The 144,179-nt window shown below is 38.8% G+C and overlaps 2 protein-coding genes across 2 annotated transcripts; one reads left to right on the top strand and one right to left on the bottom strand.

Moving 5' to 3' along the window:
- Positions 1 to 58,118: 58,118 nt before the first annotated feature.
- Positions 58,119 to 99,674, top strand: LOC309799843 (interferon-activable protein 203-like). Its single transcript, XM_082613445.1, has 10 exons — positions 58,119 to 58,135; positions 58,224 to 58,361; positions 70,651 to 70,935; positions 71,860 to 71,993; positions 72,626 to 72,787; positions 74,286 to 74,453; positions 78,653 to 78,850; positions 81,322 to 81,741; positions 83,213 to 83,404; positions 98,089 to 99,674. The coding sequence occupies exons 3-10, from the start codon at positions 70,671 to 70,673 to the stop codon at positions 98,116 to 98,118; spliced, it is 1,569 nt and encodes a 522-aa protein (XP_082469571.1). The 5' UTR covers positions 58,119 to 58,135; positions 58,224 to 58,361; positions 70,651 to 70,670; the 3' UTR covers positions 98,119 to 99,674.
- Positions 99,675 to 101,782: 2,108 nt separating this feature from the next.
- Positions 101,783 to 132,349, bottom strand: AIM2 (absent in melanoma 2; the record flags this gene model as incomplete). The annotated part of the gene is given in 4 exon segments (XM_082612204.1): positions 101,783 to 102,008; positions 102,011 to 102,071; positions 131,989 to 132,141; positions 132,143 to 132,349. Coding segments are annotated over 4 exon segments (588 nt in total). The 3' UTR covers positions 101,783 to 101,841.
- Between the last annotated feature and the right edge of the window lie 11,830 nt (positions 132,350 to 144,179).

Here is a 144,179-nt window from a genome sequence, read left to right as displayed (position 1 = left end):
TGACTGATTTATTATTAGGAACTGGCTTATGTGATCGTGGAGGCTGAGGAACTCATACCCAGGAGAACAGATAATATAGTTCCAGTCCAAGTCCAAATTTGGAGGCAGGAGAAGACTGATGTTCTAGCTTGAAGGCAGGCAGAGAGGAAGAATTCTTTCTTAGGCTTTTATTCTATTCAGGTTTTCAACAGATTGGACGGGGCCCACCACATTGGGAGGGGCAATTTGCTTTACTCAAGCTACAGATACCCTCACAGACACACCCAGAAATGATGTTTGACCAAGTATGTGGGCACCCCCGGCCCAGTCAAGTTGACACATAAAATTAACCACCACAAACACCTTGATTACATGAATGGTCTTACTCTATTGGTCTTAAGTCTCTTGGATTATAAAACTAAGGAGTGAAGAAGATTATTCTTAAAAGTCCTTCTCATTTTAACTTTTGTGTTTTAAAGTGTAATTGCAAATCCTTAAGGTGGAAAGAAACATTGTATTAAAGTTCTCCTTAATTAAGTATAACTCGAAATGACTCCTGTGAATCCACAGGTCTTAGAAACTAATGATTATACCCAGAGTCTGGCTAATCTTCACTACCTATCTGCTTTTTTTTAAAAACTATAAAAGTCTTGAGAAAACAACTTTACACAGCACAGCCACAGAAACTTCTCCATCATTAACACACAGTTTCAAAAGTTTCCTAGACCACGATCCTAGTTCTGGGTTGTTCTCTGCCTTTGCTGAGCATGGAGTAAGTGGTATTGTGACATGGCAGCATCATCTCAGGTGAGTCTCTCATTCAGGTTAATGTAGCAAACTTGGAAGCAGACAGTGTATTCCAGGTTGTTACTTTTGCTTGAGATATGTGCATTTTACAGGTGGGTTAAATATATCTTTTTAAGTAGGTCTGCCTGAGATTAATAAAGACAGTACTTCCTGGAAGCAGAGGGTGGGGATGAGATGACATTTTGAAGTGTGGCACATTTGTCTAGTTTGGGGTTAAGGAAAGGAGAGTGTAAGCAGAGCCCTTGGTTTACACATTTCCAGCTGAAGGAGTTAGGTGGAGGAGAGTCTTCTCAGACTGGTACACTTTATCTATTCACTCCGCTTGGAATGCCCTTCCTCCATTTCTTCACTGGATGACTTAAAACATCTTCTGAAATGTCAGACTCCTCTGTGTAGCCTTTCTTGGCTAACCTTTCCACCCCATCTAGATCAGGTGCCTTACCTTTGACTGCATGTCACCTCCTGTGTATACCTCTGTCGTAGCCTTCCCCATGCGATATTTACTTGTTTTTTATTTCTGTCTCCCCAACAGAATGGCTGACACGTAAGAGGCAATTAATTTATACTGAAGTCATTTTATTGTGGACTTTTGATGAATTTGTCATTATCTGGCTTCTGTCGCTATGTCTGGCAACTATTTTATATCAATCACTGTGTTAGGAACTGGAAGAAGAAGAATAAACAAGACATAGGAGGTCCTGACCCTCGTGAAACATGTATTCAGGTAGGATATATTGACAAAAAGGAAAGCAGCAGAAAAAAAAATAAATGAAGTAGCCACCATTTGTAATTAGTTCGTTATGAAGGGAATAAATAAGAGACTGAGACAGAGGCTGATGGGTGGAGGTACTTTGGGTAAGATGAACAAGAAGCCTTTCCCAGTAGGGAAAGGAGGGCCAACTCCAGGCAGAGGAAAGGGCAGAATGAGGCCCTGAGTTAAATATGGATGGAATAGAATGAGCTGGGCATCCTGGACAGATACAGGAGTGAGATCACACAGAGATGTTGCCCCATAGTTAGGAGTTCAGAAGGGAGGACTTGGGAGATGAGTGACAAGATGCTGCCGGAGCATCACCATCACAGTGAAGGAGATGGTACTGTCTTGGAGTCATGCAAGGGCAGTAAAGACAGAAGAATGTAGGTTTGAGATTATATGTTAAAGATAGACATTGATCAGATATTTTGATGATTTAGATGTGAATGATGAAGGAAGGAAAGGAATCAAGGATGTTTCTCACTGAAGTAATGGATTGCTATGTACTGATCTGGGATGATTTGGAAGAAGGAGAAAGAAACAGGCTCAAGGTCCTACTGTATAGCACAGGGAACTGTATTCAATATCCTAAGATTAAACCATAATGGAAAAGAATATAAAAAAAGAGTGTATATGTATGGATAACTGAATCACTTTGCTGTATGGCAGAAATTAACACAGCATTGTAAATCAACTATATACTTCAAAAAAAAAAAAAAAACAGGCTCAGGAGAAAGATAAGAGTTCTATTTACATTTGAGATGTGTGTAAATTTTCCAAGAGAAGGCTCCAAGCAGGTAGTTGGATATGAGTTTTAAACTCAGAAGAGCTCAGAGGCTTCACGTGTAAATTTAAAAGGCCTCCACATAAAGATCATAAGTAGTAGACTTGTGGAAATTGATGAGGTTATTTAGGGAAGAAAATGTAGAGAGAAGAGCAAAGAGGGCTCAGACAAGCTCTTTGGACTCCCACGATTTGAAATTTGGGTAAAGGAGGAGGAACCATTCAAGAAAACCGAGGAGAAACAGCCAGTAAGAGAGAAAGTGGTTTTAGGAAGCAAATAAGAAAAGTTTTAAGGAAGAGGGAGTGCCATTGCTGAGAAGTTCAGTAACATGACTGAGAAGTGTCCATTGAACTTTGCACTACATGGAAGTCAGTTGGTGTTTCAGCATGAACAGTTTCAGTGAGCAGTGAAGTCAGAGGCTAGATTTCAGTAGTATAAAATTCAGAATTTAGGAACGGAGGCAGTGTGTGTAAGTAACCCTTTCAAGAAGTTTGGCTGTAGAAGAGAACTGAGAAATGGACCAGTAGGTATGGAGAGGTGTGGATCAATGAAGGATTATTGTTGTTGTTATATTCTTAAAGAGAGATAGTGGATTATGTTTTTATGCCAATGAAGATAATCCAGGAGAGGGACAGAAATTGCAGGTTCAGGAGAAGAAAGATAATGTAAGGCTTGACGTCCTCTAGGATTTAAGAAAAGATGGAGTCCAGAACCCAAGGGAAAGGTTGAGCTTCGAGAGGGAGGAAGGATGCGATGAGTGCAGGTGAGTAGGTGGGTTTGTAGGTCAGAAGATGTGGGGCTTCACATCCAGTGGCTTCTATTCTCTCACTAAGAATGAGGTGAAACCATGAACTAAGAATGAGTGAATGAGTGATTGGACCTATTCTGTTTCTCATGGCATGAAACTAATTTTGCCAGTTCCTCAGATAGTCAACATCTCTCTTGTCAGTACTCTTTGGCTTTGTAACTCCTTTTTGACAGAGACACATTCCTGTTCATCTGTGCTTTTGTTTTTCTGACATTAGTTTGTTGTGGTAGTTAATAGCTTTTTGATGAGATTCAAAGTTCTGTATCAGTCAATGCCCCCCAATCATGCTGCGGGGGCTAGGGCTGGCCAGGACAGCTAGCTCTGTGAGGTGGGAAGAATTGATTGTCATAGTTTCTAGACGGGCTTCTTCAAGGCTTCGGAGGAGACAGATGTATGAGAAAAAGAAAGCATTTGTGCAGGAAAAAAGGAAGAATAGAAGTGATTAAAGAAAGGGAAAGTTTAACTTTTGCCATGTGCTACACAATATATAACACTCATTTCCATCTTCTACAAAACATTTAATAAAATTTGTGCTATTTGTCAAGGTTGACACTGGTGCTCTTTCTGGGCTCAGTGTAGAGTAAGAGCAGAGGCTACTCTGCAAGGGGCCCCATGCACATTTGGGTTACATTAATTTTTTTTTATTGTGAAATAAATTATTCATAGCCAAGGATGTATATAAAATATCCGAACAGTTTAAAATGTATAATTACGATCCTAAAATAAACACTCAAGTTCCAACCAGCCAGCTTAATAGGAGAACATTGCCAGTTCCTCTGAAGATGCTTGGGTGAGCCTCCTCTATGGTACCCCTCTTCCAGCCTCCGGATGTAACAAATCACCCCCTTAGTTTTCTTTATAGCTAAATAATATGTTACCTAGTTTTGGTTATTTTTAAACTGTATATAAGTGGAAACCTTCTTTTGTGTTGTTTGATTCCCTCATCACTGTGTTTCTTGAGATTTATCCATGTCCTTAGACGTACAACAGTTTATTTATGTCCACAGATGTGTAGTGCACTATGATATGGATATACCACAATTTATTAATACACCTTGCCTTTGACAGACATGTGATTTGTTTCCAGGTTTTTCTGTTATAACCAGCGCTGCTAGAATATTCTTGTATCTCATGGTGCAAGAGTTTTCAGACCATATACTTGGGAATAAGATTGCTAAATCATAGGTTATATTCCTAGTCAGCCTCATCAGGGTATACTTTATTGCTTTCCAAAGTGATACATTTTTTTTACCAATTTTAGGCTGTCTTTTCATTACTGATAATATCAGAGACTGCAAACCTGGAGGCAGGGATATTACCTGGTTCTCCCTTTAGAGATAACCACAGTTCAGGAAATGGGTGGGCACTCTCAGGCCAGTGAAATTTTGGTGGCACATTTCCCTTTGTTTCACTTCTTCCTTCCCTAACCCTCATTCTCAGACAGGAATATCTCTTATCACATGGATGTGGTTAGGAGTCTCCCAGGAGGCTGAGAGTGTCAGAAAACAGGAGATTCAAAGTTAGAAGCAGAAAAAGAAGGGGACATTGCCCTGCACACATATTTGAGGGTCTGGAATGTCCAGAAAGCAATGAAGGAAGGGCTTGATTTGCAAACGTTCTGTTCAGAAAACTTGGCCCCAGAGTTGAAATGCTTTTTGCAGCTAGGAATTCCCATGGTCACTATAGTATGGATTGTGAGAACTGCAAGTTTTCTAATCTTTCATCCCCAAAGGATATGGAAATGTGGATATAACCCTGCCTGAAATTCTGCTATCCTGACACTCAGGCCACCTTGGCCCCATGTTTCCTGGAGTAAGAGTACCTAGTACCTACAGCTTCCTCTCTCTGTCCTCTTTCCCTCTAGGAAATCATCCATGAACCAATTACATTAGAAAAACAACCTCGAATCCTCACAAGATCCCTGAAAAGTAGATACTGTTCCAACTTTATTTTTTTTTTTTTTTTTTTTTTTTTTTTTTTTTTTTGCTGTACGCGGGCCTCTCACTGCTGTGGCCTCTCCCGTTGCGGAGCACAGGCTCCGGACACACAGGCTCCGCGGCCATGGCTCGCGGGCCCAGCCGCTCCGCGGCATGTGGGATCTTCCGGGATCGGGGCACGAACCCGTGTCCCCTGCATCGGCAGGCGGACTCTCAACCACTGCGCCACCAGGGAAGCCCTGTTCCAACTTTAGAGATGAGAAAACTGAGGTTCAGAGAGGTGAGTAACTCACCCAGAATTAGATCGCTTCTAAGTGGTGTTGCAGTGGTTGAGAATCCACCTGCCAATGCAGGGGACACAGGTTCGATCCCTGGTCTGGGAAGATCCCACATGCCACGGAGCAAATAAGCCCATGTGCCACAACTACTGAGCCTGCACTCTAGGGCCCGTGAGCCACAACTACTGAGCCCACGTGCCACAACTACTGAAGCCCATGTGCCTAGAGCCCGTGCTCCACAACAAGAGAAGCCACTGCAATGAGAAGCCTGTGCACTGCAACGAAGAGTAGCCCCCGCTCGCCACAACTAGAGAAAGCCCGTGCGCACCAATGAAGACCCAACACAGCCAAAAATAAATAAATTAAAATAAGTAAATTAAAAAAAAAAAGACTTGAGAGTTGAAGTCACATCTGTTTAATTTCATCTGTGCTCTTCTTCCCTGTGCTTTCCCTGTTCTTCTATTTTCTGTCTTGTTTTTTATAACCATGTGGTCTTGAATGAGTGTCTTCTGTCTGAGCTCTAGATCAAAATTAGCAGTTCATATAGGTTTAATAAACATTTATTAAAAAATGAAAATCACCCTATGGACATCTTACATTCTAGTAAGAGTAACGTTCTGGGCCAGCAAAAGGTCTTTCTCCTTCTACCTTATTATTGGTATTGTTGTTATTGTTTTTATATGTGTCTCCTAAATCTACTCTCACAGCCTGGAGCTAAACATGTGAGTTTAGCTTGTTCTGCAGCTGGTGTGTGCCTACAGTTAGGTAGGTTTTTGTTATAAAGCTTGCTCCGGTGTGTTGCTGGTTGTCTGTTATTTTGCTTTCATCCTATTTTGCCTGCAGAGAGTGTTTTCCCTCATAACGGTTAGGGTTTTTAGTGGAGGCTTTCCTGAGATCTGCTGTTACAAACACACACACCTTAGCTCTGGCATTTGTCTCAGAGAAGCAGTCAGGCTTGTCAGCACAACCAGCACAACCACCACACCCATCAATACCCCGGGGACACTGCTATCACAACCTCCCAGGCTCTTGACTTCTCTAGTGACACCTCAGCCTGCTAACAGGGCATCAGAAGCAGAGCCAGGAGTTGTAATTCATATGCGGGAAAGTTTCAGATCAGTCTCTATCTTGGTGTGGCTGGGGGAGACCCAGTCACCACCACCTAGGATGCACCGGGAGGCTAAATGATTCAGACCTTTCTCCTCCTGAACAACCTCCCTGCTGCCTTGCATGCTGGTCCACCTCACCTGCTTCTCTCTTACTCTCCTGGTTGGAGAGAAGGATGCTGGTTCTCCAGTGTAGCCCTGATACAGTGGGAATGTGAAGGCCATCATCTGAGGAGTTGTTCTCTATGACCCAAAATACTCTACCCCTAAAACAATAAATTGAGATAAAAAGAAGTTCTAAACCCTTCTAATAATGGTCATGCCACATGAAGAAAAATATTAGGGGCCTTGGGTTCTGGTTCCTTTTTGCAGTTTGTTGCCTTGTTATCCTGTGTCCTCTACTTGAAAACTGGGCAGAGATTCTCAAAGAATCATCAAGATTATCGAGGATAGCAATGGATTAGAGACCAGAAGTTTTTTATAGTCTGGAATAGGGGCTGGCAAACTTTTTCTGTAGAAGGGCAGACAGCCTAATTTTAGGCTTTGTGGGCATTTCTGTCTGTTTGGATTTACAATCCTTTAAACATGTAAAATCTATTCTTAGTTTAGAAGCCTTACAAAAATGGACCACAGGCTGGATTTGGCCTGTAGTTTGCCAACTGCAGTCCTATAAGCTCATCTTCAATTTTTTGTTTGTTTGTTTGTTTTGTTTTGTTTTGCGGTACACAGGCCTCTCACTGTCGTGGCCTCTCCCGTTGCAGAGCACAGGCCCCGGACGCGCAAGCTCAGCGGCCATGGCTCATGGGCCCAGCCACTCCGCGGCATGTGGGATCTTCCTGGACCAGGGCACAAACCCATGTCCCCTGCATCGGCAGGCGGACTCTCAACCACTGCGCCACCAGGGAAGCCCTCATCTTCAATTTTAGAGCAGCTGGATGATAGATAAAAAACTTCTGGGGATTTAATATTATATATTTTGGGAGGAAGCAATGAGCAGAAATATTAAGATCAAGTATGACTAGTTAAGAGATAATCTGGAAAACAAAATGAACAAAAAGTAAAGGGAAGGAAGAACAGAGATTGTGAGGCAATTATTTAAAGGAATGAGAAATGTGGAAAAAAGGCAAGGATATGGGATGAAAATTGAACGGAGAGTATCTTGAATCAAGTAGAGTCTGGGAAAATGGAGTAGACAAGGCAGATTTTCTCCTAAGCATAGTTACTGGCAAATACACACAAGCCCTGCTGTGTAACAGACTGGATTTGCAGGGGGATTTAAGGAGGAATTTACTCCCATCTTGTGGCTTATCACTACAGTATTCTTTTAACCATATGTGTCGGGTCATAGGTCTTTACTTGCTTTCCTGCCACAATCCAACACTGTTAGTTTAGTGCTTGTTCAATCAGCTTTCATGATTAAAAAGAAAAAAAAAAAGGAGGAAAAGAGTGCATTACTGCCATGGAGAGTAGATTGGCAAGGGTGATTGGGAAGGATGGCAGTCGTGGAAAGTTTTCTGTGGATTGGGAAATAACCGCAGGAATATGTCATGGCACTTTAATCAAAATACGAACCTTTTTTTCCCCCAGATAATTGACCATAAGAAAATATTGAAGGTGGAGAAAGAGGACAATTAGAACATGAATGTAGAGGTAATACATGTTGAAGAGAAAATAAGGAGAAGGATCTCAAATGTAAGACCAGGTTGGAAGACAGGTAAACAGGCTAATTTTTGCTGGAAGATCATTTGAAAGGCAGAGACTTCTAAATATCCAAGAAATACTGAACATCACAAGAAAGGGCCCATTTCCTCAGAATTATGAAAGAGCACTGAAGTAGGAATCAAAACATCTTGGCTTTAGTTTTTAGTCTGCTCTGTACTGATTATGTGACTTAAGGAAAGTCATTTAGCTTATCTGAGTCTTAGTTTCTTCATCAGTAAAATGGAGATCATATGTTTTTCTTATTTCATACTGCTGTTTTGATTTGTACATGCATATTAAAGGCCTTTGTAAAATATTAGGAACTATGATAATGACAGACATTTTATGAGTTTTAGTATTTAATTATTATTTATTACTATTTTATTAGTGTGTTGACTTCACTCATAGAGCAGGCTGTGTACTATGATTGAGGGGCTTCCAAAGGACTAGCTGTCTGTCAAATTTCTCCTAAATTGGACTGTGAGAGGGAGAGGACTGGGGCTGGCGGCGAGAACTCAGCCTGAAGGGGGCTAATGTGCCACAGCTAGCCGGCAGGGAGTCCGGGAAAACTCTGGAGCTGCCGAAGAGGCAAGAGACTTTTTCTTCCCTCTTGGTTTCCTGATGCGCGAGGAGAGGGGATTAAGAGCACTGCTTAAAGGGGCTCCACAGACGGGCGCAAGTCACGACTGAAAGCGCGGAGCCCAGTGACGGGCGCGGGACGCTGGGGCTGCTGCTACTGCCGCCAAGAAGCCTGTGTGCGAGCGCAGGTCACTGTCCACACCGCCCTTCCGGGAGCCTGTGCAGCCCGCCACTGCCGGGGTCCCGGGATCCAGGGGCGGCTTCCCTGGGAGAACGCACGGCGCGCCTCGGGCTGGTGCAACGTCACGCCGACCTCTGCCGCTGCAGGCTCGCCCCGCACTCCGTGCCCCTCCCTCCCGCCCGGCCTGAGTGAGCCAGAGTCCCCGAAGAGGCTGCTCCTTTAACCCTGTCCTGTCTGAGCGAAGAACAGACGCCCTCCGGCGACCTACACGCAGAGGCGGGGCCAAATCCAAAGCTGAGACCCAGGAGCTGTGAGAACAAAGAAGAGAAAGGGAAACCTCTCCCAGCAGCCTCAGAAGCAGCGGATTAAAGCTCCACAATCAACTTGATGTACCCTGCATCTGTGGAATACATGAATAGACAACAAATCATCCCAAATTGAGGAGCCAGAAGTCAGTGCTGTGCCTCTGAGGTGGGAGAGCCAACTTCAGGACACTGGTCCACAAGAGACCTCCCAGCTCCACATAATATCAAACGGCAAAAATCTTCCAGAGATCTCCATCTCAACACCAGCACCCAGCTTCACTCAACGACCAGCAAGCTACAGTGCTGGACACCCTATGCCAAACAACTAGCAAGACAGGAACACAACGCCACCCATTAGCAGAGAGGTGGCCTAAAATCATAAAAAGTCCGCAGACACCCCAAAACACACCACCAGACGTGGACCTGCCCACCAGAAAGACAAGATCCAGCCTCATCCACCAGAACACAGGCACTAGTACCCTCCACCAGGAAGCCTACACAACCCACTAAACCAACCTTAGCCACTGGGGACAGACACCAAAAACGGGGACTACGAACCTGCAGCCTGCAAAAAGGAGACCCCAAACACAGTAACATAAGCAAAATGAGAAGACAGAAAAACACACAGCAGGAGAAGGAGCAAGATAAAAACCCACCAGACCTAACAAATGAAGAGATAATAGGCAGTCTACCTGAAAAAGAATTCAGAATAATGATGGTAAAGATGATCCAAGATTCTATTTCCCAGATCCAAAATCTTGGAAATAGAATAGACAAAATGCAAGAAACAGTTAACAAGGACCTAGAAGAACTAAAGATGAATCAAGCATCGATTAAAAACACAATAAATGAAATGAAAAATACTCTAGATGGGATCAATAGCAGAATAACTGAGGCAGAAGAACGGATAAGTGAGGTGGAAGATAAAATAGTAGAAATAACTGCTGCAGAGCAAAATAAAGAAAAAAGAATGAAAAGAACAGAGGACAGTCTCAGAGACCTCTGGGACAACATTAAACGCACCAACATTCGAATTATAGGGGTTCCAGAAGAAGAAGAGAAAAAGAAAGGGACTGAGAAAATATTTGAAGAGATTATAGTTGAAAACTTCCCTAATATGGGAAAGGAAATAGTTAATCAAGTCCAGGAGGCACAGAGAGTCCCATACAGAATAAATCCAAGGAGAAATACGCCAAGACACATATTAATCAAACTGTCAAAAATTAAACACAAAGAAATCATATTAAAAGCAGCAAGGCAAAAACAACAAATAACACACAAGGGAATCCCCATCAGGATAACAGCTGATCTCTCAGCAGAAACTCTACAAGCCAGAAGGGAGTGGCAGGACATAATTAAAGTGATGAAGGAGAAAAACCTGCAACCAAGATTACTCTACCCAGCAAGGATCTCATTCAGATTTGATGGAGAAATTAAAACGTTTACAGACAAGCAAAAGCTGAGAGAGTTCAGCACCACCAAACCAGCTTTACAACAAATGCTAAAGGAGCTTCTCTAGGCAAGAAACACAACAGAAGGAAAAGACCTACAATAACGAACCCAAAACAATTAAGAAAATGGGAATAGGAACATACATATCGATAATTACCTTAAATGTAAATGGACTAAATGCTCCCACCAAAAGACACAGATTGGCTGAATGGATACAAAAACAAGACCCAGATATATGCTGTCTACAAGAGACCCACTTCAGACCTAGAGACACATACAGACTGAAAGTAAGGGGATGGAAAAAGATATTCCATGCAAATGGAAACCAAAAGAAAGCTGGAGTAGCAATTCTCATATCAGACAAAATAGACTTTAAAATAAAGACTACTAGAAGAGACAAAGAAGGACACTACATAATGATCAAGGGATCGATCCAAGAAGAAGATATAACAATTGTAAATATTTATGCACCAAACATAGGAGCACCTCAATACATAAGGCAAATACTAACAGCCATAAAAGGAGAAATCGACAGTAACACAATCATAGTAGGGGACTTTAACACCCCACTTTCACCAATGGACAGATCTTCCAAAATGAAAATAAATAAGGAAACACAAGCTTTAAATGATACATTAAACAAGATGGACTTAATTGATATTTATAGGACATTCCATCCAAAAACAACAGAATACACATTTTTCTCAAGTGCTCATGGAACATTCTCCAGGATAGATCACATCTTGGGTCACAAATCAAGCCTTGGTAAATTTAAGAAAATTGAAATTGTATCAAGTATCTTTTCCGACCACAATGCTATGAGACTAGATATCAATTACAGGAAAAGAGCTGTAAAAAATACAAACACATGGAGGCTAAACAATACACTACTTAATAACGAAGTGATCACTGAAGAAATCAAAGAGGAAATTAAAAAATACCTAGAAACAAATGACAATGGAGACACGACGACCCAAAACCTATGGGATGCAGCAAAAGCAGTTCTAAGAGGGAAGTTTATAGCAATACAATCCCACCTTAAGAAACAGGAAACATCTCGAATAAACAACCTAACCTTGCACCTAAAGCAATTAGAGAAAGAAGAACAAAAACATCCCAAAGTTAGCAGAAGGAAAGAAATCATAAAAATCAGATCAGAAATAAATGAAAAAGAAATGAAGGAAACGATAGCAAAGATCAATAAAACTAAAAGCTGGTTCTTTGAGAAGATAAACAAAATTGATAAACCATTAGCCAGACTCATCAAGAAAAGAAGGGAGAAGACTCAAATCAATAGAATTAGAAATGAAAAAGGAGAAGTAACAACTGACACTGCAGAAATACAAAAGATCATGAGAGATTACTATAAGCAACTCTATGCCCATAAAATGGACAACCTGGAAGAGATGGACAAATTCTTAGAAATGCACAACCTGCCAAGACTGACTCAGGAAGAAATAGAAAATATGAATAGACCAATCACAAGCACTGAAATTGAAACTGTGATTAAAAATCTTCCATCAAACAAAAGCCCAGGACCAGATGGCTTCACAGGCGAATTCTATCAAACATTTAGAGAACAGCTAACACCCATCCTTCTCAAACTCTTCCAAACAATATCAGAGGAAGGAACACTCCCAAACTCATTCTACGAGGCCACCATCACCTTGATACCAAAACCAGGCAAGGATGTCACAAAGAAAGAAAACTACAGGCCAATATCACTGATGAACATAGATGCAAAAATCCTCAACAAAATACTAGCAAACAGAATCCAACAGCACATTAAAAGGATCATACACCATGATCAAGTGGGGTTTATTCCAGGAATGCAAGGATTCTTCAATATACGCAAATCAATCAATGTGATACACCATATTAACAAGTTGAAGGAGAAAAACCATATGATCATCTCAATAGATGCAGAGAAAGCTTTCGACAAAATTCAACACCCATTTATGATAAAAGCCCTGCAGAAAGTAGGCATAGAGGGAACTATCCTCAACATAATAAAGGCCATATATGACAAACCCACAGCCAGCATTGTCCTCAATGGTGAAAAACTGAAACCATTTCCACTAAGATCAGGAACAAGACAAGGCTGCCCACTCTCACCACTCTTATTCAACATAGTTTTGGAAGTTTTAGCCACAGCAATCAGAGAAGAAAAGGAAATAAAAGGAATCCAAATTGGAAAAGAAGAAGTAAAGCTGTCACTGTTTGCAGATGACATGATACTATACATAGAGAATCCTAAAGATGCTACCAAAAAACTACTAGAGCTAATCAATGAATTTGGTAAAGTAGCAGGATACAAAATTAATGTACAGAAATCTCTGGCATTCCTGTACACTAATGATGAAAAATCTGAAAATGAAATCAAGAAAACACTCCCATTTACCATTGCAACAAAAAGAATAAAATATCTAGGAATAAACCTACCTAAGGAGACAAAAGACCTGTTTGCAGAAAATTATAAGACACTGATGAAAGAAATTAAAGATGATACAAATAGATGGAGAGATATACCATGCTCCTGGATTGGAAGAATCAATATTGTCAAAATGACTCTACTACCCAAAGCAATCTACAGATTCAATGCAATCCCTATCAAACTACCACTGGCATTTTTCACAGAACTAGAACAAAAAATTTCAAAATTTGTTTGGAAAAACAAAAGACCCCGAATAGCCAAAGCAATCTTGAGAACGAAAAACGGAGCTGGAGGAATCAGGCTCCCTGACTTCAGACTATACTACAAAGCTACAGTAATCAAGACAGTGTGGTACTGGCATAAAAACAGAAAGATAGATCAGTGGATCAGGATAGAAAGCCCAGAGATAAACCCACGCACATATGGCCAACTTATCTTTGATAAAGGAGGCCGGAATGTACAGTGGAGAAAGGACAGCCTCTTCAATAAGTGGTGCTGGGAAAACTGGACAGGGACATGTAAAAGTTTGAGATTAGATCATTCCCTAACACCATACACAAAAATAAGCAAAAAATGGATTAAAGACTTAAATGTAAGGCCAGAAACTATCAAAATCTTAGAGGAAAACATAGGTAGAACACTCTATGACATAAATCACAGCAAGATCCTTTTGGACCCACCTCCTAGAGAAATGGAAATAAAAACAAAGATAAACACATGGGACCTAATGAAACTTCAAAGCTTTTGCACAGCAAAGGAAACCATAAACAAGACCAAAAGACAACCCTCAGAATGGGAGAAAATATTTGCAAATGAAGCAACTGACAAAGGATTAATCTCCAAAATTTATAAACAGCTCATGCAGCTCAATAGCAAAAAAACAAACAAGCCAATCCAAAAATGGGCAGAAGACTTAAATAGGCATTTCTCCAAAGAAGATATACAGACTGCCAACAAACACATGAAAGAATGCTCAACATCATTAATCATTAGAGAAATGCAAATCAAAACTACAATGAGATATCATCTCACACCAGTCAGAATGGCCATCATCAAGAAATCTAGAAACAATAAATGCTGGAGAGGGTGTGGAGAAAAGGGAACACTCTTGCACTGCTGGTGGGAATGTGAATTGGTACAGCCACTATGGAGAACAGTATGGAGGTTCCTTAAAAAACTACAAATAGAACTACCATATGACCCAGCAATCCCACTACTAGGCATATACCCTGAGAAAACCATAATTCCAAAAGAGACATGTACCAAAATGTTCATTGCAGCTCTATTCACAATAGCCCGGAGCTGGAAACAACCTAAGTGTCCATCATCGGATGAATGGATAAAGAAGATGTGGCACATATATACAATGGAATATTACTCAGCCATAAAAAGAAACGAAACTGAGCTATTTGTAATGAGGTGGATAGACCTAGAGTCTGTCATACAGAGTGAAGTAAGTCAGAAAGAAAAAGACAAATACCGTATGCTAACACATATATACGGAATTAAAAAAAAAAAATGTCATGAAGGACCTAGGGGTAAAACGGGAATAAAGACACAGACCTACTTGAGAATGGACTTGAGGATATGGGGAGGGGGAAGGGTAAGCTGTGACAAAGCGAAAGAGAGGCATGGACATATATACACTACCAAACGTAAGGTAGATAGATAGTGGGAAGCAGCCGCAGAGCAAAGGGAGATCAGCTCGGTGCTTTGTGACCGCCTGGAGGGGTGGGATGGGGAGGGTGGGAGGGAGGGAGATGCATGAGGGAAGGGATGTGGGAACAGATGTATATGTATGACTGATTCACTTTGTTATAAAGCAGAAACTAATAAAAAAAAAAGAAAAAAAAAATTGGACTGTGATAACATGAGTTAGTCATTTTCGTGGGGTCCAAGGTTTCTACAGTCCTTAGGTTATGAAAATAAAGAATAGTAAAAATGCAAATATATGAAAGACAGGATCAATTCAGTTGTGTACATCTTAGCTCTTGATTAGCTGGTCTTCTAGCAATGTCTTGAGAGAATGGGGCAGAATTACCATTAAATAGAAGGGTCCAAAGAGCTAGGGGTCACCATGAGAGCACTGAATGAATGCCTGTCTGAACACCAGAGGAGAGCAAGGCATTAAGGAAGAGAGGAATTGTCTTCTGCACCTGACTTCACAGTTTTGACTGACTTAGGCTAGTTTGTTCTGCCCATGTCTAGGGTTTTTGAGAGATGGCAGCTTGTGATCCTTTTTCCTTTGAATTCCTTCCCAGTGCCATTTCTTTTTCCTAAACAAGTGTTCTCAGGACAGGATCCTGACTAACCCTCCTAGAGTTATGGCATAGACAGCTAACATCCCACCAAGAATTCATGCTCCCCTTCCAGGGGCCACCTTTCTAGACTGCCTTGTATCTAGAAGGGACTGGGTGCCAATGGCATGTGTATGGATGTAATGTGAATGTCTTATAGGACGAAGTGGTTGGGAAGCAAATGCTCTTTCTCCACTCTCCTTTTTCTTGTCTGCTTACTGGATATTCATAACAGCGGTGATACTGGAAACCAAGTCTTGAGGATGGAACTGCCACAAAAATGGAAGGAAACTGGGCATCTGAGTCACTGCTTGGAGGAAAGCTGCCCCACCAGGAACACTTACATCAGACTGGAATGTGAGCAAATAGTCCACTGGGACTTCTGGGTTTTCTGGTATCACTTGGATGAATACAGCTGCTGATATTAGCAAACCTTCTCAGACTATTCTGTTCTCTACAAATTGTGATCAGCTAGCTTCTTCTCTTGATCTGTAGCCCCTTCCCTTTTCTCCCTAGGTCCTTTCTACCCTTCCTGCCATTATGTCTTCAGATGAATAATAACATCAACAAAGAGCAAGGAGAATAGAAGAACAATGTTTATTTCGTTCATGCATGCATTCATTCCTTTGTTTTTTCTCTGCTCGACTCAACTGCATGGTAGTAGCCCAGGTGTTGGATGGGAGCCAAAAATGGATGTATGTAGGCTCTTGGCTTAAACTCTTGTCCTGGATATAAAAAATGTATAAACAGTAAAGACCATAAGTTTCAATGACATGATTTTAAATTCGGACTCCAAAGGAAGAGTGCTTTCTCACCACTTAACATCCATGGAATTTGCTTCATTATTATTTCTTACTTCCCATGTGGCAGAGTGCCCTTGAAATATAAGATTTGTCAGTGGAGTAAGTACCCTATGGTCATTATCTGGTTTATAAAACCAGCACAGGGAGATGAAAGAGTTGTTTAAAACCTAAAACCATGTTGTGAGCCTGGAGCCCAGGTTTAAATATACTTGAATAGAAGAAAAACTGAGAGCCCATGTGTTGAAGGAGGATAACATTACACATGCAAAGCAAGTAAACAAAAACCTAGAAAACAAAACCAAACAAAAATAGGAGCTTACAGAATCACACCAAACTAGTGTCTGAGATCTCATAATTTTCCCACGTATACAGATTGTGCTCACAGGTCCCCCCACAATACAATCAAGCAGAGTCTGTACTTAAAATGGTTGTCATAGCCTGTTATTTGAGTCATGGTGTTGGGTAAGATTGTGGTTTCTAAACAAGAAAATTATTCCACAGTCACTTAGGGATTAAGGGGCTTCACTGGAATGAAAACATGGTTGGAGGGCTCTCTTTACAGTTTCTATCACCAGTTTATGCAGGCAGTAGGGAATCTCACTGGTCTTGAATAATCCCTTGACTTTCTAAGAGCCAGTTACCTGGCTCTTGGAGGAAGAGCTTCTTATGATGTGCTGGAGTTTGGACCAGGCTCTGTTGTTTGAATCCTGACTCTGCCACTCAATATCTGTATGACTCTGAGTGAATTACAAAACCTCTCTCTGCCTCACTTCCCTCATCAGTAAAATGGGGATAATCATACACCCTACCATCTAGTTGTCAGAGGGATTAAATGAACCAATAGGGGTAAGTCATTAGAACAGTACCTGCTAAAAAAGAATCAGTTGCCTGCAGATATTAAGGTTCTGACTCAGGTTTCTTCAGCCTTATTTGGAGGATCCTCATAGCACTAGTGTGCATGACCAGTCTTTCCCTTCCAAGTCAGAGCTAGTTCCCTCCTTCTCTCTTGAGCTGTCACTCTCTCCTTTCATCTTCTCCTCATTGATTCTCTCTGTCTTCCCTGCAATCATGTCCTCCTCCCTGGCAGTTCTACACAAGCCAGCCCAGTCTTCCACATCTGGCCCAAGAGTTATAACAAAGAAGGATTTTCTTTGAAATTGGTGTAGGGATACTAAATACCTAACATTTTTCACAGCCAGCTCCCTGGCAGGGGAGGACAATTTAGGAACAAAAGACAGGCCAATAGCTGTGATAATGACACAGGTGATCAGAAAGACGGGAAGAGGTGGCAGAGCAAGCTGCACCAGGATCCTTGCACAAGACAAGTTGCACATATCTTGTCTGCTCAACTAAAAACTGTAACCAGTTAACCAAATTGCATATTTAATAGATAACATATAACTATACAGTAAAAGGAAATATTTCAAATGTCTTTTGCACACAGGACTCTGACTCACAGAGTCCATCTTTTGGTGGCAGGTTTTATAAGGACAAAAAGAACTCAAGGGAATCCTAAACTTCATTCAGTTGTTTTATTGTTGATGTTATAACTTTGAAATTATTGTATGCATGTTGTAGAATAAAGCAAATAAGCAGGGAATTCCCTGGCAGTCCAGTGGTTAGGACTCTGTGCTTTCACTGCCGAGGGCCTGGGTTCGATTCCTGGTCAGGGAAGTAAGATCCCACAAGACACATGGCATGGCCAGAAAACAAACAAAAAAAAAGCAAATAAGCAAAACTTTCATGGTGTTAGGATTCAAGTTTTTCAGTGTCTGAGAAAAGAAAAAAAAAAAAAAGAAAAGAAACAAGGTAATGGGGAGAACCCTATAATATAAAATCTGAGTTGGAAATATCAATAAGAGCACAAGGTTATATATAATATCATCTACACATAGTCTATATAAAATACAGCATGTGTACAATATAATCTGTGTAATTTATATTTATCTGCATATAATCTGTAAGTCTATTATATATCTCTCTATCTATCTATCTATACACATATACATATATGTGTGTGTTGAGAGGGACAGGGAGAGAAAGAAAATGTGAGAATATGCTCTGTTCAATGAAAGAGCTTAGAAATCAATATATTCCAGTAGCAATGAGCACACCTGACATTCAGGTATTGTTTTCTGAAATACCATTCTCATTAGAAAGAACCAAGGCTCCTTAGAGAAATGGCAAGTTCTAGGTGTGAAGCAGGGAAAATTTAAAGTGAGCTTAAGATTTCTTACTCTGTCAGAGTAGAAGGAAATTCTGAAGATTAATCATCTTGTTAAAAGGGCAGAACTCTCACTGGCCAAGTTTGGGACAATATGAGCCTCGAAAGAATAATGCTATGATTGATCAATCAAAATGAGTCCATAATGATATTCAAAACAAAGATAAGAAAAGAAAAGGAAAAACAAAAATAGAGAAAGGGGGAAATAAAAAGTTTATTTGCTACGGTGGGGATTCTTAGTACACCAACTCCTTATTCTGAAAATTAGTAATTAAAAAGAAATAATTAAACTTTACTTTGTGTTAGTCTGGATAGGTAGGTTTTGCCACAACCTCAAAATCTTAGTGGCTTGAAACAAGAGAGTTTATTTTTCACTTTCACTACATGTCTATCTTGGGTTAGCAGGTGTTCTGATCTATGTCATCCTCACTTAGGGATGCAAAGTGACAGAGACTCAATAATTTAGAATGCTGCTGTGGCAGTGGAAAAGAAGGTGCTGGAAAAAACACCACATGTCTGTTTATATTTCCATGGCCCAAGCAAGTTACATGGTCATGTCCCAATTTAGAAGGGTAGAAAAGTTCAATCCCACGATGGCAGATTGTATAAATTTTTTAGGAAATAACTTTCTTCTCCCCTTTTCCCCAGGAACAGAGTAAACTTCCTTCCTCTACTGATTTTGTGACTTGCTTTGGTTGATGCCATGTGGGTGGAAGTGACAGAACACTGGCCTGGAGCAGATGCTTTACAAGGCATCTCAGGCTTTTACTCTCTCTTTAGAGCTCATGCCATCCAGCAAGAGAAGAGCAGGCCCCCAGGAGCCATTGCTTCTTTTTCAGACTCCTGGTTTGAGAGACACATTACACTGATCTGGAGACTGGAGCAAAGCCCAGAAGAGCTACAGCTGAGCCACAAATCACAGACTTGTGAACAAGAAATGTTTGTTGTTATAAGCCAGTAAGATTTTGGATTGTTTGTTACTGAAGCAAAAGCTGACTAATCCACCCATCGTGGATTAGTCCTTCCTTCTAAGGGTTTCTTCCTTCTACTCAAAAGGAAGAAAAAAATGGAATATTGGTGGGTAGCCCAAATGACCACTGCATTGCCTTTTAAAGGAGGAAGTGATGTGAGTATTGCAGATCACCTGCTAATAAATATAGAGGGAATGATGCCACTAGAAATCACCATTTTGCCATCCTGAAATAATTAATTCCAGCAGTTATTATCAGTGAATTTGGAACCATTAAGTGAAAGTTTTTTTAGGAAATAGAATGTTTGGATGATGCTAAGTATCATCCTATAGATTACTTCCTGTTTGCAAAGGGTTAAATGTACCTTTAAAATATAGAGGGCTGTTGGCATCAATCTACCTCATTGATAGTGGACCACTTGACATTGTGTGCCTCTTGGTGTGATGCAATGTGAAGCAACAGCATTGCCTTTGAAATACCCTTGCCTAAAATGTTTCATCTGTATTTAATCAAGACTTTAGTCCAGAGTTCCAATATACAGGGAATACAGGAGACACAGGAGCATGTTACACAATGCTGCAAGAGAGAATGCATCAGGAATATGGTAATTTTATAAGGTGATTGTTAGAATTTCTTCAAAATCCCCACGTCACGGGTATTAAAAAAATATATGTGTGTGTGGGTGGCTGTTCTGGTTCAAAAATAACAAAAGATATAAAACAAATGTAGTGCATAAGCCTTGATTGGATTCTAGTGTGAAAAAACTCACTATAAAAGCAATTGTTCGTCTGTTTGGGAGATTTGACCGTATGGCCCAGTAGTTGCTTGATAACAGGGTATTTTTGATAATATTCCTAGGTGGTGATAAAGGCATTGAGGCTCTATAGAAGACTTTTTTCCTGTAGGAGTTGTATGCTGAAGTATTTAGTGGCTAAATATCATGATATCTAACCCAGTTTCAAATGGTTCAGCAGTAAATTTATACAGATAAACACCAAAATAATGTTTACAATTCAGACAAATTGTTAACATTTCTTGAATCTAAGTGATGGCTATACAAGTGTTCATGATCTTATTCTTTCAAATTTATATTTGAAATATTTTGTATAAAATTTTTCATATCAAAGACCTGAGGGTGGAATTCAAATCTGTGCTCAAAATGTCATCCTGATCCAGAAGTCTAGCAAGATAAATGTGACCTCAATTTGTTTTATTTTACTTGCTTCTGAGCCATTTTATTTTAGGGGCTCTGAGCCTGAACCATTGCTGTTGACCTTCTGCATCCTCCATTTTTTCCCCTTGTACAAAGAACCATCCATTGATTTAGGGAAGGAGATCAATAACCGCACTTTACCTGACTTACGACCCACCTGGAGAAACCATATTTTACTGGATAACCCAGTGCTTCTCAGTTTGAAATAAGCATTTATATAAAAAATGCACGAACTTGATGTGTTATTATTTTTCCCATATTCCCAGATCTTCTGCCTTATAGGATGAAGCATTTCTCTTCTTCTTTATAGTTAATGTCACCTTTGCTCCAGGGCACATCCTTTCCTGATGCCTTTGGGACCCTGATCTGATCTTCTGTTACTCTCACTCTTTCATGAAATTTCTTTTGACACTTGGCCTTCAGCCTAACACACACACACACACACACATACCTGTCACCTCCATATAAAGCATAGTTTATTTTTCTGCTATTTACTAAGCCTCCCAAGATGTATTGACCTATTTCTGTTCTTCCCTTGGCTGCAAAATTTCTGTTAACTACTCTCTATAAAAGCTATTGCCATCCCTAGTTACGTATTCATTATTCTCATTCATTTCTGAAACAACTGTTGCTGAAGTAACACAAAAAAGCAACTTGGTAGTGGAAACCAATTTTTCAATTTTCTGTACTCATCTGTATTTCTTTCTCTACAATTTCTTTAAATAAAAATTCTCAGTACCTCTTCCATCTTAAGTTTTTTTCTCTGCAGCATCCAGATTTCTTACTACAGTTTGAGAAACTGCCAAGTGACTATGGAAGGCCTGAAGTGCACAGACCTTTTCCAAGCTGGACTGGTCACTTCATTGGACGCTTTCCTATCAAACCCAAGGCCACAGGGGTTCTATGAACTCAGGCCACTGTCTTCTTCCAGGCTCAGTTTTCCTCTCTCCACCTTAAACCCTTTGTGCTCATGTGTGTTTTTCCTCTATTGTGATTCTGTTGCCTTATGCCTGGGCTCCTTTTCAGTGTAGTCCTTCATACTGACTATCTGTGATGTTTCCTTAGCTTTGATTTCAGTTTGTCCTGTTATACTGTCTCTTGGGTCTCTCTGTCTCAGATTCATTCATAACATCCTGAAGTCCACAGTTTCACCCTTGCATTGCGTTCAGGTTCCCAGAATATCACATGGGGCCGAGTATAATGGACACCCACCTTTCTGATAAAAGGTAATCATGCACAACAGCAGTTTTGCCTAATAAACATAGTACTTTGGGCTTCTGTGTCTGGTTGGTGGCCTTGTAGCCAATGCAAAGGTCAGGGATAGAGTTGCTTACCTTGTGCCTACAGACCCAACTTCTACAATCCTAGGAAAAAGATATGATTCCTAATTCAGCTTTAAATATCAGTGGAGATACAGGCACTCACACTTTGAGGAGAGGCTTAAAGATGGCATTTCTGTTATCCTGCCTAAAAAAGGAGACTGAAAAGTGTGTTATACCACTGCACAAGAAGCTGGATTAAAAGGGCAAACTATGCAGGATCCCTGGCTGCCTCATGTGGTCTTTACGAAGCCACTTTCCCAGTCAGACATGGTCCACATGGGCCACAACCATTCTAAGGATCCACTGGAAGAGAATGATCAGGCATCTTGTATGATAGTGATTTATGTCTGCTCTTCTAAGATTTGGCATGAGATTGTATGCTCCCTTAGGGAAATTTGAATAAACAGTCTCAGGAGTCATGCAGGTCAGTTGGGCTAATATTGTGAGCTGGTGAAAACCATCTTTGTCCCACTAACCTGGATTTATAATAATGGTCAAGGCCACACCTTCCAGACAGCTTCACCTGGGCTCCTAGCAGGGATGGCTCCAGAGGAAGGGAATAGAGAATCAGTGAAAGTTGTGGAGGAGTGGAGAAGGAATTTCCCTTTGATGCTCCTCAAATAGTAGCCTCAGTCCTAGAGTCTGTGCCCCTGGAAAGCCTGGTGTCTCCATAAAACACATCCCAGGTAAGAAATGCTCTGTTCTTGAGAAGTAATGAGATAAATGGTCAGATTCAGGTCTACTCATCCCTCTTTTCAACTTAAGGCCACGGCCTTGGATACTGGTTCATAACTATAGATTCCATGTAAAGTTGAGTTTCAAGCCATTGGAAATACTTTCTATATCTGGCCTGTTCAATGGCCCCAGCCACCTACTGAGCCAATGCACACACTACAGGAACCATCCCTATGACGTCACACCTGTAACACTCTGTGTGGATGACCTTTCATCTATCATATGGCTTCCTTCTGCACTTGGACATCCTGGCTGGAATCCTATGCTGCGGTAATCCCCAGCACACCTATACTCTCACCAGTATTGCCTACTGTCACAGGCAGCCTCCCTAATTGTTTTACCTGTATCTGGGTGTTAACAAATCATATAGTCGATCAAGGGAAAGGTCTTTTCACAATGGGATGCAGACTTACCTTCACATTAGAATGTGGCTGTGCCTTTCATTATATGCAGTATTTACTCTTGGAACCAGAAGAACAGCTCTTCTGGTATTATGTAGATAAGAATGTTTAATCCTAAAACAGGTTCCTGTGCCTCAGTTAATCCTGTTGGGTTCTCTGCCCTCCTCTTGAAGAAGGATGGAAATTCAAACTCTGACAGTATGGCTAGAGCCTTATGTCAGTATGTGCCCACTATCCATTCTCACTCATTGAAATCTTTACAGCTGTGAGGCTGGAGTATTCATGAAGCTCAGTCTTGGGGCTGGGGGAAATAACCACTCAAAAGGGGGAAAGTGGTATAGGAAAAGCCTTCCAGGCACTCTTAGGGACACAGAAATATTAAGTAATGCATTTCTTTTCAGGATACAACTTTAGTATCTCAGCAGTTAATAAATGTGATTCTTCATAATCCAGTGAGTGAGAGTGACTGCTATCCAGAAAATCTATCAAAAACACCCCACACTGTTCCTCACTCACAACAGTCCTTGGTGTGTTTGGAGCTGGGCCAACTAGTGCAGCACGCACACAATACGTGCGTGATAGCTTAGAGGCCTCATTTGTGGATGATGATGATATGTTCTCCAAACAAGTTTACCTCCATAATATAAGACAAGACATCCTCTGTATTTAATGGTAAGCCCCCAAGACTAAAAGGAATATAGCCCATTTGGGGGTTTGAAGGCACTACTAGAAGATCGTATCCCATTAACCACCTTATTGTCCATTTTCCAGTTTCCTTAAGAAAGATCACCTTTCCCTGAAACTTGGCTACAGCACCAGCATTTTTTTTTTCTTTTTCAGGAAATCTTCTCTTGCCCAAAACTTAACCTAACCCAGTACATCATGTCCTCTCTAATGCTTTTTTTTTTTTAAATAAATTATTTATTTATTTATTTTTGGCTGTGTTGGGTCTTCGTTGCTGCATGCGGGCTTTCTCTAGCTGTGGCGAGCGGAGGCTCTTCTTCATTGCAGTGCATGGGCTTCTCATTGCGGTGGCTTCTCTTGTTGTGGAGCATGGGCTCTAGGCCCACGGGCTTCAGTAGTTGTGGCACACGGGCTTAGTTGCTTCGCAGCATGTGGGATCTTCCCAGACCAGGGATCAAACCCGTGTCCCCTGCGTTGGCAGGTGGATTCTTAACCACTGCGCCACCAGGGAAGTTCCCCTAATTCTTAAAGACATATATCACACTATAAGATGGGCACCATCCTATTTCAAAAAAATGCCATCTGGGAAAGCTCTACCCTCAAACCTACTTGTTCATTTGGTTTTGCCAGGGTCATCTACCTAGGATGGGAAAAATAACTGCTTACTTTTAAGTTTTCATAGAGACTCTACTTTGAGGGGCCTGCATTCCTAACCCTGAGGCATGATCATGGTAGTGGTCAAGAAAAGTTCAGTTCCTGCCAGATGTGATGAGTTATTTTCTTATAGGGATTTGAATTCCAGATGACGTGCATACCAGGTGGCCCAAATATCCAGATCCACAGTGGTATGACAATCCAAGTATTAGTCCTCAATGTCCAGGGGCATAACCCGGCTTTCAACCCTACTGTATTCATTAGAGTTGATAGAACTCACCTAAAGCAAGGTTAAAAATGCCTAGTTCAGCACTCTTTAAAAGAACCATAAGTACCTCCAAGAAATTTCTGAAGAATGGAGAGGTCACTATAGCAGTTCAGCTACTTAAATTTTTTTTTTAAATGGCTGTATGACAAAAAATGGCTATATGTAAATGCTATAGCAGTTTAGCTACTTAAAAAATGTGTCTGACCACATAAGTGCTCAACAAATATCTGTTGAATGAATGCGTAGATGAATGAAAGAATAAGAGCTGATATTTAGGTCTTATGCTTCTGTCAGGTGTCAGTCTGGTGAGCCCCTAATGCTAATTTTCTGTCCCTCATATGGTCTGTCACATCTTCTTGTACCTTATATCTGAGCTGATACCATGTTGGACATCATTGCACAAAGGCTCAACAATTGTTGTTGGGAGTGGTCCTAGGAGAACCGAGATATTACTTTATTTGCTCCCAGCCCTGGAGCTGGGAGATTATCTGGATTCCATAGTAGACCTGCCCATGCCTGCTCTAAGAGCCTCAGTGTGGTACTAATGTGATCATTATTCTAACCAATATCTCTTTCAGCCACTTCCACTGCCCTGATTTTCTGGCAGGATTTGTTTGCTCACTCAACTCTCTGCTTGGCAATCTGGTTAAAATTGCAACCTGAACCTCACCCAAGGCTATAAGAATTTATTGGCTCAGCTGGCAGACATTTAGACAGGGATGTTCTGAGTAGTGGTTTTCAAAATTCACTGTCATCAGAATCACCCTGAAGAGCTTGTTCAGACACAGCCTGCTGGTGCCACCCCCAGAGTTTCAGATTTATTTTGTCTGGTGTGATGCCCAAGAATTTGCATTTCTAACAAGTTTCCAGGTGTTGCAGATGTTGCTGGTCCAGGGGCCACACTTTGAGACCCACTACTCCAGATGTGAATTCCCTTGAAATTTGGGAAACAAAATAAAGGAAGGCCTCCTTGCTTTCATTTCCCTCTACCTGAAATATCTTTGGGTGAGTTCTCAAATGAATAGAAAAACTGTTCAGACTTGACTGGGAAAGGAAACAGGAAACTAAGAATTTGGTGGGAGGAGTCTTAAAATCCTGTAATAATCTTTTCCAGGGTTTAGCACCCAGGTAACAGCAAGGACTACTCCAGTTTCCAAGTGAAACTAGCCAGGACAATTTTTCCTTGTTACCTTTCAAATCCTCTTCTTATCATGTCCCACTGTTAACTAATGAAGAGCTTTACCTGATATATCTTTCTACCCTAAGAAGACTAATAGTCATCCCTGCAGCATTGACTCAAGGACTAGTTTGCTGTGGAACAAGATTCCAGTGAGGTAAGGCCTGTGGGAATTTTTCTGGAGAAAGCTCTGAGGAACCATTTGCTCATTGGAAAATTAGAAAGGAACAATAGCTGTGGATTTCTGTGGTGGGAAAAGGGGTGGCACTGACTATATTCCACAAAAGGAAAAGCTGTGGGTAGTCTGATTCTAAATCTTCAGTTGACTGAGGGAATAGAAGTTAGCTTTTATTTCACCACAACTGAGACCTTAACAAAAGGAAATGCATTTGGCTCTGGCAGGAATTAGAATATATTGTGCAGGAGGTTGATCCAGACTGAGTTTAAAAGGAATTCTGATTTTCTAGATGTGTTGGTCTGCAGGTGTCTTATTGATGTGAGTTTATTTATAGAGGCTTTTGACTTCTGGCTGAATGAGGGAAAAACTTTAGGGCTGGGGATCAGTTTCTAAGAAAAAGACAAGAACAATGGCATGACAAAATGCCTATGATGTAATAATAGGCTAAAAACAGCAGAGTACAAAACTGTATTACACATTATTCTTGCAATTAAAAAAATACCTAGCAGATAAAACTCTTCACAGATTCAGAAGGGCAAGAAGTATAGCTTTTAAACTTTTTTTATTACACATTTTAATTTCTATTTCTTATAGTATTACATGGCAGAAAATTTATTTCTGTTCATTTAAGGTTGAACCCCATTTTTCCCACAGTTATGGCTAAATTTCTAGAGTTTGAGGAACCAGTTAGATTCATGTGACAACTATTCTTTGAAATTGGTTGAGACATCTTTTAAAATACATAAAAGATGTATTTTATTACATCTATTAAATACATAATAAATATTTCTAAATGTTCCATCAGATGAAGTTGTTAATTGTGTTATTCAACTCTTCTATATTTTTGCTGAATTGTTTTGGCTGCTTGAATCATAATTGATTGAAAAAAGCCATGCTATAACCTCCCACCATCATGGTGATTTGTCAATTTATTTTTGCAGGTCTTCCAATTTTTGTTTAAATCTACTGAGTCTATTTAATAATGTGTGTACATGTTTAGAATTGTTACATTTCTTTAGTGACTTTAATCTTTATTCATTGCATAGGAACTCTGTCCTTAATGATGCTATTTGTCTTAAAGTCTTCTTTGGCTGATATTAATATATCTATACTGGCTGTCTTTTGGTTAGTATTTGGCTGATGTATCTCTTCTCATTCTTTTCAACTTTTCATTATTTTCATGCTGTAGGTGTGTCTTTTGTAAGTAGCACAGAAGTTGGATTGTGTTGTAATCCAATCTGTCTTTCTCTTTTAACTGACAAGTTTAATTTACATGTATTGGGGTAATTGATATATTTGGATTTGGTGTGATTAGCTTTATTTTCATATTATACTTCTTCTATGTTTGCTTTCTTCTTTTTAAACATCTTTTTTTTAGGATCAATATTTATATATTTCCCTTGCTTCTTGTTTCATAAGTCCTATGTCATTAATTCTGTGGGGACAAGTCATTTTCTTAGAGTCCAAGTAAATTGCTACCAGATGTTTTCTCACTCCTTTTTTAAAATGGAGGTGAAATTCACATAACATAGAATTAACCATCTTTAAGTGAACAATTCAGTGGCTTTTACAATGTTCACAGTGTTGTGCAAGCACTACTCTATCTAGTTCCAAAATATAACAAGATCTCTTTTGCTTTGCTCTATAAGGTGTTTTATTAGGCCTCATGCCAGGTTGTTTTAATTTTCTTGATAAAGAAGAGTTCTATACATCCCCACATCTCTCAAAGGAGATATGGGCTGCCCTAGGCCTCATTCCCTGTCTACTCTGCTATTAGAATAATCATCAGTCTAATCTGGGGTCAAAATGCAGATGAATGTACCCAGTTCTACCTGATCTCGCTGTGGTTGTTGTTACGAGTTAGTATTGTGTGGCTTCTTCTAACTGATATGAGTCTTGTCCTACTGTTTATTTTATTCATTTATGTTTTGCTTTTTTAAAAAATTCAGATATAATTGACATATTATATTAGTTTCAGGTGTACTGACTGTTTATTATAGATGCTGAACACTGGATTATAAGAAAACCACAATCCCCAGTAAGAGTTGTTACTAGAGCTCTACCTGACTCTACCCCACCTACAACATGTTATAGTGAGGATGTATAATTCCCTAGACCACTAATGGAATGTGTTGCCAGGATCCAGCGCCTCCACCCTCACTCCAAATTTTCCCTGATGTTTTCTAGATATTGTAATTCATGAATGTATGTAGAAAGAAGGAGGATTAGAACAGGTGACACTTTGGCCACTAAAATATCAATATTCATGCAAAGAAGGGTTTGATCTCAGTTCTACTTGGCACAGACTCAATTTCTTTAATCTGGAGGGGCAGCAATTGGGGGAGGGACAAAATGTCTCCACACTTTTTGATTTTGGTTTTGGGTAGTAAAGTATATTAAGGCTACTAGTTGCACTTATCAGGTCATTACCATCAGCTTCTCACCTGGCAATAGGTTGACTGATGGTGTAAGATTTTTCTTTGCAAATCTTCACATCTATCTTTGTCTTCACAGATAATTTGCTGGAAAGTTGGGAATAGCTGCATCGGCAAATCATCATAGTTTTTTTCTAAATGACATTTTGAGGTCCATAGGCCCTTGTATACCAAGGGCAGAGCAAGAGGGTCTGAAGGAACATAGAATTTGGGTATTTTGTGCATAAATGGTGCCCCCCCAATTTGGTGACACTTCAGATTCTGGTTCTCAGAGCTTCCATTGAATAAGATGTTGTAAGATGACTCCTGAAGCAAGTTTTATGTGGAAGTAGGGCCATGGTCTTGGTCTCAGCCACACTCATAGATCAGGGAAGAAGGTGAAGAGAAACCCCACTCACTGCCTTGGCCTCTGTCCTGTGAGCTGGTCACTCCCATGGCTTCACAAAGTCACCTGCCCTCCTGGGAGGAAAAGCACCTTGGGGTCCTGAAATTCTCTCTTCTTCATAGCTTCTCTAATATGGTTTCCTTTCTTGTTCTCCATGGGGGAATTGAGAGCACCAGATCTGAATGAATTTCCTGGGTCTGCTTTGAGGTAAGTTGGTAAAGCATTGAGAAGAGCCTAACTCACATGACCTGAGTTTAATTTCTGGCTCCATCATATAGAAGCTCAATGATTTTCTTTGCTTCATTTATTTTTTGTTGATGTGATCACTACTTGACACATGTTTTTATTTGTTTCTTCCACTAGAATATAAGCCTCATTTGGGCGTGGGGTTTGTTTGTCTTTTTGAATTGTATTTCCATTGCTTAGCACACAGCCTGGCACATTGTCATTAATATTTATTGCATTAGGATTGTTTCTTTTTTCTTCTTTTGCTATCCTAAGTAACTCTGAACTGAGCATCTTCAAATTTTCATTATGTGTAACTGATGTGGAATCTTCTTTCGAGTTATTTCACAAGATACATCATAAGTGCAATTGTTAAGTCAAAGTTGTAACTATTTTTTGACTCGATATATATCAATAAGTTGCTTTCTAGGATGTCCCGCAAGTTATCAGAGTCCCCATAAATATATTTGTAGTTTTTAACTTTACTAATTTAATAGGCATAAAATGGTAGTAATTAATTAATTTCAATTTCTTTGATAAAGTTTCTATACTTCCTGTAATGTACCCTTAATCCATCATAGAGGAGGAGGTAAAGTATTACTTCCTATTAAAGAAAAACTGTGGGTTAAGGGTGAAGTCGAATCCGTCCTCTGTATGCTGACACCAAATTAAATCTCAGAGACAGAGTTTTGGGTGAAGTAGAAAAGAATAGCTTTATTGTTTTGCCAGGCAAAGGGGGCCATAGCAGGCTAATGTCCTCAAAACTGTGTGACCCACCCTGGAGGAGGTAGTGAGGAGTTTTATAGTAATTGTTCAAAGAGGGAATGATCAGTTCGTGAACATTCTTCTGATTGGTTGGTGGTGAGGTAAGTGGGAGTCAGCATCATCAACCTTCAGGTTCCAGCCGGTCTGGGGTCTACTTGCTTGCAGGCAGCATTCCTTCATATATTACCCGTTAATTTCTCCCACGCGGTGGGGCTTTCAGTCTGTGCAAAACAGCTCAAAGATACTGCTGTGTGTATCCCTTGATGAGGAGTCAGGACCTTGCCCCAAGGCTGCACTATGGTTTTTCTTGACTGTTTGTTTCCCCCTGGTCTGGCATCCCCTCCCTTCTCTAATTAGCAACTTCTTGAATCTGCCCGTTGGAACTCAGGGAAGGTCATGGAGGCTGAATGAAGCCTATTTCCTGTAATCAGAGAATTGGGGGACACAGAAAGGCTTTTGTGCCCAGGAGCCCCCCAGGGCGCTGCTCAGTCTCAAGGGGAAAAATAAAACAAGTGGGTACTTATTTATGCCATTTTCTCATTTTTCTTTCACGTATCTCGTCTTTTTCTTGAAGCCTGCGTATGAAGAAATTTTGATGATTTTTCTTTTCACCCCTAAATCATGCCTCTCTTCAGGTCCCTAGCCAGTTCTAGAGACTTTAACATTTTCCAAAAAAGAAAAGGGCTAGAGAGGTTTCTAGAGAAGATAGAAGAACCTGACTGAGGACCAGAGGTTTGGAAGTAAAGCATCTGAGCGTGTTGGTGCGTCTGCAGGGGTGCCCTGCTGGTGGGAAGCTAGGCTGAAGGGAACCTGTGGCAGTTCTGCTGGGACACAGGAGCGTAACCAAACACAGTGTTATAGTCCGTTCTTTGTACCAACCTTTTCCCCATCTCTTCCACCTCCTGTATTCATTTCTCCAATCTCACATCCACCTTCACGTGGGAGTAAGGGGTGGAGGTGAGGAAATAATCTTGTCCAAAGGTACATGTGTGTTTGCAACCTCCCTTATCCATGAAAATATTTTATGCTATTGAGAAAATCTCTTGAAATGGCTTTTTTAAAAGGAAGATAATTTATGTAGCTCGTCTATTCATTTTTAAGTCCAGAGGTGTGATTAACATCTTTATCAGTATACAGTTTTTGTAAAAATTTAATACTGCCTGTTAGAAATGGTCAGGACACAATTGGAGAGTTTAGACAACTTTGCTATTGGTTGGCACAGACCATATTAAAGCAACGATGATCCCATGACAGAGAAGTTTTTTTTGATTTGTATTCAATTGAAAGAAACAGAGACTTGAATGAACAAACAAACAAACAAACAAACAAAACCATTGATTTAACAGACATTTAAGCCAAAGCCTTATTTTTATGTCTGGTAGTCAACCACTTAGGGCTGGTGTAGCAGCTTTGCAAAGCCATCTGGTACTCAGGATACTTCTTTTTTTCCACTTAGTCACACATAGGGTGTGCTTGTCACCTTATGGCCACAAAATGGCTCTTCCAATTCCATGTTAGTGTCCTATTCAAAGCAGTAGAAGTGGATGGGCAAAGGGCTTGTCTGTGCCTCCCCTTCCACTCCTTCACAAGCTTTGCTGTGAGATCTTCCCCACAACTTTTGCTGAGTTAGCACTCTGTCATGTGGCTCTCCTTATGCATCAGGGAGGCTGAGGAAGGTGGGAGCTGTTTTGTAGTGTTTTTCTCTCTCTTTGCTTGCTTGTAAACTGGACACATTGAGACCACATGGGATAATTTTAGAAAGGAAGAGTGAAGATTTAACACTGAGTAACATTCAGTAACATTGAGCTGCCTCAGAAACTGAACACTCTGCCTTCAGAAATGTGAATTTGTCAGCCATGTGGTGTTCATCACTGTGGAGGTTTGAGTGAGAGGGAATCACTGGGTTTAGAATAAACATTAAAAAGCAGCAAGAGTTCAGGTGATGAAAATGTTTTGATTATAAACAGCGGGGATGCTTACACATCATTGCGAATGTATTTAATGCTACTAAATTGTAGACTTACAAATGGTTAAAATGATAGATATTATGTCATATATATTTTATCACCGTAAAAATATGCAACAAGAGTGATAACCGTTAGACTGGGGGAGAGTTGTAAACTTCTCTGGGTAAGAAGGAAGTAGAGGACCTAAAATGTAATAAGATGTGGTTCTTTGTCTGGGGTGGATTAACCGTGGTAGTAGGGGTGAAATACTCTGAGGGAGAGTAAACAAAGATTCCCTCTGACCATCCATGGTCCCCTTCTGTCCCTCTTTTAAAGGACTGACTAGTACCATTGCCTTCTTTGATGTCTGCTGTGGCCTACAGGCTCACCCCTCCTGCTCTAAGGAGTCATCTTGCCAAATGTGTCAAGCAGATTCTTCCCACTCACATCTGCAGGAAACCTGGCATACAGTCAGTATTGATAGGAAAAGTAGAGGCTTTTGGGGTTGGAATTGCTTGAAGTGTTAAGTTTTTGATGACTTTCTTTCATCTAAATTACAAATTATCTCCCAGTTTCAACCTCGGGCACACTGCTTTCTTCCCCCGCCCCCTCCTTTTATTATTTATTTATTTGTTTGTTTATTTATTTATGTTTAACATCTTTATTGGAGTATAATTGCTTTACAAATGTGTGTTAGTTTCTGCTTTATAACAAAGTGAATCAGCTACACCTATACATTTATCCCCATATCTCCTCCCTCTTGCGTCTCCCTCTCACCCTCCCTATCCCACTCCTCTATGTGGTCACAAAGCACCAAGCTGATCCCCCTGTGCTGTGCGGCTGCTTCCCACTAGCTATCTATTTTACATTTGGTAGTGTATATATTGTGACTTCCCATTTGCTTCAAAGTAAAAACCAGAGGCCAGACAGTGGCTTATCAGTAGGGCCACCAAATATCCGGGTTTGCCTACTTTAAGATTATTGCCCCAGTGTAATTATTAGTAACACCTCTTTTATCCTTACATGAATTCCAACCTGGACAATAAATTATATGGCCCTTCTACCTGTAAGGCCCTACATGATCTGTCTACCCCTCTCTCAACATACTTCTCTGACCTCACCTTGTATTATCTCCCTGCTTCTTGCTCTGCTGTGATCACTATGGGCTCCTCAGAGATTCTTGAATTCATGCGTGTGCTACTGCTCTAGAACCTTCACATGAGTTTTCTCTTTATGGAATGCTCTTCCCCAGATATCTGCATAATCAACTCCTTCAGGTCTTTGCTTAAATTTTACCTTCTCAAGGAGACATAGACTGCCCACCCAATTGAAAATTGCCATCACTCACTTCCCCTGCATCCCTGACCCCCTTTATTCTGCCCTGGCATTTCTTATACTTATAAGTATACTATCTCACTTACATATATTTGATATTTATACTATCTCACTTACATATCTATTATGTTTATTGCTCCTCTCTCCAGCTAGACTATGAACTTCTCCAGGTCAGGGACCTTGTCTTTTTTGTTCTACCATGTAGTAGAAGAGCCCAGAATGCCTCACACATAATAGACACTCCATATATGTTTGTTGAATGAGAGAAACAATAAGTGAAAAGTTACGTGATCTGTGGCCCATTTCCTCAAAATATTGCAGGGTGACTGGCTAGCTATAAAGAGCCATGGTGTTAATAGCTCATGGTTTTACGACTCATTCGTTTATTCCTAAACTAGATATTTTTCGTTTTTATTTCCCAAAGTAGTATTGGAACTTTGTGTGGCATAGGATTTGACCATCTTATTACAAATCAGTTTAGGGGCAATTTGGAAGACAGGTAGGTCTTCAGGATCCTTAGAAATAATCCCACAGAAGCAACTATCTGTTTTATCTAAGAGAAAGGCTAATCCTGCAGTAATGGTTCTAAAAGTTAAAAGGAATTGACATTGGCACAATACTCTGTACTTTATAGAGCTCTCTCAATCTTACTATTTTATTTAATTCCAGACCAGTCTTGGGCTTCTCCATTCATTGACTTTGTTTGACCCTCTTCTTATTCCCCCTTGAAGGTTTAATTAAGTTCAACCATATTCTGTCAACTGTTCTAGTTTCAGTGCAACCTTTTGTTATTATAACAAGAAATTATTCTCTCAAATTTAAAAAAAAACAACAAAAAAACCCCAAACCCCAACCACTCTCCTTTTTTTGACAGAGGGGAAACGCTCCTGTCACTGCTGTAGTTTCTTTCCATCTTCTCCTCATGAGCCTTTCAGATCTTCTGACATTCAGCCCATAATCTTCATCTTCGTATTCAACATTGACATTCAAATGCCCTGAATGATGCAGATCCTATATCCTACTTGGGGAAAGGTGAGAAACTTCATGAAACAAAAAGAACATGTAGGTTTTCTCTGTTAGCTCTGCTTAATATATAAGAAAATTCAGGATGAGATAGGGCTATCTGTTACCAACTGTGGGAGGAAATACTAGCCAGAATAGATTTCATGTCAAACCCCCATTGTTTAATTGGGTTCCAGAATAGCTCCTTCGCATCCTCTTGGTGTTGGTGTGGGCGAATTTGGGAGAGGGAGATGATTGGTAAGGAATTGAAAGCTACACCTAGAATTTCCTTTCATGTTTTAGATCTGATCTTCAGGGAAGGTGTTCTTGCCTCTTTGCAGCCAAGAGAAGAAAAATATCTGTACAGCAACCGAAAGAGGATGGTTTAAGAGCGAGTTCATCTTCTCTCGCATTTCAATCAGTGGTAGACACTAACTCAGGACTCTAGAAAATGATTGGTCCAGCCACCTTACTCATCTATGCCCGTCCCAGAACCACGAAGTTATGAATTGAGGACTAAGCAAACATACCTCCATCTTATCTTCTCCAATTCTAAACTTGATGAGGTAGATAGATGACTCTCTCTCCAGATTGACCCGGGCAAGCTTTGCTGCAGTGACTGACAGTCTCTCTGAGATGAACACTAAGCTGATGATTATCATAAGCCCAGCACAGTAGACAGAGAAAATAAAACATGGTAAAACTGTGAGCATATGTGATATTACCCAGCTAACATATGATGAAAGTGAGTATACTCCCTGTGCTACATGTGGATGAGACAGCCTACAACAGCTGGAGTACACTTTGGCCTGGGGGGAGGGTAGGTCTGGAAACCAAGTGGAGCTAGATCCAATGACAGTGATCTCATCCATGGGCAGTGCCCTTTAGATTTTATGAAGATTTTCAGTTCAGTTATCTCACTTGAGCATAGGTCATAGAGCAGATGTTAATAGCCTGGTGTTACAGATAGGACTCAGATCCAGACGGGTTAGGGAGCTCATGCAAGGCCACAGAGCCAAGAACCAGGTCATTGACTTTGGCCCCCTCTTCGCTAAGCATGCTGCCTCCTCTATGGCTAGAAGGTATGAAGAAGAATGCATGTATCCTGATTCACTGTTGTAGAGGAATATTCTGGACTGATCTAGAGTTTAGGCATAAACACAAGCTTAGCTTCAGGAAGGGTCTTATAGTCACATTTCTACTTATCCCTGCTTTCCCCTTTTGTAATAGGAACATGCAGGATTTTATCAAGTTATCTGTAGCCTGAGTGTCACTCTCCTTCCTAATTCACATATTCCTTCTTTCCTTCCTCCCTATTTCCCTTTTCTTCTTCCCTCCCTCAAACATTCATTAAGTATATTCTATGTATTAGGCACTACCTAATACATAAAAATCAGGAAAACAATGATTAAAATATTATTCTTTGTTTCAAGAAATATGTGGTTTATAACGGGAAACAGATTAAAAAACAAATGCAGTAGAGACAAAGAGTGGTGGCCCAGAGGTGAGAATGTTTTATGGGGGGAAGATGTGGGAAGGTTTGGAAAGGCTTCATGAACATGGAGAGTCAAATGAGTGGGGTCTGGATGGGTGAGCTGGAGTATCTCAGACATTTTAAGGTAGAGAAAGGACAGTCCATGTTTCTGTAAAGAGTTTACCTATAGTGATGAATTCTGACTTTTACTAGGTTTTATCTACGAATTCACTTTTTATGTATTGTGGACATGTCCTAAGGGTTCATAATTTGATGGCAGAGTGTAGGTCCCTGGTTGAAGCATAGACGATTTCCAAGGTAGAAGCCAAAATAAATGGCTAAGACTAGAAGTAAGAATTACACTCTGCTCTTGTTTTATATCCCCAAAGAAGGAAATTATTAAGGCCAATGTGTAAATGTAAACACTGGTGGGAGTATCACTTGAAGCCAGTGTACTCCTTGACATTTCTTAAATCAGTCTCCCTTAGTTCAACCTAACCTTGTTACTAAGGTTGTGCTTACCTGTTGCCAGGTTAGAATTCTACTTTAGACACACAAGGGTAAGATTAAGTGATCCTTTGGCTTTTCTAAGGAACATGGGAGTATCCCAGAGCTGTAGGAAGTCCTTTACTAAGGAAAGTCAGTGTAGGACATGCCAGTGAGGACCTAGTGCACCAGGAAGGTGTAGTTGTGTCCCTGCTCTTGATTCAAGCATGTGATATGAAGAAAGAAAAGTTGTTAATATAATCAGACACAGAGTGATATGGTAGGTCTATGGGAGAAAAAAAACAAAACAAAACAGGTCTATGAAAACCTTGTGGAACATGGTTGTTAGCTGTACATTATAGAGGTGAGTCAGAGTTTCAGATCCTAGGTATTTCACTTACATCAGCTTTCACCTTTATTTCATTGTATCCATCTAGTCCTATCGCCACTCCTATAGGAACTTTTTTTCTCTGAATAATAAAATTTGCACATTGTCTTCTGACCACACCTTCATGTCTCTCTGTCCTTCCAGTTCTATCACCCAGTTGTCCCTGCCCTTTGTCTCCTTCTGCTTTATCTGGATCTCCAGTTTTGGACCTATTTTCTCAGTGCCTATTTGCCCCACCTGTCTTCACTGATTTTTCTATGAAACTTGAATTGCATGGCCTAGAACTTCTATAACTCCTCCCCTTATCCTTAATTCTATTGCTCAACCATCCTCTGCTGCAAAATCCTAGCTGTCTGCCTTTTTTGAACCTACTTTGGGGTTACTGAGCACTGGTGAAAAAAAAAATCACATAACATGAAGCTTGTGTCATTATATATAGTTTTTAAATTAATTTTTATTGGAGTATAATTGCTTAACAATGTTGTGTTAGTTTCTACTGTACAGCAAAATGAATCTGCCATACATATACATATATCCCCTCCCTTTTGGACTTCCTTTCCATTCAGGTCACCACAGAGCATTGAATAGAGTTCCCTGTGCTATACAGTATGTTCTCATTAGTTATCTTTTTTTTTTTTTTTTTGCGGTACGCAGGTCTCTCACTGTTGTGGTCTCTCCCGTTGCAGAGCACAGGCTCCGGATGCCCAGGCTCAGTGGCCATGGCTCATGGGCCCAGCCGCTCCACGGCATGTGGGATACTCCCGGACCGGGGCACGAACCCGTGTCCCCTGCATCGGCAGGTGGACTCTCAACCACTGCGCCACCAGGGAAGCCCTAGTTATCTATTTTATACGTAGTATCAATAGTATATATTTAAGATTCCCGAACTCAGCTGGGTTTTCACTTCTCAGCAAACTGAAGTAGCCTCTCCTCATTATGCCATTGTTTTCCTCCATAGTGTGTGTCACAAACAGAAATTATTTGGGGAGTGTATTTGTTTATTGATTGTCTTCCTCCACTGAGGCTCTGTGAAAATGAGCCTTTGTTTATATTATATGCTCCTCTACTCCCAGTGCCTGGTGCATGATAGATGCTTGTTAAACAAATGAACAAGCCTCAGCTTGGATGTCACTATCTCTAGGAATTATTCCAGAATCCCTGTCTCCTATCAAGTCTGAGTTAGGGATTTTTCCCTTAGCATCCTGTTTCTCTGTCATAGCATTTTCTGTGCCATATTCCCATTGCCTGTTTACTTACCTTTATCTTTCTCTGCATCAGCACCCTCCAGTAGGACTTTTCACAAGGCTGGGAATATTCTATATCTGTGCTGTCCAATGCAGTAGCTACTAGGCATACATGATTATTGAACATTTAAAAAGTAGCTAGGGACTTCCCTGGCAGTCCAGAGGTTATGACTCTGTGCTTTCGCTGCTGAGGGCCTGAGTTCAATCCCTGGTCAGGGAACTAAGATCCCACAAACCGTGCAGCATGGCAAAAAAAAAAAAAAAAAAAAAAAAAAAAGGCTAGTGTGACTGAGAAAATACACTTTTATTTGATTTTAATTAATTTTAAATTTAAATAGCCACACATTGTTCATGGTAACCATGTTGGAGAGCACATGCAACTCTAAATTTTAAGCTCTGTGAGGTGAGGGACTGTATCTGTCTGGTTTTCTGTTGTATTTTTCAGGGCCAACACAGTGCCTGGCATATGACAGGCATCCAATAAAAAAGGCATATAATCCGTAGATTTTGTGTCGCTTAGAGGTTGATGCCTTCTATGGTGAGAGGGAGGTGGAATGTGAGAAAATTCTGTCTCAAAAAAGGTTGGTTATTTGTGCTGATGATTTTAAGAGATTAAGTTCTTATTATTGTGTATGTGAAAGGTCTTCAAATGTAAGCTAGCAATAGTGGCTAGGCTTCAGGTAGCTGAATTTGTGATAGAAATGCTTCTTCTGTCTCAGCTCTCAACTATGTCATAGAAATTTTTTAAAATGTGTTTTCATAAATTGTCTGAAGGTCTACAAAATCAGAAAAATGAAGGGGACCCCTCCTGGGAATGAAAGAATACCTCAGGATGAAGTGATTATTTCTTTTATTTCTCTTTTATGGATGAGTGGTTGTAGCGCCTGCGATTATTGAGATAAGAGAATTGATTTGCCAGTTTAGTGATGTGAGCTAACACTTAGTTTGTGCCACATAACAAGCACTAATCTAAGTGTTTTCTATGCGTTGATTTATGTGATTCTCAAGTACTACTATTATCTCCACTTTAGAGATAAGAAAATTAAAGCATAAGATTAGTGACTTGCCCAGTGTTACTCAGTTCAGTGGGGAAAGGAGGATTTGAACCCAGGCACTCTGGTTCAAAATCCACTTTCACTTGTATTGTCTCTTGTATAATCACTTGTGTCTCTCTATACTTCTCATAACTCTAAACAGGTTTGCTATGGCTGTGAAATTTGTGTGTGCATGTGTGGTGAGTGTTTCCTGAAGAAGGTAGTTCTGTGTTGCAGGCTGGGACGTGAGGGGACTGGAATGTACAAGGCCTGGGGTGATGTAACCATTGGCTAGTAGAAAAGAATTCACCTCGGGATTAGAAGCCACTGTGTTCTCACTTATGGAGTTTTGGGAAATGTTACTCACCTCATTTGGTTATTAAAATTACATATACTATGTATTTGAAAGGGCTTTATAAAGTGTAAAAGGCTCCATCAGGGTGGATACCTAAGAATATAAAACATTGGCACAGTGACTTTTAAGGAATGCCAGATCTCAGAGATAACACAGCTACAGGACTTAGTGCTTTGCCTAAGATTTGGGGAGAATTCTCACTTTTCTATATCCTGCAGTTCAAGGGTTCATCCTCTTGGAGGGTGAAAGAGAGGCCTGAGGGCTTTCTTGCAATTTCGGATTTTCTGTGTCTTAGAGTTGCTTCAATCCCAGAACAACCTAATGTCTTGGAAATCACCCAGATCATAAGCAGGAAAGGGATTAAAGGATGAAGGGAAGTGGCGGTGGTGGTGGTGGTGGTGGTGTGTGTGTGTATATGGCTAAAGGCCAATGCAGTCCCCTTGTAGCCCCTCCAGGAGACAAAATCTTCAAGCAGCCCATTTATATATACCTCTGCTCTCATGGCTGGTAACACCTACAAAGAGTTACATGCATTCTTGGCTGGTTCCAGCTCCGACTCTTTAGTGAGTAGCACTCTGTCGCCATGGTCTGTCTGCCTGAGAGTACCACTTGCGGTTCTGGCTGTGATCATTCTTCAAGGAGGCACTAGTAGGTCATAGAAGTCAGAAAAAGTTTAGAGAAGTTGCCTTAGGAAGCCATAGTTTAAAAATGTCTCTTAAAGCTGGAAAAGGAGACTGTGGATAAGTAGCATCAAAAGCCATTAAAATTTTTTGAAATAAAAATAAATGGCAATTTAGTTATTAGATCCTAGATTATTATTTCCCTGATATACATGGCACAACTGAACACTGATTAAGCTCATACCATTCATTAGCCATTGCAATAGGTCATACTGACATATTATCCTATTTCTCTTCACAACATCCCTGCAAGGGGGACATTATATCTTTATTTGGCAGGTAGGACTCAGAGAGGCTAAGTAACATGCCGAAGGTCATTGGCTAGTGAATGAGAGAAGCCAAGAAATGAAGATGTGAAAAAATTTTAAAGTTCCTGCCCTTTCCACTACACCAAGTTGCCTCTCTTAAATCTCAAATGAGAAGGTGTGGGTGGGGACTAAAATTAAAAACTAGTTAAAGGAGGGCCTTTTCAGTGAGTAGTAACACTGTGGATGGATATCATCACAGCTGTACATTAGTTTCAAAAGAAAGCTTATCAGGAACCAGCCCTCTTTCCTTTGGTAGAAGAGCCTTCTTAGAGTCCAGACCTACTCTACCAAGACACATTACAATCTGTTTTATTTTAACAGGGGAGACTTTATAAAAGTGGGCTGGTGTGATATGATGGCTCAATTTTATTGAGATTTAATAAATTAGATGCTAGTCCAATTCCATATGCTCTGCAAATTCTTCTCAATTTAGTCCCCTCCTATCATCATAATAACTTTGACTTGAAAATGAACACCTATGGTCATCAGTATAAAGTACAAATTGAAGTGGTAATGTTTCCCTTTTCAGTGTTCCTACCTCCTTCATAGGGAATTCTTGGTAGTATACAATGTACTATATGCCAATTAAGTTATTTAAATTTTAAATGCTTCTAGCCATTATAGATTTCCAGGCATCCATTACGATATTTTAAGTGTAGCTCTTTCCACTTCAAAGCAAGCGTGGTACCTTAAAGATCTCAAGTTACATACACTTTCAATATTAGACAGAGTAAACTAGGTACCTTTCAACATAGGCTGTAAAGGAGGAAGACAAAGAAAGGTGCAGAAGAGGAAGACAAAGAAAGGTGCAGAATATAGTAGAGAGTATTCTAGAGAACTTAGCTGGGAAAATTGAGATCACCAAGGAAGCTGTCATGTAAACAAAGAAGCCCTGTAGGCTGTGATGGCAGACTCTGGGCATGGGTGCTTCTTCCCTCTCTCTTCCCAAGCTCTTGGCACAGACAGAGTTCACTGCTCAGCTGCATTCTCAGAAAGTGTCTCAAAACAGAGCTCATGCAGCCACCACCAACTGATCGGAGTTGACATTCATAATGAGCACTATTCTCCATCCAACCTCTTTGTTTTTTCCTGCCTTGAGGGAAGGATTGAATTATTTTATAAATCCCTTAGGATACAGAGGAAAAGAGAGAGGGCAGATTCAGAGTTTTCTGCTCTCTGACATAGATTGACTAAATGATGGTTGATTATAAAACATGTATAACAAAGTACTACTCTTTCCATTTTTTTATTATCTCATAGCCAGCAAGGAAATTGATCTGAAAGGATTTTCCCAGAAGTGTCAGGAGTGCTTGCCTCTATGGGGTTATGAGTATTTTTTTTTTTTGTCTACTTTTTTGGGCTACATTTTCTGATTTTCAGTAATGATTTAAATTGTTCTGTCACAGCAACAAAAGAAAAATAAACCGAGCTTAGTGAAAGAAATAGTAAAATATATATTTTTTGATAGTCAGGTTGTTTTATCTTTTTTGCTAGCACAAGCAGCCTAGAATGAGAATAACACTGAAAATACATTAGACACACAAAATGAAAAGGAAGAACAAAATCCTCAATTTTGGAAAAATTATTTTAAAAATGTAAACCATCTTAAATAATTGTAAAAGAGCTTCATGGTATGCCAAGTTACCCATACTAAAAAAAGAAAAAAAAAACCTCACTGAGAATATTTGATGTCTTAAAATTGTTAACTACTGCATAGATACACAAAATAATATTTATAAGCACATGTTTAAGATGCAGATGTATAAAAGCACACCAAATACCTGTGTACCCACCACCCAATTAATTTATGAAATAGAATATGATCATTAGCTCCAAAGCCCCATGTGCCTCTCCAGTCCCATTCACTTCCCACTCCCCTGAAGTAACTACTTTTCTGAATTTGGAGGTTTTATCCCTTTGCTTTTCTTTTAAGTTTTGTATCAGTAAACAATATATTGTTTAATTTGTACATTTTATACCTTAAATACATGAAATCATATGTATATTCTGCAACTTGCTAAGATTCATTCACATTATTGTTTTAACTGTAGTTCACTTTTGCAGTTGTGTAATTTTCCACTACATGAATATACCACAATTTATTTGTCCATTTTATTGTTGGTCACTTTATTATTTTATTAAATAAATTTATTTATTTATTTTTGGCTGTGTTGGGTCTTCGTTGCTGCACGCGGGCTTTCTCTAGTTGCAGCGAGCAGGGGTTACTCTTCATTGTGGTACACGGACTTCTCATTGCAGTGGCTTCTCTTGTTGCAGAACACGGGCTGTAGGCGCGTGGGCTTCAGTAGTTGTGGCACATGGGCCCAGTAGTTGTGGCTCGCGGGCTCTAGAGCACAGGCTCAGTAGCTGTGGTGCATGGGCTTAGTTGCTCCATGGCATGTGGGATCTTCCTGGACCAGGGCTCGAACCTGTGTTCCCTGAATTGGCGGGCGGATTCTTAACCACTGAGCCACCAGGGAAGCCCCTGGTTGGTCACTTTTTATTTCTTTATTTTTTTTTTTTGTTTGTTTGTTTTTTTTTGTTTTTTTTTTTTTGCTTTAACAGGGCTGCTAAGAAGTTTTTCTAGCATGGGGAGTGCTGTATCATAGGATATGTGTATCTTCAAAATTAATTGATAATGCCACATTATGATCCAAACAATTTATACTTCTTTATACTTCTGCAGTGGATAAGACTACTTTCTGGGGGACTTTCCTGGCAGCCCAGTGGTTAAGACTCGTGCTTCCAATGCAGGGGACATGGGTTTGATCCCTAGTCGGGGACTAAGAGTCCACATGCTGTGCGGCATGGCAAAAAAATTTTTAAAAAAATTAAAAAAGACTAATTTCCATTTATCCATGTCCTCACCAATATTTGGATTTGTCAAATTTTAATACTTGCTTTTCTGGTGGTGGTTAAGTGGCATCTCACTGTGGTTTAAATTTTCATTTCCCTGGTTACCATTGATGAGTTTAAGTGCCTTTTCACATATTAGTTTGCCAGTTGTGTTTCTTCACATGTAAAGTGCTGCTCTAATCTTCTGCTCATGTATCTATTGGGTTGTTTGTCTTTTTCTTATAGATTTATGGGACTTCTCTGTATATTCTGGATACTAAACCTCTGTCGGTTGTATGGGCCTTCACATATCTTCTCCCAATTTTTAGATTGTTTTTCCACTTTCTCTGATGTTTTAGTCAACAGAAGGTCCCAATTTTAATATAATTTATCTTATCAACTTTTCCTTCATGATTTTCATTCTGTACCCTTTACAACTCCTCTGTCATGAATTTATTGTTATATGTGTTCTTCTAAAAGTCTTATAGTATTTTCTTTCTCAGTTAAGTTTTCAATCCACTTGAAGGTGATTTATGTGTAATGTTTTTTCATTTCATATGGAACTATGAGAATGACTATTAATATAGTTCTTTCCTGTCAATTATACATTTGATGTTTTCATTCTATATTCCAAAACTTAAATTTATGAAAATTGATTTTGCAAATTTACTGTGCATATTTTTCTGGTCCTTTTAGGTTATTTGAGATATCTATTGTGTTAACCAATAGATATAAGCTTTCCCTTGAATCTTTGTGTTTTCAACAAATCTGGTGTTTGCTTCTGAGTGAATGATGACAAAGCTCCATCAGAACAGAATCCTGTGGCATGCCTCTCCAGATTGTTCTTCCAAGCTGAATTCTATTCACAAATCAAAACTCTAGAGATGTACCTTTTAAAGCAGCTACAAATCCACTAATCAATATCATCAACTTATTTTTTCTAGGTAATCTGTAGCAAGTATTAAATACATTCCCCAACTCCCCCCCGCCACCCCGCCACTGCAGAATATAATGTGTCCGGCTACATCCACTGACCCTCAGGAAATTCAGATGCCTTTTAATATTGTATAGCCAGGGAGATAAATTGAAATAATATGCTAGACCTTGTAGAATTATACATGCCATCACTAATACTCCCTTCCATTTGTAAATGTCATGGAGCTATGTGTGTGCATGTGTGTGTGTGAGTGTGTGTTAATGTCTTTCCAGTAATTTACTTATGCAGAAGCAGATTGGTATTTGGTTAAAATATTAGGCTCTAGAGAATAATTACCTGGAATCAAATTCTTACCCTCTACTTATACCTTTGTAACATCAGGCAAAGAACCCGTCCTCTTCACACCCTAGTGTCTCACTCTGAGCATAGACACTGTGATTGTTCCTATCCTTAGGTTGTGGTTGGGCCTGGAGAATACAGGGACATGAGGATACACTCTCCCCCTCTCAGCTGCCTGCATGGGGCAATGTTCCCACCCCTCCTCCGGCTTCACCATGTTTTACCCCTCCCCCAGAAGATTAGAGCTTCTGACTGCTTCAGTCTGATAATGTAAGGTGGGCAGAGAATGGGAGCCAGTCTCTAATCTGTATAATTGTGGGGCATGTTTGGTGGGGTTTAACTTATGCTCTGCCTAATTAGGGCTAAAACTGTTATATACTATCACAAACTCCAGATGAACATATATTCATGAAATTTGGGACTTATTGTATATATTATGTGGTAACTTACTGTTTTCAGATAACTAACGCAACAAGGTGAACCATTTCCTGCATCATATTCTTCAATACCATTCTTAGTTTTGTTCAGAAAATATTTTCATATTTTACTGTTAAAATTGCATTAGGATGAATAGCCATTTCTTTAAATCTGAGTTCACATCTTTGTTTCTTAAGGTAAATACCAGGAGGTGGATTGCTAGATGATAATTATTTGCTCTCTTTTGTGAAGAATCTTTAATTCACTATAAGGTCCAGACTGACCTAAGGATTTCACTTTTTAATCATTTCCTTCCTTAATTTGAATGAAAGAAATAGAACTATCTTTAGGGTATGTGTCTATGGACAAATCACCCTCATTGCTTCCTGTTACATTGCATAACTCAGGGATGCCATTCATTTTTTATTTTATGTGTCCTTGAAGCCGCTCCATGACAGAACACTTCTAGAGGTGACACCAGTTTAAATGGTCACTTCTTAAAGAGGACCTTTTCAACGGAGAGGGACAAAGCCAGTTTTGCTTTGGCAATTACTGGCATTTGATGAACATACACACAAACACACATACACACTGATATACACACACTTGCATATCATTTATTGTTACCTCTCTTATACTTCAGCCTCCTAAGTTATTTTCCAAATAAAAGGGCATCCGGAGAGGAAAACCTTGAGCTGGCTGCTTTGGTTCATGCCATCCAGATTGCTCCCAAAACAGAGATAATGAGGATACATGTAATGATTGTGTTTTTTTTTTCCATCTAAGATTGTGTCTTTATTGTTGTTCTTTTTTTTTAACATCTTTATTGGAGTATAATTGCTTTACAATGGTGTGTTAGTTTCTGCTGTATAATAAAGTGAATCAGCTATATGTATACATATATCCCCATATCTCCTCCTTCTTGCATCTCCCTCCCACCCGCCCTATCCCACCCCTCTAGGTGGTCACAAAGCACCGAGCTGATCTCCCTGTGCTATGCTGCTGCTTCCCACTAGCTATCTATTTTACATTTGGTAGTGTATATATGTCAATGCTCCTCTCTCAGTTCGTCCCAACTTATCTTCCCCCTCCCCATGTCCCCTCAAGTCCATTCTCTACGTCTGTGTCTTTATTCCTGTCCTGCCCCTAGGTTCTTCATAACCCCCCCTTTTTTTTTAGATTCCTATATATGTGCTAGCATACGGTATTTATTTTTCTCTTTCTGACTTACTTCAGTCTGTATGATAGACTCTAGGTCCATCCACCTCACTACAAATAACTCAATTTCATTTCTTTTTATGGCTGAGTAATATTCCATTGTATATACATTCCACATCTTCTTTATCCATTCATCTGTCGATGGACACTTAGGTTGCTTCCATGACCTGGCTATAGTAAACAGAGCTGCAATGAACACTGTGGTACATGACTGGTTTTTTGGGGGGTTTTTTTGTTTGTTTGTTTTTTGCAGTATGCAGGCCTCTCACTGTTGTGGCCTCTCCCATTGTGTAGCACAGGCTCCAGACGTGCAGGCTCAGTATCCATGGCTCACAGGCCCAGCTGCTCTGCGGCATGTGGGATCTTCCCGGACCGGGGCATGAACCCGTGCCCCCTGCATCGGCATGCGGACTCTCAACCACTGCACCACCAGGGAAGCCCTACATGACTGTTTTTGAATTATTGTTTTCTCAGGGTATATGCCCAGTAGTGGGATTGCTGGATCGTATGGTAGTTCTATTTTTAGTTTTTTAAGGAACCTCCATACTGTTCTCCATAGTGTCTGTATCAATTTACATTCCCACCAACAGTGCAAGAGGGTTCCCTTTTCTCCACAGCCTCTCCAGCATTTATTGTTTATAGATTTTTTGATGATGGCCATTCTGACTGGTGGGAGGTGATACCTCACTGTAGTTTTGATTTGCATTTCTCTAATGATTAGTGATGTAACGATTGTGTTTTGTAAGTATATAATTTTATTCATGGTGTCCACCCTCAGGCATATAGGATGGTCTTGTAACTTGTGAATCTTTAAGGCTCACAGGAGTTCCTCCTCTTCTTCCTAGATGGGAATAATGAAAAGGGACCCAGCCTATAATATAAAAAAAGGGAAGACAGAACCTGCCAAAGCATACCATGACAGAAGTGTCACTATGGACTGATTCTACCCTGGTTTTTTCAGGGGTCATAACAACACGTGGTAATAATTTGATTGAAGAAAAACTTTTCTGTCCTCTACACCTGTGGGATCAAGAATGCCTGAATATAGAAACTTTAACCTCTATCCCATCATTCTTTTCTCTAGCTGTGCTATTTAAGTTACTTTATCTTGTATTATTTTGTACTGTCTTCCTAAGTTCAACATTTCCTTAGTACCGTGCAAACTAAGTTTTATAAGTTTAACATTGGGATTGAGTTTTCTCATTTAACAGTCATTCATCTTTCCTGATGACTGTACCTTTATTCCCATGTCTCCATTCAAAGAAGAAACTAAAAGGGGAAGAAGGTCAATAGAAAGTTACTGAATAAGAGGGATTCCAGGAGGGATTTGAGCTTGAGTCTTTGAGAATGAGACACTTCATGCTAATGTGGATAATTAGAGTGAGCTTCTTCCTAGTGAAAAATTTTAGCAACAACTTAAAAGGGAACTTTACCCCAAAGGGGAATCAACAATTACTGTCCCAAGGTTTCCTAGAGTTGAACCATGCCTTACATATGTTTGATGCTGATACTGATGGAAAAGACCTGTATCCCTAATCACCATATCAAAACAGTAGATGAACAGCTCAAGGTCAAAATGAAAACAAACAAATAACCTTCAAACACAACCTTGTAGGAAAGATTGTAAGAGTTTTCACTATGAAGTTTTTTTTTTTTTTTTTTTTTTTGCGGTATGCGGGCCTCTCACTGTTGTGGCCTCTCCCATTGCGGAGCACAGCTCCGGACACGCAGGCTCAGAGGCCATGGCTCACGGGCCCAGCCGCTCTGCGGCATGTGGGATCTTCCTGGACCAGAGCACGAACCCGTGTCCCCTGCATCGGCAGGCGGACTCTCAACCACTGCCCCACCAGGGAAGCCCTACTATGAAGTTTTAAGGTAAAGTTTTGGACTTGGTCTGAAGTGACCATAGAAAACATTTAATTACATCCTTTTATGTAGAGATTAAAAAACTGAAGGACAAGTAATTTAAGTGGCATGATGGCGATTACAAAGTTATGAAATGTGAAGTGGTCACATACTCTAGCAGCATATGAGGACTGATTGATTGATCCCCAATTCATATATGACTTTTACCTTCTGGTATGTTTCTGAACTTTATATCCATGTGCTTTTCTGATATATATCTTTACCCTGCACTCCTGCACCTTATTTAAGGTGACAGTATTTGTGAATATGATTCAAGTTAAGAGTTGAGCATTATCTTAGGTTGGTTGCCTGAGAAACAGACTCCAAGATTTGCCTGTGGGAGGCTTATTAGAGGATGCTCTTGGAAACACTTGAAAGGAGAGAGGGAAGCAGCTAGGGCAGAGGAAGAAGTTGAGCCGCGGTGCAATTGTAATGGGGATGCAGCCAATCCCTCTGTTACTTTAGAGTTGGGATGGCTTCCAGTGGTCTCTCACTGAGGCAGGAGGGCTGGAACTTTGAACCTGTCCATACGAGAATGTAACCTTGGGCAAGGCAGCTTCTTCAGCATTGAGCAATCCTAGGAGACAAACTCAGCTGTCAGCAGCCAATACTCCTGGAGGAATAAATGCTTTCCTTGTGGGGTTTGGGGATCTGGGTGGTGTTTTCCAGCCTCCAGTTCTGTTATTGTGATATTGTGATTCTGGCACCCAGGAAAATGTCCCTGAGTAGTCTTTTTTGGTCCAGGCTGGCACATAATTTAAAGAACTAAGCAGAGTGCCTTGTGTTTTGTTTTGCATTCAGCTACGCTGAGAGTAAAAGAATAGAACTAGGAAAAGAACTTCTTAAGGAAGAGCCAGATAGCGAGACTCAGTAAAGATGCCTGCATGTAGTGGAGCTGTACAAACAACCCCAAATTGCTACATCTTTAAGCAAGACATATGCTATATATTTACCTCCTGTTGATCCACGTGGTTTTTATCCTGCTGGTCACTGAGCTGTACCTCTTCATGTTGCCACCAGAGGGCAGTGCTTTATAATCTTTAAGAGCTTTGGCTCCAGCTTCACAAGGCTAAATTCAAACCCTATTACTGCTACTCATTAGTTATATGATTTGGGGCCAGTCACAAAACACCTCTAAGCCTCTATTTTCTCATCTATAAAGTGGGGGTAATAATCATGCTTACTTTGCACAGTTAGGATTATTAATTTAAACAATACTTGTATGTACCCAGGGCAGTGAGTGGCTCAGAGATAGCCCATCACCCAGGCCAGGAGTTTCTATGAAAACTTTGTCCTTCTCATATGTGTGACAATCCTTAGCCAGGATACTGTGTTATGTTTCAAGAAAAGACAAAGAAAGGAAGATGTAGTGAGTTGGATGATGGACTAAGATCAAGTGTGAGAATGGAGATAAGCTTAAAAATAGCTACTTTTAACCAACAATTTGTAGGGAAAAAAGCTGCAGCTGATATTTGGACACTATAGTTTCATTGAGGTTGGGGCTTGGTGGAGGGACATCATTACCTTTTTGGAAGCATATGCTTGGGGATATAATTAGGAAAACGAGTGTGAAGCTTTAGGTCATTTCCTTGACATTATGAAACAATAAACATCAGTCCCAACTGACTCATGAGGCTCCTAGTACCTGGTGCATCTTCATCCCATGATTCTAAGTCATGTACAATGGCCACATGGCCAGGAAGATGTAGGATCCAGGTGTCAGAGACACAACTTTTATGTCCCACATATACACATATCATTCCATTTGCCAGAGCCAATTCAATCACCCCAGAACCTCAGCTATGCCTGATAATGTCAAAATAACCCTATGCTTTTTCTATTCCTCCTCCCCATCTTTCTGCCTACTTGATGTCCCAATTAGGGTCACTCTCCTGGCTTATCACCAGTTGCATTAACTTTTTCTATCATTTTGTAATTTTCCATCATCCACTGTGGTAAATGAGAAGTAGGAAAGGAACAAGAGTAAATTGGAACATCTCCGATTATGCAGAAAACCTCAGGGGTCAAAGGACCACTTAGCACTGAAGAAATGTACCCAACTGTGCTACATGTCACTATTAAATTCAAAAACAGACTCTTGAGAATGAAGGGAAAGCCTGCAGTTGCTTTTCATAACACACAAATGGTTTGACAGGTTATTACCATTAAAAATTCATTAATAAATGATTAATATAAATGTTGGAATATAAATACCAAAATCACCATCCTGATCCCCTTGTTTTTGTCTTCAGGTGCCCTTCTGCAGTTCAGCACGAGGACAGTTCCCTCAGGCTGGCTTCCCATGGATATTGAAAGATTAACTTACTATCAGGTATGGTGATCATTTTTATTTTTTTATCACAACCTCACCTGACTACCATTATCCTTACCATCACCCCTGAATCAGCCTTGTTCCTAATATTGTCAGTATTTATGAAATTAACTAGATGTAGGGGTCAAGGAAGAGAGAAGAATTGGAGATGACTATGAGGTTTGGAGCCTAGGTCACTGGTAGGATTGTGGTTCCATTAACAGTAAAAGCAGAATCAGAAAGAGATGGTACTTAGGGGCCCAAGATAATCACTGATTTAGGATATGCTGAGTGTGAGTTTTTCATTATACATTTGGATAGAAATGACTTTTAGGGTAGCAGGTTTGTGGGGGATCTGGGCCCTTTGGGTTTGGAATTATTTTTTACACAAGTACATGAGAATCCCATATTTAATGAATGTGCATTGAAGTCTTACTAGATTCCAGTCCCAGTGTTGATTTTTTTCTTTTGTTTTTAAACAAGACAGATTCAGTTTCTACCCCTACAGAGTTTATATATCAGGGAAGAAGGCAGATATTAGGCCTTAAACAATATGATGAGAGTGATAATACGGATGATATTAATAATAACGCACAGTGTTTGCCAAGTGCTTTCTGTCTTTCAATTACTTTGCTTAGTGCCTTAAGTACTTGAACTTTTTAAATTTTCACAGCACCTGCATGGATTAGGCACTGTCGGTCTCCAGTGGGGTAAGAGACTTTCCCAAGCTTACACAGGAGGTGGAGTGGGAATTCTAACTTTGTGCAGAGCCAGAGCCCAGGCATTTCTTCACACAATGTCGATATATGGAAGTCCTGGGTTTTATGGGGATGGACAGTTGGAGTACTTAACCCAAATTTAGGCTGGGAGGACTTGAAAATAATTTTGGAGAAAATGAAATATAAAGAGAGATCTGGAGGTGAATAGGAATTAACCAAATGAAGGACGAGGGTGAAATGGAGGGCAGGTTTGGTCAGGGTAGCCTGAGCTTAGTCTATCGGGGCAGAGGGATGTGGGGAAAGGCCTGGCCACAGAGCATAATGGATAAGATGACCAGGAAGAGAACAGAAAGATGACCACACAACACGAACAAAGGGCCCGTGTTCACAAAGTAGGAAGAGGAGGAGGCACTGAGAATGTAGGGGAGAATATGATTTAGAATCTGGAAGAGCCTTAGGATCAACTCTCAGGCTTTTATTATTGCCTCGCTTGTGCTACATTTTTACCTACTGTCTGTTTCAGGTCATTGTGACTCAACGTAAACAGGGGAAACCAAACTAAAATTATGGAATGAGGGGTAAATGGAGGAAATGAATAATTACCTACTGACTGTTTCTAGAAGGGTTTGCTGGGTCTGAACCCCACCCTTCTTGAAACACTCTCTGTCTTGCCTTCCAGAACCGCGCCAGCTATTGTGTCTTTTCTATCCTGCTCTGGCCTTTCTTTGTAAGTCTCCCTTGCTGACTCTTCCTCTTCTGCCCAACCACTTCCTGTCTGAGCTCTCTGTGGCTCCAAGGCCCACACTGTCTTCGCTCAGCATATCCTGACGATCTCATCCTGTTCTACAGCATCAATTGCTGTCTGTATTCTGATACTGTCCATTTTATTATCTGCAGTTCTGACCTTTCATCTAAGCTCCAGGGTCATATATGCAATTAAATCTCCATTTACATCTCACAGGAACCTCAAACTCAACACTTCTAGCACTCAAACCACGTCTCTTCACCTGTCCTGATGTACTTCTCCTCCAGTGCTCATATTCTCTGTAATCACCCCATCACTCACCTATGTTCTTGAGCCAGAAATCCGTGAGTGATGAATGACTCCTATGTCTTTTGAATGGGTTTACAGCAGACATGTCATATTCGTCGTTGCCCAACATCTTTTAAATAATTCACATGTAACAATTCTCACCTACCAACTCAGAAGTCAGACTCTCAAGTTCTCTTGCAGCCCAGTTGGATACATGTGGCATAGGTTTGCCCTGTCACCTGCTTCCAAATGAGGCTTGATTTGGAAGTCCTCAGCAGGAGAACCAGGATGCACATGGGGCTTCCCTCTTGCTGATACAGCTGTTTTCAAAGATGTGTGGGTTTTAGGCGAATGCAGCAATCTAAAGGTCAACTTACTGATATGGAAGAGGCATTAGTACTGCAGATTTCGTGAATAAGGTGAAGTCAGGTCTTGACATCTTGTGTGCAGTGGCAGAAGCACTGAGCTTGCTCATTCAGAACAGTTTTGCTGCCTGGCTTGGAGTGTGTGAATATGGGCGGGGTAAGGAGGTGTGAGAAGCATGCGGCATTTTTTGTTTGTGTGAGTTTAGGCTTGATTTTGCTCTTTCAGCCTTCCCAATGATCTGAGAGGTTAATATCCTTTAAAAAAGCCCCTTCAGGGCTTCCCTGGTGGCGCAGTGGTTGAGAGTCCGCCTGCCGATGCAGGGGACGCGGGTTCGTGCCCCGGTCTGGGAAGATCCCACATGCCGCGGAGCGGCTGGGTCCGTGCGCCATGGCCGCTGAGCCTGCGCATCCGGAGCCTGTGCTCCGCAACGGGAGAGGCCACAGCAGTGAGAAGCCCGCGTACCGCAAAAAAAAAAAAAAAAAAAAAAAAGCCCCTTCAATTCATTAAATCATCACATTGTACAACAAATTGAAAAAAAAGAACAACTAGCCATAGTCGATTGTGTTATTTGCAGTAAGAATCTTGAACAGCCTGAGGTTGTTGCTTCCTCTCTGGTAGAACATTTATCTATGTGTTGAGCTGTGTGAGAGCTAAGGGGAAGGATGTGGTGAGAAAGGTTGTGGGTGAGTGCAGAGCCTGCCCCTCTAGGGTTTCTTTATTTGATCTGTCTGTACTCCTAAAAAATGGCTTTCTGTATATTGGTGTGTCGTCTATAAATTATGTGCAGATATTCCAGAAAGCAGGGCATAGTGATAGAAAATAAAAGGGCATTTAACAGAAAATAACTGAGTTTAAATTCTGTCTCCACCACTGACTAGCTGGGTACCCTTGAACAGGAGCCTTAATGCCTTTCAGTTTCAGTTCCCTCATCGATGTGGTGTGGTTAATGTATTTACACATAGTGTGTTGTGAGGTTACATGAGATAACCTATGGAAGACCCTACCACTTAAAGGCTAGTGATAAAGGTTAGCTCTCTGTGCCAGAGGCAATCAGGGACCCCAGGGAATAGATGACTTGTTGACTCTACATGGACAGTCCTTGAAATGGACTATTCCATTCTGCTGACCTGGGATTCTATTTTTTGTATTCCCACTTATTGAAATCTGATTCTTTCTGATAGGAACAGCCCAAATGCCCTTTTTCCCTAATGGAAACTTCCCAAATTCTCTTAGCTGGAAGTAGTTAATTCTACTTATAAAATACTATTATATCTTAATGTAGGTTGTGTTTGAAATTTTGTGTAAAATTAATAGATCCTTAGGATAAGCAGGTGGGAAGATTCTGATACTTTAATCAGCATCTAGCAGAGCCCCTTATGTTTTAATTTAATCTTTTAACAATTTATTATTATTTATTAATTGAAGTATAGTTGATTTACAATGTTGTGCTAGTTTCAGGTATACAGCACAGTGATTCAGAATATATATATATATATATATATGTATGTATTTATACACACACACACACATATACATATATATATATTCTTTTTCAGATCCTTTTCCCTTATAGCTTATCACAAGCTATTGAGCAGAATTCCCTGTGCTGTACAGTAGATCCTTTCTGGTTATCTATTTTATACATAGCAGTGTGTGTATGTTAATCCCAAACTCCTAAATTATCCCTCCCCACCTTTCCCCCTTGGTAACCACAAGTTTGTTTTATATGAACCCCCTTTTTTTTGGTACATTGTGAGAGCCCCACATCTCACAAATACATGTGATTCCTTCCTTCCATTTCCCCAATACAGTCATTTCAAAATTTTTGGTCAAATCAATGTTTAGTATTTTATATTACTATGACTATGTAAATAAAACTCACAGGTAAGCTATATACTGTATTGTGTTCCTTCCTTATGCATCTTTAATTTTTTTCTGAAGTCAATGACATTTCTTTAATAGTTTGTTCAACTTTTTATGCCCTGATCCCTAGGTCTTTCTAAACTGCCATAATTGTAAAATTCCCCTCAAAGCAAACTCACTTATTTTATAAGAGCCACTCACCACCTGCAGCACAGGCTGACCCCTCCTTCCCGCCCCCCCGCCACTCTTTCTTTGGTCAGGAGTCCTCCTTGAGTTCCGTGTCCTCCCCTTCCATCTGGACAAGCTGCTCTGCTCTCCAGCTCTGCACGGGTCAAGGTTCAGGGACTTCTCTTCATCGTCGTCCTGGGGATTCCCTGAACAATTTTGCTCCTTCCTTACACTTATGTGTAATTAATTATCAGCTGGGTATAGAATACCAGGCTAAAAATTGTTTGCCTTCAAGTGGTAAAGCGATTGCTCCCCCCTCCCACCCGCCGTGTCTTCTAGCTCCCGGTGCTGCTGTCAAGAAGGCCATGCCATTATATACAATGGATATTACTCAGCCATAAAAAGAAATGAAATTGAGTTATTTTTAGTGGGGTGGATGGACCTAGAGTCTGTCATACAGAGTGAAGAAGTCAGAAAGAGAAAAACAAATACCATATGCTAACACATATATATGGAATCTAAAAAAAAAATGGTCATGAAGAACATAGGGGCAAGACGGGAAGAAAGACCCAGACCTACTAGAGAATGGACTTGAGGATACAAGTAGGGAGAAGGGTAAGCTGGGACAAAGTAAGAGAGTGGCATGGACATATATACACTAACAAATGTAGAATAGATAGCTAGTGGGAAGCAGCCGCATAGCACAGGGAGATCAGCTCAGTGCTTTGTGACCACCTAGAGGGGTGGGATAGTGAGAGGGAGACACAAAAGGGAGGAGATATGGAGATATATGTATATGTATAGCTGATTCACTTTGTTATAAAGCGGAAGCTAACACACCATTGTAAAGCAATTATACTCCAAAAAAGATGTTTTAAAAAAAGGCCATGCCATTCTTATTCCTAATCCTTGGATGTGATCTTTATTTTATTTTATTTTTTTTTCTGGAAGATTTAAGATTTGCTCTCTCCTTGGTATTTTGTGATTTTAAAATAATGTGCTTTTATATATGTTGCCCCCCCCCCATTCAGCAAGCTAGATGTTAGTTCTTTGATAACTTCCTTTTCTTTATTTTCTTGGTTCATACTTGCTTGGGCATCTATTATATATAACCACCTTGAGATGGTTAATATTTACCCAAGCATAAACCTCTACATTTCTTCTTTTCTCTCCCTTTTCTCTGTCTCATTGTCTTCCAGGTATACACTGAAAAGGAACTCCTCAAAGTTATCCTCTACCACTCTATTAAATTTAAATTTTTTCTGCTATCACATTTAAAAGACACATCTCTAAAATCTCTCCTGTTGATTTCTTTATTTTTTCACATTTGTTAGCATGATCTTTTTGTTTCATTGATACAATGCCTTCTATCTCTGATGACACTCTCTCTCTCTCTCTCTCTCTCTCTCTCTCTCTCTCTCTATATATATATATATATATATATATATATATATATATGTAGTTTTCTTCTTCCTCATCCTTTGTCTCTGTTTCTTTTAAGTTCCTTTCTCTGCATGTTTTGTTCTTTTTCACATTAGGGGTTTTTCTGAACGTGATTCATGTCTGTTTACTCATATTTAAGAGTAAAAAGAGCACACATACACAAACTTTAAAAGTTACCTTTTTTTGTAAAAATGCTTAAGATTTACTCTCAGCAAATTTCAAGTATACAATACAGTATTATTAGCTATAGTCACCATGCTGTACATTAGATCCTTAAATCTTACTTATTATTAAATATTTGTTGAATTTAAAAAAATAGATAGAAGAATTTTCTTCCAAGCATGCAGAAACAAGAGAATGATTGGCTCTCTGTGCATGTGTGTGTACATACATGTGTGAGAGTGCATACATGTATGTGTGTGTGTGTGTGTGTGTGTGTGTTTGGGTAATAAAAGCCAAACCTAAAGGTTGAAAAGAATATTATTCAGATGAATTGCCAAAGCCAGAGATTGATGTTAATCTGCACACTCGAGTCCCTTGGTTATTGTAATTTCCTCAAATGCTGAATCCCATTGAATTTCCAAGCCAGTCGTGACCACGGCATGAAGTAACTAGCTCACTCCTCAGAGGAGTCTAGAATTTGTCTTGCTGCCATAGAACCAGTAACACACATACTAACTGTGCTGACATTTCCTACTCCCTTCCTATCTCTCCTCTCTAGCTGAACTGTCTTGGTTTGCACAACTGAGTCTGCCTCTGTTTCCATGCCATACATTTCATCCTCCTGAGAGTGAAATTCTGTAAACCTTAACTAGGTTGGCAAAGTTAAGGTTTTTTAACATTCCTTTGCTTCATCTATTACAATATCAACTGCACAATATGAATTATGGAGCATTGCTCTGAACTGTGTTTATTGATAACAGTAATCTGTGTGTTGTATACTGGAGTCTCAACCGAGAACATTACTCCACATGAATTGATTATAAGAAAAGGGGCAGGAAAATGTTCTGAATTATGGCCATTCCTCCCATGTGTCCACTGCCCGCTGATCTCTGGAATGGGCTCTCCTGACCTCCCTAAATTTCCTCTTTACGCATTACCTTAACACCAGCTCCATGCATCCACATAACAGCAACCTAAAACCTGTGACAGAAAACAGTGAACACCCACGGGTGTTTCTGGACCTCACTCCAGATCCTCTTTGCTTTTTTCTGACTTACTCCTACTTTGGTGAAGTTATACAGATGGTTTCATATCCAGACTTCAACTATCCCTTCCATCACTCTAGTTTGTGTGAAAGTAATTGGCTTTCTTCTCTTTAGAAGACCTCGGATTATATATGAACATTAGCTGTTTTAGGACCTATTTGCAGTCATGTTCTCACTCTACTTGCAGATCAGCTGGTGAGTAACCACTATAAGCTCTGCTGGCTGTTGCCATTTATTTGACATCTCAGGGCATATGGTACCCCGAAAGGCATCCACTGTCCTTCACACAAGTAACATCATAGACCAAAATGTTTATCAGGCCCCTCTTATTCCAGAGGTTCAGTGTTCTTCCAGAATTTGCAAGGTTTCGAAGCTGTCATGATATAAGCCCACTAGCCACTTGTGTTTACCCATGACTAATGCAGAAAGCATGATGAGTAGGCATGAAGTTAATCAGTGAGGTTAAGTAGCTAGTCATAGTCAGGAGGGCCACTAACGCCACATTTTTTTCTATATATCTGAGGAAGGATTCACATATTTGTAATGACCTTCTACTTCCGTCAAGCTCCAGGTGTGTCAGTCATTAACTGGGTGAATGTTTTAGGTACTATTTAAACCAACAGCTATTTTATAGAAAACTCACCCTCTTTCAGGAGTTTCAGTCAAAAACAGTAGAGAGGGCCTCCCTGGTGGCGCAGTGGTTGAGAGTCCGCCTGCCGATGCAGGGGATACGGGTTCGTGCCCCGGTCTGGGAGGATCCCATATGCCGCGGAGCGGCTGGGCCCGTGAGCCATGGCCGCTGAGCCTGTGCGTCCGGAGCCTGTGCTCCGCAACGGGAGAGGCCACAACAGTGAGAGGCCCGCATACCGCAAAAAGAAAAGAAAAAAAAAAAAAAAACAGTAGAGATAGACGGTTCTTCCAAGATCTCCTCTTGCCACTGCTACTCTGAGAACAGGAAGTAAGGGATAAGTGGCCAGATGGCTAACCTTACTTCTTGTATATTTGAGAGTCATTCAAGGGAATATAGTTTTCTAATGACCCTCATGTAAGTCTGCTGGATAACAAAGTTCTAATGTTGGAACTCTTTTCATCTACTGAAATTTATAATAAAAAATTTTTGAGTGTAACTTTGCCGTAATTTTTCATTTTGATTAAGATATTTACAGGAAATAAACCGTTTATTTTCTCTGACTAATGAAACTGAAAGCTAAGAACATTGGTGGGAGGAGTCTCAATGCTGTTTCCTAACTTCTCTCTCTCCAGGAAAGCACCGTATGAGGTAGCCAGCGCTAAATCAAGTTTTTGTCTAGCCAGCGCCCTTTTTCCTTGTTGTCTTTCAAAATACTTCTTTTTCCTCTGCCCTTCAGGAGATTATAAAATTCTGCAGTTCAATCTCTGAGAGCTTTACCGATTTATCGTCCTACTTAAGCAAAATAAGCAGTGATTCTTGCATTTCTAAAGAAAACCTCAAGATCTAGACTACTGTGGAGGACATTTTCACTGAGGTAAGACTGGTAGGGATTTCTGTAGAGAGTTGTGGGTACCTGGTTGGTAGACTCAAGATGAGAAGGGAAGCTTTAGTCATGAAGAATTTTGGGGGAAAGGTTTTATATCAACTATATTCAGAAAAGTGAAAACAGCAGTAGCTTGATTCTAGTCCTTTACTGCCTAGGCAAATAATAGACATTTTATTCCACTACAACTGAAGCCTGAACAAAGGGAAATGAATTTTGACTATAGAAGATATTAAAATGTATTCCCCAGGCAACTATCGGCATGAGCTATATTTAGAGAAAAGGTTTGGTTTCCTTCCCTGGAAGATGCACAGGAAACTTTGTGGCTGTGGTGGGGGCCTGGGTGAAAGTCAAGATAGGGGCATGATAAAAGCATCATAGAATAATATTGAGTAAAAAAATACATCTGGATATAAAAATGTATTGTATGGCATTGTCCTAATTTTAGAAAACACACACACACAGAGGAGAGCAGACAAGTTCCAATTCCACAAGTACAGTTATACAAAACATGGCTTCTTTACCTCTCTTAAGACAGTTTACTTTTTCTTTTAGACTCCATTTTACACCAGCTGCCAGTGTTTTTATTTCAGTTTCTTTTAGGATTACTTTCTGCCTTCCTGAAAATTAATACTTTTTTATTCTCGTGGCAAGGCATAGGAGAGAGGCAGAGAGAGGCAATTACAAATAGATTTCTATTGTCTACTTTTAGAATTGTTTAAAGACTTTCTGTATGGCCTGATACTGTAATATTTTGTATGTGCTTGACTAGAATATAAGATTTTTAATATTCACTTCAGAATCTTATGTATGTTAGATAAATGCTGTTAATCACACTTATTATATTTACTTTTAATAGGCAAATACACGATTAAAACTGTTGTATTTCCCTAGGAGGTGGACGTTTTATCATTGTGTTGTGCTCTGATGATACTTTTTATGTTCAGATCTATATAAAACCACAGTAATATAGATAAACTGGTTTTCTTTTACTTACTCTTTGCATGATAAATATTTTTCTTTTATTTTTCCACCTTTAAGTGATCTTTTGTTAACAATACATTGGCAGATTTCTTAAATCCAAGTTGACCAATTTGTCACTTAAGCTTAACCGGTTAGACCCTTTATGCTGATAATTAACATATATTGTCTTGTATCTGCTTTCTTCATTTCAATTTATGATACTTCTATATTCTCCTTTTTTGATTTGTTTTTGTTTTTTACTTATACCCCTATCTGACTTACCATTTAAGACAACTACATTAGTCAACTGTCATATTCTTTGTCCTCCCTCTCTCCCTCTACCATGTTGATATACTTCCTGCTTCTCTTCTCTTCAGCCAGAGCTTTATTTATTTTTAAGGCATAGACACACCTAATCAAGTTAAATTTTCACTCTTACTTACCTTTCAGCTTACAGTTTTTCTTGACTTTATATATTAATTTTTACCGACTATTTCTTCCAATAGATGTTTCCATGTGGGTCTTTGTCTGCCAAAACTACCAATGCCTCGAATACAATAGTGTTTGAGGCCCTCATATTTAAGTATCATTTGGACTAGATTAAAAATTCTACTCTAAAAATTATTTTTCCCTCAAGATAGATGGGGAGTACCTCTTCTCTTACCCCTGGGACTAGATATGTTGTGAAATTCACAATCTGGAAACTTCAGAAAGGCTACTTAATGAATCTAATTTATTATCCGGGGAGAGGGAGCTAAGGTCTGCATTTTATGTTTTTTTATTCCAGTTTTATTGAGACATAATTGACATATGGCACTGTATGAATTTAAGGTGTGCAGCATAGTGATTTGATTTATATCCATCATGGAGCCATAAGCATAATAAGTTTAATGAACTTCCATCATCTTATATAGATACAAAATTAAAGAAGTACAAAAAATTTTCTTTTTCTTGTGAAGAGAACTCTTAGGATATGCTTTCATAATAACTTTCATATATAACATACAGCAGTGGTAATTATATTTATCATGTTATACATTACATCCCTAGTACCTATTTATCTTATAACTGAACGTTTTCACCTTTTTCCTGACTTCATCCAATTCCCTTTCTCCTCACAGGTTACCACAAATCTAATTTCTTTTCTATGAGTTTGTTTGTTTGTTTGTTTGTTTTTGCAGTATAACTGACCTACAACATTGTGGTAGTTCCTGTTATGCAACATAGTGATTCATTACTTCTTTCTTTTTTTTTTTTTTTTTACATCTTTATTGGAGTATAATTGCTTTACAATGGTGTGTTAGTTGCTGCTTTATAACAAAGTGAATCAGCTATACATATACATATATTCCCATATCTCCTCCCTCTTGTGTCTCCCTCCCACCCTCCCTATCCCACCCCTCTAGGTGGCCACAGAGCATTGAGCTGATCTCGCTGTGCTATGTGGCTGCTTCCCACTAGCTATCTGTTTTACATTTGGTAGTGTATATATGTCCATGCCACTCTCTCAGTTCTTCCCCCTTACCCTTCCCCCTCCCCGTGTCCTCAAGTCCATTCCCTACATCTGCGTCTTTATTCTTGTCCTGCCCCTAGGTTCATCAGAACCATTTTTTTTTGATTCCATATATATATGTTAGCATACAGTATTTATTTTTCTCTTTCTGACTTACTTCACTCTGTATGACAGTCTCTAGGTCCATCCACATCATAACAAATAACTCAATTTTGTTTCTTTTTATGACTGAGTAATATTCCATTGTATATATGTACCACATCTTTATTCATTCATTTCTCGATGGACACTTAGGTTGCTTCCATGTCCTGGCTATTGTAAATAGAACTGCAATGAACATTGTGGTACATGACTCTTTTTGAATTATGGTTTGTTCAGGGTATATGCCTAGTAGTGGGATTGCTGGGTCATATGGTAGTTCTATTTTTAGTTTTTTAAGGAACCTCCACACTGGGCTCCATAGTGGCTGTATCAACTTACATTCCCACCGACAGTGCAAGAGGGTTCCCTTTTCTCCACACCCTCTCCAGCATTTATTATTTGTAGATTTTTTTAACATCTTTATAGGAGTATAATTGCTTTACAATTGTGTGTTAGTTTCTGCTTTATAACAAAGTGAATCAGTTATACATATACATATGTCCCCATATCTCTTCCCTCTTGTGTCTCCCTGCCTCTCACCCTCCCTATCCCACCCCTCTAGGTGGTCACAAACCACCGAGCTGATCTTCCTGTGCTCTGCAGCTTCTTCCCACTAGCTATCTATTTTATGTTTGGTAGTGTATATATGTCCATGTCACTCTCTCACTTTGTCACAGCTTACCCTTCCCCCTCCTCATATCCTCAAGTCCATTCTCTAGTAGGTCTGTGTCTTTATTCCCATCTTACCCCTAGGTTCTTCATGACTTTTTTTTTTTTTGTAGATTTTTGATGATGGCCATTCATTTCCCTAATGATTAATTATGTTGAGCATTCTTTCATGTGTCTTTTGCAATCTGTATATCTTCTTTGGAGAAAAGTCTATTTAGGCCTTCTGCCCAGTTTTGGATTAGGTTGTTTGTTTTTTGATATTGAGCTGCATGTGCTGCTTGTAACTTTTTGAGATTAATCCTTTGTCAGATCCTTCATTTGCAAATATTTTCTCCCATTCTGAGGGTTGTCTTTTGGTCTTGTTTATGATTTCCTTTGTTGTGCAAAAGCTTTTAAGTTTCATTAGGTCCCACTTGTTTATTTTTGTTTTTATATCCATTTCTCTAGGAGATGGGTCCAAAAGATCTTGTTGTGATCTATGTCATAGAGTGTTCTGCCTATGTTTTCCTCTAAGAGTTTGACAGTGTCTGACCTTACATTTAGGTCTTTAATCCATTTTGAGTTGATTTTTGTGTATGGTGTTAAGTAGTGTTCTAATTTCATTCTTTTACATGTAGCTGTCCAGTTTCCCACCACTACTTATTGAGGAAGCTCTCTTTTCTCCATTGTATATTCTTGCACCTTTTTCAAAAATAAGGTGACCATATGTGCATGGTTTTATCTCTGGACTTTCTATCCAGTTCCATTTACCTATATTTCTGTTTTTGTGCTAGTACCATATTGTCTTGATTACTGTAGCTTTGTAGTATAGTCTGAAGTCAGGGAGCCTGATTCCTCCAGCTCTGTTTTTCTTTCTCAATATTGCTTTGGCTATTCAAGGTCTTTTGTGTTTCCATAGAAATTGTGAAATTTCTTGTTCTAGTTCTGTGAAAAATGCCATTGTTAGTTTGATAGGGATTGCATTGAATCTGTAGATTGCTTTGGGTAGCATAGTCATTTTCACAATGTTGATTCTTCCAATCCAAGAGTGTGGTATATCTCTCCATCTGTTTGTATCATCTTTAATTTCTTTCATCAGTTTCTTATAGTTTTCTGCATACAGGTCTTTTGTCTCCCTAGGTAGGTTTATTCCTAGGTATTTTATTATTTTTGTTGCAGTGGTAAATGGGACTGTTTCCTTAATTTCTCTTTCAGATTTTTCATCATTAGTGTATAGGAATGAAAGAGATTTCTGTGCATGAATTTTGTATCCTGCTACTTTACCAAATTCATTGATTAGCTCTAGTAGTTTTCTGGTAGCATCTTTTTTTTTTTTTTTTTTTTTTTTTTTTTGTGGTACGCGGGCCTCTCACTGTTGTGGCCTCTCCCGCTGCAGAGCACAGGCTCCGGATGCACAGGCTCAGCGGCCATGGATCACGGGCCCAACCGCTCCGCGGCATGTGGGATCCTCCCGAACCGGGGCACGAACCCGTGTCCCCTGCACCGGCATGCAGACTCTCAACCACTGCGCCACCAGGGAAGCCCTGGTAGCATCTTTAGGATTCTCTATGTATAGTGTCATGTCATCTGCAATCAGTGACAGCTTTACTTCTTCTTTTCCGATTTGGATTCCTTTTCTTTCTTTTTCTTCTCTGATTGCTGTGGCTAATACTTTGAGAACTATGTTGAATAATACTGGTGAAAGTGGGCAATCTTGTCTTGTTCCTGATCTTAGTGGAAATGTTTTCAGTTTTTCACCATTGAGAATGATGTTGGCTGTGAGTTTGTCATATATGGCCTTTATTATGTTGAGGTAAGTTCCCTCTGTGCCTACTTTCTGGAGGGTTTTTATCATAAATGGGTGTTGAATTTTGTTGAAAGCTTTTTCTGCATCTACTGAGATGATCATATGGTTTGTATTCTTCAGTTTGTTAATATGGTGTATCACGTTGATTGATTTGCATATATTGAAGAATCCTTGCATTCATTGAAGAATCCTTGCATTCCTGAGATAAACCCCACTTGATCATGGTGTATGATCCTTTTAATGTGCTGTTGGATTTTGTTTGCTAGTATTTTGTTGAGGATTTTTGCATCTATGTTCATCAGTGTTATTGGCCTGTAGTTTTCTTTCTTTGTGACATCTTTGTCTGGTTCTGGTATCTGGGTGATGGTGGTCTCATAGAATGAGTTTCGGAGTGTTCCTCCCTTTGTTATATTTTGGAAGAGTTTGTGAAAGATAGGTGTTAGTTTTTCTGTAAGTGTTTGATAGAATTTGCCTGTGAAACCATATGGTCCTGGGCATTTGTTTGTCAGAATATTCTGTTCTGTTGATCTATATATCTGTTTTTGTTCCATTACTATACTGTTTTAATTACTGTAGCTTTGTAGTATAGTTTGAAATCAGGGAGCATGGTACTTCCAGCTTTGTTCTTCTTTCTCAAAATTGTTCTGGCTGTTTGAGGTCTTGTTTCCATACAAATTTTAGATTTTTTTGTTCTAGGTCTGTGAAAAATGCCATTAGTAATTTGAGAGGGCTTGCATTGTATCTGTAGAGTGCTTTGGGTAGTTTAGTCATTTTAATAATATTAATTCATTCAATCCATGAACATTATATCTTTCCATTTTTTTGTGTTGTCTTCAATTTCTTTCATCTGTGTCTTATAGTTTTCTAAATACAGGTCTTCGACCTCCTTAGTCAGATTTATTCCTAAGCATTTTGTTCTTTTTGATGTGATTTTAAATGGGATTGTTTTCTTAATTTCTGTTTTTGATAGTTCATTGTTAGTGTATAGAAATGCAACAGATTTCTATATATTAACTTCATATCCTGCAACTTAAGTGAATTCATTGATGAGTTTTAGTAGGTTTTTTGTGGTGTCTTTAGGATTTTCTATGTATAGTATCATTTAATCTGCAAACAGTAACAGTTTTTTTTTCCTTTATAATTTGGACTCCTTTTATTTTTCTTTGTTTCTAGTTTGATTGCTGTTACTAGGACTTCTAATACTATGTTAAATAAAAGTGGTGAGAGTGGGCATCCTTGTCTTTTTCATATATATATGATTGACCTTGCTGACCTCTTAAGTTTAAACACATTTTAACAACACTGCATTTCCTCCCCCCTTTCCATGTGTATAATTTTGACATCATATTCACATCTTTTTGTTTTGTGTATCCCTTAACACCTTATTGTAGATATAGATGATTTTACAACTTTTGTCTTTTAACCTTCCTACTAGCTTTATACATGTCTAATATATTACCTTTACTGTATATTTGCCTTTACCAATGAGATTTTTTCCTTTTATGTTTCATGCTTCTTTTCTTTTTACTTGGAAAAGTCCCTTTAACATTTATTTTAAAGTCAGTTTGCTGGTGCTGAACTCTTTTAGTTTTTGCTTGTCTGTAAAACTTTTAATCTCTCCATAAAATCTGAACAAAAGACTTGCTGGCAAGAGTATTCTTGGTTGTAGATTATTCTTTTTCATCACCTTAAACATAGCATGCCACTCCCTTCTGGTCTGCAGAGTTTCTGCCGAAAAGTCAGCTGATAGCCTTATGGGAGTTCCCTTGTATGAAACTTGTTGCTTTTCCCTTACTGATTTTAATATTTTCTCCTTATCTTTAATTTTTGCCATCTTAATTACAGTGTGTCTTGGTGAGGTCCTCTTTGGGTTGATCCTGTTTGGGACTCTCTGTGTTTCCTGGCTGTTTCCTTACCCAGGTTAAGGAAGTTTTCAGCTATTATGTCTTCAAATATGTTCTCTGCCCCTTTTTCTCTCTCTTCTCCTTCTGGGACCCTCCTATGATATGATGAATGATAACATGTTTGATGTTGTCCCAGAGTTCTCTTAAACTGTCCTCATTTCTTTCTTTCTTTCTTTTTTTTTTTGTTCAGCTTCAGTGATTTCCATTATTCTGTCTTCCAGCTAGCTGATCTGTTCTATTGTATCATTAGCTCTACTGTTGATTCCTTCTGGTATATTTTTCATTTCAGTTATTTTATTCTTTATCTCTGTTTGATTCTTCTTTATATTTTCTAATTTTTTTGTTAAAAACTTCTAACTTTTTACTCTGTTCATCCAATCTTCTCCCGAGTTCTTTGAGCATCTTTATGGTCACCTCTGTGAACTATTTATTGAGTAGGTTGCCTATGTCCACTTCACTTAGTTGTTCTTCTGAGGTTTTATCTTGTTCCTTCATTTGGAACATATTCCTCTATAGCTTCATTTTGCCTAATTTCTTGTTTTATTTCTGTGTATTTGGTACATTGGTTATGTTTCCTGACCTTGGAGAAGTAGTCTTTTGTAGAAGATGTCCTATTTGTCCCAGCAGTGCACTCCCTTCTGGTCACCAGAGCTATATGCTCTAGGGCTGCAGTCCCCAACTTTTTGGCACCAGAGACCAGTTTCATGGAAGACAATTTTTCCACAGACCGGGGTGGGGGGAATGGTTTTGGGATGATTCAAGCACATTGCATTTATTATGCTCTTTATTTCTATTATTATTGCAATGTGATATATAATGAAATAATTATACAACTCACCATAATGCAGAATCAGTGGGAGCCCTGAGCAGTTTTCCTGCAACTAGATGGTCCCATCTGGGAATGATGGGAGACAGTGACAGCTGAAGTGTGTTGCTCATGTCCAGTCTACTCTGTAATCTCGTTTTGGTTGCTGACACTGCAGAAAACCCTGCTTCACAAAGATAGGATGTTGAAAATGGAAGCAGGCTTTTCAGTGCTTTTGTGGCAATTTAAGGATATTCCACCTTGACTTTAATCCAGAATGCATGGAGATTTGAAGTTGTCTCAAACATACTGTTAAGGCCACTGTCATTTGCAGTCTCAAGCAGTTGATCCTCTTCTAGCATGGACAAAGTCAATTCACCTGGCTTATTCACAAATGAGTTGTAGATCCATTCCTTCCCTTCCCTTTTGTGGTTAGGAAGTAATGCTCAAACTCTCTTGAAAGCTGAGATAGGTGATCATGCACCAACTGGGATAAAGAAGGCCCTGGCTCAGTCTCTCAAAATCTCTGCTAATGTTTGAAACATATCAAAAATCCCAATATTCACTCGTCAACCCCCTAATTCCAGTTTGGCTTTAAATGAAGTCACTTTATCTGCTGACTTGAACACAGTTGTAGTTTTCCCCTGAAGTGACAGATCGAGTTTGTCAAGCAGGTTGAATACATCACACAAGTAAGCAAGTTTTGAGACCCATTTTGTGTCACTGAAATGTGCTGCCAACGGTGACTGTTTTTCTAAAAGAAGTCTCTGAGGCAGCTCTCATAACTCAAAAACTCTCGCCAGTGATCTACCTTTAGAAAGCCATCTCACTTCTGTGTTTAAGAGGAGATGTGTGTGCTCTGTGTCCATCTCCTCACAGAGCTACATGAACAAATGTGAGTTAAGGGCATGTACTTTAATGTGGCTGATAATTTTAATCACATACTGCAAAACGTTGTTAAGTTCAGGTGACATTTTTCGGCTAGCCAGCATTTCTCTATGGATGACACAGTGTGTAGACTCACATTCAGAAGCGACCTATTTGACCTGAGTAGTGAAACCAGAAAGCCGTCCAGTAGTGGCAGCCTCTCTGTGCATATACCAACACAAAATGACCAGTTCAGTTTTCCTGATATGTAATCATTCAAAGACTTAAATAGTTCTGCAGCTGTGGTGTTGGTTGGCAACAAAAGTGCACATAACATATCTTCATGCACATCCTCCTGAAAAATATATCACACAAAAACAAGCATTGTTGCCTTGTTGTCAACATTGGTAGACTCATCAAACTGGATTGTGTACCACGGTGGCTCATTAATCCTCTCTAACAATTATGACTCAATATCCTCTGCTATTTCATCAATTCGTCTAGTTATGGTGCTAGCCGAAAGAGGAACACGTGCCATATTTGAACTGCAGCTTCTCCTAAAATTTCATAACAAATGTCCTTAGCAGCAGGAAGGATCAACTGTTCACCAATAGTAAAGGGCTTCTTAGCTTTAGCAATGCAATTGGCCACTAAGAATGATGCTGTCAGTGCAGACACATGTGATGAAGTGGTGGCCTTCGATAATTGCTTCTGTTCTTCGTGTTCACATTTATTTGTTTTGAAAAAATCCAAAGGCTTTTCTTTTCATGCAGGGTGCTTGGTCTCCATGTGGTGAAACAGTTTTGAAGGTTTCATGGATTCGTTGGATAGCTGGTCACCGCATATCATGCAAAGTGGGCTTGGAGAATGTGAATCACCTGTTGCAATGAACCCATAATTTAAGTAGGACTCTTGGTATTTTCTTTTAAATGCAGCTTTCTTTTTGTTGGCAGTCTTAAGAGTCTTCTGCTATCTCATCATTGGGTCTTTCCCCATTTTCAAAGAAGCTCTCCAGTGACTTTTGTTTTTTACTCATTTTGGCTAGGGTTAGCTTGCGGGCTTGCCAAAACTGTGACTGAGACAAGTGTGCAGTTCGGGAAAGAGGCATGGACAGAAGTAGTAAATAAAATAACGGACCAGCCATGTGCAGACTAAAATAAGTGTCGGATTCTGACTTAAGCTCTGCCACCAGATACAGCTGTACAACTGAAGTACATCAACTCACTTGCCACCATAAAGCCTACCACCAGATGCAGCTTAATTGTCACTTGCCACTCACTGATAGGGTTTTGATATGAGTCTGCAAGCAATTGATTTATTATGGTCTCTGTGCAGTCAAACCTCTCTGCTAATGATAATCTATATTTGCAGCTACTCCCCAGTGCTAGCAACACTGCCTCAGCTCTACCTCAGGTCATCAGGCATTAGATTCTCATAAGGAGTGCACAACCTAGATCCTTCGCATGTGCAGTCACAGTAGGGTTTGCGCTCCTATGAGACTCTAATGCCATCGCTAATCTGACAGGAGGTGGAGCTCAGGCAGTAATGTGAGCAATGGGAAGCAGTTGTAAATACAGATGAAGCTTTGCTTGCTTGCCTGCTGCTTATCTCCTGCTGTTCAGCCCTGTTCCTAATAGGCCATGGACTGGTACCAGTCTGTAGCCCAGGGTTTGGGGGCCCCTGCTCTAGGGGTTCCCCCTATGAGAGCTATGCAAGTCCTTCTTTTGTGGTCGGCTGACTATCGTGGATAGTCTGGTAGGTGTGACTTGCCCCAGTTGGTTGCCAGCCCCTGCCTTGTGCCAAGGACAATGGTTGGTGAGGCTGGGTCACAAGGTTACTGGCTGTGCAACCTTGGGGGTCCCAGGGACAGTGCTGGCCCATTGGTAGGCAGGCCAGCAGGCTACAGGTTCTGGCGTGTCCCAAAACTGGTGCTGATCACTGGTGAGTGGGGTTTGGTCATGGGGCAGCTAGCTGAGGGGTCCAGTGTGTCTCGGAACTGGTGTTGGCCTGTTGGTGGTTGGTTCAGGGGCCCAGTGGCCCCAGGGCTGGAGTCAGCCTGCTAAAGGACAGGACCAGGGACCAGGGCTTACTGGGACTAGTGCTGGCTCACTGGTAGGTGAAGCCAGGTCCCAGGGCCTCTGGCTACAGGACCCTGGAAGTCCTGAAGCTGGTATAAACCTGTTGGTCGTTGGAGCCAAAGCCTAGGGCCACTGGCTAAGGGGTCCAAGTTGTCCCAGAATTGGTTTTGACCTACTGGCAGGCAAGGCAATGGCCCAGGAGATTCTGGGGTTGTTTCAGGCCTGCTGGTGGATTGGCTTGTTTCTGATAAGGCAGGCTGTAGCACTGTGGTGGTCCTGGGCTGGTGTGGGCTCATCACTCTATAGGCCTGATCTAACTGAGGATGCTCATGATCTCTCAAGAAGGAATAATTCACAACCCTGGGAATTTGAAAATTCCAATTATAAAAAAGGTACACAAACACATGTTACCTAACTAAAAGAATTCATGACTTGAAACAGAAAACTGGAATGCATACCATACATTGAGTGCCATCAAGGAGGTGCACAGGGTGCTAAAGAGGCCCAGAAGAGTGACACTCACTCCCAAATCAGGCCCCTGGTAACTTTCAGAAGACAAAGCCTCAGTTGAGTCTTGAATTCTCTAAGGAGGTATTCAGAGGAATAGAGATGGGAATGGCCTTCTAGACCATGGGAAGGGAATTAACAAAGTCATGAAATATGAAAAGGTAAGGTGTGGTGTATATTTCTAGAGCAAGAAACATAAAAATTACAGAGGTAAAAAAAGAGGCAGATTATTCAAGGCATTTTAAGCCAGGCTATGGAACAAGAACTTTTTCAAAGAGAAAATGGGGAACTGTTGAAGGATGTCAAATGGGATAGAACCGTGGCTTTATAGAGAAATATCTGGTTCTATGAAAAGAACTGATTAGAGAAATTAAGCCTGGAAGGAGAAAAATCAAGCAGCCATTGAAATAATTCCAGCTGTGATCCTGTCTAAGAGAGAAAGGAGAAGTCCAACAAAGGGACACTGATATGGGCACATAGGACACAGAGAACATGGTCCACACCCCAGGGAGAGATGATGTTAATGAGAACTGACTAGGGAAGTGCCAAGTGGATGGACTAGGGTTGGTAACCAGCGTGGAACTGTAGTGCTATGGCAGAAGGATATTTGTATAAGGTGAGAGGTTGCAGCCCATTTTGTTCATAGGCCACTTCAGACATGGTGGAAAGAGTCATGAACCAGCAAGGCAGACATTCAAGAAGTAGGCTGCAGCTCCAATAAAGGATGGGAGGAGGAATCAGGGACTTTGACACTGCATAGTCCATACTTGACACACTGCAACCATTGCTTATTTCTGGACCTCCTTCCACCGTACCCACCCTTAAACCAACTCAAGGTCATCATTAAAATGGGAGAATTTCTTAGAAGTTTCTCATGCAGCAGTTTTCAACCCATTTTCCACAGTAACACGTCTGGTAATAGTCTCTTTTTGTCACACACACCCATGGATGATACTTTGACATATGCCATTGACTCACATAGACATAACCAGTCTTTTAAATTGTCTGTATAAAGGTGTAACACTGTATGTTATTTTTCTCTTGCAGGCACATCCCTAACTTGAGAGATGGGGAATGAATTCAAGAGAATTGTTCTGCTGAAAGGATTTCAGCACATCAGTGATTATCAGTTTCGTGTGATTAAGTGTCTACTGGCCAAGGATTTAAGACTGACTAGTAAAATGCAAGATGAATATGACAGAGTTAAGATTGCTGACTTGATGGAAATAAAGTTCCGTGGGCCTGCCTGTGTTGACAAATTAATAGAATTGGTCAAAGATATAGAAGAAATTAAAGACCTTGCTAAAACTCTTAAAAATGAGAAGTTAAAAGGTACTTGGAAGAACCTCTTTCACACTCTCTCTGTACTAACCTCAACCTTAAATAGAACCCTGATTTGGTCAAAGTTTAGACCTCTCTTTCCCAAATTAGGACTCAGTAGCCATGACAATGGTAGTACTTTAGATGCCAAAAAATTGACAACTTAGAGGATGCCTTTCCTACAAAGAGATCTGGTATGTTTTAGAGGGTGTATTTTGGGGGTGTGGGCAAAGAAAATATTAGAAGGAGCTGATGAGAAAGGCTGAGGCTTCCATACATTAGAAAGGTTAGACAATGATGAAACAAAACTAGAACATGTAGGTTCTTGAAATATTTAAATCAGTTAATATGCATGCTCTATTATCATATTTACTCCATCATTTTTATACTTTCTAGAAACAACTCTGAGGCAGTACTTAAATAAAAACCTACCTCTGAGAGATGTGAAGAACTTGCCTCTTATAAAACCACTGGATTAGGAAAACATATTTTAAAAAGTCAAAGTCCAGTATCACCACTTTGTCCCATCACAAATTAGATTATATTCATTTTCTGTGTTTTCAGTAATTTAAATAGATCTTCTGTAGAAATTGACCCACCACTAGCATCATGAAAACTTTAGATTCTTAAAAGGAAAATATAGAATCAGTGGATTGTAAAAGGGTTCGACTGAGCTAGATAGGAGTCCAGAGGACAGAAAGAATATGCTTGTGGTACAGGGGACAAGAAAGGAAACCACAGAGGAAGTCTGAGCCAGTACCTATACCTATGCTGCTACTGCTGGCCACCTATGGCCAAGCTAGGCTAACGCAGTAGAGGCAGATACAAGCTTACTCAGATCCACAAGCAGGAAGTGACAGGAAATAGTATTGAAGGTGCTTCAGGTATCTTAGACCAGCTCCTCTGGATTTATCATGTTCTCTTTTACCACATCAGTTATTAGGAGAAACAGAGCAAAAGAAGCAACTCCAGTGAAAAAAAGCAAGCTGAATAAACCCAGTCCTGACCAGTCTACATCCACCACTAATAAAGCTTTGGGACCTGAATCAATCAAGGATACACCTGTGAAGGTAGGATGGCTAGGCTCACAAAAGGAGATTTTACTGTGGCTTTTCTACTTGTTACCTTCTTATGAACACTTAGCTCTTTATTCATTTCTCAACATGCAAATAAATGAATCAGAGAAAAGGGGATCCAGGGCCAGAGTGAAAATTAATTTTAGAGCCAGTGAATTAATAGGTACTGATCACCCATTATGTTTCTGAACTACTGTACATTTTAAATTGTGTAATATAATTCCCTATGGTGGAAATATGAAATCATTACCCCTCTTTTAGATGTATATTAAAATAGCAATCAGATTAGGAAAACAGCTTGCCACAGCCTACTCAAAGAGATTAAATTCAAACTTAGATTTTCTAAATCCAAGTCCAGTGCTCCTCTTATCAACACAGAAGTGAATACAGGAATGACATGTATAAAATTTTCCTTGCTATTCGTATGAAGCCAACATACATGTGCACTGCTTACCTTCTGGCCATCTCTGCAGACAATGGACTATATGTAGTTCCCTGGAGTTCCCAAGGACATAAATTTTAGTATAATTAGAATCTAGTAATAAAAATTTGATTTGCTCAGTGGTAAAAATGTGTTTCTTTTATTATTGAAAAGTATTAACCAGAGGAAAAAACCCTACTTTCAGGAAAAGAAAACCACAAAAACTAATGAATCTAAGAGGATGAATCTAAATAAGGAGCAGAGTAAGCTTCCAGGATTGATAGTAACCAGCACACAGGCAACTGAGAGCCTTCTCCAGACTCCTCAAATGCTTCCACCAAACCCATCCAGCAGTTCCTCAACCAAGGTACCATTTTCCTGTTCCTAATATGTTCACCACCCTACATCATATTATAAGGATCCTCATGACCTTGAAAGAGTTTCTCAGTAATCCCTTATGATATAAAATTTCCTTAAATAATAAAAGCACCCATTAATTTATCAAATGCAGATATTGAGACCTCAATGTATTCTAAGTCTTGTGGCTTTTGGCAAGGTATGAATTTATGAAATAATTCCTGACCTCAAGAATGTAACTGTCTTATGTTTGGTCCTGAAATAGGGAATGGGAGTGGCCAGACAATTAGACATGACTATAAGTGTATGTTTCTCCCCTACATTTCAGTCTCCTTTCACCCCTTTCCTCTTAACCATGGGTCTAAACTAGTTCTCAGCATTATATGCTCTTTCCCATGTCAGGTGTTTGCACATAGGCTTTTTCCTTGATTGGGAATCCATTATCCCTTCTTGGAAGTCTCTTCTCTGGCTCAAATGCATTCAACCTTCAGGTAGCAACCCGAATTCCTTCCCCAGGGAAGTCTTCACTGAAACAACCCCTTTCAAGAAAGGATCAGATACTCTTATTGTTTGCCTTCACAGGATGCTTTACTATTCTTTTATAGTACATATCACAGTTGTGATAACTCTACATTTTTCTTTTCTTCTAGACAAGGGGCTCAGATTATTGGTAACCTGTCCCAGAGGAAGACAAGACAGGGGTGGGAAAGTGATTTCACACCTGTAGACATTGACTCCTATTCCAATCTGCTTTTTGTTTTGCCCTGTGGTTATATGCAACCCAGGACTATGGAGCCTGTATTTGAGATGAATGGGCACTAAAAGATGGTCCCAAGACAACATGAAGGGTAGGCAAGAGCAGGATTTAAACCACTATTCTCTAACATAGATTCTCACCTAAGACCCAAGCTGCCCTCTGACTCAGGCTGCATCCCCCCCCCACCCCCACCACCCCCACACATGACTCTTGAAGACAGACCTCCCATATAAAGGGACTCTCTATTTTGGGTGCTGTTTCCTTGTTGTCATTTTTCTTTTTAGTTCCAAGAGTCCATATTTCATCCAGTAATCTTTCCCAAAATATCAGTAGGTTTCTAGGAGCCTGAAGAGCAGATATCAGAAACCCACTTGTGTATTTTCTTGATCAGAAAGTCATAGTTAATAAACATCCTTAAATGCAGCCAATTTTGGACTGAGATTTGCTTCCCTTATAACCAGGGAAGTTTACCTTCCTGCTTTGGCCAGTTTGCATCAGATGTAGGACCTGGATTCCATTCCAAACCAATGAAATTTCACTTGAGCTTTTAATATTTGGAGAGTGAAATTTGTAATCCTAGTTGAGATAGGAGAAGGATAGGTAATACAGGTATCTGTATATGTGCTATTATTTCAGAAAAAAATTGAAAACTTAAGACTCTACATTAAAAAAAGAAAAGAAATGATGTTGTGTTCTATGTGATTTTGAAAATCATTATCAAGAACTAAGGAAAAAATCTTTTTTTCTCGAGAAAAAAAATGACATAGCCACCAAAATTAATGACTTAAAAAGGAAGATCGTATCTCAGAAACAGAGTCAGTTTCCAGGAACTTCAGCAAGCAGCACATGCCCAACTGGGAGCAGTTGTCCAGTGAAGTCCATACCTCCACCAACACCATCCAGCAGTTTCTCAATCAAGGTACCTGCTTCCTGTTTCCATTCCTTGTACCTCCTACAACATAAGTACAAGAATTATCATAATCTCATTTCCCACAATTTACCATTTACTTATTTAATATAATCACTCATTCATTTTTTCATGTATGTTTTGTGATCCCACTCTATTCTAACTCCTTGGCTATTTACAAAGCATGTATTTATGAAATAATCTCTAATTTTGAGAGGGTTACACTCTTGTGTTGAATAGAAAGAGGAGGGGAAGGTGACCAGACAAGTCAAGATTAATGTGTGTTCACCCTTACATTCCACTTTCCTTGGCCCTACTCCCCTTTGTTCACTGACCACATGATAGGGTTTATTTTCAAAGTTCTGTGCTCCTTCCCATGTCAGATGTTTTGACACGGACTGCTTTCTTTGTTTGGAATCACTTGTCCTGATTCACCACTGGTTCAGGTGTCTTCACCTTTCAGGTGCAAACCTGAATCTCTTCCTCATATAAGTCCTCACTGATACCCCCCCTCCCAGAATACATTAGGTATTCCTCTTTTTTAAAAAAATAAGTTTATTTATTTATCTACATTTTATTTTTGGCTGCATTGGGTCTTTGTTGCGGTTAGTGGGGGCTACTCTTCATTGTGGTGTGTGGGCTTCTTATTGCAGTGGCTTCTCTTGTTGCAGAGCACGGGCTCTAGGTGTGCAGACTTCAGTAGTTGTGACTCACGGGCTCAGTAGTTGCAGCTCACAGGCTCTAGAGCGCAGGCTCAGTAGTTGTGGTGCATGGACTTAGTTGCTCTGTGGCATGTGGGATCTTCCTGGACCAAGGCTTGAACCCATGTCCCCTGCATTGACAGGCAGATTCTTAATGGCTGTGCCACCAGGGAAGTCCTAGGTATTCCTTTTGTTTGCTTTCAAAGATCCGTTTCCTTTTCCTGTTTAGCACTTATAGCAACTGTAATAAATGTACATTTTTCTTTGTTACTATACTATAACATCAGTTATAAGGTGCCTGTCAACTGAAGAAAAATGCACAACCTAAAAGTTGAGAATTATGTTTTATTCAGCAGACAACATGAGGACTTAAGCAGGGGACACAGAATCTCAGATAGGCCTGACAGACTGCTCTGAAGAAGCAAGGGGGTAGCCAGGATGTATAGGAGGTTTTTCAACAAAGACCAGGTAGTTGGAACATCAAAAGATTACTGTTAATAAAGACAGCCAGATATCTCAAGTTAAGGAATTTGGCACTTTTCTATGTATAGGAAGATGCAAGAGTCTGAACTCACTGAAATCATTCCTTTGCTATGAACCTCAGCTATCTGGGGCCAGTCTCCTGTGCTTTCTCATGCTGAGTTTCCTCAAGGTGCACCATCAAGGTTGGCTGCAGCAGTTGACTGCTAGATGGCATCCTGTTTCTATCCTGAGTCCCCTCAGGGCTTACCATCGGGGCAGCTGTAATGTGATGGCTTGATGGCTGCAGCATCCTTCGTTTACTGATGTGGCAGGCCATAGTTTTCATTCACAGTGCCCTCTCCCAGCAAATACCAGATGAGAATGGAAAAGTGAGTACACACGTGTGTATCAGCTCCTATCCTAGCCTGCCTTTGTTCTGCCCTGATATGACCCCTGTGCTTATCATCACACTGGGATACAATGCCTATTTCTGCAGCAAATAAGCAAGTGACTGAGGAATAGGCAAAATTAGTATTTAAATCACTATTCTCTAAAATAGTTTGTCACCCAAGTTCCAAGCTGCTGAGGCTGAAGCCCTCTATGCAAATCCATGCATACCAGTTGAAGACAGATTTCTTCTGACAAGATTTTTCAAATTTTGTTATTGTTTTTATTACTGTTACCTCCAATAATTAATAATTCCTCACATAGTCTCTCTTTGTTTTATTTATGGGATGGAGCTAGTAATCTGTGCCTGTTTGCCTCTAGGTCCAGCTGGCCTTGGTCTAGTCATTGAAACCTCAGGCTCACAGTCTCTCTGCTACGACAATGACTTATGTGGACATCCCTAGACAACCTTATTTTTCTTTTTTTTTAACGTCTTTATTGGAGTATAATTGCTTTACAATGTGTGTTAGTTTCTGCTGTGTAACAAAGTGAATCAGCTATACGTATACATATATCCCCATATCCCCTCCCTTTTGCAAGACAACCCTATTTTTCTATGCATACAGGCTTAGAATTGACACTTTCTAAGGTCCCACCTGCCTAAACTTGTGACATAGTCATTTCTACTTTCATAAGAATCATTCTGCTGCTCCTAAAACTCCTTGGAGCACAGGAATCCCAGGGAGGCTCATCTGTCCTTTTGGCCTCATACACCTAAACACACCATTCAGTCATTTCTTCTTTGGGGTCCAGCCACCTCTGTAGGAGACCTGGCACAAAGAGGATCTGACCCATTCTGTCTTTGATTCATCAGGGGAAAGAGCAGGAAAGCCTTGCTCTTCTTCATCATGGAGTCTCCCAACTATTTTCTTTGTAATATAGGCTCTGTTTGGGATTCAAAGACAAAAGCAGACCAATATTTTCTTTGATTCCTGCTGCTATGTCTCCCAAGTAGCAAACAGCACACATTGGCATGATTCAAGAACAAGGTAGAGTGGTGAAGGAAATAAGCCAAGGGAAAAAATTCAATTACTATTTTTAAATATTATCCAGCCATATAGTATGTTTTAGGGACCTAAATCCTACTGTTATGATGGAAGTTTTTGGTTTAACCGATTGTAAAAAATGAACAAGATGCTCTTGTCAATGAAATTAAATTACTAAATGTAGCAGAATAGAGAAGCTTCTTTAATAAAGTGCTTCCCATACCTCCTCTATATTGGGTTTCCATCAAGAAGGCCAACATTAAGCATGAAACATCTGTGGATCAGAGCAAAAATAGAAAGCCCTGTGTCTACTGTAAAATAATAATGTAGTGATATTTCTAGGTAATGAGCATTTAATGGTGCTAGACTCTAAAACCTGTGTTCTTTGTGTACATTATCTCATTTGTTCTTCATAACGTCACACGAGGATGCTATTGTTAATCCCATTTTACATATGAGAAAACTGAAGTTCTTAGAGGTTAGAACTCTTCTCCAAGGTCATGCAGAAAGTGAATGTTAGAGCCAGGATTCAAATGTAGCCTAATTGAATTCTAAAACTTGAGCATTTAATTTCATATATTGTAGTATAGATGCTATAATATCTGACATTTATTTGTAAAAATTTATGTCAGATAGTGTTATATCTCAGATTTGTTTCCATTGCCCAGGCTCTTAAGCCTTCTAATGAGGAATGAAGCGACAAGGAAGGTCAGAGGGTATTCTAATCAAGTAGCTGCATGCCAGAGACAGGCATTTTAAGCAGCTCCCTCATCTACAATTTTATCAACAACTGATACTTTATGGATTGGTTAAATGAATGCTAGAAGTGGTAAGAACTGTGGCAATTCTATACTGCAGAATGTTAGAAATGGTCTTTCATCAGTGAAACCAAAGATAGTCAAAATAAATGATTTTACAGACACTTCCTGCCCTGGCTTAAACAATTATAAAAATCCATGTAACTGAGAATGCCCTGGGTGAAATTGTGAATGCGTCTGTTTATTGCTGAGAACTACGAAAGATTTGGTTGCTTGATAGAGACTAGGTAGATAGCAGAATCCTGCCTCTGGAATTATGAATTTGAGACAATGTCTCTGGTATGCTGATAAACAAAGCATTCAAATGGATGCAGACCTGGGTTTCCTGGATTTGAAGAGTAGATGATAGAAACCAATTTGTTTATTTGGTAAATATATAAGGTAATGAAGACTTAGTTAATAAAATGTCCATAAGTACAGCCAACATTATTCAGAGATGTGCTTCCATTATAACCTGGTAGAGTTTTCTACTAATAAATTACTCCAAGTGTTGTCTTGGTGAAGTTGATACAGGCCAGTTTGCAGCAGAGGTAGAGCCAGAATTCCAAAACAGACCGATGAAATTTTGATCACCTGAGTTTTTAACATTTGCAGAGAGAAGTTTGCAATCCTGGTTGGACTCCAAGCTGGGGAGGTGTTGAGGGTATCTGAAGATATACTATTATTCCAGAGCAAATTGGCAGAGTGAAGATCCTGTGTTGTGTGTGTGTGCGAGAGACAGACAGACAGAGACAGAGAGAGATAGAGGGTAAGAGAGAAATGTTATGGTTCATCTGATATTGAAAACCATTAACCAGGAAGAAGAAAATACATATTTTTGGATTCAAAAAATAGAAGACACAACCAATAAAACACTTGACTCTGAGGAAAGGAAATTATGCCTGGAGCAGAGTCAGCTTCCACAATGTGCAAACCCCAGCATAATCCCAAATGAGGACTACCTTCAGACTCTTCAGATGCTGTCACCAACCTCATCCAGCAGTTCCTCAACCAAGGTACCAGGCTCCTCTTTTCAGTATTTTCCCTCCCTACAACATAATAACAGCGTTCTCTAGAACCATAAAGGAACTTCACACTAATCCCCTATGACATACAATTCTTTATTAATTAGATCACACGTATTGTTATTGAGTGTGTATTTTGAGATCCTACCTACATTCAAATTCGGACTCTTATTATGCTGCCTTTTGCATTAGGATATTCTATGACCTAGTGTGCACATAAATCATTCCTCTTCAGTCATGGGTATAACTAGTAATTTGTTTGTTTAATTTTATTTCTGTGTTTCTCTCAATATACCATGAGTGAGAGAGCTTAGGGTGCAATAAGGTGGAGAAATACAGAAACAAACAAAGCACTATCACCAATTCTTTCTTTTTTTTAAAATTATGGAAGTAATATCATCTGAGAAATTTAGGAAAGGCAGATACATAGACAAAAATAGTTAATTTTAACTATCTGAAATCTCCCTTCTATCAAATGCCATATTTTGGTAAACAGTCTTTCTGATTTTACCTTTTGTTATATATATACAAAGAATATCAATTTGTCCCAGGTTGATCACATTACACATATTTTTCTATAATTCAATTTTTTTCTTTTACCTGCTATATCCTGAAGTGCTACTTAATTCAATAAGTATAGATTTAAATTATTACTTTAACATAAGAGAATAACTGTATTTTTAAAATTTTATAAATTTAAAAATAATCCTTTACTATTTGGCTTTTGGCTATTTCTAGTATTCTCTATACACACAATGAACATAATAAGAACATGTGTCCATCAGGTCTTCTTTCATGACCCTGAGTATAGATACATAATTTCTTCCTTAAGTCCTGTGCACTTCTTGTCAAGGTGCTGCTGTTGTTACCAGTATGAGATTTGTTGTTACTGATTAACTTGGCCTGGGAATGAACATTCAGATATAGGAAGAATTGGCCACAGTGATGAGAAATCAGAGTTAAGCCCCATGACCTCCAGGCTGTGGCCTGTATAATGGTACAAGTCAGATGACATGGAGCACTGCTGGTCTGTGGAGGCAGCTGACCTGTGTCCATGAACTGGTCCCTAGAACTCCCATGGCCCCCCCTTGCCTTCACACTTCTTACAGATCAGTAGCCTCCCCTCCAATTCAAACTGCTCTCCTGAAACTCAGAAATGGTGCAGGCACTGGGTAGACAGGGCCATAGAAAAGTCCCCTGACATCTGACTTCTCCTTTGGCATTCTTCTCCTAAGGGTCCTGCCATTATTCTAACAGGGATGTGTAGAGGAGGAAAAGCAATTTCCCCTCTACCCTTCTGAGTTCTTGGCTGAGACCCCTGTATTAAAGCAAAGACTGTCAAGAAAAAAACTAGCAGAAGTTTATTAACAGGTATACCTCGTCTATACATAGAAGAGACCCAGGAAGAATGAGTAACTCCCTGAGGTGGCCTAAGCCACCAGCTTAAATACCATCTTTAGTGAAGACAGAAGAAAGGAAAGTGTGGGGAGGCCAGTTATGTGGAGGTTACCAGGAAAAGCAGGAAAAACAAGGGTGATGTTTGTTATGCAAACTTAAGTCAGTTTCTCCTCTGGTGATAGTATTCTCTTGAGATTTAGAGTCTTCCTTCTCTTCCTAGTACACAGGGGCAGACACCCTTAGAAATGGAGATTTAATTTATAAATACACATTTCCCTTACAAAAGGGCAACTTTCTTTCTGGTTTCAGAGCTTCCTCTATGTATGTTGTTTTTCAAAATAATCAGTTTAAGATAATCCTGTGCCAAAGAAACATATTTTGGGGTGGCTGATTCTGCTATTCTTCAAAACATCCTTTATCCAGGACATTTCCAAATTCAGGAAGTTCATGGGATTTTTTCCAGTGACTGTCTACTAACCCTTTTTCAACATAACACTGCTTTCCTGAAAAGGGACTTTCTAATTTGGGTCTTTAAATTGCCACATCTACTGGGATGAGGTCAATGGATTCTGACTGGAGCCATTCCCTACTCTCAGTGCTATCAAGGGCAATTTATTTTCATCCAAAGTTGTATCTTATCTTGGGCACTGAAATGAGTTGATGGGATAATTTAAGATGATTTTTTCATCCTCATCTCTATTAGAAATCACTACACAACAGCATTGCTATTTCCCACTGCCTCTGTACTCTACATAGCTCTTCCTGGGAGAAATAGTTCTTTCCTTGAGTTAATACCTTTTAAAGATAAGTATTCTTCCTACCACACTCATAAAACAATGAAAAAGAGAAAAATCACTGTTTAAATTGTCTCCATACATTCCATTAGATTATATATACCATGTCAGTGATCTTTGTCTAGGTTCTTTTTGTTTTTTTGTTTTTTTTTTCCCAACTCCACCTAATTATGTTCTTTGTTGAGGTCAACATTTAGCCGTAGATGATTCTCATTAGAGAGTGAATCCTTTTCTTAATTGTGCCTGTTTTTGGTGTATACTTCTATGTAGAAACCAAGATTGAAGGCTGTACCTAAAGAAGCTTCCAGAGAGGAGGGCTTCCAGAGGGGGCCCAAAGAAGTGATGGTGCTGAAAGCAACGGAACCATTTACATATGATTTCAGAGAAGGAGAGAGGAAGATGTTTCATGCCACAGTGGCTACTGAGAGCCAGTTTTTCCAAGTGAAGGTTTATCATGCTGACCTGAAGGAGAAGTTCATCCCAAAGAAAATCATTGCCATATCAGATTATTTTGGCCGCAATGGGTTCCTGGAGGTGTTCAATGCCTCATCCGTGTCTGATGTTAACCCTGAACGAAAGATGGAGATCTCTAAAAGACTGATTCAAAATGCAAATGCAACTCCTAAAATCAGTCATCTTTACTCACAAGCTCTAGGAACATTTGTGAATGGGGTGTTTCTGGTGCATAAGGTAAGCCCACACCATTGTTTTGCAATATTTCTTCTGCAACCTCGGAACATAAAAGTCTTAGCTGCTGAATGAATTTGGTTAACTTCATAAACACAGAAACTCAAAGCCCCCCTGACCAGGGATAGCTGGGTGCTGTCTTCCCACTTCAGAATATAACATAGACAATCTCTTAACATTCTTCTTCCCAAGGTAACAGCATGCAAGTCCTTCAGAAATCATGGCATTTTAACAGCTGTGCTAATCCATTCATAGCCACCTGAGCCAGTAAAGGGCAGAGTTTATATCTCTCTCTATATATAGATACGTACAAATCTATATCCATCTATATATGCTTATATATATAGATATATATAGAGAGGTGGGGGGTGGGGAGAGAGAACTCTCCTTCTGGTTTTGTTTCTTTGAGTTCTGCCTCACCTGTTTCAGTGACAGCTTAACTTAATTGTGAATAAAGAATTGCCCTTCCAAGCTTGGATTTCAACTGTGACAACCAGAGTCAGAAATCAATAGACTACTTTGCCCTAGAATCAGCTCTTATCCACGGTTAGCTAAGATTCTGATCATTTGACCTCTAAAGTGTTCTCACTTCTTCACATTCATTCATCAAAAATTGTTGAGCAAAAAACCTTGGCATTAACTAATAAGAGAAATATGGATGTTGAAAACACTAGAAAAATCAAGTCGTTTCATTCCACAATATATTAATATGGCAATAAAATGCAGAATTTTGCTGAATTCTTAGAATTAGGGTAGGTATTTCAGTCCCAACACATCATAGAAATACTAAGGTTAGCTGACCTAACCGTTATGTGAAGTATTGTTTCATATTCCATTATATATGTCTTCTAGGGTGGTTCTTTACCTATCCCCCTGTTGTTTTCCATACACTGTTTAAGTGACTGTGCACACATGTGCATTTGTAGAATTAATGAGTAAAGTAAGTGATATAGAAATTAGAACAATGGAAGTAGATGATCTAGATTCAAGATTGGGCAGATTAGGGAAGAATGAATAAATAGAGAAGACAGAGGAAAGAATTACATATTGAAATAATAATCTGCTTAAGGGGGATTTGCAACCATCTTTTTGAGACTCATAATAAGACATGAATGGCCTTTGTTCTCAGGGAGATCCAAAGAAACCTGTGAAGCTTATCAGTCCACACTATATCCAAGTTTCTTAAGAAATCTCAGCTATTCTGAGATGGGAGCAGGAAAAATTAGGAAAGTAATCCAGTTTTCTAGAAGAACCCAGCACACAAAGACTTAAAGGAAGGAAAGATAGAAAGAGAATTTAAATGGGAGGATAAACTGAACAAGATATCTTACACTATTTGGTACCTGTAATTCTGGACCTCCAGCTCGTAGTAACTGGTCTGAGACAACAGTTTCCACTAACACCCTATATTTTTCAAAGTTGTGGAAATTCCTGATCCAGTTCTCAGAAGATGGATGCTAATTTTCTTTTGCAGAAATTGGTATGTAATGAATGCATATATTATGAAATACAAGATAATACAGGTGTGATGGAAGTCCTGGTTTATGGACAACGACTGACCAGAATCAGCTGTGAGAAAGGCGATAGACTTGGACTCATCTGCTTTGAATTGGCATTAAGTGGGGATAAGAGGCAGCTGAGATCCATAATTCACAGTTTCATCAAGGTGAGATCTTCTGGGGGGTCATTATTGTTCCAAAGTAGAAGTCTTTATGAAAATTAGACTGCTGTTACTACGGAGAGTCCAGCAGGTGGAACAAGAACTAATTTTTGCCATTTAGTGGGTGTAAAGTTTCTTTTCATTATTCTTTTTTTTAATGATATTTTTAAATTTATTTTTTTGTATTGAAGTATAGTTAATTTACAATGTTTTGTTAGTTTCAAGTGTACAACAAAGGGGATCAGTTATACACACACACACACACACACACATATATATATATATATTCATTTTCAGATTCTTTTCCATTATAGGTTATTACAAAATATTGAGTATAGTTCTCTGTGCTATACAGTAGGTCCTCGTTTACCTATTTTATAGATAATTATGTGCATATGTTAATCCCAAACTCCTAATTTACTTCTGCTTCTCCCACTGCTATCTTCTTTGGTAACCATAAGTTTGTTTGCTATGTCTGTTAGTCTACTTCTGTTTTGTAAATAAGTTCATTTGTATCATTATTTTAGATTCCACATATAAATAATAACATATGATAGTTGCCTTTCTCTGACTACTTCACTTAGTATGATAATCTCTAGGTCCGTCCATGTTGCTGCAAATGGCATTATTTCATTCTTTTTATGGCTGAGTAGTATTCCGTTGTATATATGTACCACATCTTCTTTATCCATTCATTTGTCGATGGACGTTTATGTTGGTTCCGTGTACTGGCTATTGTAAGTAGTGCTGCAATGAACATTGTGGTACATGTCTCTTTTTGAATTATGGTTTTCTCAGGGCATATGCCCAGTAGTGGGATTGCTGGGTCATATGGTAACTCTCTTTTTAGCTTTTTAAGGAACCTCCATACTGTTCTCCATAGTGGCTGCACCAATCTACATTCCCAACAACAGTGTAAGGAAGGTTTCTTTTTCTCCACACCCTCTCCAGCATTTGTTACTTTAACTTTTTTTTTCTTTACATTATCTCATTTAATCCACATAGTATCTTTTTAAAATATATTTTTATTGGAGTATAATTGCTTTACAATACTGTGTTCATTTCTATTGTATACCTAAGTGAATCAGTCATATGCATATATGTCTTTCCCTCTTGAGCCTCCCTCTCATCCACCCTATCCCACTCCTCTAGGTCATCATCCTCTTTTCCATAGTGGTTGTATCAATTTACATTCTCACCAACAGTGCAGCAAGGTTTCCTTTTCCCCACACCCTTTCCAGCATTTATTGTTTCTAGATTTTTTGATAATGGCCATTCTGACCAGTGTGAGGTGATACCTCATTGTAGTTTTGATTTGCATTTCTCTAATAATTAGTGATGTTGAGCATCTTTTCATGTGCCTCTTGGCCATCTGTATGTCTTACTTGGTGAAATGTCAATTTAGGTATTCTGCTCAATTTTTAATTAGATTTTTTTTTGATATTGAGCTCCATGAGCTGTTTGCATATTTTGGAGATTAATCCTTTGTCTGTTGTTTCATTTGCAAATATTTTCTCCCATTCTGAGGGTTGTCTTTTTGTCTTGTTTATGGTTTCCTTTGCTGTGCAGAAGCTTTTAAGTTTAATTAAGTCCCATTTGTCTTTTTTTTTTTTTCTATTTTGCTAGGAGGTGGGACAAAAAAGATCTTGCTGTGGTTTATGTCAAAGGGTGTTTTTCCTATGTTTTCCTCTAAGAGTTTTATAGTGTCTGGTCTTACATTTATGTCTTTAATCCATTTGGAGTTTATTTTTGTGTATGGTGTTAGGTAGTGCTCTAATTTAATTCTTTTACATGTAGCTGTCCAGTTTTCCCAGCACCACTTATTGAAGAGGCTGTCTTTTCTCCATTGTATGTTCTTGTTTCCTTTGTTGTAAATTAGGTGACCATACGTGCATGAGTTTATCTCTGGGCATTCTATCCTTACCATTGATCTATATATCTGTTTTTGTGTCAGTACCATACTATCTTGATTACTGCAGCTTTGTGGTATAGTTTGAAGTCGGGGAGCCTTATTCCTCCAACCCCATTTTTCTTTCTCAAGATTACTTTGGCAACTCAGGATCTTTTGTGTTGCTTACAACTTGTAAAACTTTTTGTTCTAATTCGGTGAAGAATGCCATTGGTAGTTTGATAGGGATTGCATTGAATCTGTAGATTGCTTTTGATTCTTCCAGTCCAAGGACATGGTATATTTCTCCATCTGTTTATGTCATCTTTGATTTCTTTCTTCAGTGTTTTATAGTTTTCTGAGTACAAATCTTTCACCTCCTTAGGCAGGTTTATTCCTAGGTACTTTATTCTTTCTGTTGCAATTGTAAATGGGAGTGTTTCCTTAATTTCTCTTTCTGATTTTTCATTGTTGGTGTATAGGAATGCCAGAGATTTCTGTGCATTAATTTTGTATCCTGCAACCTTAGCAAATTCATTGATTAGTTCTATTAGTTTTCTGGTGGCATCTTTAGGGTTTTTTATGTATAGTATCATGTCATCTGCAAACAGTGACAGTATTACTTCTTCTTTTCCAATTTGTATTCTTTTTCTTTCTTTTTCTTCTCTGATTGCCATGGCTAGGACTTCCAAAAATATGTTGAATAAGAGTGGCAAGAGTGGACATCCTTGTCTTGTTCCTGATCTTAGTGGAAATGCTTTCAGTTTTTCACCATTGAGTATGATGTTTGCTGTGGGTTTGTCATATATGGCCTTTATTATTTTGGGTAGGTTCCCTCTAAACCCGTTTTCTGGAGAGTTTTTATCATAAATAGGTGTTGAGTTTTGTCAGAAGCTTTTCGGCATCTATTGAGATGTTCATATAGTTTTTATTCCTTAATTTGTTAATGTGGTGTATCACATTGATTGATTTGCATATATTAAAGAATCCTTGCATCCCTGGGATGAATCCCACTTGACTGTGGTGTATAATCCTTTTAATGGGTTGTTGTATTCTGTTTGCTAGTATTTTGTTCAGGATTTTTGCATCTATGTTCATCAGTGATATTGGTCTATAATTTTATTTTTTGGGGATATCTTTTTCTGGTTTTGGTATCAGGGTGATGGTGGCTTTTTAGAATGAATTTGGGAGTGTTTCTCCCTCTGCAATTTTTAGAAGCATTTGAGAAGGATCAGTGTTAGCTCTTCTCTAAATGTGTGATAGAATTCACCTGTGAAACCATCTGGTCCTGGACTTTCATCTTTTGGAAGATTTTTAATTATGGTTTCAATTTCATTACTTGTGATAAGTCTGTTTATATTTTCTAATTCTTCCTGGTTCAGTCTTGGAAAATTGTACCTTTCCAAGAATTTGTCCATTTCTTCCTGGCTGTCCATTTTATTGGCATAAAGTTGTTGGTAGTAGTCTCTTATATTACTTTGTATTTCTGCAGTGTCAGTTGTGATTTCTCCCTTTTCATTTCTAATTTTATTGATTTGCATACTCTCCCTTTTTTTTTCTTGATGAGTCTGGCTAAGGGTTTATCAATTTTGTCTATCCTCTCAAAGAACCAAGTTTTAGTTTTACTGATCCTTGCTATTGTTTTCTTCATTTCTATTTCATTTATTTCTACTCTGATCTTTATGATTTCTTTCCTTCTACTGAGTTTGTGTTTTCTTTGTTCTTTCTCTAGTTGTTTTAAGTGTACAGTTAGATTGTGTATTTGAGATTTTTCTTGTTTCTTGAGGTGATATTGAATTGCTATAAACTTCCGTCTTTGAACTGCTTTTGCTGCATCCCATAGGTTTTGGGTCGATGTGTTTTCATTGTCATTTATTTCTATGTACTTTTTTATTTCTTCTTTGATTTCTTCAGTGGTCTCTTGGTTATTTAGTAGTGCACTGTTTAGCCTCCATGTGTTTGTGTTTTTTCAGTTTTTTTTTCCTGTAATTGATTTCCAATCTCATAGTGTTTCATCAGAAAAGATGCTTGATATAATTTCAATTTTCTTAAATTTTACAAGGCTTGATTTGTGTCCAAAGATGTGATGTATCCTGGAGAATGTTTCATGTGCACTTGAGAAGAAAGTGTATTATGCCACTTTTGGGTGGAATGGTCTATAAATACCAATTAAATCTATCTGGTCTATTGTGTCATTTAAAGCTTGTGTTTCCTTATTTATTTTCTGTTTAGATGATATGTCCATTGGTGTAAGTGTGGTGTTAAAGTCCCCTACTATTATTGTGTTACTGTCAATTTCTCCTTTCATGGCTGTTAACATTTGCCTTATATATTGAGGTGCTCCTATGTTGGGTGCATAAACATTTATAATTGTTATGTCTTCTTCTTGGATTGATCCTTTGATCATTATGTAGTGTCCTTCCTTATCTCATGTAACAGTCTTTATTTTAAAGTCTATTTTATCTGATATGAGTATTGCTACTCCAGCTTTCTTTTGATTTCCATTTTCATGGGATATCTTTTTCCATCCCTTCACTTTCAGTCTGTATGTGTCCCTAGGTCTTAAGTGGGTCTCTTGTAGACAGCATATATATGGGTCTTATTTTTGTATTCATTCAGCCAGTCTGTGTCTTTTGATTGGGGCATTTAATACATTTACATTGAAAGTTATTATTGATATGTATGCTTTTATTACCATTTTAAAAATTGTTTTGGCTTTGTTTTTTGGGTCTTTTTCTTCTCTTGTTTTTCCCACTTAGAGAAGTTTCTTTGGCATTTGTTGTAAAGCTGGTTTGGTGGTGCTGAATTCTCTTAGCTTTTGCTTGTCTGAAAGCTTTTGATTTCTTGTTAAATCTGAATGTGATCCTTGCTGGGTAGAGTAATATTGGTTGTAGGTTTTTCTCTTTCATCACTTTAAGTATATCCTGCCACTCCCTTCAGGCCAGCAGAGTTTCTGCTGAAAAATCTGCATATGGGGATTCCTTTGTATATTATCTTTGCTTTTCCCTTGTTGCATTTAATATTTTTTCTTTGAATTTAATTTTTGTTAGTTTGATTAATATGTGTCTTGGTGTGTTTTTCCTAGGGTTTATCCTGTATGGGACTCTCTCTGCTTCCTGGACTTGGGTGACTATTTCCTTTCCCATGTTAGGGAAGTTTTCGACTATAATCTCTTCAATATTTTCTCAGACTGTTTCTTTTTCTCTTCTTCTTCTGGGACCCTTATAATGTGAATGTTGGTCCATTTAGTGTTGTCCCAGAGGTCTCTGAGATAGTCTTCAATTCTTTTCTTTTCTTTTTCTTTTCTTTCTATTATGCTCCTCAGCAGTTATTTCCACCATTTTGTCTTCCAGCTCACTTATTTGTTCTTCTGCCTCAGTTATTCTGTGATTGATTCCTTCTAGTGTATTTTTCATTTCAGTAATTGTGTTGTTCATCTCTCTTTGTTTGTTCTTTATTTCTCCTAGATCTTTGTTAAATGTTTCTTGTATTTTCTCAATCTGTGCCTCCATTCTATTTCCAAGATTCTGGATCATCTTTGCTATCATTACTCTGAATTCTTTTTCAGGTAAATTGTGTATTTCCTTTTCATTTATTTGGTGTTGTAGGTTTTTTACCTTCCTTCTTCATCTGTGACATATTTTTTTGCCATCTCATTTTTTTTTAATTAGTGGGATGGTGTTCCTGTCTTACTTGCTGTTTGGCCTGAGGCTTCCAAAATTGAAGTTTGTAGGCTGTTGGGTAGAGCTGGTTCTCCGTGCTGAGATGAGGACCTCTGTGAGACCTCAGTTTGATGAATATTCCCTGGGATCTGAGATTCTCTGTTAGTCCAGTGGTTTGGACTTGGAGGTCCCACCGCAGGAGCTTCTACCTGACCCCTGGCTCATAAACCAAGATCCTGCAAACCATGTAGGGTGGCAAAAAAAAAAAAAAAAAAGAGAGAGAGAGAGAGAGAGAACAATAACAATGTAAAAAATAAAATTGGACCAGAAACTAACAGATATGTTAGAAAGAACATAAAAATAAAAATATAAATGAATTATCAACTGGAAGGTACAACAGTACCACAATAGTAAAAAAGAGGAGGAGGGAAAAGAAAAAAAATTTAAAAAGGAAAAAAAAGAAAAAAAAGAAAAAAAAATAGGTGGAAAAGGCCTTGACTGTGGAGGGTAGGGCCTAAGCAAGGGCAAGGTTTGGGCAGTGGCCAGGGCCTATGCTTAGGACCCACAGTGCTGGAAAAGGCTCTGGGAACAGTGGGGGGTGGGGCCTTGGCTCAACCGAACAGAGGTCTCAGAGGGCAGGGGACCTCACCTTGGAGCCCAGTGGGCTTCCTGAGCTTGAGTGGGTGGGGCAAACACCCTCCTCTCCTCTCCTGCTCCTCCCTCCCAGAGGGCACCTCCTGCCTGCCTCTCCTGATCTCCCTGACCTCCCTCCTATGCCCTCAAGGACCCACGTGGCCTGGAGGGGCCTTTGGAGGGCAGGGCATTGGCCTGGGAGCTCAGCAGTCTCCCCGGGCCCAAGTGGGTGAGGCAATCGCCCTCCACCCCTCTCCAGCTCCTCCTCCCAGAGGGCCCCTCCCACCTGCCTCTCCTGATCTCCCTGTCCTCAGGGGCACCAATCCTGTCTGGCCTCCCCCTTCAGTCCCCCCACATCCTACCCATTCACTTCGGGGTTCCTCCATCTCCTTGGGTGTCAGGGTCCTCCACCAGCAGCAGGCAGCCTCCCTAGTTGTGGGGAGATGGTAACTCGGTGTCTTCCCATACCGCCATCTTGACTCCGCCCCCTTGTAGTCTTTTTAATGATTGCCATTCTGACTGGTGTGAGGTTACACTTCGTTATAGTTTTGATTTGCATTTCTCTAATAATTAGCAATATAGAGCATCTTTTTATGAGTTTGTTGGCCATTATATGTCTTCTTTAGAGAAATGTCTATTTAGGTCCTCTGCCCTTTTTTTTTTTATTAGTTTCTGCTTTATAACAAAGTGAATCAGTCATACATATACATCTGTTCCCATATCCCTTGCATCTTGTGTCTCCCTCCCTCCCACCCTCCCTATCCCACCCCTCCAGGCGGTCACAAAGCACCGAGCTGATCTCCCTGTGCTATGTGGCTGCTTCCCACTAGCTATCTACCTTACGTTTGGTACTGTATATAAGTCCTTGCCTCTCTCTCGCTTTGCCACAGCTTACCCTTCCCCTCCCTATATCCTCAAGTCCATCCTCAAGTAGGTCTGTGTCTTTATTCCTGTTTTACCCCTAGGTTCTTCATGACATTTTTTTCCTTAAATTCCATATATATGTGTTAGCATACGGTATTTGTCTTTCTCTTTCTGACTTACTTCACTCTGTATGACAGACTCTAGGTCTATCCGCCTCATTACAAATAGCTCAATTTCGTTTCTTTTTATGGCTGAGTAATATTCCATTGTATATATGTGCCACATCTTCTTTACCCATTCATCCGATGATGGACACTTAGGTTGTTTCCATCTCCAGGCTATTGTGAATAGAGCTGCAATGAACATTTTGGTACATGTCTCTTTTTGAATTAGGGTTTTCTCAGGGTATATGGCTAGTAGTGGGATTGCTGGGTCATATGGTAGTTCTATTTTTAGTTTTTTAAGGAACCTCCATACTGTTCTCCATAGTGGCTGTACCAATTCACATTCCCACCAGCAGTGCAAGAGTGTTCCCTTTTCTCCACACCCTCTCCAGCATTTATTGTTTCTAGATTTTTTGATGATGGCCATTCTGACTGGTGTGAGATGATATCTCATTGTAGTTTTGATTTGCATTTCTCTAATGATTAATGATGTTGAGCATTCTTTCATATGTTTTTTGGCAGTATGTATATCTTCTTTGAAGAAATGTCTATTTAGGTCTTCTGCCCATTTTTGGATTGGGTTGTTTGTTTTTTTGCTATTGAGCTGCATGAGCTGCTTATAAATTTTGGAGATTAATCCTTTGTCAGTTGCTTCATTTGCAAATATTTTCTCCCATTCTGCGGGCTGTATTTTGGTCTTGTTTATGGTTTCCTTTGTTGTGCAAAAGCTTTGAAGTTTCATTAGGTCCCATTTTTTTATTTTTGTTTTTATTTCCATTTCTCTTGGAGGTGGGTCCAAAAGGATCTTGCTGTGATTTATGTCATGGAGTGTCCTGCCTATGTTTTCCTCTAAGAGTTTGATAGTTTCTGGCCTTACATTTAGGTCTTTAATCCATTTTGAGCTTATTTTTGTGTATAGTGTTAGGGAGTGATCTAATCTCATACTTTTACATGTACCTGTCCAGTTTTCCCAGCACCACTTATTGAAGAGGCTGTCCTTCTCCACTGTACATTCCTGCCTCCTTTATCAAAGATAAGTTGACCATATGTGCGTGGGTTTACCTCTGGGCTTTCTATCCTGTTCCATTGATCTATCTTTCTATTTTTGTGCCAGTACCACACTGTCTTGATTACTGTAGCTTTGTAGTATAGTCTGAAGTCAGGGAGCCTGATTCCTCCAGCTCCATTTTTCATTCTCAAGATTGCTTTGGCTATTCGGGGTCTTTTGTTTTTCCAAACAAATTTTGAAATTTTTTGTTCTAGTTCTGTGAAAAATGCCAGTGGTAGTTTGATAGGGATTGCATTGAATCTGTAGATTGCTTTGGGTAGTAGAGTCATTTTCACAATATTGATTCTTCCAATCCAGGAACATGGTATATCTCTCCATCTATTTGTATCATCTTTAATTTCTTTCATCAGTGTCTTATAATTTTCTGCATACAGGTCTTTTGTCTCCTTAGGTAGGTTTATTCCTAGATATTTTATTCTTTTTGTTGCAATGGTAAATGGGAGTGTTTCCTCTGCACATTTTTTGATTGGGTTTGTTATTTTGATATTAAGCTGTATGAGCTGTTTTTATATTTTGGAAATTAATCCCTTGTTGGTAGCATCATTTGCAAATATTTTCTCTCAGGCCATAGGTTGTCTTTTTGTTTTGTTTATGGTTTCCTTTGCTATGCAAAAGCTTTAAATTTAATTAGGTCCCATTTGGTTATTTTTGTTTTCATTTCCATTACTCTAGGAGACTGATCCAAAAAAATATTGCTGCAATTTATTTCAAAGAGTGTTCTGCCTATGTTTGTGATAGGTTTTTTATAGTATCCAGTCTTACATTTAGGTACTTAATCCATTCTGAGTTTATTTTTGTATATGGTGTTAGAGAATGTTCTAATTTGATTCTTTTAGATGTAGCTGTCCAGTTTTCCCAGCACCACTTATTGAACAGACTGTCTTTTCTCCATTATATATTCTTGCCTCCTTTGTCATGATTAATTGACCATAAGTGTGTGGGTTTATTTCTAGGCTTTCTATCCTGTTCCATTGATCTATATGTCTGTTTTTATGGCAGTACCATACTGTTTTGATTACTGTAGCTTTGTAGTAGTCTGAAGTCAGGGAGCGTGATTCCTCCAGCTCTGTTCTTCTTTCTCAAGATTGTTTTGGCTATTTGGAGTCTTTTGTGTTTCTATACAAATTAAAAAAAATTTTTTCTAGTTCTTTGAAAAATGCTATTGGTAATTTGATAGGGATTGCATTGAATCTGTTGATTGTCTTAGGTAGAATGGTCATTTTAACAATATTGATTATTCCAATCCAAGAACATGATATACCTTTCCATCTGTTTGTGTCATCTTCAATTTCTTTCATCAGCATCTTATAGTTTGCATTTAAGGGTATTTTTAATCATATTGAAGAGAGAAACTTCAGAGAGTTTATCAAAGGGTATGATATCTAAGCTAAATATTGTAGAATTCTTTGAATTTTCAGACCAGGTAGATTATTTAGTAAATTTGGACTTCCTTAAGGCAAATTTGTTTCAAATACTGGCTCTGTCATTTGCTAGGTGACTAATAACTTAAATACTAGGAACCTCTGATTCATCATCTATAGAATAGAAGAAATACCTTTTATCCCAGAGGATAGTTAACAGAGCTCATTTCAATCTAAATGATCAAGGATTCCCCTGAGCATTTGAGAACACAAAGTTACCTGCCTTTAGTGAGATACACATACTGGTCTACAACAGAGATGTTTGGTCCTACAGGGCAAATTCCATGGTCTTTGTCAAACTCACATATACACATTCATGTGGGATGGATTCCTGGAACACTAACAAAAGTTAACACAGCCATACCTAGTTTTATTGCACTTCACTTTCTTGTGCTTTCCAGATATTGCATTTTTTTTTTTTTACAAATTGAGAAATTGAGGGTTTGTAACAATCCTGTGTAGAGCAAGTCTCCTGGTGCCATTTTTCCAAAACATTTGTCACTTTGAGTCTCTGTGTCATGTTTGGCAAGTCTCATAATATTTCAGCCTTTTTCATTATTCTTATATTTGTCATGGTGATCTGTGATCAGTGATGTTACTATTGAAATCATTTGGAGTGCCATGAACCACACACCCATATAAAATGGTGAATTTCTTTGATAAATGTTATGTGTGTTCTCACTGCTCCACTGATGGGCCATTCCCCCATCTCTCTCTCTCTAGTTGGGCCTCCCTATTCCCTGAGATGAAACAATATTGACATTAGGCTAATTAATAACCCCACAGAGGCCTCTATGTGTTCAAGTGAAAGGAAGAATCACATATCTCTCAGGTTAAATCAAAAACTAGACATATTTAAGCTTAGTGAGAAAGGCAAAAAAGAGGTCAAAAGCTAGACATCTTGCATTAAATAGACAAGTTGTGAGTGTACAGAAAAACTTTTTAAAGGAATTTTAAAATGTTATGCCAGTGAACCTATGAATAACAAAGCAAAACAGCCTTATTTTTGATATGAAAAAGTTTTAGTGGTCTGGATAGAAAGTCAAACCAGCTACAATAGTCCCAGAGTAAGGCCCTAACACTTTTCAATTCTATGAAGTCTGAGAGACGTGAGAAATCTGCAGAAGAAAAGTTTGAAGTTAGCAGAAGTTGGTTCATGAGGTTTAAGGAGCCATCTCTATAACATAAAAGTACAAGGTGAAGCAGCGAGTGCTGCTGATGTGGAAGCTGCAGCTAAGTTATACAGAAGATCTAGCAGAGATGACTGATAAAGGTTGCTACACTCAACAACAGATTTTCAGTGAAGATGAAACAGCCTTATATTGGAAGAAGATGCCATCTAGGACTTCCATAGCTAGAGAGGAGAAGTCAGTGCATGGCTTTAAAGCTTTGAAGGATGGACTGACTCTCCTGTTATGGGCTAATGCAGCTGGTGACTAAGTTGAAATCAGTGCTCACTGACCACTCTGAAATTCTGAGGGCCCTTAAGCTTGCTAAATCTACTCTGCCTCTGCTCTTGTAAATGACACAATAAAGCCTGGATGACAGTGCATCTGTTTACAACATGGTTTACTGAATATTTTAAGCCCACTGTTGAGACCTACTACTCAGAAAAAAAAAAGATTCCTTTTAAAATATTACTGCTCATTGACAATGCACCTGATCACCTAAGAGCACTGATGGAGACGTACAACGAGATTAATATTGTTCTCATGCTAATACAACATCCATTCTGCAGCCCAGGGATTATTATTTAAGAAATACATTCACAAGGCTATAGCTGCAGTAGATATGATTCTTCTGATGGATAAGGGCAAAGTCAAATAAAAGCCTTCTGGAAAGGATTCACCATTCTAGCTGTCATTAAGCACATCCCTATTTCATGGGAAGAGGTCAACATACCAACATGAATGAGAGTTTGAAGGAAATTTGAAGGAAGTTTGATTCCAAGCCTCATGGATGATTTTGAAAGGTTCATGACTTCAGTGGAGGAAGTAACTGTAGATGTGGTAGATATAGCAAATGAACTAGAATTAGAAATGGAGCCTGAAGATGTTACTGAATTGCTGCAATCTCATGATGAAACTTCAATGTATAATGTGCTGCTTCTTATGGGTGAGCAAAAAAAATGGCTTCTTAAGATGGAATCTACTCCTGATGATGATGCTGTGAATACTGTTGAAATGACAACAAAGGATTTAGAATATTACACAAACTTAGTTGATATAGCTGTGGCAGGGTTTGAGAAGTTTGGTTCCAATTTTGAAAGAAGTTCTACTGTGTGTAAAATGCTATTGTGGGTGAGGAAAAAAATTTCTTCTACCCTCCTGGATTCTTCGGCTGGTCTAAGAATTAAATTGACATAAGACAGATTAATAGAAGTAAAGCAAACAAAAGTTTAATAGCATGTATACATGGGAGAGACCCAGAAAAAGTGAGTAACTCACCAAGATGGCTGAAACACTCACCTTAAATACCATCTTCAGTTAATGACAAAAGAGGATGTTGGAGGTAGTTGTTTGGGACTTCCACTGGGAAGAAAGACAAGTCACATGAAGATGGAAAAACAAATGTTTTGGTAAACAAATGTTTTCTGGGCATGCAGAGAGGATGGGACACAGAGTGGACTCTGATCTCTGGGCCCTGCCAAGTTTTCCTCCACTACACCTATCCTATATTCTTTGCAGATACCTCTGATGAGGCCTTTATTCTGGGAACAGCCCCTTTATCTAAATTCTTTACACAGCTAAAGGGGAGATGAAAAGAAAAACTTACAGACTCTTCTGTTTCTTAAAAATAATCAACATAAATTAATCCTCATGCCAGAAAGACATATTTTGGGGTGGCAAACTTTGTTCCCCTACACTATCAAACAACATTGCATGCTATAGAGAGATTTTCCATGAAAAGGAAGAGTCAATGAATCCAGCAGACTTCATCATTATCTTATTTAAGAAATTGCCACCACCACCCCAACCTTCAGCAACCATCACCTTCATCAGTCGGCAGCCATCCACATCCAGGCAAGATCCTCCTCCATAAAAAAAAAAAAGATTATGACTCACTGAAGATTCAGATGATGGTTAATGTCTTTTTAGCAATAAAGTATTTTTGATTCAGGTATATACATTAATACATTAATTAATGCTACTGCATTAATATGCTACAGTATAGTGTAAACATAAATTTTCTATGCGCTGAGAAAGAAAATAAATTGTGTATCATTTTATTGCAATATTTGCTTTATCACAGTGGTCTGGAACTGAACCCATAATATCTTCAAAGTATGCCTGCACTGGAATGCAAACAGATCAAATACAAAGGCTGACATATCAGGCACTCAGAAATGCACATGCTCTTTTTTTTTTTCTTATTACAAACTCTAATTAAAGCCTATTCTCTAATCTGACATTTAAGTGAAATAGTAGATATAAAAAAGGTCTTTACGATTGAGTGTTCTCCCCAAAATCTCTTTTGTGACTGAGGTTGTAAAAAACTCTCAAACTATAATTTTGCTCCCTGCCATTCATCATGATGGTGCTTTTAGTGCTAGGAATAAAGGACATCAAACTTGGAGTACTTAATTGCAATTAATCCCATAGGACCCAATCATTGCACAAAACATGTGGAATCAGCTAATGTCGAATTTGCTTATTACTGAAGATAGTCAATGTGGAACAGAGCTTGCTTGAGTGGATGATATTGATAATTTTGGACATGTGCTAAATATCTTACATAGATTTTCTCATTTAATTTTCAGAATAACCCTATGAAGTAGCTACTCTGATGATCCCCCTTTTTTTTAAACATCTTTATTGGAGTATAAGTGCTTTACAATGGTGTGTTAGTTTCTGCTTTATAACAAAGTGAATCAGCTATACATATACATATAACCCCATATTTCCTCCCTCTTGTGTCTCCCTCCCACCATCCCTATCCCACCCCTCTAGGTGGTCACAAAGCAGCGGGCTGATCTCCCTGTGCTATGCGGCTGCTTCCCACTAGCTATCAGTTTTACATTTGGTAGTATATATAAGTCCATGCCATTCTCTCACTTCTTCCCAGCTTACCCTTCCCCCTCCCCGTGTCCTCAAGTCCATTCTCTATGCCTGCGTCTTTATTCCTGTCCTGCCCCTAGGTTCTTCAGAACCTTTTTTTTTTTTTAAGATTCCATATATATGTGTTAGCATATGGTATTTGTCTTTCTCTTTCTGACTTACTTCACTCTGTATGACAGTCTCTAGGTCCATCCACCTCACTACAAATGACTTAGTTTCATTTCTTTTTATGTCTGAGTAATATTCCATTGTATATATGTGCCACATCTTCTTTATCCATTCATCTGTCGATGGACACAGGTTGCTTCCATGACCTGGCTATTGTAAACAGAGCTGCAATGAACATTGTGGTACATGATTCTTTTTGAATTATGGTTTTCTCAGGGTATCTGTCTAGTAGTGGGGTTGCTGAGTCGTATGGTAGTTCTAGTTTTAGTTTTTTAAGGAACCTCCATACTGTTCTCCATAGTGTATCAATTTACATTCCCACCAACATGTACATACTCGTTGATCTTGCCATTACTCAGACTCTCAATGAGATATCCCAATCCTTCCTTCACAGCATGGTGCCAGGAATAACGTTTGCCCCTTCCTTCCACCTTTTCTCCCAGTAAGAACTTTCCCTTCAACTCGTGGCATTGAATACACCTGCTCCTTCCTCTCTCTTGTTCTCTAACAACTCCTGCCTGTCCACATGCACTCACGCTGGGTGTGAGTGCATATCTCATTTCAGTGTCCCAGCCAAGAATTTGGGGTGGTGGCTCAAAAGACAGGAATTCACTAAAGAAGATAGGTGAGAATGGGAGAAGAGCCCCTCAGACGGGAAGAGAAAAAGGGATGCAGCCCATAGCAAGGTGACACAGTGTGAGTGAAGGGGGAAATATATAATCAGGGTCATCTCATTGTTTATCTTATCTCTTTCTTCTTCAAGGTCACCAAGGCCAGGAAAAGCAAGGAATAACCATTCAATCCTGAATCTTATATGGAAACCTGATTAGAGCTGTTCTTCTAAAAACCTGGATGTCATTAATATTGATGTTTATGGAACTAAGATCTAAGTACAGAAAAAATAGTATATATGTATACATATAGTTGAAATACCGCATTATATATACTAGCCATTAATTCTTAGGAATGGGGTGCTTTTCACTTTTTTAATACATTTCTGTACCATCTCAATGCCTAATTTTGCATCTATAACTTTTATAATTTGGAAAAAATAATAAACATGATTTTTCCTAAAGCCATTCCTCCCTAGGAATCTAATTCATTGCTTAAAAGCAAATAGCCTGTGGGCTGCAAATCAGATAGGGACATTTAAGACCCAAGCAATATTTGGATTTATACTTTGGTTGTGATCTTTACAGAATATAACTCTGGTCAAGAATGAACAGGTTGAACAAGCTGTGCCCTGCTCAAAGAAACCCAAGAGGAAGGCAGAGCAGCTGAAATCCAGTCTGTGCTTCAATTGCCAACCCCTATCCTAGGGAGGAGTTTCTTTAGTCCAAAACAATGATATCTTTTCAGAATTGATCTCCTGGAGGGGCCATAATTGGGTAATTTGTGTACCAAATAAGGCAGCTTCTGATGATTTGCATGAAGTCACTAGTATACGTTGGAAGTAATTCTAGCCCTGTCTGATGTGAAATAACTAGTTCCACTTACTTATTCAGGTACTAACAGGTAAATAGCTCTGCAGCTATACTTCCTGTTTCTCACATGTGTGGATCCTATGAGGAAGTTGCTCCAGGCAAAGACTTGCATTAGGCAAACACTGACGAATAATTAATTTAGTTTAGAGTACAATGGCAGAAAGTAGATAGCTAACACTGAAATTTACAATGTAGTTTTTACATGTATTTTATTGAAGTAGAGTTGATATATAGTGTGTGTTAATTTCTGCTCTACAGCAAACTGATTCAGCTATACATATGAATGTATTCTTTTTTGTATTCTTTTCCATTATGGTTTATTACAGGATATTGAATATAGTTTCCTTACAGTGTATTTCTTGATCACATATTTGGTACCTGGTGTTTTGCAATTATTTTGTGTCACTTATATTAGCTCTAGAGGGTTGATAGTGTTCTTCTTTTCACTCTCCTAGTAAGAAAAATAAGGGACAGAAGGTAAGATCATGTTCCTAATGATTAGAACAGTTCCATCATAACAAGAATTTCCCTCATGCCACTTTATTGTCAACGCTTCCTCCAATCCAAGCTCCTGGCAACCACTGATATAGTTTCTTAACTTAAACTTTTCCCTTTTCCAGAGTTTCCTAAAATGGAAGTTAAAATGTATATAGCATTTTGAGTCTGACTTCTTTCACTTAATATAGTACATTTAGGATTCATCCATGTAGTTGTGTGTATCAGTTTATTCCTGTTTATTGCTGTGTAGAATTCAATGTGTGGACCCACCAAAGTTTGTTTATCCATTCCCCAAGTGAGGAACAATTAGATTGTTGACACTTTGACATATTTACAAATAAAACTGCTGCATATATTCCCATGCAGATTTTTGTGTGAACCTGTGTTATCATTTCAATGAATAAAAATCTCGGGGTGAGACTGTTGGTTCATATGGTAAATGTATTTCAAATATATAAGAAATTGCCAAACTGTTTTCTAAGGTGGCTGTAGCATTTTTCATTCCCCTGAGCAATGTGTGAGAATATCAGTTGCTCTGCATCCACCTCAGAGTTTAGCACTGTAGGTGCATGTTAATTTTAAAAAATCAAACAAAGAAACTATCCAACTTTTTTGCCAAGTAGTGTACAACTTAACATTCCTGCCACCATTGTATGATAGTTCTAATTCCTCCTCATCTTCATCAGCCCCTGGTATGGTCAATCTTTTTAAATTTTAGTCATTCTAATTGGTGCATAGTGGTATCTCGCTGTAGTTTTAATTTGCATTTCCCTAAAGATAAATTAGGTTGAGCATCTTTTTACGTCCTTATTTGCCACCTATGTATTTTTTTTTTTGCCCACCTTAAAACTTCAGCTGTTTGTTTTCATAATACTGAGTTTTGAGAATCCTTTATAAATTCTGGGTACAGGGTCTTTAGTGACTATGTCACTAGCAAGTACTATGTCTCAATCTATGGCTTGCCTTTTCGTGATTTAAAGCTAACTTTTGAAAAGACATGTTCATTTTGGTGAAGTTTAACTTATCAAAAAATTTTCTTATGTAGATTTTTTTAATGCTTGGGGAAAAATCAAAAGAAGAATGTGACACATGAAAATCATAGCAAATTCAAATTTCAATGTCCACCATACAGTTTTATTGGAACACAAACATGCTCATTCATCTATGGATTGTCTATGGCTCCTTTTGTAGCCAGTGCAAGGTTAAGCATCTGTAACAGAAACTCTAGGGCCCACATAGTTTAAAATATATACTATTTGATGCTTTACAGAAAAATTTTGCCAAGCCCTCTTTTGGAACATCAGTGGTCTTCTAGTACACTTAAACATAAAAAAAGTAAATTTTATATTAACTTAATTTTTCAGATTATCAGTGAGGTTGACAATCTTTTCATGCTATAAATCTTTGATTTCCTGTGAATTTGGTTATTTTTCCTCATCTATATTAACTTGTATAACTACGTATAGTGCCTATTTTCCATTAATCATTATATTCATTCAACAGATATTGAACAACATAATATCCCTGAATATTTACATAGAGCAGAGCCCTGTCCTGGCTGTGGGCTGCAATGAATGAGAAATACATTTCTATTGTGATAAGATGTTGAGATTTTGGAATTGTTTAACCAGGAATTATCCCATTCTGGCTAACCTGGGTTTGGGAAGGAACCTGTGTACTGCTGCTCTCCGGTAACTCACAATCTGATTGAAGAGGCTGTCTGTATTAGGTATTCTTCAATTAAATCTGTTTAGACCAGTTGATCTGAATTGATCCATTTCATTTCAATTTTTGACCTTAATAACCTGGATGGAGAAAAAATATATATAGTCTGAGATGAAGTTGATCAATTACCCCTTCAATGCTCCCACTGTCCTCCTAAAGTGCATCTTTCTTTTCTTCTCATAAAATTATCTTCTTCCCTTTCTCCCAGTACATTGTTCACTCTTGAATCACTCTCCTGAAGTTAAATCTGGCTTGAGATATACACTCCTACTTAACACGGGCACATATGCCAGTGTCTCAAGTCTCCACCCCACTCTTAAAAAGGGAGACAGCAGCCAGTGCAAACAAAGCTAAGAAATGGTGAAGAGGACCAAGTAGTGGCAGCAAGATGTACTGGTATGAGGGAGAGATGAAAACTCAGCAGTAGGGGTTTATCCTGACTCAATTTCCCTGGACTATGGTAGGTGCAAGGAATTGACTTTGAGAAATGTGTCCTCAAGGTATACCTGGTCTGTGTCTACTTTTATATACCTCTTTCAGAATAATTTGTCCAACTTTGGGCAAACCGCCTGCATTAGACTTAGTGTTGAACAGTAAGTGTTCAATAGTCTGTAGGGTTGTGTGGGTACCACAGCATGTGTCTCTGCCTTATGAAGTCCATGTCCTCTTAACTGTGTGTCTAGGATGTGTACTTCCTAAAAGGAAGCTCCTAAGTTCTGTGAGCTGTAAGTGAACTAAATATCAGGGTCTTCCACACCATAACCTCTTCAATAGCACCTGTCCAGTTTGCTGAAAGCAAACACAAAACATTATCCTTTTGGAGAGTTGACTTTCCTCCGTGAAGTTCTCACCTTAATGACACTATGAACTCCAGATTTCAGCTGTAGTTTTTCTCCAGCTTTTGACAACTTGAAGAAAGTAAGTTGAAGTTTATCCCCTTCTTTACACTGGATTTTGTCTCTTTTCCAAACACCAATACTTCCATCCTTCCTGTGTTGTCATTTAGGTCATATAATATATGATTCCTCTGTTCTGCTTTCTGCAAAAATAAAATCAACACCCAGCTTTTTGTAATCTGATTAAGGAATGCTACATCAATCAGACATCAGAAGTGCTGGCAACAGCCTCCAGAAAGAGATATAAGGGAAAAATTACAGGTTGAATCTGGCACATATACAGCTAGTAGATGTTAGCAACTTCAAGTAGAGAAGATAGTTATGTATTTCTTAGATCCTATTGCCTCTTACGTCCATCTTTCCAGTCCCAAGCTCCCTTCCCTTAGGAGGCTAGGATGGCCATTTGAGTCAATAATTGGTAGGGCCAGTAGTCAGAATAGGCAGAGGAAAGAAATCCCAGAGTTGGAGGACAATTGCTTAAAGCAACAAATCCAAGAGACACATGAGCAAATGATGCAAAACCTACTGAAGAGTCTAAATAAGAGTTAGGAATGAGGAGGAGCACAATGTCACCCCCAAATGTAGCACTTTGATGTGTGGAATTTGAGCTAAAGGCAATTAAGAAAGAGCAGACTCAGGAAAACCTTTTTACATCTCCCTAAACCTACCTAAAAGAATTTAGATAGGGGGCCTCTACCAGAAAGAGAGCTATTACCAAAGGTAAGTTTTTACATTAGAAAGACTTATCTGCATGGTAGGGCAAACATCTATTTACCAAACATCTGTTCTTCTTATCTTCCTGTGAATTTTCTTCCTCCCTTTTGAAGCCCCAGAACCCTACCCCCTTCTGCTTAGCTCAGGATGGTATATAAGCCTCAGTTGCCTAGCCTTCTTTGAGTCTCATATTTTTTTATGGGGCTCCCATAAGGTTTAAATCAGGGGTCCCCAAGCCCTGGGCTAGGGACCGGTGGTAGTTCCTGGCCTGTTAGGAACCCAGCTGCATAACAGGAAGTGAGTGGCAGGTGAGCAAGTGAAGCTTCATCTGTATTTACAGCCACTCCTCATCGCTCTCATTACTGCCTGAGTTCCGCCTCCTGTCAGATCAGCTGCAGAATAATAAATATAATGTGCTTGAATCATCCTGAAACTATCTCCCACCCAAGCCCATGGAAAAATTGTCTTCCATAAAACCGGTCCCTGGTGCCAAAAATGTTGGGAACCGCTGGTTTAAATTATAGACATTTCCTGCCACATTGGATTGTTCCAGTTACTGATATATCCTGAGCCAATTTCTATTTTTCCTTGTCTCTTTGGATGCAGTTCCATGGAATGCTGATGCCTCCAGCAGAATAAGCCCTCCTACTGAGTCAGCACCCCAGCTTCACCTCCACTCTTCTCACCTTGCTCTCCCCTCTACTTCAGTCTGCATTGCTCAAAATTTTAAGCCACTTTATTTCAGCCAAATTGTTATCAAGCTAAATCAGAACAAATGACATGATGAGGAAAACAGGAAAATTCATAACCAGGGATATAGGATAGGTAATCAAAATGAGGAGCACATTACATGGGAAAGGACATAATGAGTTGGGCCATGAACCAGGTGGGTACTCAGATATCTCAGCCCTAAGATTCTAAAGTCCTAAAGACGTATCAAAACTTCTTCCATGCATACTTTTCTGTCTATAGTAAATGAATTCCTCCTTTCTTATTTTTGTTTACCATCCAATTTTCCAAACTAGAAACTTGGGATAATTGCCTTTTTCTCTCTCTCTTTTACCTTTAATTGTTGGTGAGTGCCTGTGGATCAACCTCCCTAAGCTCCAATCCCTCCTCTTCTACACTGTTGTTTCTGTTTTGCACTTCCTTAAGGCCCTAGTATATATCCTGGAAACTCAGGATCTAAACATAAAAATATAAGCCATGTTGAGAGCAATTTAGATCCATCATGGGGAATACAATTCTTTAGCCAGAAGGGAACTTAAGAGGGCACAAAATCCACACATCTACATCTGTGTTGGACCGGACACCAACCATGAACCATTTTCTCCTTAAAGGCAGCATGGCACAGTAGAAAGAGCATGACTTTTGTAATCAAATAGATGGAGATTAATCCAGGCTCTGCCACTGACTGGCTGTGTATTTTTGGACAAATTATACAGTCTCTCTGATTTGCAATTTCCCTTTTTATAAGATGGAGACAATAAAATTATCTATATCAGGGCACTCTTCTGTAGATTAAATTAGTAAATTAATTTATACAAAAATAATCACTGAGCCCAGGCTCTGTGCCAGTCACCCTTCCATATGCTGGAAATAAAACAGGAAACAAAATAGAAAAATATCTTTACCATTATGGAGTGTACATTCTAGTGGGTAGAGACATGAATAAAATGAGTAAAATGAATAAAACGTATAGAATAGAGAGTGATAAGTACAAACCAAATACACTTAGAAAAAGATCTTTTAGGCAGACAAAAACCCAACAGTTACAAATGTCTTTGAAATATGAGTGTTCCTGGAAGCTTGAGGAACTCTGAGGAGGCCAGTGTGCCTGGAGTGGAATGAGGGAGAAATTTGTGGAAGATAAGGTCAGTGAAGTGATGATTGTCTTGTATGACTATACTGGCCATTTACAGTGGACACTTGTTCTAGTTGGTCAATCCTTGCATCATGCAGTTTGTTAAATATTTCTTAATATCGCCTATGCTTATAGGTCGGTTAGGAGATAAAGTGTGGAAACTGTCTAGCCAGGGTCCAGAACATGGTGAAGTGAATGAACTGCCAGGAGAGAGCAAGTGGATATTTCTGGAAAATAAATTTTAATTGAAAATCAGGAGTAGAACATTATGGTGGTTAGGAAATAAGATAGATTAAGAATTCAGAAAACAAAAACCAAAATGCAGTGACAAGCAGTTATGTGCAAAATTTAGGGTGAAAGGTATATCTGACGAGGGCTAGGGTTAGAAAGGTTAGGCATGAGAGGGAAGTTGGAACACTTGCACCAAGTGGGAATTTAGTTAAATTATAAGGTGGAATTCTTTTCTTTCCAACTCGAATGTTTCTCTCATATAGTCTTTCTCCTCTCCCATTCTGCAATCTGCATCTCAAATTTATTTTCTTTATTTTTTTCTTTTTCCCAAACTAATACCATAAACCTTGGATAATTCTGGTGGTAGAAAAGATATCAGTGGCTCTGTAATGATCTCCCCATTTTAAGTAGAATAAAGATGAGACTCAGTGCTGGAGCAGGAAAGGAGACTGAACCTCTATGAAAACATCAGGGGTGATGTAGCTCAGTTTTGTCCTACTGTACACACCTAGAACTGGCGCCATTAATCTCATCTGCATTGCACGGCACAGGGAAAGTATATGAATGGATGCAGTTCCTGGTTCATCATAGCTATTGTTCTCTGACCCTTACAATAGTGGACAAGGCATACTTTCCCACCTCTCTGCCTTTTCTGCTATTTTCATCCCCGATTTGATCATTTTGTCTGAGACAGACCATCCTCCAGGAGGGCTTCTCTGATGATCCTTGCTAGAACAAGAATTCCTTTATTCTGCTTTATTTCAGGATTTCCTCTTTTTACTCTCAAGATTTTCTCAGATATTACTTCACACTAAAATTGGTGATGAGATACTTTACTGTTGAAAACACTAACTCTCCACCCTAATGTCTAATTTTGAGACTGTCCCATTACTAAAATATATAATTTACTAAGATTTACTCAGCAAAGAGGGCAAAATGAATTAGAACTTAAATTTCATAGTATTTTTTTTTACTTGATATATATTGACTTATTGAGACGAGGGAAATAATTTAAAAGTACTGGAGTAGTGGTGTTTGGATTCAGAATTTTCTTTCCTTTTAGTTTCATATTGGGGCTTAAGAATTTTGGCCCAAGGAAAGAAGCTCTTATGCACCCAAATAAATGTTCCTGTATTCTTAAATTGGTTAAGCCATCACCTCATGTGTGTCAGAAGAAAAAAAAAAAGGAATTATTGACATGCAAGTGGTAGCAAGTTATGGGAGGAAATGCTTACCGACTTGGCCAGTCTTGTTCCCTGGCCATGACAAATGACAGACTGCTTCTCAGGCTTATAAAGCCAAACACTGATGTAAGCACTTCATTCTGGGACTCTAGTCTTGGGATCAGCAATTAACAAAGTAAAGAACAGGATGACTTTGGGAACAGGGATATAACTCCTCCAGGGGTTTGAAATATGGTAAGTTATTGCTTCTTAATGTTATGACAGTAATTTAGGGCTTGTGTAATTTTGTAGTTTCAAAATGTATTGATATATCCAGAATAAAAATATGACCATGGTGTCAATTATTACTGTATTCGCCAGTGAAAATATGGTTTAAAGTAACTAATAGCAGAAATGCATTCAGATAAACTCCATGATTGATTTGGTATCAGCTTACAAGTTTACACAAACTGAATTACTTTAAAGTTCCCTGTACTATACCATGTTTTACTTCTTTCTTAGAATCTAGGTTAGCTGGTATAATGGTACAATAGAAAGTTGGATTACTTTATTTGGGATAGAAGTTGCCAAGCTACTTACCTTGAATATATTTTGATGTAAAACTTAGATTTTAACAAGCCTTCTCAACCATTCTTCCTTTTGAAATCATTCTACAAGGATACATGTGAGTTGACAACTGTGATTTATTCTGGCTTTCATCTATACTATCGGCTTAGAAAGCCTAGGTAGAGAATATACACTGAGGAGATAAATGTAAATGATGTAAATGACGAATGTAAATGATGATATAAGCACATGATGCTACACTGATATAAATTGTTATCTAGTTTCTAAGGCACTTTACAGAAGGGACTGACTGTGTCTTGCATTGTATTTTCCTCTGCTCAGCAAAGTTAGAAGATGTAGGTTTTAGAGATGGCCTCAAGGTGGCAGTAACTACATGTAATTGCCCCAAGTAACCCAAAGCTTTGTGATTTTCTGAGGATGAGCCGGGAATCTAGAGGGTTGGTGAGCATAGGCTGAAGATATTTAGGAATGTCTTTTGTTCTTTCTCTAAACTGAAGAATTCATTCCTCTCTGTCCAGGATAGCACCAAATTTCCCCTACTGCAGTCTTTCCTCCTTTTGCTGTTGTAATGATCCTAGAATTTTATTATCCTGACTAGGTAAAAATGATCCAGTATGGGACAATATTTCAGTAAGAGAATCTGGTTGGAAAGTTATGAATGACTGGTAGCTCTGTACTCCATATAAGAAGTCAGTTAGGTTCCTATTTTGTTTAAAAATTCCATCCTGGAGTATTCTTAGGTCTACTTTGTATGTAGCAAATTTATTTGTGCTCCATGCCACCCTTAACTATTTTGGTAGGAAACCAGTTTTTGTTTTGTTTCCTGTAGGGTTCATCTTTCATCCTTTGTTGAAGGTTCTTTCTGCATAACCAGGCATGTCTGCACACAGAATGCTGTATCAGATTCTTCTCACAACCTCTCCTCATGTGCCATAGAGCAGAGCAGAGCAGAACAGAGGGAACTGTACTCAATATCTTGTAATAACCTATAATGGAAAAATAATCTGAAAAAAACTGAATCACTTTGCTGTATGCTTGAAACTAACACAACATTGTAAATTATACTTAAATACAAAAAAAAAAACCCAGAGAATGCTGTTCCCTCTACCACAACCCCCCCACCCCCCACCAAATAATGGAAAAGGACATCTTGAGATATGGTATTTTTAAAATCAAGGATAGAAGTTAGCTTTTCATGAAGAAATATAACTTGGCCATAGACCTAGGGCACCCAAGGCAGATGATACAGCTGCACTGTGGTGTCACTGGTGAGGGGCCAGCATGTCATCCACCCATCCATCCACTTACCCATTCAGTAAACATCCCTTGAGTTATCTAATAGGTGACAGGAACTCTTTTAGGTTCTGGTGATAAAGCAGGGAGTTTAAAACACATCCAAGGTTTACAGAGCTTACATTCTAATGAGAGAGGTAGATCTTTTTCTTGACCACAAATTAATGAATTAATAAGCTGAGATAAGAGTTCCAACTGAAAGCATGATGGTTGTTGCAGAGCATGTGTCAAAGAAACCTAACAACAACTGGGAGTTAGAGTGGGAGTTGGTCAGCTGAGGCTTCTCTTGAGAAGTGACTTTTGTGCTAAACTCTGAAAATGAACAGGAACGAAAAGTAGCTTCAGTCAGAGGAAACACAGTGTGAAAAAGGCCTGTGGCAGGAGTTTGACTTTCTTGAGGGCTTGAAAGAAAACCAGTGTGGCTGAAGTACAGAGAATCTCTGAAGGGTGGTATGATGCCCTTTGAGAGAAGACAATGTAAGCCCTGTGGAACATGATTAGAATTCTTTGTTTTTATCAGATGTGATTGATCAAAAGGTTTGGGGCCATAGCGTGTTACTAGATTTCATTTTATAGTGAAACTTCTGGATACTATTTGGGAAAAAATGAGTAGCCAGTTTGACTTTGGGGAGAACAACTCTTACCATAGGTCTGGAAGAGATAATAGTAACTTTGATTTGCTTATAAAATGGAAATGGAGGAAAATATACTGAATTTAGAGAGATTTGAGAAGTATTAAGATTTGGTGATAGGTTGGAAATGAAAGGTTAGTGAATAGGCATTGTCAGGGAGGATACTTTAGTTTTATTCAAATAATTTAAGTTACCAGGTGAAATATACATTTATATATAAATATATAAATATATATATATATATATATATACCTTATACATGTAAATATATATATGCATAGATATAGATATACATTTTGGTATATATGTGTATATATGTACTACTTTTTACTGTATTATATCACAAATATAGAAGGTACACAGATATTAAGAATAAAGCTCAATAAATTATCAAAAAGTAAATGCAAGATGATATACCATCTTGGTCAGCACCCCTGAAGTCCCTTTTTTGCTCCCTCTAAGACTCACACTTAAAGATAGCCATTATCTTGAATTCTAACACCAGAGACTAGTTTTGCCTGTTTTTGAATATAAAAGGAATTTTACAGTGTAAATTATTTTGTCTTTCTTTTTTCAAATGACGTTAGTATAATTTCATCCATGAAATTTGTACTGCTACTGTTTGTAGCAGTAGTTTGTTCATTTTAATTTCTGTATAACATTTCATGTTTTAGTTTTATACATATAAATATAATATATATATATATATATATATATATATATATATATATAGTTTTATACATATATATGAGAGAGAGAGTCTACTGTTGATTGTTATTTGGGGCCATTATGAACAGTGCTGCTATGATCACTTAGGTTCATTATAAATATTATGAACATTAAGTATGTCTTTTCATTTATATATACACATATGTATGCAATTATATAAGTATATATATAACATTGTGTATGTGTGTGAATCTTTCTCTCGGCTGTACACCTGTGAATGCAATTACTGGATAGTAAGGCTAGTATATATTGAATTTTAGCAAAGAGTTCCCAACTATTTTCTGAAGTCGTGTAGCAATTTGATAATTCTACTTAGTTCACATTTTTTTTAAAAAAAATCTTATTTACTTAAAAAAATTTGCCATTTTTTAAAGAGTATTTTAATATGCATTTCTCTGATAACTTTTGAGGTTGAGCACTGTTTATGTTTATATGGTTATTGACCATTTGTATATCTTTAGCAAGGCGACAATACTTTTTTTTTGCCTACTTATCTGGTGGTGTGTCTACCTTTGAAACGTGTGGATGAAAGTTATTTATATTCTGGATACCAGTACTTTGTTTTATATATACACATAAAGTATCAAAAAGTGAACCCCCTGGGTACACTACTATCTCAGTCAATAAATGGAAATGTATCTGTTCTCTCACTTTGTGGCTTGGTTTTCACACTTTTAATGGTACCTTTTGGGGAATTGGATGAATTGACGCTGTGGTAAGCTGTAAACACGCTATCACACCTTGCATTGTGATCATGCAGATACTCATCAGGAGGTGAAGACTCCATATCTTAACCTCTGATTCTGAGTGTAGGCATGTGACCTGCTTTAGCCAATGGGGCATTAGGAAACATGAAGAACAGATGTGAAAACCATGTGTACATTGGAGCTTGCCTTCTCTTGTTTCTGGGAACCCTTCTGCCCTACTGTGAACAAACCTTGTTTAGCATTTAGGTGATGAGACACCACAAGGGGTGAAGCCCCAGTTATCACAGTCTTCCCAGCATCTCAGATGAAGTCCCAGACGTATGTGTATGAGAAGTCATCTGCCAGTCAAGATTGGAAGAACTGCTCAGACAATCTACAGAATTATAAGAGACAGTAATGTTTGTTTTTTTAAGCCTCTCAGCTTTGGGGTGGTTTATTATGCAGTAAAAGTTAACTTATGTGCCCCCCATCTTTTGTACTAGTATTATGATTATTATTATTATATATTTTACCTTTACATGTTATAATCACATACAGTGTAATCATTATCATCATCATCACTGTCACTGTCCTCATCATTGTTGTGGTATTAAACTGTCAATACTCTTTATATTTACCCATGTATTTGCCTTTTAAAGTGTTCTTCATTACTTCAGTAAGTTCTTCTTTCTGTGTGACATTTCTTTCTTCTAGCCTGAAAAATTTCCATTGTTATTTCTTACAGTAGATTTCTGGTCAATATATTCTCCTGGATTTAGTCTGACAACATCTATGCCAGAGGCAGAATGTCTTTGTGTATCATTATATTCCTGTACCTGTATCTCTGAAGGTATTTACCTACTGCTACAATATGCTGAAGCAGCTGCAGGTGTGTGTGATCTCAGCGCAAGTTTTGACTCAAGATAATTTTCTTGTATTCCTGAGAGGAACTATTTACATTTTCTCAGCTACCTATGTTTATCTCTTCTGGATTAATGTGCATTTATTTACTTTTAACCCATTGATAAGAAATACAAATGGAAAAAAGAAGCAAAGCTAGTGAAAGAGAGAAGTCAAGCTGAAGTGATTCCTGATGTTTCTGCAGCTCCCAGAAATTATGTCATGAACATGCCCTACTAGAAGTCTCTCATATTAGGTGTGATGGGCAAGTGGAGGGGCCTCAGTCCTTGTAAGAGCATCCTCCATTCACTGTCTTTGTCATGTCCTACATTGGAGCTCTCTGTTCTTTATCGCACAGCATGCAAGTAAAGAGAGCAAGGCTATAATATGAAAGGTATGTCTGGGTAACAAAAAGGGAAATTGCTTCAGATTCATCAGGTTAAACACCTACTGAGCTCCTAATCTCTGTCAGGCTCTGGGCATCTTAACACATTGTTACAGGGTGGATTCTATAAGAAGAAAACTCTGGAATAGACAGTTGTTTTCAGGCAGTATATGTGAGAGTGTTCTCAGGATTAATACCTGCAAGGGAATGACATAGAAGAAGAGGCGAAATTTCAGCTCCAATGCATTACAGCAAAGACCCCAGCAAATGCCACAGGGAGCTCAGGAGATGGGAATACCTTTCAGAGTTGTCATAATTTGGATACAGGAAGGAAGACCTTTATGCACCTGCACTAAGATGAGGTAGCCCTCTTCAGGCAAGAGTGATACCTGGAGAGGGTCTTGGTTTCTATAAGAATGATTACCTTTCCTAAAGAGGAGCAGCAGACAACATATGGGAGACTCACCACAGAATTCACCACAAGCGTGCAATGTCATTCCCTGTGAGGCAGGTATCATATCATTTTATAGACACATGAACTCTGGAAACTGATTATACATACTCTCTTCCTTTTGTCTAGAGCAACTACTTTCTCTGGAAAGGGAGACAAGATTCAGGTGTAAGCGGTGCCTTCCAGTCATCAGTAATGGAAATATACATTATCCAGCTATAGGTATGTGGTACAAAGAGAAGAAATCTTGGAGTAGACCTAAGTGAAGCTGACACTTTCCTCAATTGGTTCAAATAGAGTCTGTTTCATGGTCCTCTAATGGATAGTGTCCTCTAATGGATAGACATTTCCTGCACTCCAGGTCCTACTGGAGATTCCACTCAGGAGGTCCTACACTTGGCCTTATATGCCTCTGTTTTTCTCTATTCCCCTTTGAATTTGGACAGCAACTTGCTTTTCAAAAGTAGCGTTTGCTCCTAAAATGACACCCTGATCTCCTATCTCTGTTAATTTGGAAAAGCACAAAGAAAATAATTACCTATAATCTTATCACCTAGAGAAAACCATATTTGATATTGGTAAATATCTCTCTAGTGTGATTGTGTGTGTGACTTAATATTTATTTATCTAATAAGAAACACATTGTATATTTTGTTTGGGACCTTTACCATTTTTGAATCAATTTATCATACTATTCCTCTAAAGCAGTTTTAATATTTATATAGTATTCTCTCGTCTGACTGTCACATATTTAATTTAATCAAATCCCTTTTTTTATATTTAAATTATTTCAATTTTTTAGAGTTACAAATGACAAGATATAATTCTTTTATATAAACCTTAGTGGTAGTTCATTATTTCTAAGGGTAAATTCATAAAAGTAGGGTTGATTCTTCTTTTTAATTCTCTCTTTAACTCATTTGTAGGATCTCAGACCTAGGTCACTCCCTTTACTCACATCTAACTTAATCTGTCATTTTATCAAGCACAGGAGCATCTCTAAAAATTTGGGAATGTTTGTGCAGATAATTAAACTCCCTTACTTTTATACCAGAGAAAATTAATATTCAGGACAGTATTGGGTGGAGGAATGAGGACATCTTGTATCCTAATGGAGTCAATAGAAGGACCAGCTTCACCCCTTTGCCTTGTAAGCAATGTCTCAGAGATCTGATGGGCTCTTCACATACAGTAGAAAAGCAAGGATACAGTTCAGAGAGTCTGCCTCCAAAGCTGGTAATATGGTCTCATCTGAAAGTAGGACATGAAATCTTGCCTATGCACTCTCTTGTCTATCTAGATGATTCTAGATCTCATATCTCTTCCTAACCCCTCTATATTTCTTCTTTGACTCCATCTACCTTGGCTGGCTTTCAGAGGTTTAATATCATGAACGAAGTAATGTTTCCTCAATAGTACCTTCTTTACTCAAGCTGAAGTCTTTCTTCTGTTGCCTTCAGCCTGAGTGGAAAAAGATGGTGGCCCAGCAGGAATCCATCAGGCAAGAGCATTGCAGAAAAGCCTGTGACAGGCACGGTGCTGAAAGCAATGAAGCCATTTGAATTTGAAACCCAAGAAGGAAAACAATAGATGTTTCACACTGCAGTGGCTGTGGAGAGTGCGTTCTTTTATGTAAAACTTTTCAATAAATCGCTGAAGGATAAATTCACTCCAAAAAATTATGATATCAAAATATTATTGGCATAGTTGTTTCCTGGAAGCGAATAGTACCTCCCTTGTGTGTGATGTTGAATCTGACCAACAGATCAGTGTCCCACAGCACATTATCAGAAAACCTGGTGAAACCTCAAAGATCATAAGCTTCAAACTCAGCTGCATAAAACAATTGTGAATAGGCTGTTTGTAGTCCAGAAGGTAATTATATATAATTTTATGTTGATTAAAAGGAATCATTTATTCTCCTCTATAAGCTTGGAGAGACTTTAGAAATTATTCATTTCAAAATATTTTTATAGAGTGGACTTTCAAGATGGCAGAGGAGTAAGACATGGAGATCACCTTCCTCCCCACAAATACATCAAAAATACATGTACATGTGAAACAACTTCTACAGAACACTACTGAATGCTGGCAGAAGACCTCAGACTTCCCAAAAGACAAGAAAATCCCCACACACCTGGGTAAGGCAAAAGAAAAAAGAAAAAACAGAGACAAAAAAATAGGGATGGGACCTGCACCTCTGAGAGGGAGATGTGAAGGAGGAAGTTTCCATACACTAGGAAGCCCTTTCACTGGTGGATATGGGGGGTGGGTTCCAGGGTGGAAGCTTCAGAGCCACCGAGGAGAACGCAGCAACAGGGGTGCAGAGGGCAAAGTGGAGAGATTCCCACACAGAGGATCGGTGCCGACCAGCACTCACCAGCCTGAGAGACTTGTCTGCTCAACCACCAGGGAGACTGAGGGCTGGGAGCTGAGGCTTGGGCTTCGGAGGTCAGATCCCAGGGAGAGGACTGGGGTTGGCTGCGTGAACACAGCCTGAAGGGGGCTACTGTGCCACAGCTAGCTGGGAGGGAGTCCAGGAAAAAGTCTGGAGCTGCCTAAGAGGCAAGAGACCATTGTTTTGGGGTGTGTGAGGCGAGAGGATTCCTTCCCTGTCTTCCCACAGAAGGCAGAGCACCACCTAAACAAGCTTCAGAGATGGGCGTGAGCTGCAACTATCAGCACAGACAGCAGAGACGGGCATGAAACGCTGATGCTGCTGCTGTAGCCACCAAGAATCCTGTGTGCAAGCACAGGTCACTACCCACACACACACACACCCCAGGAGTCTGTGCAGCCTGCCACTGCCAGGGTCCCATGATCCAGGAACTACTTCCCGGGTAGAACACACAGTGTGCTTCAGGCTGTTGCAGCGTCACGCTGGCCTGTGCCACTGCAGGCTCACCCCGCATTCCAATTATAACTACTCCCCCCCTGCATGAGTGAGCCAGAGCCCCTTAATCAGCCGCTGCTTTAACCCCATCCTGTCTGGGTGGGAACAGAGGCTGAGGGCAACCTACATGCAGAGGTGGGGCCAAAATCAAAGCTGAATCTCAGGAGCTGTGCGAACAAAAAAGAGAAAGGGAAATCTCTCTGTGCAGCCTCAGGAGCAGTGGCTTAAATCCCCCAAATCAACTTGAGGTACCCTTAATCTGTGGAATACCTGAATAGACAACAAACCAACCCAAAATTGAGGTGGGGGATTTTAGGAGCAACTGTAGACTTGGGGTTTGCTGTCTGTGACTGACTTGTTTCTGATTTTTATGTTTATCTTAGTATAGTTTTTAGCACTTGTTATCATTGGTGGATTTATTTATTGGTTTGGTTGCTCTCTTCATTTTATTACATTTATATTTTTTATTTTAATTATTATTATTATTATTATTATTATTATTATTATTATTATTATTATTATTATTTTTGTGGTACGTGGGCCTCTCACTGTTGTGGCCTCTCCCGTTGTGGAGCACAGGCTCCGGATGCGCAGACTCAGTGGCCATGGCTCATGGGCCCAGCCGCTCCGTGGCATGTGGGATGCTCCCAGACTGGGGCACGAACCCGTGTCCCCTGCATCGGCAGGCAGATTCTCAACTGCTACGCCACCAGGGAAGCCCCTAATTGTTTTCTTTTCTTTTCTTTTTTTATTTTACTTTTCTTAAATTATTATTATTTTTTCTTTCTTTTTTTCTCCCTTTTCTTCTGAGCCATGTGACTGACAGGGTCTTGCTGCTCTGGCCTGGTGTCAGGCCTGAGCCTCTGAGGTGGGAGAGACGAGTTCAGGACATTGGACCATCAGAGACCTCCTGGCCACACATAATATCAATTGGCAAGAGCTCTCCCAGGGATCACTGTCTCTACTCAAAGACCCAGCTCTACCCAATGGCCAGCAAGCTTCAGTGCTGGATGTCCCATGCCAAACAACTAGCAAGATAGGAACACAAACCCATCCATTAGCAGAGAGGCTGCCTAAAATCATACTAAGGTTACAGACACCCCAAAACACACCACTGGATGTGGTCCTGCCCACCAGAAAGACAAGATCCAGCCTCATCTACCAGAACACAGGCACCAGTTCCCTCCACCAGGAAGCCTACACAAGTCACTGAACTAAACTTACACACTGGGGGCAGACACCAAAAACAAGGGGAACTATGAACCTACAGCCTGTGAAAAGGAGACCCCAAACACAATAAGTTAAGTAAAATGAGAAGACAGAGAAATATGCAGCAGATGAAGGAGTAAGGTAAAAACCCACCAGACCAAGCAAATGAAGAGGAAATAGGCAGTCTACCTGAAAAAGAATTCAGAGTAATGATAGTAAAGATGATCCAAAATCTTGGAAATAGAATGGAAAAAATACAAGAAATGTTTAACAAGAACCTAGAAGAACTAAAGAGCAAACAAACAATGATGAACAACACAATAAATGAAATTAAAAATTCTTTGGGTGCCTTCAAGATGGCAGAGAAGTAAGATGTGGAGATCACCTTTCTCCCCACAAATACACCACAACTACATCTACATGTGGAACAGCTCCTCCAGAACACCTACTGAACGCTGGCAGAAGACCTCAGACTTCCCAAAAGGCAAGAAACTCCCCATGTACCTGGGCAAGGCAAAGGAGAAAAGGAAAAACAGAGACAAAAGAATAGGGACAGGACCTGAACCTCTGGGAGGGAGCTGTGAAGGAAGAAAAGTTTCCACACACTAGGAAACCCCTTCACTGGTGGAGACTGCGGGTGTCGGAGGGGGGAAGCTTTGGAGCCACGGAGGAGAGCACAGCAACAGGGGTGCAGAGGGCAAAGTGGGAGAGATTCCCGCACAGAGGATCGGTGCCGACCAGCACTCACCAGCCTGAGAGGTCTGTGATCTTTGATGTTACTACTGAAATTGTTTTGGAGTGCCATGAACCACACACCCATATATGATGGTGAATTTCTTTGATAAATGTTATGTGTGTTCTGACTGCTCCACTGTTGGGCCATTCCCCCAACTCTCTCCCTCTTGTTGGGCCTCCTATTTCCCTGAGACAAAACGATATTGAAATTAGGCCAATTAATCACCCTACAGAGGCCTCTAAGTGTTCAAGTGAAAGGAAGAGTTACATATCCCTCATGTTAAATCAAAAACTAGACATTATTAAGCTTAGTGAGGAAGGGAAAAAAAAAAAAAAAAAGAGGCCAAAAGCTAGGCCTCTTGCACCAAATAGACAAGTTGTGAATGCACAAGAAAAGGTTTTTTTGTTTTTTTTTTTTGTTTTTTTTTGCGGTACGTGGGCCTCTCACTGCTGCGGCCTCTCCCGCCGCAGAGCGCAGGCTCAGCGGCCATGGCACACGGGCCCAGCTGCTTGTGGCATGTGGGATATTCCCAGACCGGGGCACGAACCCGTGTCCCCTGCATCAGCAGGCGGACTCTCAACCACTGCGCCACGAGGGAAGTCCAAGAAAAGTTTTTAAAGGAAATTAAAAATGTTATCCCAGTGAACACATGAATGATAAGAAAGCAAAATAGCCTTATTGTTGATATGGAAAAAGTTTTAGTGGTCTGGATAGAAGGTCAAACCAGCCACAACATTCCCAGGGTAAGGCCCTAACACTCTTCAATTCTATGAAGGCTGAGAGATAGATGATGGTCAGCTGTTTTTAGCAAAATGTATTTTTTGATTAAGGTATATACATTAATGTTCTTGCACACTTAATAGGATACAGTATAGTGTAAACATAACTTTTATATGCACTGGGAAAGCAAAAAAGTTGTGTCATTTTATTGCAATATTCACTTTATCACAGTGGTCTGAAAGTGAACCCATAATATCTCCAAGGTATGCCTACGCTGGAATGCAAAGAGATCAAATACAAAGGCTGACATATCCAGGCACTCAGAAATGCATGTGCTCTTCGATCTTCCCAGTGCTCAGGCTCTCAATGAGATATCCCAATCCTTCCTTCACAGCATGGCACCAAGGATAACTTTTGCCCCTTCCTTCCACCTTTTCTCCCAGTAAGAACTTTCCCTTCAACTCGTGGCATTGAGTACACCTGCTCCTTCCTCTCTCTTGTTCTCCAACAACTCCTGCCTGTCCACATGCGCTCATGCTGGGTGTGAGTGCATATCTCATTTCAGTGTCCCAGCCAAGAATTTGGGGTGGTGGCTCAAAAGACAGGAATTCACTAAAGAAGATAGGTGAGAGTGGGAGAAGAGCCCCTCAGATGGGAAGAGAAACAGGGATGCAGACCATAGCAAGGTGACACAGTGTGAGTGAAGGGGGAAATATATAATCAGGGTCATCTCATTGTTTATCTTATCTCTTTCTTCTTCAAGGTCACCAAGGCCAGGAAAAGCAAGGAATAACCATTCAATCCTGAATCTTATATGGAAACCTGATTAGAGCTGTTCTTCTAAAAACCTGGATGTCATTAATATTGATGTTTATGGAGCTAAGATATAAGTACAGAAAAATATATATATATATTTTTTAAGTATATATATATATATATATATATATATATATATATATATATATATATATATATTGAAAACTCAAAACTAGAGTAAAGACCATGGCCTTCTTATCCAAGGTTAATTTTGGCTTGAATTATTCAGGAGGACAGATTCTTTCTATCAGTTCCTCTGCACTAATGCCAGGACAGAAGAGTTTAGCCTTAAGCTCCTGGAGGCAGAGTCAGCAGGTTCCCTCGCCAGGGCTCTTGGTGCTAGCCTAGACCAGAAGTAGTCACACAGGGCTAGTACCCAGAGGTTCAGAGTCAAAATATATTATTATTTCTCCCTTCTAATAAGTCACCTCATACTAAATCTGTCTTCTATTTTCTTCTTTTAAGCACAGTTCTTTCACCCCACCCTACTTATTGGACTCCCAAGTCAAATAATCTAGTTTATCACTAAACTGCAGTAATTTTGTATTTATAACAAAAGGCGCTTAGAATAAAGATCATGAGTATAAATATAAAAATAACCTAGGAGGCAAACATTATGTGCATATGAAGTAAGCCATTTTTCAGAAGTTACAAGGATAAAGGGAATTTGAAACAGGATTGCAACAGCAACTTGGAAATAAAAACACTGTTAATTTATTTCAGTTTTAGAACATCCACTTTACAGCTCTTGAGGTTGGGGAGGTTAATTTATTTTAGTTTTTTCTATATAAAAATATTCTTTAACATCTTTATTGGAGTATAATTGTTTTACAATCTTGTGTTAGTTTCTGTAGCATAACAAACTGAATCAGCTGTATGTATACATATATCCCCTTATCCCCTCCCTCTTGCATTTCACTCCCACTCTCCCTATCCCACTGCTCTAGGTGTTCACAAAGCACTGAGCTGATCTCCCTGTGTGATGCAGCTGCTTGCCACTAGCTATTTATTTTACATTTCGTAGTGTATATATGTCAATGCTACTCTCTCACTTCCCCCCAGCTTATCCTTCTCCCTCCCATTGTCCTCAAGTCCATTCTCTACTTCGGTGTCTTTATTCCTGTCCTGCCCCTAGGTTGATCAGAAATATATATTATTCTTAACATCTATATTGGAGTATAATTGCTTCACAATGGTGTGTTATATTTTTTTTAAGATTCCATATACATGTGCTAGCATATGGTATTTGTTTTTCTTTTTCTGACTTACTTCACTCTGTATGACAGACTCTAGGTCCATCCACCTCACTACGAATAACTCAATTTCATTTCCTTTTATGGCTGAGTAATATTTCATTGTATATATGTGCCACATCTTCTTTATCCATTCATCTGTCAATGGACACTTAAGTTGCTTCCAGGTTCTAGCTATTGTAAATAGTGCTGCAATGAACATTGTGGTACATGTCTCTTTTTGAATTATGGTTTTCTCATGGTATATGCCCAGTAGTGGGATTGCTAGGTCATATGGTAGTTCTATTTTTAGTTTTTTAAGGAACCTCCATACTGTTCTCCACAGTGGCTGTATCAATTTACATTCCCACCAACAGTACAAGAGGGCTCCTTTTTCTCCGTATCCTCTCCAGCATTTATTATGTGTAGATTGTTTGTTGATGGCCATCTGACCAGTGTGAGGTGATACATCATTGTAGTTTTGATTTACAATTCTCTAATTATTAGTGACGTTGACCATCCTTTCATGTGTTTGTTGGCAATCTGTATATCTTCTTTGGAGAAATGTCTGTTTAGATCATCTGCCCATTTCTGGATTGGGTTGTTTGTTTTTTGATATTGAGCTGCATGAGCTGCTTGTATTTTTTGTAGATAAATCCTTTGTCAGTTGTTTCATTTGCAAATATTTTCTCCCATTCTGAGGGTTGTCTTTATGTCTTGTTTATGGTTTCCTTTGCTGTGCAAAAGCTTTTAAGTTTAAAAAGGTCTCATTTGTTTATTTTTTGTTTTATTTCCATTTCTCTAGGAGGTGGGTCAAAAATGATCTTGCTGTGATTTATATCAAAGGGTGTTCTTCCTATGTTTTCCTCTAAGAGTTTTATACTGTCTGGGGTTATATTTAGGTCTTTAATCCATTTTGAGTTTATTTTTATGTATGGTGTTGGGAAGTGTTCTAATTTCATTCTTTTACATGTAGCTGTCCAGTTTTCCAGCACCATTTATTGAAGAGGCTGTCTTTTTTCCATTGCATATTCTTGCCTCCTTTATCAAAGATAAGTTGACCATATGTGCGTTGGTTTATCTCTGGGCTTTCTAACCTGTTCCCTTGATCTATATTTCTCTTTCTGTGCAAATACCATACTGTCTTGATTACTGTAGCTTTGTAGTATAACCTGAAGTCTGGGAGCCTGATTCCTCCAGCTCCATTTTTCCTTCTCAAGATTGCTTTGGCTATTCGGGGTCTTTTGTGTTTCCATACAAATTGAGAAATTTTGTTCTAGTTCTGTTAAAAATGCCATTGGTAGTTTGATAGGGATTGCATTGAATCTGTAGATCGCTTTGGGTAGTATAGTTATTTTCACAATGTTGATTCCTCCAATCCAAGAACATGGTATGTCTCTCCATCTGTTTGTATCATCTTTAATTTCTTTCATCAGTGTCTTATAGTTTTCTGCATACAGGTCTTTTTCCTCCTTAGGTAGGTTTATTCCTAGGTATTTTATTCTTTTTGTTGCAATGATAAATGGGAGTGTTTCCTTAATTTCTCTTTCAGATTTTTCATCATTATTGTATAGGAATGCAAGAGATTTCTGTGCATTATGATGACAGTCTGCAAGACTCTGCTCCCAACCTTCTTTTTTCAGAAACTGCCCATCTCCCCTAGCCCCACCATCCACGTTTTAACAAAGGGAGTTGCCCTCTGTGAACCATGTGATCTTAGGCCATGGCAACAGCTGATGGGTCCAGGGGTGGCCTCTGGACCCCAGCTAGACAAGTCAGATTTCTTCCCAAGAAATGTGTGACTGGAACTAAGGCAGATGAGTTCATCTATCTCTGGGTCACTGGCATGGAACATGCAGACTGGCCACTGTTGGCAGAACTATTCTCAGCCTGTGGAAATGGAGAGAAATGGTCTGCAGTGAGGAAGGAGCAGGAAGGAGAGGTGTAGGGACAGAGAAGTAGAGTCCTCAATGGTGCATGATCCCAGACCCAGCTGCGTCCTGTCCCCAGGTCCCAGGGACACTTCAGGAGCCCTCCTCCTCTTACCTCAGGACACCTCTGGCTGGATCTCTTGTTTCAAGCAACCCAAGAGCTTGAGCAGCTGGAAATAAACTGTATGAACACATGCCAAGCCCTGCAGGAAGAGACTCACAGACTTGTCTCTGTATCTTGTCTGCTCTGCATCCTTCTCTCCTTCCGAAACATCACCCCACTCTTCTGGAAAACTGTTCCTTCCCTACCTTTCTGGCCATGTGGTTCTGGGAGGTTGTTCCCCCAACCCTGGCTACCATTCACTAATATAATCCATAGCCTCCTCAACAGTCCTGTGAAGTGTCAAATGGTGGTTCTCAAAGTGTTGTTCAAGGGTCCCTTGGCGATCTCCCCGGCATTTTCAGAGGGCCCTCCCCTTTTCACCCTTGACATCTATGCATAGCTGGATTTTCGTCTCATACTTCAACAAGCACAACACGTGGCAACAGACTGAACACAGAAGCAGATACGAGAATTCAGCTGTCTTATATCAAGGTAGACATTGGAAGACATTTTCAAAAATGTAAAACAATGCGACTAAAGATTTTTGTCTTAGAAAATAGTTATTTTTCATGCAAATATAAAAAAATAAAAATAAAAATATATAAAGAAATCATACAATGTAATAACAAAAAACAACTCAATTAAAAAACAGAGGAGGAGCTAAATAGACATTTTTCCAAAGAAGACATACAGATGGCCAAAGTACACATGAAAAGATGCTCATCATCACTAATCATGAGGGAGATGCAATCAAAACCACAATGAGATATCTCCACACACCTGTCAGAATGGCTATTATCAAAAAGGCAAGAAATAACAAGTGTTGGCAAGGATGTGGAGAAAAGGGAACCCTCATACACTGTTGGTGGGAATGTAAATTGGTGCAGCCACTATGGAAAACAGTATGGAGATTCCTCAAAAAAATTAAGAATAGAACTATCATATGATCCAGCTATTCCATTTCCGAGTATTTATTCAAAGAAGACAAAAGCACTATTTTGAAAAGATACATGCATCTGCATTTTCTTCACAGCATTATTTACAATAGCCAAGATGTGAACACAACATAAGTGCCCATAAAGGGATGAATGGATAACAAGAGATGTGGTATATATACATATGTACACACACACACATAAATAATGGAATTCTACCCAGTTATAAAAAAGATGAAGTCTTGCCATTTGCAATATCATGGATGGACCTTGAGGGTATTATGCTAAGTGAAATAAGTCAGACAGAGAAAGACAAATACTGTATGATCTCATTCATATGTGGAATATAAAAAACAAAGAAACAAACAAAAAAACAAAATAAATGAACAAACCAAACCAAACAAAAACAAACACATAGTTACAGAGAATAGAATAGTGGTTACCAGAGAGGAATGGTGTGGAAGGGTGAAATGGTTAAAAGGGATCAATTATACCAACAGTATGGTGATGGATGAAAACTAAATTTTTGGTGGTAAGCAGGCGGTAGCATGTAAAGGAGTAGAAACATAATGCTGTACACATGAAACTTGTTATAAGCCAGTTAACACATTTTTTAAAAAATTCAATGAAAAAACACATGGTTTCTCTAACATGTTTTCTATCAAGGCTAAAGGGAACAATGTAAGTGATGATGTACGCATATAGTGCTATACAGTTATAAATTGTTATGTGGTATCTAAGGAACTTTAGATAAGGGACTGATTGTGTCTGTCTTGCATTGTATTTTCCTCAGCTATTTGAAGTGAGGAGGTGTAGCTCTTAGAGTTGGCCTCAAGATGGCAGTAATTATACATAATTGCACAAAGTTACCACCAGCCCTGTACACAAGTCAACTAAGTTCCTCTATAGCTCTACTCTTGTGACTTATAGTGGGGGAGAAATGACACATATTAATTACAGTAGTTGCAATTTGTAGAAAAGAAAAATAAATAAGATCCTATACAAGTAAACACCAAGAAGACGTCTAGCCAAAGATGAGATCTACAGGAGGATTTCCTGAGGAGGAGACATTAAACTGGAACTCAAACAATGAAAAGGTTTGACCAAGTTTGGTCTGTGAAAATCCTGAAGCAGATGGAAACACAGTGTATTGAAGAAACTTTGAGTAGTAAGCAAAGGGAAGAAGTGTGAAAGAGACTCAATTAGCAGACAATGAATCTATTGCTGTTGTCACCTGTATTCTTATGGATGATTCATATTTCTCTCCCTACTACCTCTCAGGATAACAAAAGACAGAAAATTTCTTGAGGCAAGAAATAGTGTCAAATTCACCAAGTATCCCCTGTAGAAGCAAAAGATGAAAGTGTAGCTAATTTTCAATATGCCTTTGATTAAATCATAATTGGAGTTATGTTTTGCAGAAGATGAAATGAGACACAATTTTGAGGTTCAAGCACAATAATATGGATTAAAGAAAATGGAGCAAAAGAAAAACAAGAAAAAAAATTTACTAAGAAAAAAATGCCCTTGTGAACATGTGATTACTAATTAGGTGCCCAGATCTTTCACTACAGAAATCCCCACAGGTTAACCTTACTGGACTTCTTCCACGGTAATCTTTTTTTGTTTGTTTGTTTGTTTTGTTTTTTTGGTGCCAAAACCAGACTCAAGACTACTGTGGAAGTTGTGGAACGAACCTCCATAGTAGTCTTGATCTTGAGATATTTTAGAAATGCAGAAATCACTGTCTTGTAAGAGAAGAAAGATAAATTAGTAAAAATCTCTGTAGACTAAAATGTAGAATGCTGTAATCTTGAAAAAGACTGAGAAAATAATGTATTTAGAAGGATTACAATGAAAAATGGTGCTAGTTTAAATCATTTAAAAAGGTGACTAGTGCTGGTTATGTCATGCTGTGCCATGAGATAATTTCCTCCCTCATTTTCTTTCCTCCCAGGGAGAGAGGTTTTGAAGTTATAAGGTGATATTGAAATTCTGCCCAAAAATGTTTGCAGCTTTTGTGCAGTCAGGAAACTGCACAATTTCCTCCTGTGAATATTTTATTCAAAATGAAGAACGGTAGCAGGAATACTTTCGTTTAGTCTTTCATAACAAATTCATAGCTGCAAGAAGTTCCAACATTAAAACTTCCTTATCCAGTGAACTTAAATGTGGTTCAGAAAAAAACAAAGTTCCTTAAATTGGGCTCAAATAAAAAGGTGAGTCATCCAGCTACTTCTCCCTCCTTCACTGTTCTCAGAGTGGCAGTGGCAGGAGGAGATCTTGTAAGACCACAAGAAAAAAGCATCCATGATGTTGCAAATGGCAAAAATTAATCTTTTTTATGGCTGAGTAGTATTCTATTTTATATATGTACCAATCTTCTTTATCCATTCATCTGTTGATGGACATTTAGGTTGTTTCCATGTCTTGGCTATTGTAAATAATACTGCTATAAGTGTTGGAGTTCATGTATCCTTTCGAATTAGTGTTTTTGTTTATTTATTTTTATTTTTTTGGATATGTACCCAGGGTTGGAATTTCTGGGTCATATGACAGTTCTATTTTTTTTTTTTTTTGAGAAACCTCCATACTGTTTCCACAGTGGCTGTATTAATTTACATTCCTGCCAACAGTGTATAAGGGTTCCCTTTTCTCCACATCCTCTCCAATATTTGTTATTTGTGTTCTTTTTGATGATAGCCATTCTGACATGTGTGAGGTGATATATTGTGGTTTTACATTTCCCTGATCATTAGTGATGTTGAACATCTTCTCATGTGCCTGTCGGCCATCTGCATTTCCTTTTTAGAAAAATGTTTATTCAGTTCTTCTGCCCATTTAAAAATTTTAAAATTGGGTTGTTTGGTTCTTTTTGATGTTGAGTTGTATGAACTATTTATATACGTTGGATACTAATCCCTTATTGGTCATTCACTTGCAAATATTTCCTCCCATTCAGTAGGCTGTCCATTTGTTTTGTTGATGGTTTCCTTTGCTGTGCAAAAGCCTTTAAGTTTAATTAGGTTTCATTTGTTTATTTTTGCTTTTATTTCCTTTATTTTAGGAGACAGATCACAAAAATATTCCTGCAATTTATGCCAAAGAGTGCTCTGCCTATGTTTTCTTCTAGGAGTTGTATAGTATCCAGTCTTACATTTAGGTCTTTAATTCATTTTGATTTTTTTTGTATACTGTGTTAAAGAATATTCTAATTTCATTCTTTTACATGTAGCTGTCCAGTTTTCCAGCACCACTTATTGAAGAGACTGTCTTTTCTCCACTGTATATTCTTGCCTCCTTTGTTATAGATTAATTGACTAAATTTGTGTGGGTTTATTTCTGGGGTCTCTATCCTGTTCCATTGATCTATGTGTCTGTTTTTGTGCAAGTACCATACTGTTTTGATTACTCTACCTTTATAATATAGGATGAACAGACTAATTAACAGTAATGAAATTGAATCAGTAATTTAAAGACTCCCAACAAACAAAAGTTCAGGACCAGAAGGCTTTACGGGCAAATTCTACCAAACATTTAGAGAAGAGTTAACACCTATCTTTATGAAGCTAATCAAAAAAGTTGCAGATGAAGGAATATTTCCAAACTCATTCTATGAGGCAAGCATCACCCTGATACCAAAACCAGACAAAGATATCATAAAAAAAGAAAATTACAGGCCAATATCACTGATGAACATAGATGAAAAAATTCTCAACAAAATAATAGCAAACCAAATTCAACAATACATTAAAAAGATCATATACCATGATCAAGTGGGATTTATCCCAAGGATACAAGGATTTTTCAATATCCACAAATCAATGTGATACACCACATTAACACATTGAAGAATAAAAACCATATGATCATCTCAATAGATGCAGGAAAAGCTTTTGATAAAATTCAACATCCATATATAATAAAAACTCTCCAGAAGGTAGGCATAAAAGGAATATAACTTAACATAATAAAGGCCATATATGACAAACTCACAGCTAACATCATACTCAATGGTGAAGAGCTGAAAACATTTCCTCTAAGATCAGGAACAAGAAAAGGATGCCCACTTTCACCACTTTTATTCACATAGTTTTGGAAGTCCTAGCCATAACAATGAGAGAAGTAAAAGAAATAAAGGGAATCCAAACTGGAAAAAAAAAAAAGAAGTAAAACTGTCACTGTTTGCAGATGACATGGTACTATATATAGAAAATCCTAAAGACACTACCAGAAACCTACTAGAGCTCATCAGTAAATTTGGTAAAGTTGCAGGATATGAAATTAATATACACAGATATGTTGCATTTCTCTACACTAAGAACAAAATATCAGAAAGAGAAATTAAGGAAACAATCCCATGTACCATTGCATCAAAAAGAATAAAATACCTAAGAATAAACCTACCTAAGGAGGCAAAAGACCTGTACTCTGATAACTATAAGACACTGATGAAAGAAGTTGAAGGTGACACAAAGAGATGGAAAGATATACTGTATTATTGGATTGGAAGAATCAATGTTGTTAAAAAGACCATACTACCCAAGGTAATCTACAGATTCTATGCAATCCCTATCAAAATACCAGAGACATTTTCCACAGAACTAGAACAAAAAGTTTTAAAATGGAATGGAAACAAAAAAGACCCTGAATAGCTGAAAAAATCTTGAGAAAGAAGAACAGGGCTGAAGGAATCACTCTCCCTGACTTCAATAAAAGTAAGTTTAAAAAAAGACAAGAGATAAGTGCTGGGAGTATTTGGAGAAAAGTGCACTGTTAGTAGGAATTTAAATTACTTCAGCCACTTTGGAAAACAGTATGGATATTTCTCAAAAAATTAAAAATAAAAATACAGTATGATCCAACAATCCTACTTCTGGGTATATATCTGAAGGAAGTGAAATCACTGTCTCAAAGATATATCTGCACTCCTATGTTCATTACATTTTTATTCCCTGTAGCCAAAAGGGTTGAAGCAATACAATTGCCCATCCATATATGGATATGTATACACACACACACACACACACACACACACAGTGAAATATTATTCAGTCATGAAATGAGAAAGAAGAAAATCCTGCCATTTGTGACAAGGTGGATGGACCTTAAGGGGATTATGCTTAGTGAAATAAGTCAGAGAAAGACAAACACTGTATGATCTCACTTAAAGGTGGAATCTAAAATAAAAAAACTCACAGGATAGATTGGTAGTTGCCATGGACAGGGGCTTGGGAAAAATGGGAAAATGTTAGTCAAAGGGTATGACATTCCAGATATAAGAGGAATAAATTCTGGAGATCTACTGTACTGCATGGTGACTATAGTTAACAATACTATATTATATACTTGAAAGTTTTTAAGAGAGTGTCTCTTAAATACCATCACCAAAAAAAGGTAATTATGTGATGTGATGAAAGTGTTAACTAATCTTATTTTGGTGGTCATTTCTCAAGATACAATGGTATCAGATAATCCCACTATACATAACTCACATATAACACAATGATATATGTCAATTATATCTCAACAAAGCTGGAAAAAAACAACAACTCAGACACTATCTTTCCTGACGTAGGTTGAGGCTTGTTTTTTGGCTTTGTTAGGAAGGTTCTAGAGTAGTTGCTAGTCTACTGTATAAAGTTCACTCCTAATTAACAACCTCTCAATTTTGTTAGTTTGATGCCCAGGTGCTAAATATGTGTCTTTATTTTGGCAGCATTCAACGTTACCTGCACTGTTTGCTCTCTTGTTCTTCTGTTCTGTTCTCAAACTCCTAGGGTCTGCTCTGTGGTGGACCTAATTTTATCTCACCCTCTTTATGTGCAACCCAGGACTCAGTCAATGAGCGCTCTGTATGGCTCCCTTCTCTCCAGATTCCAGATAGTTAGGTACCATGAAAACTAAATTTACCCCTTCACCCGGTGTGACTTGTCATGCTCCACTTTGACACCTACTCACTGGCCTGCAATCAGGAAATCCTCCAAGGTAGAGATCTTGGGCAATTATAAAGCTTATGTTCTGAGTTTTCCTTCTCTCGGGGATTTTATTCTTGTGCTGCCGGTTGTTTGAAGACTGAAAACTCTCACCTCATGTTATTTTATTGAGTAATATTGTTGCTTATGGTGGTAAGCTACTCTGTAATCACCAGAAAGAGAAGTAGATAGTTATATTTTAAATATTGATTTTACATATTTAATTTTTTAGATGACATTTACTGTCACTTAGAATAGATTTCATTCACTATTCATTACTTTTTGCTCATTGCATGTCCCTATGTGGGGTCTGGAATCCACATATTTAAGATGTGAGAATAATTAGATAGAGTTGGAAAACTAATAATGAGTGTACCTACAAATCAGAGAAGTGGGACTAGATATTCCACACCAGCTAGGGATAGGGAAGCTTCTTGCAAATATTGGTACCTTTGTGTCAATCACCAATGGTGCCTCCTCCAGAGAAACCAATTACACAAATGTTCCCCTTCTGGGGGATTTAGTTGCAGAAAGTAACTCTTTGTGTGGACCAAATAAACCTTGCCCCAGGGCACAGGGCTTATAGATTTGAACATGGGCTGTGGGACCAAACTGCAACACCTTAGGCTGGCCCTAACACCTTAGGCTGGCCCTGGTTAGGGCCTTGTCCTATGGAAATCACATTCAGAATGTAGACCCTAATGTTGATGAGGCTCTGTGTGCCCCACCCTGTATGGCTCATAGTGCACAGATCAACTACCCCCAAGTGGCTCACTTCTGCAATAAAGAGACCATATCCAGTACTTTTGGAGAACGATGACCTTTACAAAAGAAAATTTTATTTATTTATTTATTTATTTAATTTTTATTTATTTATTTATTTTTGCAGTACGCGGGCGTCTCACTGTTGTGGCCTCTCCCGTTGCGGAGCACAGGCTCCGGACGAACAGGCTCAGCGACCATGGCTCACGGGCCTAGCCGCTCCGTGGCATGTGGGATCCTCCCGGACCAGGGCACGAACCCGCATCCCCTGCATCATCAGGCGGACCCTCAACCACTGCGCCACCAGGGAAGCCCGAAATTTTTATTTTTTTAAATGATGAACATTTTAGGTAATAAGTAAATTTTATAAAAGAAAGTAACCTAATCCACAGCTCAGGTATAAAAAGCTCTTAATGTGCTGGGCTATGTCTACTGAATCTATTGTTTAAATATAAGTCTCGACTTTAAGAATATCAGTATTAAAGTCACCTGAAGATTTAAAGGGGGCGGATCTACTCTTCAACTTTCAGAATTAAATGAAAACTGATTGGTCCTTCTTATCTTCTTAGTCTTGATGACCTTGAAGGAGAGATAAGAAAGACACAATGAGATCCTAGCAGTTGACATTAAGTTCTACTCATTTTTCTTCCTTCACCCACACTTCATGTCCTAATAGTCTCCCATAGTCTCATATCTCATAATCTTTCACATCTACTGGATTTCAGAACTCATTATGCTGTTTCACACTTTTGAGGACATGCATGTGCCATTTTCTTGGCTTAGAACTCTTTCCAATGTCTTTACTTTGTTGAGAAAAAAATAGTATCTAATGCAGATTTTTCACTTTGTGTCGGGCAGTGAGATAATGTATATGTATTGTCTCACTTAGCTTTTAACCAACCCTATGAGATAGAGACTTTGACCCTTTTGGAAGACCAATTAAGCTGTTTCTCTAATACCAGGCAACTAGTGAGTGCTGAAGCCAGGATTCAAATCAGGCCAGTCCCATTCAAAGCCCTGCTCTTGACCACTATGTGAAATTATTCCTCTGCCTTCTAATGTCTTCAAATATTTTATTATTTAACACTAGTATCAAATCCTTTTGAAATCTATATGAATGTCATTTCCTCACATCCTTTAAAAAATCCTCCACTTACTAACGAACACAAAAACATTGTGTTTTCCTCCCACCTGCTAGACTCTATATGTAAGAATATAGAAACTGGTGCTCTCAAAACCCAGACAAAATTATTTGCCTTTCTGGAAAACTAATGTTTCTCCATCCAGTTCCCAACTGGATGAAGCTGTGATTTTCACATGTGAGTTTCAGCTTCTGGTCAATTGTTCTCAGTTGAAAGCAGAAAAGTCAAAGTTTGTCTCCTTCCTCACACTTGATATTGTGCCATTTTCCATTCCCCACAACATCCATTTTTCCTGTATTATCCTGTATTTCATAGATTATGTTCTTCTTATTTACTTTTTTCTGCAACAGAAATTTAATACTCAGTGCCTGAAAATATAGTAACCTCTATATGTATGAGAAAGACCCTTGTGACACAATAAGCACAAGTTATAAAAAAGCAGTTATAGGCACAGGTATGCATATATGGCTTTGACAAGGTCTTCTCTGAGAACTTTCCTTTTATTGTCTTGATTTTTTATTTTTGCCTTTCTTGTTCTAAATGTTTTCTATCTGGCAATTCTAGAACAGTGAGTTTTCTTCCTATTTTCTACTGCTTCCACCTTAAGGACAACTTTGTTTCCTTAAAACAACTGGAATCAGGGGAATCAGAAATCCCTGATGGGGCTTCCCTGGTGGCTCAGTTGTTGAGAGTCCGCCTGCCGATGCAGGGGACACGGGTTCGTGCCCCGGTCCGGGAAGATCCCACATGCCGCGAAGCGGCTGGGCCCGTGAGCCATGGCCGCTGAGCCTGCGCGTCCAGAGCCTGTGCTCTGCAACGGGAGAGGCCACAGCATTGAGAGGTCCGTGTACCACCAAAAAAAAAAAAAAAAAAAGAAAAAGAAATCCCTGATGGACATTTTTGGCTCCTCTCTTTATGCAGAAATGAATGAACATTGACTATAACTTTTCATTTAATATGTTATTAAAAATCTATGTAACAGGTTAGGCTCTGGTAACTCACTAATTTTTTCCCCTACCTTCTCCATTTACTCACTCTTCTCCAATATCTTATTTCCATTGATGTAGGTCTCACAGTTCACACTCTATATGTCTCACTCATGTAAGCTATGACTCATCAATTCTATAATTGCATTTATAGGCATGATCTCAAAGATAGTGTAAGAAAGTAATGGAGATAAATTAAGGGGCTATCTTAGGAGACACTTATGCAGGTTTATGAAGCAGTCAATTATATAAGATGTAAGGTGAGTTCATAGAAGTCTGTAAATTTTAGGGGCGATTTAAGGTATCATACTCTCTAGTACCCTGAATTTGGAAATTGACATATCAGTTAAACTCTCTATGCCTCTTTTTTTATAAATAAGGGAATTAGATTACCATATTTTCCAAATACCATGCAATACAGTATTTCTTCAATTAGTTGTTCATGAATAACTGGTTAAATGAGTGAATAATCTAGAGGAGACAGCATTGAATTGTTATATCATTTGCCTAACTGTTGAATGTATATGCATTCAGGAGAATACAAACCAATCTCTTTATTACTCTGGATGCATGTCACAACTGGAATTCAATCTGAGTAAGGCAATCCATTCTTAAAAGTAAAAAGAAAGTAATGAATTTGCAGTGGAGTTCTGAGATAAAATTATTAGAATGTGCATATTGATTTATACCCTGCATAGTCCTTGTTCATGGTGTCTGAGAACAGGTAATTATAACTGGAGAAATGACAAGGTTTCTTGGTGAATCTTTTCAAGTACTTGCTTGGAGGTATCTTGGGTAGAAGAATGCTAACAGGCCACCCAATCCCATATCCTGTTATGTGGCAGATTTGACCACCTATCTCTAGTCAAGAAAGAGAACTGAGAACTGAGTTACAATATTCAGTCAGTAAGCAGAGCTTGGCAAGTGAAGACATTCAATTTCAGGCACTGATCGAGAAAATGAAAAACAATTTTAAGAGATTACCTGATATAACACAAACAACCCATACATAAATGTTCCTGAAGCTTGCTTGCAAAGACTACCCATCTTGGGAGTTTCTTTTGCTCTTTTGACAATGCTGTTTGGAACTTCACACTTTTGATCAAGACCAACTTCAGACACAGATGATGCTTTTTTTTATCTCCAGGATTCCTCTGCATTCAAAGTAATCTGATATGGTAATGACCTTCTGCTTTGTGAATTTCTCTTTAAGGTTGGTATTAAAAACCTTCACTTGGAAAAACTGACTTGCAGTAATCACTGTAGCATGAAACATTGTGTTTTTCCCCCCTTCTGGTGACTCATATTCAAATGGCTCTGCTGCTTTCAGTATTATCACTATCATTGGGCCCTTTTGCAGAACACTTCTCCTGGCAGCTACTTTATTTTAGACCTGCGTTTTCTGGTTCTTTCTTGGATGGAAACAGGAAAATAAACTTACAAGTTTGAGCAAGAAATACAAAGTCTCTTTCTCTGAGTGAAACCTCAATCATAACATTGGGCCACACAACCTTCCTAGATATTTGGATCTGGAGTCAGGCTAGAAAGGAAGTACTTAATGGAAAGGAAACAGTAATGAACTGGTAATGCTTAGTATAAGGTAGCAGACAACAGAAATAGAAGTTAGACCATCCATTATAAACAGAATAATCTTTCTGAATTAAAGAATGATCCTCAGCAAGAGCAACACAGAGCCATGGAGGATGAGAACATTGTCATGAAACATTTGAGGGATAGATTAAAATATAATAATAAATTCAAATATGTCCTCTACTCACTTAAACAACTAAAGAAAATAAAAAGAGTGAAAAAATAACTAAAATAGCATTGCAAATAGAGAATGGTGCCTACTTCAAACCACAAACATTAAGGGTTTTCAAGTATCACTAGAGAACCTGGGACCATTTTGAGGATTCAAAATATTGCCTCTTCTGAAGAAATAATAGTCTGCTACAAGTAGTGAGAAAGACATGTAGTGGCTCAGAATTCCCTATTCTAAACTGGCTCAAATAAAAGATATCTGATTAGAACCATGTCCTCTTCGGTGTATCCACAGTATTTCTCAGTGGCTTGGATGCTAACAGAAAAACAGAGGACAAGTTTGTTTACCTGTATCTCCTCTCTCCACAGTGGCCTGATTTGATTGAGCTGCAGCAGAATACTTTCATAATGGGAAAGTTGCCTGGTCTGTAATAGGAAGTATGGGAGGCAAGCGGTGTGTGTGTGTGTGTGTGTGTGTGTGTGTGTGTGATGTATTCATGAAAGATGGAGCCAAGCTATCTACCTCCACAGACCAGAAGTTCTTAGAGTGGTCGGACCTGGAATATTACACATGGTGATCACCTGTAAATGATTGGACTTTACCTGGATATGGCTTCTCATCAATGTGACCAATTTACCATGACAAAGGAAACACCTTTGCCAAAGCAAGTTAATCAGTAACAATAGTTATATACAGACTAACAATAGTCACTGTGAAATGCACCTGTTACTGACTTGAGGAAAACTTGGAAAAGAGAAACAGGAAATGTGTACCTCAGGTAGGTGAGTGGAGGATGGAGTTGATGATCAGGCCTGGGGAGGTGGAGGAAGGCCCACGGTTGTGGGTGTGTTGGTTACTGAAGGGTACAGAGACTGAATCTGCTCCTGAGATGCCTTATTCCTTTTTGTTCCAGTCTGTTCTTCAGTTTGTTTTTTTTTTCTTTTCTGAAAGTAGTTTAATTTCTCTGTTAATGGTTTTCAGTATTAAAAGAAGCAGAACATGGGCTTCCCTGGTGGTGCAGTGGTTGAAAGTCCACCTGCCAATGCAGGGGACACAGGTTCGTGCCCCAGTCTGGGAAGATCCCACATGCCGCGGAGCGGCTGGGCCCGTGAGCCATGGCCGCTGAGCCTGCGTGTCTGGAGCCTGTGCTCCGCAACGGGAGAGGCCACAACAGTGAGAGCCCCGCGTACCGCAAAACAAAACAAAACAAAACAAAAAACAAAAAAACTTTTTTATCCAGCAGACTTAGATGTGGATCAATAGATACCAAAGCCCCTTAATCAAGGCTCTTACTTCAAAAGGAAAAGGAAAGTCACTAGCTACTTATTCCTCCTTTTCTGTTCACACAGTGGCAGTGGCAGATCTTGGTTAGAAGCATCTATCACTACCAATACTTGACTGTACTTCCTGGATGGAGAAAAATTGCCTGTGAAGTTGCCTCTAGTTTCAATACTATGTGAAATATTTACATAGTTATTAATAGTTGACATACCAGAGACATAAAATCATTATTTACATGTAATTTCTTCCTACAGTATTTGGAAATAAATTTTGCCCTTGTTATCTTCTTGCCTATGACAAAGATCCACTACTTCTATGATTCACTTGCATGATTACACTTGCCTTTCAGAATTATTCACAGAGTCACAAGTGAGTAATGGGCTTATATCATCACTGCAATGAATCCTTCAAATTCTGGAAGAGCAATGAGCTTCTAGAAGGTTGAGGATTTAATAAAAAATTTTTTCTACATTTTTCCCCTATAGTACAATGGAAATATTTGAAAAATAATCCTGAGATGTCAAATAAATGAAACCAATCAGTAGATAATATTGTGGTAGCCCACTATCTGATCTGTAAGAAGGATGAGACCATGAAATGAAAAATGATCCCAAAGACCTGGTACATTTAGTAGATGATTTGAGGTCTCCTGAAGGGAGAATAAAACTGATTGAGTTAATTCAAACTAGGTTTGTGGAGTAGAGAGTTGAAATCTAGATTAAAACTTTTTAAAAATGTGAATATGCAGGAGTAAGTCAGGGAAAATCAAGGAGGATTTGGCAAGAGCACCACAATAACCAGTAGGTTTTCATGCATTTCCATTACAGACTTTAGTGCTGCTTATGTGGATGTGTTGTGCTGTCTAAATGTAAAGGGGAGAGAGGGACTTTAGGCACTTCAGAGGGTCCCAACCCACAGAGCAGGAGACAGAGGACACATGACAGGAACAACCATGAGTCAGGACATTTTCTTCTCCTGTTACTAGAAACTCTTCAGTTGTCTCTGCAGCAGAAATGAAAGCATATGCAAGCCCCAGTGTCCTCACTTGTTGAAGTAAAAGGCTGACTCAAGAGTTAATGATCATTCACCTCCTAGAGTAATGGAACTAAAAACAAAAAACAAAAAAAAGAAACAAATGGGACCTAATAAAACTTAAAAGCTTTTGCACAACAAAGGAAACCATAAACAAGATGAAAAGACAACCCTCAGAATGAGAGAAAGTATTTGCAAATGAAGCAACTGACCAAGGATCAATCTCCAAAATATACAAGCAGCTCATGCAGCTCAATATCAAAAAAACAAACAACCCAATCCAAAAATGGGCTGAAGACCTAAACAGACATTTCTCCAAAGAAGACATACAGATTGTCAACAAACACATGAAAAGATGCTCAACATCTTTAATCATTAGAGAAATGCAAATCAAAACCACAATGAGGTATGACCTCACACCAGTCAGAATGGCCATCATTGAAAAAACTAGAAACATAAATGCTGGTGAGTGTGTGGAGAAAAGGGAACCCTCCTATACTGTTGGTGGGAGTGTAAATTGATACAACCACTATGGAAAACAGTATGGAGGTTCCTTAAAATATAAAAAATAGAACTACTATATGACCCAGCAATCCCACTACTGGGCATATACCCTGAGAAAACCATAATTCAAAAAGAGTCATGTACCACAATGTTCATTGCAGCTCTATTTACAATAACCAGGACATAGAAGCAACCTAAATGTTCATCAACAGAGGAATGGATAAAGAAGATGTGGTACATATATACAATGGAATATTACTCAGCCATAAAAAGGAACAAAATTGAGTTATTTGTAGTAGGTGGATGGACATAGAGTCTGTCATACAGAGTGAAGTAAGTAAGAAAGAGAAAAACAAATATTGTATGTTAATGCATATATATGAAAAATGGTACTGATGGACCTAGTGGCAGGGCAGGCATAAAGGCACAGACATACAGAACAGACTTGAGAATGCAGTAGGGGAAGGGGAGGCTGGGACAATGTGAGAGAGAAACATTGACATATATATATATACTACCAAATGAAAAGTGGATAGCTAGTGGGAAACTGCTGCATAGAACAGGAAGATCAGCTCGGTGTCTTGTGAAGACCTAGGTGGGTGGGATAGAGAGGGTGGGAGGGAGGCACAAGAGAGAAAGGATATGGGAATATATGTATACATATAGCTGATTCACTTTGTTGAACAGCAGAAACTAGCACAACATTGTAAAGCAATTATACTCCAATAAAAATGTAAAAAAAAAAACCCAAAAAACAAAAACTCTCTACCATAAAAGAAAAAATGTTAATGATCAGGAAATGTGAAGATGAAGAAATAAAGAATAGCTATTGGGCTTGACAACTGGTAGCAATTTAGACTATAAATCCACCACACAGCAGAATCACCAAACTCCCAGTTCCCTGAAAGATATAGATAAAGGCCTGACACACATTCCTAAGTTGTTTTTACAGGGAGCAGAAACCCTCCAGATGAAAACTGCTGACCACAAGGACATAGACTCTAGACTGGTTGAAACCAGAAAGGTGATGCTTGAAACTTCACCTTGATTCCAACTAGTCTGAGAATTTTCCAAGAGCTGATCATACCCTGCTCCTTAAACACTATAAAACTCCTTACTACCCCCTTCAGGGTGGGTCACACAGTCTTGAGGGCATTAGTCCACTGTGGTCCTCTTTGCCTGACAAAGCAATAAAAGCTACTCTTTTCTACTTCAAGCAAAATTCTGTCTCTGTGTTTCTATTTGGCACCAGTGAACAGGGGCTGAGTTTCAGCAACAGAAAGCACACACATTATTGGCCCAAATAAGAGGAAGTCAGAACAACGCTCTTAAATCCATACTGTGCAGTTGAAATTTTAAAAGATGGACCAAAGAAGTGGGGAAAAAAATGTGACCTTTTTCTGATTCTTAGTGGTCAAGTGGTTGATGGTTAGGGCCATCATAGGGATACAAAGTGATTTGTCAGGCTCTCAACACTTCTAGAGGATCTGTGTTTTTCTAGAATGTGCAACGCTTCATTGTTATAATGAGATGAGCTAAATGGGAAATGAGCTAAGTGGGAAATGAGAGAACTCTTAATATGGGAAAAAAATGCCTGGAAAAACCTGTGTGACCTCCTGTCATCTCAAGTATTATTACAGAAGATCACTCAAATTCCTCAGTGTAGAGTCCCCACCAGGTCGATGCCATATGTCTAGCAGATACCAGAAGCCTTCTAAGAAGACGTGTCAGAGCAAGCAGAAGAGTAATTGCACCAAGAAATAACATGCAACTCAAAATTCCATATTAGACCTTGGGATAAAGATACACCTGAAAGGTCTGTAGTTTCAGAGAAGAAAATGGAAGGGAAAAGGGTGTTGGGTATAGTAAATCAAAACTCTTTAGCTCTTATGCCTAAGCACAAGAACAAAACCTATTAGTGTGTGAGCCTGAGCTGGCCAAGTTGATTTATGTATTTACCAAGTTATCAACCACTTAAGTTAATCTTTTATAAGAACCAACATTTAGCTCTATTAATTTTCTTTATGTTCTTTCTGTTTTATTGTTTTTCTGTTTATTGTTTGTTTTGTCTGTTTACTTGTGTTTCACAATACACAAAATAAATTTTTGTATTGATTTCTGCTTATAGCTTTACTTCCTTATACTGTTGCTTTCTTCACTCCCTTTTTTTTCTAGTGTTGTAAGATGTAAATTTATATCAATTACATTACTACTTTTTCTTTTTTAATATAAACACTTAAAGTAAAAATATGTTTCCTCTAAGTATTACTTTTGCTTTGTTCCCTTAGGTTTTGTGGGATGTACTTTACCATCCCTAGTAAACTTTGACATGTATTTACTAATGGCTTATTTTAAAATGTATTATATAATTTTGAGATATTTGATAATTTTCTAGATACCTTATTGCTGATTTCTGATTTAACCCTGTGTGGTCATGAAATATACTCTAAGATTTCAGACATGAATTTTACTGAGACACTGTAAGTCCCTGCATTTTATTTCACTTTGGCACACTTGAAAAGAACATGTAGACTCCACTTATTTTAATGGTGTTAAGTTAGATCATATTTTATGGAAATTAGATCATATTAGTTACATGTGGTATTAAATTTTTCTGATATTTTTCTTCTTGTCTATCAATTATTGAATCAGAGATTTTAAATATCTAACTATGATTGTTGATTTGATTTTGCTATTGGTTCTTGTTTTATAATTTTGAAATTCTGTAATTAGGTGCATTTAGGGAATTGTTATGGCTTTCTGGTAGATTGGCCAAGATATTTCCCAAGTGCTTTGTTTTTGGTCAGAGCTTGACTTTTCTCTGACTCATGTCATGGCTTGATTTTAGGCTTTATCAAGGCAGATCTGTGTAAATCCCAAGATGTTCCCCTATCCTCATGAACTGTTGTGACTCAGACTCTGACTCATGTCAGATGGGTTTTAGGCTTTGTTAGAGTGGGTTATATAATAGTCCCTACACTAGTGCTTGGCCCTTCCTTCTGAGGTTCAATCTTTCTGTGGTCAACCTGGATGGCAAAGGTGGCAAATACATATATCTCTATTTTAGAATTCTCTGATGTCCCTCAGCATTGTGTGCAGTACCTGTATTTTTCTATTCCAACTTTACTGAGATATAATTGACATATAACACTGTAGAAATTTAAGATGTACGATGTGTTGATTTGATACATGTATATATTGCAAAATGATTGCATATCCTTAGGTAATACCTCCATCATGTCACATAATTGACATTATTTTCTTGTGATGAGAACATTTGAGATCTACTCTCTTAACTTTCAAATATATGATACATTATTTTAACTGTTATCACAATACTGTGCATTAGAACCCTATAACTTATTAATCGTATATGTGGAAGTTTGTACCCTTTAGCCAATATTTTCCCATTTCCCCCACCACCTCAGTCCCTGGTAATCACCAACTTATTCTGTTTCTATGAGTTTAAAAATTTTAGATTTCATATATAAGTGAGATCATCCAGTGTTTGTCTTTCTCTGTCTGACTTATGTCACTTAGCATAATGCCTTATAGTTCCATTTGTGTTTCTGCAAATGGCAAAATTTCATTGATTTTTAAGGCTGGGTAATATTCAATCATCATATATATATATATATATATATATATATATATATATATATATATATATATATATATATCACATCTTCTTTATCCATTCATCTATTTACCTCTTTTATGTTGTATATTTGTTAATATAGTAGCTATAGTAGTTACTTTTTACTACTCTTGCCTTTTAACATTTATACTATAAGACACCATATTACAGTTAAGATACAACCATATTACAGTATTTGAGTAGTCTGCTTTTGACTAAGTATCTCCTTTTTCCAGTGTGTTGTGTATTTTCATGTTACTAATTAGCATCCTTTAAATATAGCTTGAAGAACTCCTTCAATCTTTCTTGTAAGGCAGGTCTAGTGTTGACAAATTCCTTTAAATTTTGTTTGTCTGGAAAGTCTTTATTTCTCCTTCATTTTTTAAATAATGTGTTTAAATTTTTTTTAACTTATTATGTTTAACAGTAGGTCCTTTGTTATTTATTTTAAATAGAGCAGTGTGTACATGTCAATCCCAAACTCCCAGTCTATCCCTCCCCTTCCCCCTTCCACCCTGGTAACCATAAATTCATTCTCTAAGTCTGTGAGTCTGTTTCTGTTTTGTAGATAAGTTCATTTGTATCATTTAAAAAATATTCTGCATGTAAGTGATATCATATGATATTTGTCTTTCTCTGTCTGACTTACTTCACTTAGTATGGTAATCTCCAGGTCCATCCATGTTGCTGCAAAAGACATTATTTCATTTTTTTATGACTGAATAATATTCCATTGTATATATATATATATAACACATCTTTATTCATCTCTTTTTTTTTTTTTTTGCGATATGCGGGCCTCTCACTGTTGTGGCCTCTCCCATTGCGGAGCACAGGCTCCAGATGCGCAGGCTCAGCAGCCACGGCTCACGGGCCCAGCCGCTCCGCGGCATGTGGGATCTTCCAGGACCGGGGCACAAACCCCTGTCCCCTGCATCGGCAGGTGGACTCTCAACCACCGCGCCACCAGGGAAGCCCTCTTTATTCATCTCTTGATGGACATTTAGATTGCTTCCATTTCTTGGCTATTGTAAACAGTGCTGCAATGAATACTGGGGTGCATGTTTACTTTCAAACCAAGTTTTTCTCCAGATATATGCCCAAGAGTGGGAGTGCTGGATCATATAATAGCTCTATTTTTAGTTTTTTAAGGAACCTCCATACTGTTCTCCATAGTGGCTGTACCAATTTACATTCTCACCAACAGTGCAAGAGGGTTCCCTTTTCTCCACACCCTCTTCAGCATTTATTGTTTGTAGATTTTTTGATGATGGCCATTCTGACTGGTGTGAAGTGATACCTCACTGTATAGTCTTGATTTCCATTTCTCTAATAATAAGCAGTGTTGAACATCTTTTCATGTACCTCTTGGCCATCTCTATGTCTTCTTTGGAGAAATGTCTATTTAGGTCTTCTGCCCATTTTTTGATGGGGTTGTTTGTCTTTATGGTATTGAGCTGCTTGAGCTGTTCATAAATTTTAGAGACTAATCTTTTTTCAGTCTCATCATTTGCAAATATTTTCTCCCATTCTGGGTTTTTGTTTTGTTTTGTTTTGTTTATGGTTTCCATTGCTGTGCAAAAGCTTTTGAGTTTAATTCGGTCCCATTTGTTTATTTTTGTTTTTATTTCCATTACTCTGGGAGATGGATTGAAAAAGATATTGATGCAATTTATGTCATAGAGTGTTCTGCCTATGTTTTCTTCTAAGAGTTTTATAGTATCTGGTCTTACATTTAGGTCTTTAATCCATTTTGAGTTTATTTATGTGTGTGTGTGTGTGTATGTGTGTGTGTGTTTAAACATCTTTATTGGAGTATAATTGCTTTACAATGTTGTGTTAGTTTCTGCTGTATAAAAATGTGAATCAGCTATATGTATACATATATCCCCATATCCCCTCCCTCCCACGCTCCCTATCTCACTGCTCTAGGTGGTCACAAATCACTGAGCTGATCTCCCTGTGTGATACAGCTGCTTCCCATTAGCTAGTTATTTTACATTTGATAGTGTATATATTTCATTTATACTGTCTCACTTTGTCCCAGCTTACCCTTCCCCCTCACCGTGTCCTCAAGTCCATTCTCTATGTCTGTGTCTTTATTCCTGTCCTGCCCCTAGGTTCATCAGAACCATTTTTTTTTAAATTCCATATATATGTGTTAATGTACAGTATTTATTTTCCTCTTTCTGACTTACTTCACTCTGTATCACAGTCTCTAGGTGTGTGGTTTTAAAGAGCATACTAATTTTATTTTTTTACATGTAGTTGTCCAGTTTTCCTAGCACCATTTATTGAAGTGACTGTCTTTCCTCTGCTGAATAGTCTTGCCTTCTTTGTTGCAGATTAATTGACCATAGATGTGTGGGTTCATTTCTGGGCTTTCTATCTTGTTCCATTCATCTAAATTTCTGTTTTTGTGTCAGTGCCATACTGTTTTTTGATGACTGTAGCTTTGTAGTGTAGCCTGAAGTCAGGGAGCCTGATTCCTTCAGCTCAATTTTTCTTTCTCATTGCTTTTGTGTCTCCATACAAATTTTAAGATTGTTTGTTCTAATTCTGTGAAAAATGTCATTGGTAGTTTGATAGGGACTGCACTGAATCTGTAGATTGCCTTGGATAGTATAGTCATTTTCACAATACTGATTCTTTCAATCCAAGAACATGGTATATTTTTCCATCTGTGTCATCTTCGATTTCTTTCATCAGCATCTTATAGTTTTCGGGATATAGGTCTTTTGTCACCTTAGGTAGGTTTATTCCTAGGAATTTTATTCTTTTTGATGCTATGGAAATGTAATTGTTTAATTTCTCTTTCTGGTCTTTTGTTGTTAGTGTATAGAAATGCAACAAATGTCTGTATATTAATTTTGTATCCTGTTACAATACTTTACTGAATTCATTGATGAGCTCTAGTAATTTTCTGGTAGCATCTATAGAATTTTCTATGTATAATATCATGTAGTCTGTAAACAATGACAGTTTTAGTTACTCTTTTCCAATGTGGACTTCTTTTATTTCCTTTTCTTCTCTGATTGCTGTAGGTAGGACTTCCAAAACTATGTTGAATAAAAGTGGTAAGAGTGGACATCCTTGTCTTGCTCCTGATCTTAGAGGAAATGTTTTCATCTTTTCACCATTGAGTATTATGTTAGCTGTAGGTTTGTCATATATGGCCTTCTATGCCAACTTCCTGGAGAGTTTTTATCATAAATGGGTGTTGAATTTTGTCAAAAGCTTTTTCTGCATCTATTGAGTTGATCATATGGTTTTTATTCTTCAGTTTATTAATGTGGTGTATCACACTGACTGATTTGTGGATATTGAAAAATCCTTGCATCCCTGGGATAAATCCCACTTGATCATGGTGTATGATACTTTTAATGTATTGTTGGATTTGGATTGCTAGTATTTTGTTGAGGATTTTTGCGTCTGTGTTCATCAATGATATTTGCTTGGAATTTTCTCTTTTTTGTGGTATCTTTGTCTGGTTTTGTTATCAGGATGGTGGTCTCATAGAATAAGTTTGGGAATATTCCTTCCTCTGTAATTTTTTGGATTAGTTTCACAAGGAGAGGTGTTAACTCTTCTCTAAATGTTGGGTAGAATTCCCCTGTGAAGCCATCTTGTCCAGGATGCTTGTTTTTTGGGAGTTTTTTAATCACCCTTTCAAATTCAGTACTTGTGGTTGGTCTGTTCATGTTTTCTATTTCTTCCTGGTTTTGTCTTGGGAGATTGTACCTTTCTAAGAATTTGTCCATTTCTTCCAGGTTGTCCAATTTATTGACATGTAGTTGCTTGTAGTAGTCTCTTATGATACTTGATCCTTTGTATTTCTGTGCTGCTGTTGTAATTTCTCCTTTTTCATTTCTGATTTTATTGATTTGAGCTCTCTCCCTTTTTTCCCAATGAGTCTGGCTAAATGTTTATCAATTTTGTTTATCTTTTCAAAGAACCAGCTTTTAATTTCACTGATCGCTTCTATTTTTTCTTCATTTCTATTTCACTTATTTCTGCTCTGACCTTTATGATTTCTTTCTTTCTGCTAACTTTGGGTTTTGTTTGTTCTTCTCTCTCTAGTTGCTTTATGTGTAAGTTTAGGTTGTTTATTTGAGATTTTCCTTGTTTCCTGAGGTAAGGTTTTATTGCTATAAACTTCCCTCTTAGAACTGCTTTTGCAGCGTCCTATAGGTTTGGATTGTTGTGCTTTAATTTCCATTTGTCTCAAGGTATTTTTTGATTTCCCCTTTGATTTCTTCAGTGATCCATTTGTTCTTTAGTAGCATTTTGTTTAACCTCCATGAGGTGTTTTTTTTTTTTTACCTGTAATTGATTTCTAATCTCATAGTGTGGTGGTCAGAAAAGATGCTTGATATGATTTCAGTTTTCTTAAATTTACCAAGGCTTGCTTTGTGGCTCAGCATATGGTCAATCCTGGAAGATGTTCCATGTGCACATGAGAAGAATATGTATTCTGATGCTTTGGAATGGAATGCTCTGTAAATATCAGTTAAGTCCACCTGGTCTAATGTGTCATTTAAGACCTGTGGTTCTTTATTGATCTTCTCTCTGGATGATCCATTCTTTGATGAAAGTGGGGTGTTAAAATCCCCCACTATTATTGTGTTACTGCTGATTTCTCCCTTTATGACTGTCAGTATTTGCCTTATATATTGAGGTGCTCTTATGTTGGGTGCATATATATTTACAATAGTTATATCTTCTTGGATTGGTCCCTTCATCATTATGTAGTGTCCTTCATTGTTTCTTGTAACAGTCTTTATTTTAAAGTCTATTTTGTCTGATATGAGTATTGCTACTCCAGCTTTATTTTTATTTCCATTTGCATGGAATATCTTTTTTCTTCTCACTTTCAGTGTGTATGTGTCCATAGATCAGAATTGGGTCTCTTGTACACAGCATATATGGGTCTTGTTTTTGTATTCATTCAGCCAGTCT

The sequence above is a fragment of the Mesoplodon mirus genome (genome assembly GCF_964341445.2).
Source record: "Mesoplodon mirus genome assembly, chromosome: 3".
Taxonomy (NCBI): Eukaryota; Metazoa; Chordata; class Mammalia; order Artiodactyla; family Ziphiidae; genus Mesoplodon; species Mesoplodon mirus.
This window is presented reverse-complemented; position numbering and strand designations above follow the sequence as displayed.

Coding starts and splice junctions, on each gene's coding strand:
- LOC309799843 (XM_082613445.1), top strand. CDS start 70,671: ATGGGGAATGAATTCAAGAGAATTGTTCTGCTGAAAGGATTTCAGCAC. Junction 70,936..71,859: donor TAAAAATGAGAAGTTAAAAG/GTACTTGGAAGA, acceptor TTACCACATCAG/TTATTAGGAGAAACAGAGCA. Junction 81,742..83,212: donor GGGTGTTTCTGGTGCATAAG/GTAAGCCCACAC, acceptor TTTCTTTTGCAG/AAATTGGTATGTAATGAATG.